At 36.9% G+C, this 144,179-nt stretch overlaps 1 protein-coding gene across 2 annotated transcripts; it reads left to right on the plus strand.

The window, feature by feature from the left end:
- Positions 1–38,018: 38,018 nt before the first annotated feature.
- Positions 38,019–100,128, plus strand: LOC5568915 (GATA-binding factor C). Of its 2 annotated transcripts, none has more exons than XM_021837729.1 (7): positions 38,019–39,302; positions 70,001–70,834; positions 77,156–77,307; positions 78,248–78,382; positions 95,960–96,131; positions 96,209–96,399; positions 98,081–100,128. In XM_021837729.1, the coding sequence occupies exons 1-7, from the start codon at positions 39,059–39,061 to the stop codon at positions 98,102–98,104; spliced, it is 1,752 nt and encodes a 583-aa protein (XP_021693421.1). In that variant the 5' UTR covers positions 38,019–39,058; the 3' UTR covers positions 98,105–100,128. The 2 variants fall into 2 exon arrangements, with proteins under 2 accessions (XP_021693421.1, XP_021693422.1); XM_021837730.1 differs by having other exon boundaries at positions 70,001–70,480.
- The last annotated feature ends 44,051 nt before the right edge of the window (positions 100,129–144,179 follow it).

Raw genomic sequence — 144,179 nt, forward strand, 5'->3', positions numbered from 1 at the left:
AGCAAGAAACCACACCGTATATTGAATGCAGAAATGCTAAAAGCTATATTCAATCGCAAGTTTTTGCTGTCAATTATAATAATAAAGTTACTCACACTGGACAGAATCTAATCCTTACAAGCTCCAATCGATTGACGCTAAAGTTCAATGTGTAAATCAAGCTGCAAATGTTTCTCAAATAACATATTTTACTAGGGTAAAAGCACCGGTTTTGGCCAGCCTAAGAGAAAATGTCAATTAAAAAATAAATGGGAAGCGGTATTTATACTACAAATATGTCAAATGCAAGCTTTCAATCCATATTATGTGTGTAAAATATCAAAACTGAGCCAAAACCATTTTTTCGCTTTGAAAATTCTGTTGGTCAATATAGGCCAACGGAACCAGTTTCGGTCAGAGATTTATCTTCGGTTCCTGAATTGGCCAATCGCATTGATTTCTCATGAGAGTGGCCAAAATTAGGAGTGCCCTGGCCAAATTAGGTGTATGGGAGTTAAAATTATAAGGAAAATGAGTTGTTTATCTTATGTTTTGAGTCAATTTGGACGAGTAAATGAATGTAGCTCTATCATGTGAATGTGATCTACTGAACACAAAAGGTTTCATGCTGATTGGCTATGTAAAACGGTGTATAATCTCCTATGGCTACAACTGGCGTATGGCCAAAACCGGAGCTTCTACCCTATTTCATTATATCTTAGTTCTTACTCTACAGGCACCATGAACGACCTTTATTACCCTGCAACCTATTGTAGACCAAATAATTGCTGATGACTGGCAGATTTAAGCAACTAATTACAACGCAATTAGATACAGCAATGGAAGCGACCACAATAAACGCCTATCTTTCTGCAACAAATCAATGCGGCTTGTCAAAGTATGCATATTGTAGATGTTCTCTTTCACCACTTACTGGGTGCGGCATACATAAGTTTAGATGCCAATACCCATTTGTTGCTACTCTAAAACTGATTAGAAGTTTATGCAACTTGTTTAGAAAACGAAGTAACCATTTTTAAAGAAATTTTGTTTGAAGAATACGTTACCTACTGATCTATTTAGTGAATTTCATAGCAAAAAAATCTTAGAAGGTGGTATTTCTCATATTTCATGGATTAAATTACAAACATGTCCGTGTACTCCAAATGAACTCTACTAGATCTGAACAACGCAATGAAGAAGGAATCACATAGCACATTAAAATTTAGTTTCGAAAGTTTGTATTGTTGGATTTCTGTAGGCTCGCAAATGTGGAATTGGCTCGATTTGGACACAATTTTAATATTTCAAAACTTGAATGTATTGTTTGATAGTTTTTTAACTTGATGTTATAACAGTACTTTGTACGAATATGAATTTGAGTCATTGAATCTTTCGAGTGATGGGTGCAGAATTGATGGTCATTTATTCGTTAACAACGGTTTCAGACATACCGTGCGTCAACGTACGAAGTGGCCCTGTGTTTATGAAGGGTAGTGCGAAAACGCATCGCACCGGAGACAGAGGCGTCGTCCTCCGTCATCGGCGGCGACGGCGGTGGACAACAATCAAACAAACCTAATCAAAGAAGTGCCGCAGCCTTGTCGCCCCAGTCCGGTGACAAGAAAGCATGTGTTGGACACCGATTCGACATCGCCAAGTGGACTTTGTCGGTATCGCACCGAGCGCATCTTGGAAATTGATAATTATGCGCGCCTCCGTCGCAACAAAAGGGCTCCTCGAAGTGCAACGTTTGACCGCCAAAATCGGATGAGCGAGAAGGGGCGATTACTGGGGAAAGGGAGAGTGCAGAAGTAGACAAGAACAATGACATTGCTACATGACTACTGCGCGCGGGCGGAAACAATATGCAATTTGTCGGTTTGATGATTCGAAGAAGGTGGTTTTGTGAGAATTTCTAAGAATTGTATGATGTGATTAGAATGTCGCTTTTGCTGAAGTTTCAGAGGGTCAGTTGTTATGCAAAACTTACAGGGCTAGGAATAAGAATCCGCGCTACTTCGCTGAAAAGTAACGAAATTTCAAAATAATGTATCTTCTGAAAGTATACTCAGTTTAGTTGCCTGACGATTGTATGACGAGCAAGGAGGTTCTCGATGGCCTAGGGAATCGAAAGAATTGCATCGCACCCATACAACATGGTAGCACTTCGTCTTGAGTCCCTTGAGTGTTACATAATTCGAGACATTTCCAAATTGCGTTCGATATTAACTGTTCAATTGTCTTTTCAAGATTGATCAATTTGGTACCAAATACATGATCGAAATTCAATGTCAAAATTCGCATTTATGTTTTTAAATTCAATTTTGCACGTTGGAAACATCATAATATTTATCATACATAATAACAATATCGCATAAACAACCAATAATTATGGAATTAAGAATTTATCGGCTTAGGTGTCCGGTACTGGGGGATCATCCCCTATGTAATTGAATCCGGTTTCACAAACTATTAATTGCACTGCCATGAACTCATCGATGGCGATCGTCATACTCTGCACTACTGTGACGAAATGTTGCGTAGGCACGTGCCCAAACAAAACGATCACCAAGTAAGCGAGTAGGTAAGTGGATATTTTAAGTAGCTCTTGAAAACCGGGCTTCGAGGTGTGCTCTTCGGTTAGACAACTTGGGAGGTCGTTGCGTGGTGGGTGACACACAGCAGCAGGTCGGAAATATGGCACACCGGAACCGATGGAAAATTTGGTCAAGTGAACGCAAATGCCTGCCCCGATAAAGTCGAAATTTGATTTAAAATTCAAGCATAAATAAACAAGCATAAAAGCACGGTTTTTAATGACATGCGTCCGAAGAAAGGGCATAAATGAGGTCGTAAGGCAGGATGCTGCTTAGATCCAAATGTGTGTCTGCAACCAGAAGCACGCGGAAGAAAGTTGGAGCAGGCAAATAATAAAATTAGAACAATAAAAAGGGCAGGCATAAAATTTTTATTGCGTACTTTAGCGCTTCTGATTTATGTGATAAGGGTGAACCGTTTTTTGGTGCAGAATAGCGCTCCGTTCTTGTAATGTTGGAACAAGCCATTACGGACGAAGAGGTTCCTCGTTGTTCCTGGCCGGGGGATGAGTGCGAGGACCTAAGATCGGCGTAAATTATATTTTAGGTCATTAAATAATGCTGCTTTTGGGGACGAGGAGAGGTTTCTCGATTGTCCACTGTCTAACAATAAATGGGAGTAACCCGAAGCGAGAAAGGCTCAGATACGTTGTTAATGGTGTGAGCTTACGCAAGGGTAGCTCGTGATGCAATCTGAGATTTATTTTTTTTTTTTGAACAATGTAACTGTTATTCATCTCGCAATATATTCTTCTGTTGTGTCTTTTGTCAATCAGCATCGGATTTTTTTTTTAGTTTCATGTGATCTTTCATATCTTTATCAGCTAAACCATCCTTGTGCATGTGGCTATTTTTGGTCAATCAACACAGTAAATAGGCTACAAATTTATGAAGAAATGAAGAAGATGCTCGAAATTCCCTGATATTTTTACTTCATGAAATGAAGATCAAAAATTGCCAATGAATTGAAAACGCTCAAGAAATCGCGTTTCAAACCAATTTCCACTCTTTTAGCTTTAAATGAAAGATATGCGGCTCCGTAAATCTGAACACAAGGATAACTGGAAAATGTTTAAAAAAGAACTGTTTACCATAATCAAAAGACTATCCGTTCGTATAACTAAACGGCTCATATTTCATAATTTTTTATACCGAGTCATAGAGCATCAAGCCATGAACGATTGGATTTAACCATTCCAAGATATTTCAAAACTGATTCTGGTAGGGTGTGGTATTACCACTTTCAAAACATCTTATGCCTAGTACAATCATTCGAATGCTCAATGTTTATGAATCTTCATATATCTACAAATACACACAATGCCATAGGCCAACGTTTTTCATATCATGTTCCCCGGAGTACTCAGTGCTTCACGAAGTTTCGCGAGTTGAGAATTTTTCTCGAATGCCATTTCCATACACTTCGCGGTTGTATAGAGGAACTGGGGCTAAAATGAACACCCTAACAATTTTCATGTTTTCTTGCTTATGAAGCTGTCAGATTCTTTTTCAATTGCTCAGAATTGAAGAAGGATGTTTATGTAACAAGTTGAAATATTGTGATGGAAATAGAAGTTTATCAACATTATTATAAATTTAAAAAGTTTTTTCCACAGGGTCAATGTTCCAAACCTGTGGGTAAAATGAACATGTAATGGGGGTAATATGAACACCATTTAAATTGAACGGGTTGCAGCATGATTCTCGGCATCTGGTACATGATCAATGAAGATCTCACAGACATTCCGGAATCAATGTGTCTTTGTATTTTCTCTGGAAAACTGTCGGCATCTGAAAGAAAATCTAGTAGTATTTGCTCTACCATGGTGTTCATATCACCTCCATCTCGAGTGGTTCATTTTACCCCAAAAGAATCAACATCTTCAAATCATTTGTTCTAGGAATTAGGAAGATAAAAATACTTTCAATTTCCGTCTTCTTATCATAAATACTTTAAAGATATGATATGCTACGCAGATCAAAAGATTTTTAATGGTTTTTATCATAAAAACCTTAAATTCCACGAGTAAAAATTTACACCACATGAGAAAGCGGAGAGGTGTATTTTGTTTTTGTTTACTTTTCCAGCTTTTGGCAGTTCTAGATCGCGCTAGAGTTGTCGAAATAGTTCCTTAGCCTGAGGATTAATGATGGTGCTTTATTTTGCATAGATTTGTAGCATAATTGCCGTAAAATACAAACCTGTTCATTTTACCCAAAGTTACCCTTTAATGATCAACGATCCGTCATCGTAATCATCGTCATCATCGAAACTTGAAAAGCAGTTTTTCTGTTCAACACTAAAAATTATTCGATGAAATCAATGACGGATCCTGCCCCCTTAACAATACAGTGTCTTACCGATTTTGGCAACAAGGTGTGAAATTTATGTTGCGAATTGTTGGATGTTGCCAAATTCGAGAATTTCAAAAGGCTTATGTTTTTATCATCATAATCCCTGAAAGTTTCAGAAAATAGCATAGCATAGCATAGACTGGCTGAACATGTTAATAGTTGCTACTCCGTGATTTGTGGGATCTGGTATTATTGATCAATATTGACGCTGGCCAAGCTCAAACAGTCAGTTAGAATATGCAAGGAATGTTAGTCTGTAATGATTGTTGCTTCAAAAGACCAAGAATACCTCTGCATCTTTATATTCTCCACGGGAAGGGTGTTCATTGGTTAGGGCAAAACAAGATCTGGGAGTATTCCCTAAAAAATATATTCAGGTTATAGGAAACTTTAAAAACAATTGCCAACAAATTTTTTCATGAAAAATTTCATAATAAAAGTTTGTTGCATAGCCTTGTGAAATGTTCTGCATAGTTTCTGAATATGATGATGCACACATTTGTTGAGAAAAAATTCAAGAAAGGCCTGGTGGAAAAGTTGAAGCATAATAAGGAGTAATGAAATTTTGAATGATTTACCATTTTTGGGAATATAGAAAAGAATAGCTGTTGAAATTCTTAAGCTATTTATCAAGTTTTTATGATTTATTTTTTCAAGAAAATCGTTAGTATTTTCAAACGATTTCTTGAACAAAAAACAATGCATGCAAAATTGATAAGTCATATATGCCTGAACATTGTATAGTGGATGATGTTTCCCAACAATTTAACTAATTGTGACGGTTTTTTTCTGTGGGATTTTCTGTAACGTCTGTAAATAATAAGATGAACTTTAGAGGTCTCGGGTTTTCAAACCCGAACCTCGATCCGAAACCGACGAATTTGAATATTCAAAATTTTCCGGGTTCGGATCGGGCTTGACGGCTAGAAAATTATCTGGTACGGGTCGGGTTCGGGCCTGAAAAAAACCAGGTTTGGGTTGGGTTTGGTGAGAGTTGTGAACATCATCTTGTGAATAACATCAAAAGCTATGAATTTATCATCTTTTAAAATTCGGAATTTTTCCTACAACAATTTTTCAGGTTTCGGGACAACTATTGTCTGTAGCTTTTCAATTACTGTCTCAGTTTCGGATCGGATCCGGGTTTGAATAAATAAAATAAGTCGGGTACGGGTCGGGTTCAAGTTTGAAAAATGTGGATCCCAACCATCTCTAATGAACTCCTGATAAGCAGATTTTCTGCGGAATCAGAGGAAAAATTTCAGCAATGTCCGTAATAAGTAAATGGATACGTCCATGAATTGTTCTAAGAATAGGGGAAATCTTAGAACGATTCATAGACGTATAATGGATAGAATTATGGACATTGCTGAAATATTTCGTTCAGGAATGATTTCTCCTTATTCAATTTCCTCTCCTTTATTTTTATTTCCTCTGATTCCGCTTTCTTCAATAACAACGTCAAAAAGCATTCTTAATATTCTGCTAAAATTGCTATCTAAAGTTATTCACTAAATTGCTCTATGTATTCTCCAAAACCATTACTGAAATGCCCTCAAAAAGAACTAACTTACCAATTATTTCATGGAATCTTTGTTGGGTTAGCTGTATAAAAATCAGCAGATAATTGAAAAACACGTCCAATAAATTAAGACTGTCAAACTTCCTTGATCACACAATTAGATAGTTATGCTCAAAAACTCTTACAAGCCCAACAGTATAACAAAAACAATATAACAAACAATATTAACTTATGAGTACAACAAACAAACAAACAAACAAATAAACAAACAATATTAACTTAGTAGTACAAGTCGCTGGTCTTTTCGCCCACAGCAACTACTATACCAGCATGCATTACACGACAATCTTAGGGTCCAAAATGAAAACAATAGCCCTTGTCGGTCATCCGATTGATGACACATTGGCGGACAACTCTGGCACGAACAGCAACTCTGTTTCTTTTATATCAACTTTTCCATTTCCTTCAATTCTTCTGTATGTTCTATATTAGACTGGTTCAAAAAGCGGTGTGGTGCAAAAACGATTTTTTGAATAACTGTACTCTATATATATATATATAATATATATATATATATATATATATATATATATATATATATATATATATATATATATATATATATATATATATATATATATCTATATATATATATATATATATATATATATATATATATATATATATATATATATATATATATATATATATATATATATATATATATATATATATATATATATATATATATATATATATATATATATATATATATATATATATATATATATATATATATATATATATATATATATATATATATATGCTTCATGTCCCTTGCTTAGAGCTTAGTGACATTTGATCTCACGAACACTAAGTTACGCTCGTCATACACAGTTTATTTTTGTTTTCCTGCAAGAAACTTGCACACGCTTTCCATACTCATCAAAATGTTTATGAAAATACTACCCAATTTGAAAAAAAAAAATACACCTGGATTCTGGGGGTTTTCGATGCTAAGAGCATATTGTTTTCCTTTAAGTTTCATAACCACATCCACACAAGGGTACCCATACCATAGAGCTTAGTGACATTTGAACACACGTAGACTAGCATACGCTCGTCATACACAGTTCGTTTTTGTTTTCCTCAAAGAAACTTGCACACGCTTTCCAGACTCATCAAAATGCATATGGTAATATTACCCAATTTGACAAATTTATACCCGGATTCTGGGTGTTTTTCGAGACAGAGTGCATATTGTTTTCCTCTAAGGTTCACAACTACATCTACACTAGGGCACCCATACCATTGGGCGTGATAACCATTATTGAGCGTGATAATCACTATACTTTCACAGCTATCCTCATCGACCAAACATCCACTCCAGTTTTATCTGCAATGTTACCAACAACATTTAGTGCGTTTTCTTTGCTGTCAATGTTCATCATCAAGAATGTTTCTAGTCATAAATACTGCAACTGTGGTTTAATATACCGAATATATTTTCTTGTGATGTGATGGTAGAGTATATTTTGGTAGAGTTAACAGATTAATGTAGGCGGTTGAAAATCGTTGGTTCAGTTCTTAATTTATCATGGATTCAGTAATTTCTACAATAAAATTCATTTCAGTGTATCGTTCTTTCTAGCTTGCCACCAATATTGCTACAAGAACACTGGAGACTGTTCTTGTTTGTTTTTTTTTTTTGTCACTTTTCGAGGAAACGGGTCATTCGAAGAAATTGCATTTGGAAAAAAGATCACTCGAGAAACTGGCGTTCGAGGAAACAACATCCGGGGAAAAGTATCACAATCATTCAAGCGACTTGTCAGACATAAAATTACGTCTGATTTTCTTTTACTGGACCATCAATTACAATAGTGATTCGAAGCAAATGTTTTGCCTGAGAAAGAGTTCGCAGTAGATCTTTTTCAATGCACGATTTAAAACCCATGGCAACACTGTACAGATTTGATAACTAATTGAGATAACTATCCACAAATATAAACAACAACTATATTATCAGTGCACATGAAGTTGTATTTTGAGATGTTCTGACTTAATTTGACTTGGAAATTGTTGAATAAAAGATTCTATTGTATAGAAAATTGAAAAATTCTGAGCAAGACAGGGTTGGTAGTCTAATGACTAACGCTTCTGTTTCCCAAGCAGGAAGTCTTGGTTTCAACCCCAGGTCCGTCCCTTTCTCATATTTGTAACATCCTTCCTAATCTTTCTCTATCCCTCTGCGACATCATTGACAATGACATCAAACATCATCAGTTCTATCTATAGCTAAAGTTGATTAAATCGACTTAACTGCTTACCACAATGGAATCCATACGGTCGAAGACCTCATTCATAACTAACAAAAAAGTCATACTTTCAAGGTAGCTGTAGGAAATGCAGGAGATTTTCAGGTTTTTCAGTACCGACGGCTATCTAATTAACATTCTTCTCTGTTGTCTTAGTGTCGCTTCTGTTGGCTGTTGTTTCTGAAAACGCTCTTCGAATCATTTGATTTTCTGTATAAATGTACATGTACAATCCTCTAAGCCCTTGTGAAAGTACGGTTTTTGTAAAGCTTTTTTTTGTACGAATTAAATCCTGCTAAGTGACTGTCGTGTTCGTGATAAGAGTGGAAATATTTTGCTCGACCTGCATCGCCATGGATTGTAAAAAGTGCCACCTCCTCGTCAACACAAAAGATCAGCAGTACGTTTACTGCAATGGTCTGTGCGCTGCAGTTCATCATGCTACTTGTGTTGGGCTGAATGCAGTTCAACTTGCTGCTGTATCACCGCCAAACAGGAATAGTTTTTGGCTGTGTGACGAATGTCTAGCTAAATTCGTTCGATGGAGGAAAGAACGGTGTGCAACGGAATCGGTATCAATAGCATCAGTACCCGATTCAGAGCTGAAATGCGTACTCGAACGTGACGTAGAAGAGCTGAAGTCCAAAGTTGAAACCATCCTCTCGATGCTTACTGTACATGCGGATTCTGTGGTTCGACACTCGACTCCAACTTCGTCGATGGTATTTGATGACACAGCAAAAGGATCGAATCTAAGCAGTGAAACGTCATATGCACCAGGTCGGCCATCGGAATCAACTGGTGGAGATGAGAATTTCAATTTGCTGCTAACTAATATCGATGCAACTGTTTCGGAAGAAGATGTTCAACGCATGGTTTGTCGATGTTTAGGAGTACGAGATAACGAGTGCAACAACGTTAAGAAACTGGTTCCGCGATGGGTCGACTGTAGTACGTTGGATTTCGCATCGTTCAAGATTGTTCTAGACTGGAAATGGAAGCCTACCGCGATGATGTCATCTACTTGGCCTAAAAATATTAAATTTCGTGAATTCAAGAGAAGACTTTGTACATGGAAACCTGGCACTGTGTAATTTTGCTACAAAACTGAACTTAATGTGATTTTTTATGATTATGATGATATGTTTAGCTTCTTGTTTTGTTTTGTTATCTGTTTCGATGTATACTGAAAATTTATATTTGATGTTGTCTGTTATTAGAATAGTACATTCAATTAGACTTATAAGAAGTCCGTTGAATTAAATATCAATAAAGAAATTCTTTTCTATCCCCGATGGACATAGGTATGTGGCCGATGCCGTTGTCAAACTAGAAATATTGAAGGTAATGTGATATTACATTGAAGAAGGTAAAATCCAAAACCCAAGCTCCATCTGAGTGTTCAATTTTACTATCATAATTGATCACGGAGTAGCAACTACAAAGTGTACGTTCCGTTTTTTATATCTGTTTGTGATACTCTAACTGGTATTCTGAACTCCCTCAGTTGGTAAAGAATAGACGCTGTACAAGATAATGCTGAAGAAGGCTAAAATCGATAACTGGTCAAAACTTCATAAACTCGATAAACTGGTCAAAAGATGGCTCTTTTTCAGAGGCCGTAAAAACGAAATCCTGAAGCAAAGAAAGCACCAGGGAGGATGAACTAAACACAAAAAGTTTTGTATTCACACTACGCTTGATTTCTAATCACTACTTTTTTTAAACCAGTTTCCTAATTGCAAGTAATTTGCATTTTTCATTATTTTCCATACGTTTTGGCAGTTCTTGTGAGAAATTTGAGAGTCCAGCGTAATGCGATCAGTTAGTGAAATACAAACATCAGTGTCGCCGCTCGATGGCCAGTGAGAGAAACTGAACGTTCGAAAGGTTGTTGTCTGTACTTTACTGGCGCCAAGTGTTAGTGATTAAGAACGAAATAAACAGTCGTTACCATATTGGAACGTGATGCCAAGAATGTCTTCTTGATGTTTCGTAGCCAGATAAACTTCTATTCCATTCTATTCTATTCTATTCTAAGTGCTTGCACAGTCAATATTGAAGAGCATCCTGGAAATACCGGAATTTCTTCCAGTATTTTCTTGTCATCATTAAAATTTGCAGCATATCGGTGATATGTCACAAATATTAAAATGACCAGGCCCACTGTGCAGACTTCAGTTTGGAGATAATTAAAAAACAAATACGGCGATCAGTTTATCCACGTGTGAATAATATGATAAACGCAAATATTTGAATTTTTAATGAATGATACGGGGACAACCGTACCAACCGTTTCATTTCAGGGAGATAGATAAAATTGGGAGTATCTTTGCAAAGTTTATTAAGGCACACTTCATAAGTTGCTTGTCCTGGGATGGGACACAGGTATTTCTCCCTTGTGCCCTGACTCAAGAATCTTGGCTTAAGCGCCTTTCCTCGCTCTCTAGAAAGGGATAAAGACCTACCCCTTTGCAGTAAATTTAGTTGAATAATAGAAAATCAACCGACTTCCGGTCTTCATTTAAAAACACTTATTTAAAGAGTATATAACTGCATAACAGTCACATTCGACATTTTTGACAAATTGGAGTTAATACCGGGGAGAGTCATCAAATGATAAATACTTTCGATCAACTCACTAAAATCTGTGAGTTTATTCTAGAAAATTCGAAAATAATACCAAGTTATTTTGTCACATTGGCAATTGTAACCGCATAACAGTCACATTGAGATTATATATGAGCCTCATAATATAGTAGCAACGAAATTTCTATCAGAATTATTTACTGTCTATTCACCTAATATGCGGTATGAGTTATACAAAATTTCTGCCTCAAATAAGCTCTTTTGAATTCTTAATGATTTTTTGAAATTTTAGTTTCCTCCCATACTGCAGTAAAATGCAAACTTGGTATCCCATTTACTCAATGCCTACTTTTGTCGAATGTTACAAATATGCAGTTATGGGCAGTATAGTGGTTCCCTATTTCGACATATGGATATTTACGGAAACTTTCACCTTTTGAATATTTTTGAATGTTTGAACATCAAGATATATTTGATACCAAACTGCTTAAACACACAAAATGTTAAAAAAAATATCCTAATAGAATTCTTGTAGAAACACATGGTGTATTTTGTGTGAGAATATCTGAAGGATTTTGTGGAGAAAGACCTGGAAGAATCCCTGGAAAATTATCTGGAGAAATCTCCAGAAAAACAAATGCAAATATTATAGGAGAGATTTTAGAAGAAATATTGGAAGTATAACTGAAGAAATTCCTGTAAAAAAATCTGGAGAAGTTCCTAGAGGTATCCCTTGAGACATACCTAAAATAATTCCAAGCAAAGTTTTCCGAGGAATTTTCGTAGAAATTTTAAGGAAAATAATTGAAAGAATCCCAGGTAAAATTCATAGAGAAATCATTGGGATTAATCCCTGATGAAATTCCTGTTTTGGTATCCCTGCAGGGATTGCTGAAGAATTGCTTGGTACATTTTTCCGAGGAAAATCTGGTGGAATTCTTGGAGAAATACCTTTCTGGATTCTTAGAGGCATCCCTGACAACTACTTGAAAAAATGCCTAATAGTTTTCTTAAACGAACTCCTAGCGGAATGCCCAAGGCAACATCTGGTGGAATACTCAGACGAATTCGAAGAAAATACCATCAATTTGAGCCTCAATACCAAACATGCGAATAAAATTCTAATTATGATGTGTACAGTCATCCCACAGTTATGGATCAACTAAGGGTCAGTTTTCAGAACAAAATGAGATTAAAAAACATGGTGACGCTGTACAAAACAAAATCACCTCCCTGGCCTTGCAGAATATAGTTGTTTTTGAGAATACACCTAAAAATTTATGATGATTGACGAAAAAGCGTTAATTTTGATAGAAATTTCAAACGATGTCCACCCCACGGATGTGGATCAGTGGGAGAGGAAGATCCCTATTATGGATCAAATCGACTCATATTATAAATCAAAACACTATAACAACAATTTAGCTGCGATGTAAACAAACTTTGATTCACAACTGTGGTATGGTTTTCAATGCCCCACGATTATGAATCAATGCTTCTGAGAATACGGTTGATATTGTTTTTCCTACGGACGGAAAAATATGCTTAAGCATGTTATAATTGATTACGATGCTGTACATATTTATGGTTCGCGAAGGTAAAATGTGTTCTGTGTAATTGCAACTTTATTTGATGAGATATTCCCGTTTTAATCCTTCTCTAATCCATATCTGTGTGCTATCCATAACTGTGGGGTGAATGTACCAGTTGCTTTCCAAAATATGATCCAGGTGCCCTTGTGGCATGAATGGATTAATTTACAGGGTTAGATATTGCTTTCTAAATTATCATATATTTCAAGCTAAGGGGCCATCCATTAATTACGTAAGGGTTGATGGGGGGAGGGCGGTTTTGAGATTTGATATGTGCCATACAATTTATATTTTATTTTCATACAAAAAATCTTCTCATGGGAGGAGGGGGGGTTGAAATATCCCAAAAAATTGCCTTACGTAATAAATGGACTGCCCTTAAATCAGTTCAAAAACGGAGAGCGTATCAAATCTGTTGACCATTAATGACTCTCAATGTGTAATTCTGAAACTTGAAATAATAAAAGATCGGAAGGCTCTCATCCGAAAGAGAATTTTAGTCTAAAATATTATTCGAACCAAGTAGCAAACTCGAATAACAAGGGTTGAAGTCAATTCCAGAAACTCAGTAAATTCTCTCATGTAATCAATTCATCAGCGAGTAAAAAACGAATATCGCCAATTTCCCGGGATTCAAATCTTCATCTACCAACCACCTTTCCCAGTAGTAAATATGCACTGCAACATCAGTACGGTACCCATCCATCCCGGCCTGCAAGTTCTTCTGTTTTAATTGAGAAAACAAAATGAAGAACATCCGCGCGGTGCAAAACGCGAAACGAAACGAAACGAGTCGACTTCGCAGAGCGATGATCCAAAACTCCCATTCGCCAGCCGTTTGTTTGGCCTGAACTTTGGGAAATCATTTATCGCGCATTACTTATGCATGATTGCATGTTTTATGTGCTTTTAATCAGCATCTTGTAAAACTTTCCTGGAAGCGTGGAGTGGTTTGTTGATACAAGGTCCGACCAGGGCTCGGGGTGAACCAAACGAAGCAAACCAGCAGATGGGGAACTCGCGATCAAGACGAACGAAAACGACGACGACGACGGATAGGTATACCCCACTCTGCCTAATGCAAGCGAACGCTTGCAGATGCACTTTCGTGACGAATATTTTATATTTCCTTTCGATTTCTTCGAACTGTGTTGTTGTCGTTTGTTGCTGAGGATGGCAGGGTCGGTTCTGGTGTAGTTCAACGAAACGAACGAAATTGTATAACTTCTTACTCAAATGAATAAATAAATAAATAAAATAAAATGGAGGCGCTGGATTTTGCACAATGAAGAACCCCAACCAAGAAACAGCCAATTAAACAATTCGAGGCAATCAATAATTGGGTAATAATTAGCAAATAACTATTCCAAAAGCATCGAGGAACATATTTTTCACCGATAAAACGTTAGAAATAGCAGTTAAAATCGAAAATCAACCTTTCGCAATTGGAAAGATTGTAAGAAAAAAATAAACAGTAAGCACTACAATATTATTAACTTTCCAAAGAAAAATCAAAAAGGGCATCTTAGGAATATCTATCAGTTTTTTCGCAGTTTATATTTGCTACTTTTTGATGTTTAGTGCATATTTTTAATGTCAATGCTTTATTTTATTTAATTTTTTTTAATGTTCAAACTATTGTTTATGTCAAATTATTTTATTGACTACTTTTTGATGAAACACAGTGCGACAGAAAGAGTTGAATGCTTATGAATGTGACTCTTTTAAAACCTATTACTTCTGCATAACTTACCCGCAAATTTAGATGTTGGAATTGCACCCAGTACTTGCAGTAAAACTGTCAAAATTTCGAGTAATCAATTTTAAAAAAATGGTTCATTGAAAAGTTAACATTGCAGAATCAAATCCCTCGATGACAAATTTGAATTGAATTGAATTACTTTTTATTGAAGGGATTTTCTGCCGTAGGCAGGTTCATCCCCAAGCTCCTCGATGACAAAGAAAATATATTATTTTATTAACCTCATACCGAAATTCGACCCTGTCCAACACTGGTTAAGTCGTTCAGCTCCTCCAACCTGACGGGTGTTGCTTTGCTGCGTTCAGCTACGGTGCTCCAGCAGCCTGTCAGCTTGGGCTGTTTCTGTAAAGAGGGGGTGGACCCACGGCGATGTTTTGCCTCCTTTCTCGTTGAATTCAAAGTAAGCTGGTAGACGACGACAACGTATCAGTTCTAGCTAAATGATTAATATGCAATCTGGGAAACACGCGGAGGTTCATTTCGCTCGATACAACCGGGGTGCAAACGCTTTGCGCGCACGATATAGGAAGATACACATTTGGTTGTACCTACTGTAGTAAGCAAATGCATTTTCGTTTTGGAGAATTCGAACGATGATGATGATGATGATGATGTGATGAAACGACGAACGACGACTCGAACGTAATTAATCGAGCTACATTTTGGGATCGACTTTCTTACTCTCGATAGATTGCGTTTTTCCGTGTGCGGAGTGTTTCTTCTGTGCCAGATGTACCACCCCGGGGAGATTCGAAAGCTGGAAAAAACGATACGCGGGTTCTCATCGGAAAATCGCGGATTCGTGGAACAGGTTGAACTTTGCGTGGATTTAGTGCATTGATCCGGTGTCGAAGGGGGTGTGTGATTTCGACGTCTGATCAGTTCACAGGATGGTCTTTATACACACAGTGTGTCGAACTCTTCAGCATTTGAGTTCAACTATAACTAGGATAACTAGGGGCTTTCACATTTTTGATTTTAATAATAATAGTTCTCACTTCTTGCATATCAGTCCTCTCGGAATTTTTGAAAACGTTCTCTTGATTGAGGAAGCTTTAAAAATCCTGAATAACTGAATTTTCAATTGGGCTAGTGAACCCTTAATTGAAATTGTGCGAGGTTTCAAAGATCCATTGTCCTTAATCACGGAATTGAATTTAACTTCACATTTTGATATTTCAATGCCTCTTGCTTCAACAATGGAATTAGTTAGAGTTTCGAGAGCTTTGTCAATATCAAGTTTTGTTTGCAAAGAAATGCTAACATCAAGATTACTATCAATGTATGTTTCATATGTATTCAGATCGACTCGAAAATAATTGAATTTGGAGCTGATAGGATTGAGAATGGGATATTTGGAATGTAACAGATCAGAATCAAAATAAGCATGAGTAAGCAGTTAGCAACAAAGGTGGCTAGAGTCGGTTAAGACCAAATCTGTCGTAGAAGGATTTCTAGAAGAGCAAAAACAAGTTGGGTATTGAATTGAGAAATATACTGAAGAGCACTCATCAAATAAAAAGCGACCGTTTGGATTGCTTTGCAAATCATTCCATGAGCGATTTTCTGCATTAAAGCCAACAATGTCAATTTTTCTTTGACTTATTGCAAGTCAATTTCCGTAAGGCAGTTTGAAGCAAACTAACTTGCTGTCCTGTGCATTGAAGAGGCAATTATGCTGCAATGAAAAAGTATTTACTAAACTGTGTTTCAACGGAAACACCCAATGTTTAAAACTATGATTTAAAATGACGAAAAAAAGTTGTTGTTTTACACGCTTATGAACGATGATAACACATCCACCACATCAATCATTACGATAAACAAAAAAGTTTGGATCTTTTTTGAGTTTGGATCGAGATTTCAAATAAATTTCAGTAATAACTGCAATATGTTTGTTACTTGCTATTAGAAAATTAAACAACATTTCAATACTTGTTTTAATTATCAGTGAGAATCGAACTCACGACTCCCTGATCTCTAGTTAGGGCGCGTTACCCCTACGCCATGAGAGGACTCATGACCGCAGAAGTTAACCTGAGTTCATGAGTCCTCTCATGGCATAGGGGTAACGCGCCCTAACTAGAGATCAGGGAGTCGTGAGTTCGATTCTCACTGAGAAGACGTGTAACTTTTTCGCAAATCTTCACGTCAATTTGTCCATCTAATCCAATTGCAAATTATAAGTAATATTTAGCTTTTCGGTAATTGTTAAACTTCCACTCGGCTGGTTAGCCGTAAACCACGATTCATAATTAAAAACAAGTATTTATCGAGCGACGGACTCATGTTCCGTAACCGGTCGTTTAAGAACGTCGCGACCCATTGGAACTTCTAGAGAAATTATTCATATAATCATCATGGCTTAGAATCATTTCGAGATGCTTACTGTATCATCAGAACGTATTTATTTTGACAAAAATTCAAAATTTTGAAAATCGACCAAAAGTTGTTCTTAGAAAAACTTTTTTATTAAAAATTTCTCCATCATGAAACTTTGTCCCAAATATCTGTATACTACCAAAATTCTATGGTGAAAATTTAATGAATATTGTAATTTAAAATTTAAGTTTTATTTTTGATTTTGTTATGAAAGCAAATAAATGTTTTTTTTCAGTGTAATTTTTTTTCTTGTAGTCCAAACGGTCCACTACAACTTCTTCATAGAACATTTTTCTCTAAAATCAACAGTTTCGGAGTGCAAAAAGTTATAGGCCATTTTCAAAAGTTACACTTGAGTAAAATGATCATAACTTAATAACTCCATTTTCTATGGAGAACGCTTATTCTATCGAAGTCGATTTTTATTTTTTTCGACTCATTCTGGACGTCATATGCTAATCATGTTTTGAAGTGTGGGTAATAATTATCATGTGGATAGTTTCAAATCATCCGTTGCGCAAAAAATATCTAGTTGGGTTTTATATATGTAAAACCAAACGATAACCAAATAATCTTGCAACGTAATGTTCTAAATTCCTTCGACCATATGTCATTCGACCAAACTTCAATCGACCAAATGTCTTTCGACCAAATTTCCTAGAGCCGAATCTAGGGGTTTTAGGACATTTCGTCGAATGACATTTGGTCGAATGACGTATTGTTTTCTAATTTTGCAAAGTTGGTGAGATAATGTATTATTTTAAGTAATCTGAATCATTACCTGTAATTGAATAAAAAATGGGACATTGTATGTCGTCTTATTCTCAAATTCCTTACATCTTTTGATTAAATGAAATTTTCGGAAATAGTTGTTTTATACATTGACTGAAATATTTAGCTCTAGTGAATTTATTACAGTTAACTCTCCCTTACTCGATATTGAAGGGACCATCGAGTTAGGGAGGTATCGAGTTACAGAACACAAAATCAGTGCAATTGCTATCCAAGGGACCATCGAGTTAGCCATGAAAACCAACTTTTACTATGGTTCTCTAACTCGATATCGAGATAGCGAATATCGAGTAAGGGAGAGTTAACTGTATTCTCTGAAATTATCATCGTTCTTTGAAAAAATGCTCAAGTTTTTATTTCATTACTCAACGCTGTGAAGGCTTGCATTATTTATTACTCTTTTGAAATGTCATCGTTCTTTGCAATGAACTGCTGATCTTCATCTGATGGAAGAATTCGGAGAGAGTGCTTGGGATCTTTCTTTGAATTCCGGGTCTTTCCGCTTACGGAAATGGGTAAGATTTTTGAATGCGGAAATCCTAATTAAAACGACAGGAAAAAGTTGCTTTAAGGAAAACATTTATGGCCAATTGGCTTATTGTTACTTCCAACTTAATAAAATTCCTCAAGCAATTATATGGCTTTGATGACCTCGGATGAATAACATAGTTTGCAGTAGAAGCTTTGAATTATTAAAAATGAAAATTGTGCTGATTCTATGAATCGGTTAAAGGAAGACGAGCTTACTAAGGAGGCAAAAAATTGCTTGCTTCCTTTTAAGATCAACTTATCTCGAATCGCAGAACATGCCTGAACGAAAAAGCAGCATGAAACATTAAAAACGCAAGAGGTTGATCAATTTGTTGAGAAAGCGTCCATCAAATTGAATATCAAAATTTTGCTAATTGTTCTGAGATTGTTAGTAAAACGGCTGATACTTTTTCAATTATTCAATCTCTCTTGTATTAGCGACAAGTCAGACTATAGTCAGACTAAACGTAAAACTCTGTTTCCATACGATTAAGATTCGACCACTTACCTTTCCACGAAATGTCGGTTCGACCAAATATCATATGCTTTCAGTGGCTTAAGGACATTTCGTCGAATGACATTTAGTCGAATGACGTTTGGTCGAATGACATTTGGTCGAAAGTACATTTGGTCGAAAGGACATTTGGTCGAATGGACATTTGGTCGAATTGCTTTAAAACATTTATTTTGGTCGAATGACGTTTCCTTTAAGATATAGGTTTTTTGTACATTGCCTAAAATATTTATCTCTAGTGAATTTATTATTCTTTCAATATTTCATCATTCTTTAAAGAATCAAATTTGATAAACTACTAAACAAGTTATTTTATTGCTCAACCATGCGAACATAATGTAACATAACAAAACGGAAGGAACAATTTGCTTTAAGGAAACGCTTTATAGCGAAGTGATTGTTAGGTATCGGTAACTCTACTTATGGTCAATTGGCTTATTGTGACATCCAGCTTAATAATATTCCGCACGCAAATATATGGCTTTGCTGACAGTGTTGATGACCTCGGGTAAAAAACAGAGTTTGCAGTGCAAGTTTTGAATTGTTAAAAATTTGAATTGTTCTAATAATATGTATCGGGAAAGGGAAGACGAGTTGACTGAGGCGACAAAAGATAGATTGCGCATATAGATTGTTGGTAAAATGACTGATATTTTTTCAATTATTCAATCACATTTGTATTAGCGATAAAATGCTACTCTCTACGATAGTCAGACTAACGTAAACATTCGTTTTCATACTATTTTGATTCCACCATTATCTTTTCCACGAAAAGTCGGTTCGGCCAAATATCATATGCTTTCTGTTGCAACTAAAAATTTTCGACCAAATGTCCATTCGACGAAATGTCCGTTCGACCAAATGTACTTTCGACCAAATGTCATTCGACTAAATGTCATTCGACCAAATGTCTTTCGACCAAATGTCATAGATTCGCTTTCAGTTGCAACTAAACCTTTTCGACCAAATGTCCATTCGACCAAATGTACTTTCGACCAAACGTCATTCTACTAAATGTCATTCGACCAAATGTCTTTCGACCAAATGTCATAGATTCGAATCTAGGGGCCAATTTTGATGACCATTGCATGAATCTATGACATTTGGTCGAACGACATTTGGTCGAATGACATTTAGTCGAATGACGTTTGGTCAAAAGTACATTTGGTCGAACGGACATTTCGTCCAATGGACATTTGGTCGAAAAGGTTTAATCGCAACAGAAAGCATAAGACATTTGATCGAATCGACATTTCATGGAAAGAACATGTGGTCGAATCTAAACAGTATGGAAGCAAAGTTTTACGTTTAGTCTCATAATCGTCGAGAGTAGCATTTTGTCGCTAATACACATAGTGATTGAATAATTGTAACAAGTATCAACCATTTTACCAACAATCGGTTAGCAATTTTTTTTTCAATTTGATGGACTCTACTCTCCCATCATACTGATCAACATACTGCTTGTTTATTTAGGCATGTTCTGCGATTTGAAATAAGTTGATCTTAAATATAGACAAGACAACTTTTGTCACTTCAGCCAACTCGTCTTCCCTTGCCCGATACATAGAATAAATACATTTTTTTTCAATTACTCAAAGCTTCTATCGCAAACTCTGTAATGAACCCAATGCCATCAACACCGACAGCAAAGTGATATATTTGTTTAAGAAATGTTATTAAGCTGGAAGTCACACGAAGCCAATTGGTCATATGTAGAGTTAAAACATATAACATTCACTTCGCCATAAAGAACTTCCTTGAAGCAAATTTTTACTGCCGTTTTAAGTCCGATTTCCGCATTCAAAAATATTAATCACGTTCGTCAGCTGCAAGATCCGAAATGGAAAGAAAGATCACTGCATTCTTGCCTAATGCTTCCATTAGATAAAGATCAGCAATTCATAACAAAGAACGATGATGTTTAAAAAGAATAATGAATTCAACAAATCATCATGTTCACATCGTCGAGCAGTTTGACAAAGAATGATGATATTTTAAAAGAATAATAAATTCACTAGATCTAAATATTTCAGTCAATGTTAAAAAAAACTACTTCTAAAAAGGTCATTTGAACATCGAAAGTCTACATATTGGCATAACTTTAAATCACAAACAAATACAAAGATGTATGTAATTTAAAAATATAACTACAAAAAAATAACACGTTATCTATTCAACAACAGGTAATAATTCTGATTATTCAGAAGAATATAAAAATAAGCTTTCGACCAAATGTCCAATCGACCAAATGTCCCTTCGACCAAATGTACTTTCGACCAAGTGTCATTCGACCAAACGTCATTCCACCAAATGTCATTCGACGAAATGTCCTAAAGCCCCATTGCGGCTTTGGGACATTTCGTCGAATGACATTTGGTCGAATGACGTTTGGTCGAATGACATTTGGTCGAAAGTACATTTGGTCGAGAGAACATTTGGTCGAATGGACATTTGGTCGAATTGCTTCAGAACATTTATTTTGTTCGAATGATGTTTAGTGGGACAGAAATTTGGTTGAATGCTTATTTTGAATTGGTTTATTGAAAGATCATTTGATAAAATTGATTACTGTTTTCTATGTTTTGCAAAGTTGATAAGATATTGTTTTGATATATCGTTTTGAATAATCTGAATCATTAATTGTTGTTGAATAAAAATGGGGCATTTTATGTGGTCTTATTTTTATATTACGTAACTTTTATACTTGTAATATAAAGTTATGCCAAAATGTAGTATTTTAATAATTATTCAAATGAACTTTTTAGTAGTTTTTTGTACATTGACGGAAATACTTAGCTCTAGTGAATTTATTATTCTTTTAAAACATCAACATTCTTTGAAAAACTGCTTGACAAGTAATTTTATTACTCAATGATGTGAACATAACATTTTCTTTATTTATTATTCTTTTGAAATACCATCGTTCTTCGTAATGTAGATCAGCTCATCTGATGGAAGCATTCGGAGCGAGTGCTCGGGATCTTTCTTTGATTTCCGGGTCTTGCAGCTCACGGACGTGGGTGGGATTTTTGAGTACGGAAATCAGATTTAAAACGGCATGAAAAATTTGCTTCAAGGAAAACCTTTATGGCGAAATGAATTTTAGGTATCGGTAACTCTACTTATGTCCAATTGGCTTATTGTGACTTTCAGCTTAATACACGGATAAAAATCTGATCCCCAAAACATGATTTACAAATCATGAAATTCATAAATTGGTTTGGTCATAATATCAGGATCACAAATCATGGTTCCTGGAGTCATAATCATGATCCCTCATAAGCGTATCCAGTGTGGAAACACTAGGCGGTGCACTTTGCTCCAACTCATTCGTATCGATCACTCATAATTCAAGATGACGAAGCGGCTCAGTGGTAGAGTACGTGGCTTACAATCGAAAGGTTGTTGACTTGAATCTTAGTGTATGCTGTATTAAACTTTTTTTTATTTTGTCGATCATAAACGGATGCGCAACTCAGCATTTTTGGCATTTGAATCATGATTCCGAGCAATCAGCAACAAAAACCTAACGCGTGTGTTGCGTTACGGCAATCTGACTCATGATATCATGAGTCCAAATCATAGTGTATTTTCATAAGATGAAAACCCACTGGAATCATGATATCATGAGTCATAATCTTGTTTTGGGATTCTGATTTCTACCCGTGTAACATTTCTCAAGCAAATATATGACTTTGCCGACAGTGTTGATGACATCGGGTAAATAACAGAGTTTGCAGTAGAAGCTTTGGATTATTAAAAATCACAATTGTGCTAATTCCATGTATCGGGTAAGGGAAAACGAGTTGACTGACGTGACAAAAGTTTTTTCATTTAAGATCAGCTTATCTCAAATCGCAAAACAAGCTTGAATGAAAAGGCAGCACGAAACGTTGATCAATATATTGGAAGAGCGTCCAACAAATTGAATATCAAAATTTTGCTAATCGCATATAGATTGTTGGTAAAATGACTGATAATTTTTCAATTATTCAATCACTCTTGTATTAGCGACAAAATACTAATCTCGACGGAAGTCATACTAAACGTAAAACTTTGTTTGGGGCGGTCCATTTATTACGTAAGGCAATTTTCGGGATTTTTCGACCCCCCCCCCCCTCCCCCCATGATAAGATTTTTTGTATGAAAATTAAAAATAAATTGTATGCCGCGTAAGAAATCTCAAACCCCCCCTCCCCCCATAAACCCTTACGTTATTAATGGATCGCCCCTTTCCATACTATTTGGATTCGAGCACTATTTTTTCCACGAAATGTCGGTTCAACCAAATATCATATACTTTCTGTTGCAACTAAACCTTTTCTACCAAATGTCCATTCGACGAAATGTCCGTTCGACCAAATGTACTTTCGACCAAACGTCATTCGACTAAATGTCATTCGACCAAATGTCTTTCGACCAAATGTCATAGATTCCCCATTGCATATACGAAACGCGGCTTTGGGACATTTGGTCGAAGAAACTATGACATTTGGTCGAATGACATTTAGTCGAATGACGTTTGGTCGAAAGTACATTTGGTCGAACGGACATTTCGTCGAATGGAAATTTGGTCGAAAAGGTTTAATTGCAACAGAAAGCATAAGACATTCGATCGAACCGACGTTTCGTGGAAAGAACATGTGGTCGAATCTAAACAGTATGGAAGCAAAGTTTGACGTTTAGTCTCATTATCGTCGAGAGTAGAGTTTTGTCACAAATACGCAGAGTGATTAAATAATTGAAATAAGTATCAGCCATTTTACTAAAAATCTATCATCATACTGATCAACATCTTGCATTTTTGACGTTTTATGCTGCTTTTCCATTTAGGCATGTTCTGCGAGTTGGGATAAGCTGATCTTAAATAGAGACAAGCCAACTTTTGTCACCTCAGCCAACTCGTCTTCCTTTACCCGATACATAGAATAAACACAATTTTCTTGTTCAATTATTCTAAGCTCCTATCGTAAACTCTGTAATGCATCCAATGTGATCAACACCGACAGCAAAGTCATGCGTTTGCTTGAGGAATATTTTTAAGCTGGAAGTCACAATAAGCCGATTGGTCATAAGGAGAGTAACTGACATATAAAATTCACTTCACCATGAAGATTTTCCTTGAAGCAATTTTTTCTGCCGTTTTAAGTCTGATTTCCGCATCAAAAAATCTTTCCTACGTCCGTAAGCTGCAAGATTCGAAATTGGATGAAAGATCCCGAGCACTCTCTCCGAATGCTTTCATCAGATGAAGATCAGCAGGTCATTACGAAGAACGATGACATTAAAAAATAATGAATAATTCAACAAAATTTATGAGCAGTTTGGCAAATAATGATAATATTTTTAAAGAATAATAAATTCACTAGATCTAAATAACTCAGTCAATGTACAAAAAACTACTTCTTGAAAGGTAATTTGAATAATCATAGATATTGGCATAACTTTAAATCACTATCAAATACATAAATGAATGGATGCATAAAATGTCCCGTTTGTTCATTTCACAACAGGTAATAATTCAGATTATTCAAAAGAATTCGTTATCTTACCAACTTTGCTAAACTTATAAAACAATAAATGAAAATGATCTTTCAATAAACGATTTCAAAATATGCTTTCGACCAAATGTCCCTTCGGCCAAATGTACTTTCGACCAAATGTCATTCGACCAAACGTCATTCGACCAAATGTCATTCGACGATATGTCCTAAAGCCATGTTTTACAACATGGTTAGAATATATGTTACTGTCTGCGAAGGATTAATTATCCTTGCCAATTATTTTATTCTTCAGCCGTTTTTGGATTCAATGACGGAACATTTTATTTTAACAAACTTTGTAGAACCCTAAAGGTAATTGTGTCAAATGCTATAGAAATAGTTTTTCTACGTCAACTAATATATTCAGCTACTATAAATTTTCTTTAAACTAAGGTACTTCAACGTTGGGAACATAAAGATATGTTGAATTTATTATTCTTCCAGAATATCATCATCATTGAAAAAATGCCTCGCAAATACGTTGCTTAGTTGTTAAAGTTTGAAACTCTATAGAATTTTTTTATTTTAATTTCTTTAATAGTATCATTCCAAACATTACATTCATTCCTTATATCTAGGTGTTCTGTGTTATTAGACAACACTATCATCCTAATTTGGTAAAACAAATTTAAGATTTTATTAACATTTTGTTTACAACATATTACATTTCCTTTGCCATAGCAGTTCAGATTTTTTACAGGTGAATTGATTTCACCTACTTGTAAGAGAAAAATAAAACACGTTTTCAATTTACTTTACCTAACTTAACCTAAATATATAACGCATTAATCGTAGCAATAGAAGATTGTAACGATTTTTGCCTGAAATTATTATTATTTTATTTGACATTTGTTTCAATATTTCAACATTTGATATTCAATGCAACTCATTGGTACTTTACCAGGAAGGAAGCTTCAGAATCATTTCCAAAATTTTGTTTTGAATTTTCTGCAGAGCTTTCTTCCTGGTATTACAACAGCTAGTTCATATTGGTACAGCATACAACATGGCTGGCCTGAAAATTTGTTTGAATATCAAAAGCTTGTTCTTAAGACAAAGTTTTGATTTTCTATTAATAAGGGGATAGGGACATTTATTACATTTGGCTTGAAGGCCCTCAATGTGATTTTTGAAAGTTGAATTCTTATCTAGCATGCGCCCTAGATACATAACTTCATCTGACCAATTTATCGGAACCCCTCTCATCGTGACAACATGTCTTCTTGAAGGTTTCAAATAAAGAGCTTTTGGTTTATGTGGGAATGTTATTAGTTGAGTTTTGGAAGCATTAGTAGAAACCTTCCATTTTTGCAAGTATGAAGCAAAAATATCCAAACTTTTTTGCAATCGACTACAGATGACACGTAGGCTTCATCCTTTAGCGAAGAGGCCTGTGTCATCCGCAAACAAAGATTTTTGACATCCCTGAGGTAACTCATGTAAGTCAGATGTAAAAAAGTGTATAATATTGGCCCCAAAATGCTGCCTTGAGGAACACCGGCTCTTACAGGAAGTCTTTAAGACCTGGAGTTCTGATAATTAACCGGAAGTGTACGATTTGACAGATAACTTTGAATTATTCTAACAATGTATGTTGGAAAATTAAAGTTTTTTAATTTTACAATCAAGCCTTCATGTCAAACATTGTTCTTGATTTAATATTGTCAAATATATCAGCAGTACCAATATGACCCATCCATCCTGAAAGGTTTAAGAAAGAGGCTTTGATGCTAGATATTTTTACTTCATTGAAGAACTATCTATCGATTTTAGTTGAAGGACAAGAAGTGTGAGTTCTCGAGTACTTATCACAATTTGATTGCCCTTAAAGGTTTCTTTATCGAGTCTAATTCATCAAAAATATTCAAGTCACACCTCAGTCACATCCTTTTGCATTGCTTATAAGTTCGACAACCCCAAAGATCTTCTACATTCTACGACTCAATGAAGACAGATTATGCGTTTATTCTAACCTGATAACCAAACAAATGAATTTAACGCAAACCTCTGGAACATTTCGTCGTCGATAACTTCGTCGAACGGAACGGAAACGCTCAATCGCGAGAGGCGCCAACCAGAACCAATCGCACCAAATGAGGCATGCGAGCTGTTCCGCTTCATCAACCGACGACCCCGTACTAAACTGCTTACCGCCAACTCGTCGACGAATAATGGGAGGTCCTTAGTGGCATTTAGTTTTCTGGCGAACAATTAAAATTTTCAACCTCATTTGCTTCGGTGTCAACATTTGCGTCGTCTTCGAATGCACTCTGCGTCTGCTGCAATGCGTCTTAGCCCAGCGCAGTCTCCACTTGAAGGAGGGAGAAACAGCGAAAAGTACGCGTCAAACATGCTGTCTGACTGTTAATTAGTGGTTCGGCGGCGGGAAAATTTTTCATGCGGATGAGGGTTGATGGCTCACTTAGCGCAGTCGAATCGTCGTTTGGTTGGTTATCTTACCTCCTCGGCCTACAGTTTTGGGCTTGGAATGCCCGGTTTGGAGAGGAAGTTTTACGAATGCACGACGCACGGTAGTAGCTTACTGGCTGGCGATGGAGGACTTAGTCGCTGCCGCTGACTGCGTGTGGGCTAATTAGTATGGCATCACGACGACGCATCCGATGCGATGCATTTTGTCATAATGTAATTGTTGTGTCAAATCTCTGGTTTTGCTCAGGATGAACCGTGATTGTAGCCAAACGATCTGCTTGGTTTCGAAAAAAATAATATTTATATGATATCTGTTCTAAATATGAACCTCCTGGAATTGCAGTTTTGCAAGACAGTCAAAGAGAAGAGAATAGAGACTTCTAATTGCTTAAATTGGAGACACCCTCGAATCACAAACGCAAGTCGTTCTGTCGCTGCGACTACGCTCTCCCACGAGGATATTCGAAACATATGTAAAATAAATCCGATTTTGATGCATCATCCGCCTCATCATCAACCGGCAGCCCAACAATCAGGCTAGCAGTGATGTTCATTTATTCCTATAAATCTCACCCTCTTTCGACTTCTTGGTGCTACTCGACCCTGCGCTTCAGTTTTCCAGCACGCATAAATGCAAAAGTCAAACGCGTGGGTTTCGAAGCAGTCGGCTGGGCCACGGGATAAGAGAGTGCTAAATCTTTCCATCTAAGCGTAAGCTAATAAACCATTGACACGTGTTAACGGCCGCTTGCTAACTGACTGACTGAATGCTTCTAAAATGGGGGAGGGAAGAAGCATTTTTTACGCGTCTCTGTGGCACAGGAGGATGACTTCCGCTCGAAAACGAGTACCCCTTCGGATTGTTCTAATCCTTTTAATTATGGATGGTATTTACGGGCAGTTTATGTGGAATGATTTATGATTCCACCAGCGAGAATAAACAACGAATTTTTCACCTCCCGTGAATGCGTGATGTTTCGTTTCTTTTGGGTGTTATTCCCTTCGATCCGTGAGAACTTGCGCAGGGGAAAAACGCGTCCTTTCCACACCTGATTGAGCAGTGCGCTCACATAGTGCGTAATAACAATACCATAAAATTCCAGCATGTGTCTAAGTGCTCGTTTTCGATTAACATAAATAGCTTATAAATTGTCCCCTGCCACACTATACGATGTCAAGTGCATCCCGGAATCGAGACCCAGCAGTTGAATTATTTGTACACGAAACTGAGCGACAGCTTGGAATATTGAGGTAGACCCATGTATCATGAAGTTCAGCTGCTACCGCAGTTACGCATATGATAAGCAACCGCCCAAGGAGAAGTGGTGTAGTCACTCGCCCCAGCCATCTAGGATTCAACCGTCCCTCACCCCACATTTGAATCACACCCAAAATCAAAAACTTGATCGAATATTCATTACGCACCGGATGGGTGATGCATATTTGAGAAGGTGCCCTCGCTCATAGAGATAGATTACCCGCTGGAAACGCGAAGGCAAACGGACAGTGTGGTCCTAATTTTGGTTTCCTGGCACGCCCCACCAGCAAGCACACCTTGGGCCTCGGTTTTTTTTGGGATACTATCGGTTACACTCCGACTCTCCGGGCGAGAAAAATGCTTCGATGGTGCGGGACGATAGGAGAGGATCATCACTTTTCGAAATAAAAATATATATTTTTTGAATGCTTTATTAGCTGCGCGTTCTTCACTGAATTTGTTTAGAGTTCGATCGACAGGGACGTTCTATGATGTTTTATAGAGGTAGCTAAATTTGTTTAATGATGTCATTATTTGATCGTAAAGTTTTCGGTGGCCTGTGACAATGTGGAGTTAAATTGGGAGAGCTGGAGCTTGGTAAACCGCCGTGAATTGCAAGTCAGTCCCATCCACATTTTCGTCTGAATTGAGTTGAGTTCTGTTTGCAACATATCTTACAATGCTCTTTCAACTGCACTAATGAGGTAATATTATTTGTTCTGGAAAAAAATGGAAAAAAACAGCAAGTCAAACTGTCCCTTAATGAAAAGTAACCGCATATCAGTCCCACTACAGCTTTACGCACCGTGTAACACAAAAATGAACCGTGTTTTAAACAACTTTATATTTTTCTCGTAAATATATAGTAGTGCAAAGCAAGCTGTGAAGACGGGTTAGGTGGTCTATTGGCTACCGCTTCTGCTTCATAAGCAGATGGTCATGACTTCAATCCCAGGCCCGTCCCTTTCCTCGTACTTTGTAGTTGTATCTTTCACATGCTTCTATCTACCACTCTCTTAATATACCACAGTTGATCTATCATAGTTCATAGCATTTGCTAGAACCCGAGACGGACAGAAATAAACCGTTTCCCTACGCTTCCATTCTTTCATCATTATAGCCATTCCTTACGCCTGATACATTGGCAGTCTGCTAACCAAACCAACAAGCCTCTCTGCCATAAATATGACCACCCCTTCACCCTTCCCGCATAAACTGGCGTAGACGCAGTGGTATATACGGTCTATCTTGGGAGCCAGTTGAGTGCATCATCAACTCCTTCCCCTTCCCCTTCTCCTCATTGCATTCTGACATGGTAGGCGTCATTGTTGCCTAAAAATAGAAGATCACCAGCACTTATACACTGAGAATGTCCGTTAGGTCACAAGCAGTCATCTGGTTGGTTCCTTGAGTGCAGCTGGTCTGGCGATACTGAAGGGGCAACCACGGGCGGCCAATCAAGCTCAAGCTCATAATTAGCTAAAATTTTGATCTCATTTGTTAATAAGACAACTTTTTGGTGGTTACTATCGAATGTGATGGCTTATTTATAACTGGGTTTCACGGGCTCTATCAGTCTTTAAGCAGCTAAAACACTTTGAAGCTTTTGCTTCAAATTTCCAACGGTTCAGCGTATGTTTCGTCACCCCTTTGAGATCAATATATTTTTGATTCGCCTATCTGATGAGTAGTTTATATTTATGTATAATTATAATAATAAGAGAAATTCCAGAAATTGATCATATTATCAAATTTACTGGTGGAGTAATTTATGTGACGAAAATGTTAATCATTTTTTATTTTAAAGGATATACGGTCAATGTTCAGACAGCATTTACTCGAGCATATTTTGGTCTTGTTTAATTCTGATTTTTAATGCTAATTTGATACAGATGTTTTTTTTATTAAAATACTTCAGGATATAATGCAAGTAAGGTACAGTGGGTGAAGTGTATCAGTGGGGTTAGTGAATCATTTGTCCATATTAAGAATATCTTAAATATTTTCGTACCATTGCTTTGTTTTAGTTTATATTCTCACGTACACACTGATACCACTGCAAAACTGATACTACACGTGCACTAACACAAGCAAACTTGTAAACTGCAGAAATCAATTAATTTTAAAATTGTTTTCTGTCGATCAAAAATCCATCGTATCTCTGTTTAAAATCGACTACTATTAGTTTTTTCAACACATGGTGAATATTTCAGTTCTGATTTAATGAATCACAATTGAAAGTAAGTGATTTTCATAAATAAATACAGATATATTGGACATGGTACACTTCCCCCTACTTCTTAATGGGATGGGGTAAGTGGATCAATCATTATTATGGTATATTGGCAGATTAATAAGTTTCAATATCCTCAAATAATGTTTTCCTTTAACGTTTTTCATTCCTAACTTAACTTTGTCAAATTGACCAGACAATTTTTTGATTAATCCACCAAAAAGTTTTGTACAGATTTTCTGGTATAATAATATAAAAAAAAATATTGCAAAATTCAAACAAAATTTTTCTTGGTTTATCTAAGCTATAATGCAGAAGAGCAGAATATACAAATGATCCAATTGAAAGCATATTACGGTACTTTATTTGACCAAACTAATTGTTCTAGACCAATGTTTCCCAAACTTTTTTGACTTTCACCCCCTTTAGACCAACATTTTTTGGAATCGCCCCCTGATGTGAAATTTAAATGGTTGCACTTACGTTGAAGTTTTAATCAATACCTCTTCGTAAGTATACCAAAACTTTGACAAACTTGAAGGGTGTAGCCAATCATGGTGCTACAATTAAAATTCCCCAAAAAGAACATCTTCTGTTTGTATATCCATAAAAATCATGCAATATCTATCATTTTTATCATGTTTTATTTTGTATCAACAAATCTATAATCCTGCAAATGTGTGCAACCACCGAAACAGTTTTTTTCTTCTTCGATTTTAATGGAAGTTGTTGAAATAAATTTACGAAATATAAGGAAACATACCAATCGACATACAAAATATAAAAACATACCCAGACTAGTTTAAAACTCTTTATTCACAAAAAGTTATAAACATGTTTTATTTTTATTCAGTGCAATTTAGATTATTTTCTAAAGTCCTTTTTCCATGCAAGTTGATGTTACTCAGGCCTATTTTGAATAATATATATATATAAATATCACTAACTTAAAAATAGGCCTGAGTAATATCAACTTGCATGGAAACAGGACTTTAGAAATATAAATATATATATATATATATATATATATATATATATATATATATATATATATATATATATATATATATATATATATATATATATATATGGCATTTATTGATTAGAATTCGTGTAGTTAAAATATCAAAACGAGTAGTACAGCAAATGCGTGAAAAACTATAGAAATTCAAGCTGTCTTTTTCTAAAGATCCCCTAACAAAAAATCATCAAACTTTATATTGGACTTCGAAATAAATTTCAAGTGTCGCCAAAAGTTCTCACATATTTTCTTTTTTCTAAATACATTCAATGTGATCTTTGGCAAAAGCATTGAAAGCTCAATGACAATCGTCATGTTTTGTCTATAATAGTTTAAAAACGAGCGCGTTTAGAGATACATACAAGAACAGATGAAATAGTTACTGCCGTTCTACGCATATTTGTCCTACGATTCATAAGGTTTACATAAAACATGGGACAAATAAACGTAGAAGGGCAGGCTAGGTGTCAAAATAAATATTCTTCTCGTGTATATGTTTCCATTAAATGAGTGTCTTTTACAAACGTTGAGTATATTTTTGTTTCTCAATTGCTCCCTCCCATACCATTATTTTCGCCCCCTTTCCAGCTTTTTCGCCCCCTAAATTCAGTTTTACAAATTTTCGCCCCCCTGAACCTGAAAATCGCCCCCAGGAGCGCGAATTTGCCCACTTTGGGAATAACTGTAGATAGATGATCCAAATATATTAACAAATAGAATAAAAACATTTCTGTTAGTTTAACAAAGGTAAATGTATTTAACATTTTTAAACTACGAGTGTTTTTATAAAACATCGTTAGGAACAATCCTAGAATACTTCTTTATAACTAATGTGTATACAATGGATGAATTTTCTCCAAAACATTTTAGTTACAAGGTTTTTTTTGTTTGAATTAGTGTGAACTAATGTGCATGTTTCATAATACTTTGATAAAATAAAGGTGTTTTTTTATTCAAAAGCTATCAAAATATGTAACACAGCACTTATAACAAGAATGAAAGTAAAATCTTATCTACTATACATATTTCCATCATATTTGTTTTAGAAATAGATTTTTCATTGGTGATCCACTTCATTGTACCCCGTTTGCATAAGGTCGTTTGGCATAAAGTCGTTTGGCATAATAGCCGTTTGGCATAATGGTCAGTTGTCATAATGGCCGTTTGGCATAATGATTGACTTAAAATAAATATCGGCATTTTTAAGCTTTTACCGAGATCAATCCCACCGAGCCAACAGCAACAAATTTTGGTAGGCTCTAAACAAGCGTGGTGTTCGTTCAGAGATTTTCCGAGCTAAGAATTTCAAAAATAGTTGTGACATTAGAGACCATTACTAAATAAACCTCGTGACGGGTCTCTTCATCTCAGAACATAGAGTATCTTTGAGTTTGTTGGGTTATACACATTTGAAAACAGTAATTTGGCAAAGAAAGTTCGCAGTTATTCATCAAGGGAACGCTCATAGAATGCAGATCAAGCTCTGTCCCAGTTTGGACGTAACACTCGATAAAAATTACTTGATAAAAGAATGGATTATTTTTGCAAAATATCTAATGCTGTAATCCAAAGATCTATCAATGCGACTTAATGTAAAAATAGTCTATATACGAGAGCAGATTATTTTTCGTTTAAAATGTTTGAGGCTCTAACGCAAAAAAATCTTTTCACATCATAGCTCAAATGAACAACACATCTTTAAAAGAAAATATTTGTGGCAAACCTTTTCAATGGTTCAATATAAATTCTAATTTTGGAATCGAAAATATCGTCTATTATCGAGAGAACGAAAAATATGTGATTGAAATAATATTTTTTCCAGCATATCTCGGAAGGAGATCACGCGTTTGTCCCAAAAAAGTATATGTTGGATATTGGCAGTTTCTAAAGTAATTATCATTCTAACAACACATCTGGCAAGAATTGATAAAACAGCAAAATATAAAAATGGGTCACATTTAGCTTTACTAAATAATAAAATTTAAAACAGTACATATATAAAGAACAGCCTATTTTTAAAAGAAGGCAAAATTAACTACTAAACCATTAGAAGAATGGACGCCAAAAATTAGTGCGTTCAGAATCATCGAAGTGATTGTGCTACTTTTCCCGGAATGCCATTTCTCCAAATGACTGGTTTCCCCAAAAAGTAGTGACGAGAAAGAACGATGAACAGTCAAAAGAAAGAAGTATTCTGTCATTCACGGCTATACACATGTTGGCAAAAATGCTGATGACAGTCAAACTCGAAAGAACCGCCAATTAAATAAAGAAGGGTGCATATTAGATGGCCAGTTCGTTCACCATAAATGTATAAAGCTACGACAATTATGAGTGCTAAAAACTTTTCGGGGAAGTGGGCTAATCGGGGAAACGGGATATTCAGGGAACTGGCATTCGGGGAAACGACATTCGGGGAAAAGTAGCTCAACCCATCGAAGTAACTGCAGTAATTGATATCTCTTTTCGCTGGTAATTTCAGCAGATAAATGTTTTCGATTGCCGCCCTTTTGCTAGTTGGAAACAAAAAAATACTTAAAAAATATAGCTCCAAAGAACAGCCTATGCATAAAAGAAGGAGAAATTTCTTGAAATTTAAATCAACAGTTTTCATACCTATAATTATGGATACATCATATTTAGAAAACAAAAAAAAATAAAAGAAGGGTAAATTTGTGTTAAATATATAAAAATCTTCAGTGCAAAAAAATTGTTCCAATAGCGAAACTAAAAAACAGAGTTAATATTTGTAAGAAGGAAAATTTCTGGATTAAAAATAAAATACTATTGCCAATAACTTTCCTAATATGCTTAAATTTATTCAAGAGTGAATGATTGTCGAGTAAAGTGTCATAGTAGTGTAGATTTTGTATCAATTGACTCCAATTCAAGCCAAAGGTCATCAAAGAGAGATTCAATAGAAACGTGAAAACGGAAAATTGAGAAATTCATGGTTTCAGACTCAATATGCCAAACGACTATTATGCCAAACGACCATTATGCCAAACGGCCGTTATGCCAAAAGACCATTATGCCAAACGGCCGTTATGCCAAAAGACCATTATGCCAAACGACGTTATTCCAAACGGCTTTATGCCAACACGGAACCGTAAAGGATTGAGATTATTGGAAATAAAAAAAAAAACGTACCAAAAGATTCGTGGCAGTGCTACTTTTTACGTGAAATTTATGAAAAACTCCAAGAATGAATTGTTAGTACTTACTTTAACCCCTCTACCGGCAGCTCCATTTTTTACCGCTAAAAAAAAAATTCAAATCGCGATAACTTTTTTGTTTCTCGATATTTTTGCACCATTTTTTCACAAGCTCTCTAAAAACTCTTCTTGATTTAGAATATGTGTCGATATTGATAATTGGTAATCTGGATCTCTATATATTCCAAAATTCCTTGGGGGACCGATGCGTAGCCATAACCCACGTACATATCTCAGGCTACAGAATTTTGATCGTATTCGGATATTCACTCATCGGAATGACACATTAATGCGAGGATGTTGTGGAAAAATGAAGCAATTTTTTGAAGCCGTCTTTGACTAATGAGCATTTATGTTCATGGTACCACACTGGACAAATAAAGATCTTGAAAACTTTAAAAAACCTCATATCGTAATTTTTAGATTTCTCCAAGTATATTGAACCAATTTGTAAGATTTTTTCAGAGTAGCTCCTTATTACCTGGCATTGTGTAGTCCATATTTTATTTTTTTTTGATAAATTGACCAAAAACAAAATGACCGCCAAAGACATTTTATATGGAGAATGTCGGTCCCCCAAGGAACATCGGAATATCTTCAAAACTAGATCACCAATGATTAATATCGGGATGGATTCTTAAACTAGAAGAGTTTTTTGATGTCTTGTGAAAAAATGGTGCAAAAATATTTGAAAACAAAAAAGTTATCGCGATTTAAATATTTTTTTAGCGGTAAAAAATTAAGCTGCCGGTAGAGGGGGTAATGACGATTCATTATAGTTGCGGCTAAACAGTGGAGTGCAAGTGTAAACTACTACCGAGAATCTAGACATTACATATTGTGCAGATGGGTTAAATGGACAGAGCGAAGTGAAATTTACGAAAAAGTTACATGTCTTTTCGTTGAGAATCGAACTCATAACTTCCTATTAACACGACACCCCCCAAAAAGTTTAGCATTACCTATAGTGCATAATATTTGAAATGTAATATCTCGGAACCCTTACATTCTACAAAGTTGCGTTCTTCAGCAAAGTTGTTCAGAACACCTTAGGGCGTTCATTAGGTGAAATATTTAATGCACAATTTTGCCGCTGCTTAGTGCTAGTGGGCATGTAATTTGGTCACATTCAAGAAGGTTCTAGCTCATGATCCTGGCCATCTTTAAAGTTCGTGTCTTCACCAAAGTTGTTCAGAAGCAGCAGGCAGCATTCTTTGGAAAGTAATGTGGATGTGAATGCAATGTAGTTTAATAGGTTCTTATGGAAAGCAAATATTTGTTTTGAACGCTGTAAAACAAAACAGTTTAATGCGCACTTCTTTTGCTACAAAGCGGTAGCGCGCATCTGAGAGTAAGTAATTTTTAACATGTCCAGCACCTCGAATGTTACTGCAGTTAGATTTTAAAAACGCGCCAAACATTTCATATTGTCGAATTCGAATTTGATCTTGAATCGAATGTGCGGTGTAGAGCAAAAACGATTTTTTGAACCACTCTAATGTATACTATCGCCACGCAGAGACAAATTGCTTATTAAAAAGTGCTGCCTCAAAATGCTCTCAAAACTTCGGAACAATTTTGCTGAAAAGTTGAACATTCTATGTGGACAGATTCAGGCATATGATGATACTTAATCCTCGTGAAAAGAGAAATGCTTATGCTCAGTACAATATATCAATTAAAACCACCATCAGCATGACGATAAGAGTAAGTAATATTTAAAATAAATTACTAGTGAATTAATTTTAAAATTATTTGCATTTACGACAAATGTTGATAATAGATGCCTGGATAGTAAAATTAAAAACTTTATTGCAAAACTTTACAGACTCAAATATGTTAAACGCAACTAGCTTTTATGGCACTTCAAACTCATGACTAGCATCCTTCAAGCGAAATTCAGCCATAATCACATTAGTAGAACCGACGGATATGGGCCAACCTCAGTTTCGGTGGCTGGCGTCGCATCAAAGAAACAAACATTTTATTTCGAAGATAAATGAATTTTTACAAGCGGCTCGTAAAACTTTATGACGCTCAAAGCTCAAACACTAAAAATTTCACCAAAACGCACACCGCAGGAGTTCCCAAAAATTAAAAAATCAAATTAGTCCACTTTTTATATTCATTAAACTTGAATTATACTACATAGCTCGGTCAAATGATACCGGCAACGTGAACCGCCACGCCAAGCCGCCATCATCAGAGCCGAAAATTTGTAATTAAATGGCGCGTAAAATTGTGCCGATTATACCCACCGTCGTTCCTCTCCGCGGATGTACCATTTCCCCCGAAAGGTAAAAAAATTGTCTTGCCCAGCGTCAACTGTAAGCCGAAAGCCGAGGGAAAATGAGAGATTTGTACAATTATGATTTTATGTCGGTATCTGCGGGGAAAAGGTCCCGTGAACCGACGGGCCGAAACGGAGATAGAGAGAACAATAGATACCCGAATCGGAACAAAGCCGGTCCGAGCCCAAAATTAACACATTCGACAGTCAAAACATACATTTGTAACACCTAGCGCCGACCATTGAAAGAACCATTCGATTTCGGTTTCAACATAAAAAAACGCCACTCACAAAAGTCTCATTGTTTCCCATTTCCTCCCAACTTCTTTTAGACAGCCACCGCCGAATGCATTCTACACCCTCGACAAGCCACCCCGAAGTCCCATTTGGCCGAAATGTGGGGGAGAAAAAGCCGTCACAAAACTGTCTCTGACAAGCGACACGAACAGAGAAGCGAAGAAGAACGGAGAAAATGTTTCCTCTGTTACGATGTCTTCTTGCAACTTGGCCAATGTCACTCGCAAACCGATACACGGCTTCAATACGGCAGACGAGTGGAAAATCATGCCCAACAAAAGCTCTGCTGGCTCGGAGGGAAAAAAAGGAGAAACGAGAGAAAAGAGAATAAAACAACACGGGCATCTGCCAGTGCCTGCTTGGATTTTTTTTATGCAATCATTGCCATACCCGTTCGCCGGCCACCGTATGCCTGGTTGTGTTGGTAGCGCCCGCCTCTTCCAATGCCTTCGCAAGCAAAGAGCGATGCTCGCAACCAGCTTACGGTGAGGCTCCGCCCCTTTAGTTTTGCGTCATTCTCTCTATTCGTACCGCGTTCGTACCGTTCAATGCTAGCTGGATGCACCTTGGCATCGCAGTATGCTCCGTTCCGCGTGGTGTTAGTGCTCGGTCGATGTTGTAGTTGGTGGTGCTGAGGAGGCTCGCTGAACACCAACGCAACACAACGCAGCAGGCAGGCAAACACCCCAATCCGGACCGTGCTTTTGCGCTTGTTCGAATGTGTGGGTACGGCAGCCCAACAGCAACGGAGAGCCCTGAGTGGGTAGGTGTATTACACAACCATAGTTCAACAATTAATAGCTTCAGTCGACCCCTGGCCGTCGTCGTGGTTGCGCGGTTTTTTTGTGTGCTGCTTCGCAGAGTAACAGAAGAGAGAGATACCCCTAGTGCTGGTTGCGGAGGATTTTCGATCCCCGACCCCGTCGTCTTCAACCGTCGTCGTTCGTTCAGGTTGTTTTGTTCTCTGGTGTCCCGAAACGGTCGTGCCGTGTGCCTGTGCTGTGCGTGATTCGATTCCGATTCGAATCTTCCTCCGATGGTGTGTCCTGTTCGGGGGTGTCCGTCCGCGTGAAAACAAAACAAAGTGTGCTTGAAGATTAATCTCCTCCCGGGGTATTCTAACTGGGTGTCGTAGAAGTCCCTAACGAACAGCAGCGAAGATTCGTTGCCTGCCGTATTGCACACGGTTGAACCTGGCAATCCAAGAGCAACCGTAGCTATCGTGTGAACATACCGTGTGCAGATTGCACCGAAGAGCGAAGGAACGGAAGGCACAGCGTGCCAGGCCTGCCACTGTGCCGAAGGATACTTTTCTGCGTTTTTCGTTGGTTTGCGAGGGAGTGACACCAGTGCGGTGAAGCAGCGAGTTGATCAGAAGCCGTTAGATACGGTTTCGCAACTTTAATCATGCAAAGTGTTAATCCATTAAAGTAGCGAAGAGCGAGGCATGCAAAGTGTGTTAGGGCCTAGCGTGAATGCCTACAAAAGAATCAAACTGGATTGAATGAGGTTGAACGGCTGCAAAATTTGAATTCCATGTGTTGGTCATAGATATGGCGATTGATCGATGTGCGTACTGCGGTACTGAAGTAGAATCTATGTCGTGTAGGCTGAAGGCTGTACTGCCAGCCATTGCGATTTGAAGTGACCAAAAACAAAGTAATAGCGAAGAATTGACCAGCGAAGTGACATCGCGTCATCTAACTTAGCAAAAGAAACCCAGTGCACGCAAGCCGTGCACCTCTCACTAGTGTTATCAGTCGGTGTATTCTACGTGTTAAACAACAGAGTGTGAATTGTTACAACAGAAAAAAACAAGTGCACTAGCGAAGATGATGGATGCATCGGCAGTGGAGGCCCGCGGTTGGTACGACAACCAGCGGCTAGCGGCGGAGAGTTCGCTCGGACCGTCGGCAGCGTCGGTAGCGGCGGCTGCGGCGGCCTCGCTCGGTCAGCAGTCCGGTGCCGGTGCCGGCGTTGATACGTCCGACATGAATGCATTCTATCGATTCGAGAACGGTGCAGCGGCGGCCGCAGCGCACCGACGGTACTACCCAACGGGCTACGGAACGCACGGTGAGTGTTTGGAACTTTGTTTCGTCGTCGTTGGTGGGAAAGGTGATGATGATGCTGTGCATTGTTACGGTTACGGAGATTTATAGTCCGCAAAGTTCGGGAAGTGTAAAAAGCGTAGCCTATCCGTTGCGCATTGCGTTGCGCGAAGCTGTGCGGAAGCGTTTTGATTGATGAACGATGCCGCTCGGATGCTTCCGTAACATATCTTTGCCTATCGTATCGGAGTTGGATTGACTTGATTATAGTTGCATAAATCAGTGATAATGATGGAAAATTTCCACTTCATCTTCGACTTTGTTATGAATCGATGGCGTGAAGGAACAAAAAGTAGAAGAATATTCAAATATTATACTTGATGCTAATAACACCAATCAACACACAAGCTAATTAATCAATTTGTTGTACATCACTGTAGTTAACTCGCAGCCACTATGAGGTAGAATAAAGCGATTCAAGTTTATTCAAGATTGAACCAGCAATTCATTGTTTGATTGGTATAATTTGTTGTTGTTGGTATTAGTAAATGGAATTTTAAATAAGATCATGGGACATCCACATCCACGTTCGACAGTTTAATATATATTTGGACCTATCAAAGTAAAATGATAATTAACAATTTGAACAAAACAGATAAACTGAGTCTAATTTGAAACATTTTCAGATGTTTTTTCAAGTTTGTTTACTGGAGAAAAATACACTGAAATCCACTGCACTATTTATACTTCAGAGGGAATATTCATCAAGCATAAAGAAGATGTAATTTAGTCGAAAATTTTAACAAAACTGAAAATTGTCTGAACAAATTTTGTGAATTCTATTGATTGTCACGAATTTCAACCAAATTGGTAATTTAGCAGTATGTTTCTCTGCATAAACAAAAATAATTAAGAACTCCCAATTAAAAGCAAAGCTGATATACCGTTGTATAATACACGATTTAATTTTATTACAGTAGGATGAATATTCTGGTGCCTTCAAAAGTAACAGTTAGAAACAAGGAAATAATAATAAGGAATGAAAAAGTGATTATTTCAACAATTTTTCAAAACAAGGAACGAGCTAGTGTGGAAAGCAATTTATGAAACTCTCTGTCAGATTTTAGCACATCTGAATATCGCTAAATGATCTGAATAGTGCTTCTAGAATACATCTAATCACACCGAGTTTTCTACTATGTATATATGAATCGATGGTTCCAAGTAATCATGACCAAATTTAATTAGAAATGAATAAGTGCTTCACTGTATTTGAATTATTCCGCAAATTAGAGTCCGACGGCTAGGAGTTTTTTTTTATTATTTGAAAATGAATTCATCCTCGTGGAGAAATTAAAACAGATACCGTTTGTTGATTTGAACTGAAAAATATTTTTTGACTTTGCCAAAGATGAAATACCTTCAAAAATTTCAAAACATTAGATTAAAGTAACCATAAGACGATTATATTGCTGTAGTTCGTATGATTAAATTCCGTGTGAAATATTGATCATTACTGAAATTGATTTCAAACGGAGCCAACTAAAAGCTCTCTTGATAAATATCTGCTGCATTCAAGTTCAATTTGAAAACGATTAGTTGTTGAGTTATTCAAATTATTTATATTACACAATTCATTCGATATACACAGCTAAATATATGTTGTAAATTTCAGTTTATATTCATGCATATATTTGGAGCATAAAAATAAACTGAAATGTCAACGACAAATCGCTTATTTTTCAATCGAATGCAATTTGAATTTACCCGACCATATATCATTCAAGCATCTTTAGTTAAAAATTAAACGTCATGCTGTAACAATAGATATATTTGTTTTACTTTTAATATATTCATCTGATGATTGTTGATCTGTTGATCTGTTCATTGAAATTTAAATATTTTTATCTGTGTACGATGATAAACGAGTTGCAAAACAACAGAGACTTATTATTATTTAATTTGAGTAGATGAGCTGATGCTTCGAATTTCAGAATATCTTGTTTGTAATATTGATGTAACAGTTTCCAAATTGGTCCATTATTACAGTGAGGCTTCTCAAAATTTTCTCACTCACTCCATATAAGAGCTTTGATATGGATCGTCACGATACGCTGAAGTTCTCCTCTCGTTAAGAGTGTGATGTATGTTATGAACGACCCTTATGTTGAATATTACGTTAAGCTTTAATTTATATCAATATTATAAAAATGAGCTCGAACACCTCGAATATAATTCAATATAGACGAAAATATATAAAAAGTAAATGTTGCTCTAAACATTGCAGTGGCTTGAGAACGGTTAGAAATAGGAAAAATCGATATATCGTAAGGAAATTTGGTTTTGATATCTGATACCAATTTGTTTTAAACTTTGAACAGACTCAAATTGAGAACACTTCATTTTGTATGGAGATTTTATTTAAAAATTAACTATGTCGAATTTCCTGGAAATGAAATTAATTAAAGTCTGTTCCATTAAAAATGAATAATTTCTTCAGGAGAAAAAAGGTAAAAAATCCTTTGCGCATCATTTTGTAGCATTTATATGAAGCTTCGAAGGAAAAATATAACATAAAATGTTTCTCAGCTTTTCAGTTAGTTCTCGAACCATTTGCTGAATTCCTCCCATAAAATCTTACTCAGTACCTTTATTTACCTAATCTACCATTTTTTGACAAACTGTCAAATCCAGACGGTTTTTTTTATTTTGTCTTATTTTTTTTTTAAATTTACGCTTGGTTATTGCCCAAAATTTTTCGATCCGTTGGATTTTTGGACTATTTGGTGGACTAATACTTTTTCACTTAAATCGTCATTATTGTGCTTATTCCACAGACTTACCATCCCATACCAATCTATGACGTCAGGTCTATAATAGCAGCTGGCTTAACGGGACCTTTGAAAAATCATGGTTACTATGATGGTCTCCTCAAACATCTTTCCAACGCATTTCTGTCCCATGCCTAGATATTTCCAATTTGAAATGTGACACGAAATAAGTGTTCGATATTAGAAGCAGATCCCATGAAACAGAGTCAAAAAGTATGAAAAATAATAATTCAAAAGTTTACAGTAAAAGTGAGCAATGAAATTGGCATTCGAGCAAATATTTGCTGATGTATGTCTATCAGATGCACAATCATGGCACGGTGAGCCTAAAGTGTTCAGAAAATGAGTGAAAATTGCATATTAAAAAATGATCAGTGAAGCGACGATTTTGAGAAACTCGTCTTTAAATATAATCTTATGTAGGTGATAAATTTATTAATAAATGTATCGTTTTAGAGTCATAAGGTTCCAAAACATAAACATTGATTAATTTGATAGGCCCTTTTGAAACCTTATTTTAAGAAAATCAGCTAGGTTTTAAAAACCATATGGCATATGGAGCTGTCACAGTTGAGCAAATATTACAAAACATTTATCAATTAGAAATTGGTAGCATTTGCAACGGTTTTGTTTTAAGCAAAATATGATTCCATGGCGAGATTTGTAGTATGGGTATTGGAAAAAAAAAGTTTGACACGTAAGAAATCCTAAATCAACTCCTCCCAACATAAACCCTTGGGTAATTGATGAACGATCCCTAAATATATTTTTGTCATCTCAAAGTTCTTTCCTCAAACATTTTAAATTTGCCTATTTTATTTTTTTTTTAATTTAGTAGTAAGCGTAGATTTTAACCCATCTCTCTCTCTAATGTCAATAAAATTTATAATTGATCCATACACCAATATTTACGGGTCAAAAGTTGATAAACAGGAGAAAAAAAAGAAAAATGGTTCATGATTTTGTTAGCCTAAAATTCATAGAAGGGCAAACAAAATAGGGTCTTTCTTGTATCTATATTTGGCAAACGCTTCTTGATAACGTTCGCATTTATTTCATTTATATAGCTAGTTTATATTGAAACAACTTACAGCATGTCCTGTCTGGAAATTTCTTTGAAGATCAACAGCTTATTCGTACGATTAAGCTTTCATTTCTTGTAATTGAGTAGATACAGACAGCCAGAGATGTCTGAAACCAAAATTCCAAGGTTCTAGCAACTTAATTCCATCTGATGATGTTTCTTTCATTTTTGAAAGTTCCTTGATGAGAATGTAAAAAATCTATCTTCGTCTGTTCATATCAACGTACTACTAATTGAGAATGCTTTCAAAATCCTAAGCAACTTGATTTTCATCATTGAGACCTTGATTGAAATTATGCGCTCTTTCGAACTGCATAGCAAATAGGGTCAGTATTCCCTTAGTAGACAGTCCCCTATAGTCCCACTAGTGGCTTTTTACAGCCGTTTTGCTATAAATCGTTTCAAAATATTTTTGACATGAAGGTCAAGAGCTATTTATCTAAGTACCATTGGTACACAGCTTGATTTTGTTCAAAAAATGACCGAAAAAATTAGTTTTGCTTAAAAATCCCTTGTGCCTATGTAAACATATTGTTCCTGTAGTAGCACTACTGAGAGAAACTATTTTTTTACTGGCTTTTCAAAATATTAGGTGATTTTCAAATAGCCTAAGTACCTAATTCCAATTGTGAGATTTGATTTTCAAAATTTATAAAATTTTATGCTTATTTACTGTTTTTTATTATGATATTATCTCTCAAACATTGTTGGTTCAGAAAAATATAAATGGAATAGCAGAATAGCAGAATAGCTAACATCTAGTTATGAGGAGGGTCGCGAATATAAGTTAATGAGGTTATTGTAGACGTATGTGATAAGTTGGGCTTTTCACAATGATTGTAAGAAACTTCTTTTTTCTGGCGTAACGTCCCAACTGGGACAAAGCCTGCTTCTTAGATTAGTGTTCTTATGAGCACTTCCACAGTTATTAACTGAGAGCTCTCTTCGCCGATTGACCATTTTTGCATATGTATATCGTGTGGCAGGTACGAAGATACTATATGCCCTGGGAATCGAGAAAATTTCCTTTACGAAAAGATCCTCGACCAGCGGGATTCGAACCCACGACCCTCAGCATGGTCATACTGAATAGCTGCGCGTTTACCACTTCGGCTATCTGGGCCCCTGCAAGAAACATTTGCGCAAAATTGTAAGCCAATTAACAAAGCTTTATTCTACTTATTAAATGGTCGCCGTTAAGTCAGAGGGGACCAAGTACAAAACTTGAGAAAATTGGATTATTCTTCCAGTAGATGCGAAATTACCTTACCTCCATTTCACTTTGATCAGATTTAATTAATGTTGTAAACTACGAGAGATATGTAATAAATTTACTTTGGATGATCAATAAAAATCGATAAAAGTATGCAGTCAGAGTGGACCAAGTGCGGTTTACCATACTATCGAAAATGATCAGCTCGCTGAGGAATGCGGGGAAATGAAAAACATTTCAAGAGATTCGTCAAATCTTTCGACATAGAATGATTCTTCTATTCATCCATCAACAGAAACTCATAAATATTACTTAATTTGATGCATTTGATTTTGATTTTTGACCATCTACCATATTTGGATGGGTGGTCAGGAATTGCATCAATTTCTGTGCAGACAGAGCGGACCAAGTGTTGAAAAGCAATATACTGCTTGATTGTTGCATTTTTGGAGTCAATTTCAGAGTCCGATAGAAGTTTGTGGTAGTTCTTTGGTGTATGTATGAAATGCCATAGAACCCGCATATTAGACCAGTATATTTTGGCCAGTACTGAAGATTTTCACTTGGTCCACTCTGACTGAACGCATATTTCAATATTTCTGGTCTTCAATGCCCTGACTCTGCAAAACCTTAAATTACAAGCAATCGTAATGCCACTGATTTACGATTGACGATATAGATTATTGAATAATTTGCGGTACTGATGTCGAAGAATGTTGAAAATCTGTTTATCTTAGAGATATGCACCCAGTTGGGCCATGCAAGCATTAAATGATTGTTATTTTTCTAGAAACTGTTCAGTCAGAGTGAACCAACTCACTGAAAGGTGATCTTTAGTTCAGTCAGAGTGGACCAAGTACACATAGTCCATCAAAAAATCGTTCTATCGAAGTTTTGGATTATGATTTTTCATGATTATCACTTCACGTTATATTGTTTGAAGGTAACACAAAGATGTGTCGAAAAATTGAACCAAAATTTGAACGAGTTCAAAAATTATAAAGCGTTAGACTTAAAGCCCATTTTTCTCAAAATATGAAAAATGTCACTTGGTCCACTCTGACTTAACGCCGACCATATATAATGCTTATATTGAAGCATGAAAAAGTCTTCCTCATAAGTAATTGATACACATTTCTTCATCATAAGTCAAAATATTTTATGCTAAATATAATGACTCAGCCAATTTATTTTACATCCCTCTACCGTCAGCTTCATTTTTCACCACAAAAAAAAGATTCAAACAGCGATAACTTCGTTACTTGTTTTTAATTATGAATCGTGGTTTACGACTAACCAGCCGAGTGGAAGTTTAACAACTACCGAAAAGCTAAATATTACATATAATTTGCAATTGGATTAGATGGACAAATTGATGTGAAGATTTGCGAAAAAGTTACACGTCTTCTCAGTGAGAATCAAACTCACGACTCCCCGATCTCTAGTTGGGGCGCGTTACCACTACGCCATGAGAGGACTCAAGAACGCAGAAGTTAACCTGAATTCGATTTCAGCTCAATAATCACGTGGTCCTTTTTCACAAAGTGCACCTCTTTCGGAAGAATTAGATGTCCATCCAAACACAACGCTTTCTATATATATCCAATGCCTAGCCCGAGAGCGCATTATTTTTTAGGTAATGAAATAGCACACAACACTAGCCAGCAACTGTACTGGCTGAGGTTTCTATTGTGTGGGCTTCCAATGGGTTGCGACATTCTCAAACGACCGGTTACAGAACATGAGTCCGTTGCTCGATAAATACTTGTTTTTAATTATAAATCGTGGTTTACGGCTAACCAGCCGAGTGGAAGTTTAACAACTACCGAAAAGCTAAACATTACATATAATTTGCAATAGGATTAGATGGACAAATTGATGTGAAGATTTGCGAAAAATAACTAACTGATAACTTCTTTGTTTTTCGATAGTTTTGCTCCATTTTTTCACAAACCCTTAAAAACTCTTTTATTTTATGATCATTGGTCATATGGTTTGGAAGATATTTAGATATTTAGATTTCTTTTGTGGTAAGAAAAATTAAGGTGCCGATTAATTTAGTAACACAGGTTCAGATAGATAAAACTTTGAGAAATAGTTGATGAGAAATACGTTCATGAAATTTCATGACATTCAGCTAGTCTATATCTACATAAACGCGATTCAACAATATACACAAAATTAATAAATCAAGTTTCGTCAATGAAGAAATACAGGGCCTTATCGATTTTGGCAACAAGCCGTGATTTTTGTGTTGCCAAAATGAGGATGTTGCCAAAATTGGGTTTTTGAAACGCTTATGTTTTTCATCATTTAAACTCTAAAAGTATCAGAATATGCATGGCAACTATTATGAATGATGTTACCAATGTCTGGAAGCCTTCTTCAGTTCATCTTTTGGTCCAAAAGTATAGATATCTTGCACTGATTATATACATTATGTGAAAAGCACACTTGTTCACAGTACAATCGTAATTACTTTCAGTGGCCTTTTGCGACTGGTCTCGAGTGTATATGTGCAACTTTAAAGCAGGGCCATATTGAAAATGTCAGAATCCTTTCGAGTGAGTTTATTTTTGGGATTTCTTGAACCTAGAGTGCAGTTTTGGTTGCCACACGCACACGTCTTATGTAGAGAACAAGATTCTATGTTGCAAAAAGGGGAAGTTGTTATAAATTACTTTGCTAAAATCAATGTTATCACAGTTGAAATGTAAAGTCAGGAATGAGTAGAAAAAGAAAAGATGGAAGATATCCATCAAATATTTAAAGAAAGGCCCGTAAAAAAACTACACGCCTTTTTCGTATCGTGGCACTTTTTCATCAGGCATTGTGTTTGCTGAGATTTAAAAAATATATATTATTCTGAGAGTGGCAAAATGAATGATCAGACGTTTGGAAGTAAATTCTTGAAAAGAAAAATCATGTCAAAGAATTGATTTGTGCTGGAATTATTGAAGCTACATGAGGAGTAATTTGCAAATTAAATATAAGTGAAAATTGTGCTACTGAAATTCCAAAACTCATTTATTTCACGGAGTTTCTATTTCACAAGAATACCGTTAAATTATTTTAACGAATTTTTCTGAAAATGAAAACTGCTTGCGAAATATCTTTGGCATAAATGAATTTTCTCAAGGATTCCACTAATTGATGGTTCTGATGAAACCCGAGCAGAAACGAAGTTCTGACTATCAAATCGAGATATTGATTCAATTGACATAAGAGATAAATGATCTGAAGATAATATCTTAATTCCATTCTTGAAACTGGTGAGTCATAGCAAATTTGATGATTGCAGATCTAATGAATAGCTCGCTGATATTGGTATTCCAGGAGTAAATTTAAGATATAATTTTCAGATCTGTTATGTCCATATCAAATTTTGCTGTTGCCAAGCTTTTTTCACCTGCTCGGGTACTAGCTCAAAATGTTTTTAGCAAAACAGAGTCGCTTACCACACTTATATGAAGGTTTAACCACGGCTCTCCAGTATGAGTCATTTATTCTTAAAAACTTTAAGGACTCTAGCGCTCCAAGTAAAAATTCATTCTATTATTTGACATGGACGATTGTTCGACATAAGGCTTGTGAAGAATCTCACATCATCGTTGACATTTTAAAAGCTTCCGTCACAAAGATATTAAGCTCGATGACTGCATGATCAAATTTGAAGGTATGCTTCCAATTCCTCTCTAGTAAGGAGAAAGAAACTGATGAAACTCATTTCCATAACAAAAAACAGGGTCTAACCAGATTAAATAATTGAAATTATAAAACAACTTCTTTCGTTTCCATTTTTTGAACCACTTCAATTATGCTGGAAATAATAATTCAAATAATCTTGAACATGAATTACACAATCCTCTAAAGGATTAGCAAAGATTTGTGGTATGTTTCTAAAAAATATTAGTCAAATTGATCATCAACATTGGGTAGCGTTCTCTGATTCAATTTAAAATAAAATGTGAATATTCGTGATCAAACGTCAACATCCCACTGCAAAATCGCTAGATTTTGAAGGTGATGTAAACCTCCAAATTGCGAAATCATCACCTCCAAGTTAGGTCTCCTCCGTTATATGAATTATGGTGGCGCGTCGATTGTCGCAAGTTTCTCATTAAACAGTCAATACCTGTATATTTTATAGCTGCATGCTACATTAGGGCGATTCAAATTTTAAAAATGTTTGAAAAACCAATCTCCCATATGTTCCTTACCATCCTTACCATAAAAATAGTGTTCTGTGAAATTTTCAGCTTTCTAGGTTGTTTCCACCTTCAAACAACCCAAAGACAATGTTGATTTATATGAAAATTACTATGGAGGAATTTCGAGAAATGTTCCAAACACGCTAGTACTGTAATGTAAGTAGAAACTTATCATCCCATATTGAAAAACATTCTTCAAATTTTAATTAGGGATGTTGCTGAAGAAACAAATCCCTTTTGAGCTAATTTTGCTTGGGATTTTTGTACATATTTGCAGGGCTATAATCTTATATTAAGCTATATAATAGGAATCAAACTCATGAATATCACTTCAGCTAAACGTCGGATTGAATTTCTCTCTTCAGCAAATTTCTTTATTATGGTTTTAATTAATGGCGAAAAGAGAAATATATATATGCGTATATTTTAAATTATATGAAACAGGAATAATGCCGACACTAGTAGTGAAGAACCATACATAGTTTGTTTGAAAATTACATAAAAGTATTACTGAACATTTATGCCTCAAGAAGAAAAGTCTTTGGTAGAAGTTGCCAAATAAACGTCGACATTCATAATGTCGAACAATTCAAAAAATATTTTAAGTAATGTCAAAAAGTTTCTATGTTTATTAGAATTGTATTAAACAGGCATAATGCCGACACTTGTAGTGACGAACCATACAAAGTTTGATTGAATATTACAAAAAAGTAACGTTTGCACGAAAAAATGTGTTATCATAAGCATGAAACGAGCTCACCAGTTGGTAATCCATCCTCGACTGAACACGAATATCTTTTCGCACTCACAAAGCGCGAACAGTAAAACTTCTCGGCGCCTCGAAAACGAACCGTCTTGCTTGGGCTTTCCAAAACACGCGAACCGAAAACCAAACTCCCGGCGTCCCGAAAACGAAGCGTCTTGCTTGGGCTTTCCAAAACACTGCTCAGCAAAACCCACGAACCAAAAACCGAACTACCAGCGTCCCGAAAACGAAGCGTCTTGCTTGGGCTTACCAAAACACTGCCCAGCAAAACCCGCGAGGGTTTGTTCATAAATTTCATAACGCTAAAAATGGCCATTTTCGACACCCACCCACCCCCTCGTTACGCTTTTTGTATGAATATTTTACAAATTTTGTATGAGCCGTAACAGCACGAGGACACCCACCCACCCCCTTCAGCGTTATGAAATTTGTGAATGGACCCCGAACCGAAAACCGAACTCCCGGCATCCCGAAAACGGAGCGTCTTGTTTGGGCTTTCCAAAACACTGCCCAGCAAAACCCACGAACCGAAAATCGAACTCCCGGCGTTCCGAAAACGAAGCGTCTTGCTTGGGCTTTCCAAAACACTGCCCAGCAAAACCGGGAACTGAAATCCAAACTCCCGGCGAGAATATTCACAAAATAGTGACGATTTCACCAAGAGCGAAATACACTTTAATAATAACAATGGTTTATATATCATAATCATGAATTTTACACAATCCGTTGAGGGTTTTGCGGAGAGTTCTGCTAAGGTTCTTGGCAGGATTTTTGTCTCAGAATCTTGGGCTGAATTCTCCTGTAACCCTGGACAAAATTTTTAGTACACTTTTTAAAATTTATGGAAAAGATTATTAGAGTTTGTTTAAGAAAAAATACTAATTGAACCTTAACACTTCACTTCACAGTTGGAAAAGGAAAAATAAAACAATAAAAATCACTAGTAAAGCGAGCAGTTACTTTCAAAATCTAATTTGTTGCTTATCTTGACAGATTGCCAATTTTACAATAAATTTGGGCAGGACTCTCATATAATACTCATCAAGATTATACGGAATTCTAACCAGGGTCGCGAACGAAAATTCCATATAGTTTCAGGAGAGCACTGTCTTTTAAATAATTTTTAGTCTGCTGATAATCTTCCAATAACGTAGTCTATAGTCCGCCCGTTAGAATCTGTTACTAAAAATAAATTTCTAGAGCACAAAGCCATAGGGTAAACACGCCGCTTTTCAGTAAGAACCATGCTAAGGGTGGTGGGTTCAAATCCTGCCAGTTGAAGGCATTTTCGGGGTGAAAATTTCCGCGGCATCCCAGGGTGTTTGTGTTTTCCTCACGAAAAATAAATGCGAATTTTTCGTCATTGTCAATAGATTACCAAGCAGTTGCAAGTGCTCGTAGACCAATAAGCTGAACACCAGACTCTGTTCAATCCGTGGTATTTCGAAGGGAGCTGACCCTTCTTAGTGTTGTACAAACATTTCGCAAATACTCAAAAAGAGTTGTCTTTGATAATGTGACCCTTTTCACATTCAGATTTTTGTGTTATTCTACACCAAGTAATGTCGAGAAACCTTCCAATCCAAAAACCAAGATTCTTTCTCATTTTGTAGTGTTCCAAAAACGGTTTTCCATCAAACACGATCCCTAGAATGGCGCTCAAAACGTCATACCATTCGCTGTGCCCATTCCTCAACTGGACATCCATCGACCCAAGTCTTCCCCTCGTGTAGAAAATGAAGTCACTGGTCATCGTTCTTGACGATGGACGACCATGCTCGGAAAATCGGTCCACCGCCGCCGTCGGTAGCACTCGGGCCCCCGCTTGCCAACACAACAAAGTTACAGTTTTTTAATACCTATATTTTTCGTTTCTCATTGTTGCCGCGCTACTACTGCCTTGATGATGATGGGGTGCGTGACTGGACGGTTCCTTCGTCGATAACCATATTTTTCGTTTCGTTTACGTACACGACGTGGCGCTAGAGGCTAGGGAGGCTTCCTCCCCGTACTTGTTTGCGCCGCAAGCCGGCGTCGGCGTCATCATCGCGCGCCGTCCCCGCCGTAGTCACACATCGACCACCTCACGAAACTGCAGTTTTGTGTGTTTGTAGGTGAGGAGTTTGGTTTCGGTTGAATAAATTCGGTTACGTGCGGCCATCAAAGATGCAGATCTACCTACTACGTACTGGGCGAGTGGCCCTCACTGTTGTCAGGAGGAAGAACTCGGCGCGGCACGATGATGGACTTGGGCAGCTGCATGTGTGAAGGCTTTTCCGCCGCCACCGGGAGAGGAAGTGGGATGCGTACTTTAAGTTTTTAAGCTCAATTTAATTGTTTAAATGCAACAAAATAATATCACTTCGAACCGTTTTTTCATTTTTGCATCCGGGGGGTTGGCAGTGGGGACCCGAAGGACGGCCTGGGGCCTCGTACAGATTGCGTTTGGCGCTCGAATTAGTTTTGTAAAACTCTGATTGAGCACGCAGCCATGAAGTGCCGACACGGAATTTCACTCAACGTAAATCTTGCCCTGAGCTTCTGTTCGCTGGGAGAGATGCACCGGCGGGAGATCGTAACTCTTCTGCCGGGAAGTTATGATTTCGTTGCTGTTGTCGAGAGGGTTCAAACTTCCTGTTAGCATGAAACGGAATGATTACGATTACGGGTTGTAATCATGTCATGATTGAGACGTGAAATGAAATTGGGAATTTTATGTTGCAAAGATTTTAATGAATGACTTCCAACTTGGAATGAAGTGCCAATGATCGTTAGGATGGAGGCATATAAAACATCACCATATTTTCGTCATTTGAAACCAGAGTTTTTGAATCATTTATTTATTTATTTTATTGTTTGTGTTGAAACACAGATTAGTAAATATACTTCATAGCTGCCTATTTCCCTATTCAATGCTCTGAACAGCAAGTTAATTTGCTTCAAACTGACTTACGTAATTTAAATTACAATTAGTCAAAAAAATTGTCCTTCTTAACTTTAACGCAAAACATCGCTCTTGGAACAATTCCAACGGCAGAATTTTATTTGAAGAGTACTCTTCGGAGTATCGCTCGATTCAATACCCTGATAGTCTCACATGCCTTTTTTTGCTCTTCTAGAAACCCTTTTACGATTGATTTGGTCTTAACCGAGTCTAGTCACCTTTGTAGCCAACTGATTACTCAGGATAACTTTGATTCTGTAAGACAATGACAATGCTCTCGGAACTTTAACAAATTCCGTTGCTGAAGCAAGAGGCATTGCAATACCAAAATGAAGTAAAATTCGAATTCGTGATTATAGACGATGATTTTAAACTCTCGATGCGTCTTTAAAACTTGAGAAGAAGCTCATTTCAACGCACTCACGACCCTGCAGATGAAATAAATGTCAGGCCATAAAAAAATGTTTTTTTTTTTTTTTTAAGAAACAACCTACCTTCTCCAAAAACAGAGTTTTCTCATGGCAGCATTCTGGGACCAATATTATACAAAATTTCCACATTTGAGTTACTAGTGATATCTCAGGGATGACAAAAATCTTCGTTTTCGGATGACACTCCGTCAAAGGATTAAGTTTGCGTGCAAAAAATATTGGATATTTTTACTTAAAACTCGCAAAACTCTAAGATTTCTTCTATTGCTTCCATCACTCAACTTATAATTTTACAACATGAAAATTCTAATCTAGTTGAAATGAAATGTGATCATCAAGAAACCCTCACAGGACCAATACCCGAACAGATACCCTTTTCTACAAAACCTTGAACCCCAATTCACCTCAGATTGATTGATGGACTTCTGAGCCTAAAAGTATGTATCGCATTTCGGTGAAACGACCCACATTCGCCCAATCGCAATTTCCTCCCCCATCAGGCCACAGAACGCAAAGGTAGCGAACCGTTACGCGATGGAAATTGGGTTTTGTAATTAGTAATTTGTTATGTTTTACCGAAATTTGAATGACCGCTTCTCCTGGCTGAGGGTAACGGTCGAGAAAGCAAAACAGTTGAAGCGGGGAATGGAAATGAAGGTCAAGTCTTGAAACGCGTCCCCCTTGGAATCCAACAGCGTCAATCCGAACACCAAGAACCGTAGTTTTCCTGTATTATTAGCCTCTCTTCATTACGAATGTGCTGTACCTGAGGCAAGTTGCGCGTTTCTTATGCAGAACTGCCCTCTAATGGACGAAATATGCTGATGAGGAGAGCTGGTGGACCCCTTCGTCAGCCTTTGCTTCACAACCCATGGCAGCGTGACCAACGAAGAAAGCTCTAATTGTAGGATATTTAACGCATTCTTAAGATTAGCTCCAATCGCGAACAAATTTCTTTGCGAACAAATCCGAAGCCCGATAGGGATCATTGTTTCGTCATACTCCGGACGGTGGCGACGCACTAAGGAGTATTTGGATAATCTAGCTGGCCAAAAGTATTTCGAGCCTTTTTTCGCATTCTGTACGTTCAATTAGTAGCCAAACATGTTTTGTATTTATCACGAACTTTAAACGAATCACCAGTACTCTGAACGGAGGTGACATCCCCAAGTAGCACGCGAAACATCTTCCAAAAAGATGCTTTTCAAAAATGGTTTATCAAGTTTATCAAGATGTTTCCAGCAACTTTTCAAACAAACTCTTGAAACTCCTCCAAAAATGCCGGTTTGATTGTTATGTTTCAAATTACTTTCATTTAAAGCATCCGAAACTTACATATAATTCTCGTTCCCGAACCCACAACTCAAGAAGATTCATCCCAGTTGCAAGAAAGTGGCACTAAACTGCGTGTTTGACAGCTAGAAGTTTGTTTGTTTCAATCCAGTTGCAATATGGTTGAGTTGTACCTTACGTATAATCTAACAACGAAAACATGGTATAGCAACAGTTTATTTGTTTAAAACGTGTTTTTCATGTGTTGCGCGGAAGTTTTTGCGTAAAGTTTATATTATTTCAGGCGTGGCCTAATTTCGCCAGTAATGAACTTGTATTCCGAAGGGTGCAGTCAAGTTATAAGCAACAAGCTTTGATCGATAGGCCATGTGATCGCTTTTATAGTACATTGACGAAACAATCGTTCGAAGAGCTGGTAGAGTAGTAAGTAGGGGAGAAGATTGGTGATCTTGACGTTGGAAGTTCGATTCACGTTCATTTTTTTTTTATGTATTTTGTAACAAATAAGCAATTTCGATATAACTTAAATATGTTGCAAACTCACTCCATGTTGCAAACTGACTCCGCCTCTTGCGCTTTTTGCGTTGCTATTCAGTGCAATTGTAAGTCATATTTTCAACAATTGACAACTCTGCATAGTTTCAAGAAATAATTTTATTCTTGAACTGTGCTGCTTGAGTCACTATGTTCTGATCAGTATTGCCTGCAGCATTCACAACACAAGCGGTCAAACAACCGTAAGAAAGAAGAATGTCAATTGAATGCAGCTAACCTAATGGCGACGTCATAAAACGGTATGGTTCGTAAGGTTTGAATACGTAAAAGAGGTATACTCTTGTAATAAGAGTTACTTTCACTGTATGTGTGTCACATTCGACACTACAAGCAAGATTAAAATTTTCTCGAACATTCGTCAAATCTATGCAAAATTCGTGATTTATGAAAATGTCATCGTGTCAGACGACATTCATTCCACAGTTTTTGTGTTTCTCGATATTAATTCTACCGCTCTTGCTGTGTGTGAGAGGAGACGATAACTGATGAGTGTAGAAAAATCAATGGACTGTTGACCACAGAAGCGAAACGAACGTCGCGAGAATAACATGTCATGTCACACAGCACCAGTGCTGTAAACATTCGACAATTCTCGTGACGTTCGTTTCGTTCCTTGTCTTAATTTAGTAATTTTCAATTCAACGGTCATCCAACATAATTTACGTTTTCAAGATTATTTTGAAATACAAAGATGAGTGGAAGACCCACAGAACCGAAGACCTATGCCGCTAAATTCACAACTCTGGCATAATTGATGTCATACGATCTTGTCACCTATTAATGATAATAATATCCGTATTTTTGTATACAAAACGAATTTAAAAAAATATAAATACCATACAAATATTAAGTTCAAATATAGAGCAGGCCGTTGAGCCGAATGCAGCTAGATCGAATGTCGTTAGGCCGAAGGCCGTTAGACTGAATGTAACTAGGCCGAAATAACATTCAAGGTGAAAAATACTTACTACTGTTTTAAATTGCTAACAAATGCTGTTCTATCTAGTTATATTTCACAGCAGATGTCATTTCAGCCTAACAAACCTATCGGCCTTACGGCATGTGGCCTAACGGGATAGAACCATTGCTATATTCTATTCCCATCGCAATCCAAGAATAACTATATGTTGGCTATCTTTGCATCGAGAAGGTGAAACATGTTCTATTGGGTCTTTCACGAATATTTAAATTTCTGTGATAATTTTGTACATCAAGGTCCTTTTAGCTAGGTAGGCTAACCGGTCAAACTTCATGTCAGAGCTGTTTCCATTGTAATCAAGAACATATGAAACTACATATTTGATTATTAAAAATTGATGAAGTTTTAGCAAAAACAAATGTTTTTCAAAACTTCAAAAGTTTCGAACCTTTTTTAAAAAGCATTTCTATAAATGGCCCCTATTTGTTTTGTTTTGTAACCAAAATCAAAAATTGCCATGCAACGTTAAACGTCTAGAGTTATGCAACGTTCACTGTACTTTACTCCATGCGATATTGTTCGAACTATATTAATTTAAATCCATAAATGAAACATTTAAGTTAAATTCAGTATCGATGTATGAGTATCAATCGATATCTATTCCAAAATATAATTTTAATCAAATTCTTGTCTTATAATAATGTTTGCTTTGTTTATTTCACCTTGCATACTTTTCCTAGTTACTAGTTTTCCTATAAAATACAAAATTTTTTGCTATAAAATCTAATCCACATTCTCAATTTACATTCTTAAATCCAACTCCAAGGCTAGTAGCGGTCAGACAGCAAAATAAAAGTGACTGTAGTTACCAGCCTACATATTGGGTGAATTTAGAATATAGAGAACTGCTATAGGTTCAAATCTTTCTTAACAAATATCTGTCTGGTATAAAACTTGATTGTCATAAATGGTCAAAAAGATGGCACATTGAAGATTTTACTTATCATTTATTTTACGAGACGAGCATTAGCTTCATATAGGCTACTCTTCAAATATTTCTGATTTCAGGAAAAAATCAAATGCAACAAACTCATGATAGCATTTTTAGCTATATTCCTGTTCATGAGGAATTACTAGCAAAAAAAATCATTCAAGATGTTGCAAATCGAATTACTTGGAGCATTTCTTGACTACTCTGTAGATCAAATCGAGAAAAAATGGTTGATTATAGACAAAATGTGACGAAAATAGTCAACGAATTTCAAAATATTTTGAAACAAAATCCTAACAGAATTCAAAATTCAAAAACAGACAAAAATACGCACTCAGGCTAAATTTGCGGCAGAATTTCTTTCGAAACAATAACTCTAAAACACAATATATTGTTGACGAACTCGAGACAAACCAAATAAGATGAATATTGTGCATCATGAATTTGAAAACCATTGCATGCGTACTTACAACATCTATATTTGAACTGAACGTTTCAATAAATGAATTATTGAAAACAATCATATAACTCAGTAGCGACTCGTAACCTCACGTTTTATTTATTCTTCGACCCTGAAAATGATTAATGTTTACATAAAATGACATTTGGATCAACATCCATAACACCGGATAAACATTGATTGGATGAATATGCGGCGAAATTGTTCATTTTTTGTATACACGGCCAAAGGTTTTCTTCCCGCTGGAAGCTGCAGCGTGACGTCATCGTAGGATAGTTCTTGAATATCACACACATCTCCTACAATTTGCCTTGCTATTATAAAAAATTAAAAGGTTTCATCCAAATCGTACTCGGTAATGTCAGTACCGTCCAATGCGTCCATCGATATCATTTCGGGAGAGATTCGCGTTAAGGGCTTATCTGACAAATCCACAACAATGAATAAAATAACCAATGAAATTCTCCTGTGCAATTTTGAAACCCAATATACTCAAACTCAAAACTTTTCACTATAATTCACATTCTATAACCCTATTTTCAAAACCCACATGAGTACCACACATATCTCCTACGAATTCCCTTGCTATTTCGCTCTAAAAATATTATTAAGTTTTGCCTAAGAAGGTTCTCGAGAATATCAGTATCGCCAATTGTTATAAGCCTGTCGTCGATATAATTTGCAATATCGCTCACTAACCATTTTGGACCCCCTGGGCCATTTGCTTGCAAATTTCACAATTTGAATCGAAAAAACAACTTAATTCACCTGCCATTTGGAAAGATAGGACTATTCCGCCCTTTTTTTTTTCATTTGTTATAGAAAATGTGTTTATTTTATCTGAAATTAATTTAATTTAATCGGTTCATCCATTCAACCATTACAACACGTTGCTTATAGAAATTGAAAAGGTCAGAAATTTTTCAAATGTAAACAAAAACTTTTTTTTTAATTCTGAAGCGTATAATTTCTTCGGTTTTCCATTGTCAATCGATTGATTAGACTATGGGCAAGCATATTATACAACCAGTGTCGTGGACTTTGTCGCCAAACGATAAAAATGCCAAAACAATGAAAAACAGTGATTCCTAATACAATATTTTTTTATGTTTTTTTGGATCCTACATGGGCATTTTTATCCCGTAGAGGAAGTTTTTCTCTACATTTAGCATGTTCTTTGACTTGGTTACGATGTGAAATTAATAATTTGGAACAAAAAACTAAAATCACTTCCTTAGGTCCAAAATTCGACCGTTACCCAATACGCCGTGCTTAGATTTTGATTTCAATTAAGCCCACCATTTTAGCCTTGTTTATTTTTGTTTTGCAGTATTGCCGTTCACTATCGCCGTGTTTTGATTTCGTTTTCAGATTCATCCATCACTTTGATAAACAAAAACCGGTCGGCCTCAATCGGTACAGACAATTCCACATGACATTTTAAAGTTTAGCAAAGCCATCAAAAAAGTTGCGTTTTCTATTCCCTAAACACTGCTTGGCCAACAGTTTTTCAACAGTTTTCTTTTTAAAGTGTGCTACATGAGATGAAGTTTCATCTGTTGCAAATTTGCGTTTTTGGAATAGGTCAATTATCAGTGGGGGATAAATTTAAAAACGACGAATAGACAGTCAAGCTACAATTTCATCGCTATATTTTCTTGAATTGTGTACATTTTGTCAGTATCGCCCAAAACACGAATCTTTCTAGATGTCCTTTCAGAAGGCAGGTTTGAGATTTCTTTTATGGCCGTAGACTACTGCCGAAAAAGTAAGTACTAGTAATTTATTCACCGGGTCTGTCAGATATCGATCATGGTTTTTTTTTCCAAAATTCATCAAAAACATTTCGAACAAAAAAAATCATTTCAAAGACGTTTCTAAATGGTCCAGAATCTTCTTCAAAATTTTTCCCAGAAATTTTCTACTCTTTCTGTGAAATATTCATCTAAATTCTTTTATAAAGTAAGCTTGAGCCAAGAATCTTCGCACTTTGCTTTGAAAAACACATCATAGTTGCCTTTATAATAACAAGAATCTATTTCTTTCTGTGTTTGAAAAATTAATGCAGCCTGAAGAACCATGGTTATTTGCATATAACCGTTCACACTGCAACTTTGAACGATTGGAGGCAAGTATCGAATCGATCCAGATTTAAATTTAAATGGTTGTTTGTTTCTCCAGGTTTGCGATTTTGAAAATTTGAGGTTTTACGCAGCTAAATCTGTCTAAATACCATCTCAAAATAGAATAGAATAGAAAACTGGAAACAATCATGTATGACTTGGGAAAAGAATCGACTTATATTTCTTTTTTTACCAACCCTGATTTTGACGTGATATATCGTTAACAAAGACGTGACTCGTGAATAAGGGATATCTAAATCATAACTCTTTATGTGCCATATGCAGAACATTATTTTTCACAATCTATGTCATTTTTATAAATGACTTTTGGCCATCTAGATTCACCAAAAACCCTTAGTGCGACGGCAGCGGCCCCGCTATCTCGGTACCCGAATCAGTACACGACCGCGGCTATTATTACGCCCTGCCCTGGATACGTGCGTTGAGCCATTCGTCGAATTTGCTGATAAGCCAGCGAACATGACTTTGATTGGGTGTTTAGCACCCAATTTCATAGCGGGTGATTTCCAGAAAGATTGTGTGCGTGTGTGTGCCACTCCATCTGACGAAATGGAATCCTAAAACTTTTAGGTAGCCCCTGGATTGGCACTTTCTGCTTTGGGTCCTTTTTTCCCTGCCTTTGTCCTCATGGGTGATAATCCGACCTTTGTAGGCTTTGTCTTAGCAATGCAAAGCTTCAACTGTCTGGAACAGGTTCAAACCGGGGGCGAGTGCAAAACTATTGGCGCCAGCGCTACTTACGCCTAATGATGTTTCTATATTTGTTGCTGCTAGTGCTGCTGCAGAAAGGAATCCCGTTGAGGTCCTTCGGTGGTAGTGGGGATAGCCAGAGGCAAGGATTACTGGGTGGTTTGTTTCTCCTGAATTTGCTGCACGCTGTGAAGGGATTAGGTTAGGAAGTACTTGAAAATCAAGTGGTGTAGGATGTAGAGCAAAGGTGCGTGAAAGTGAAACGGTGGATAATGCGGAGAAGAAGGTCGTACAGGAAGAAGAAGGTTTGAGAACGTTTTAGAAAGGATTGAATCAAGGATAATTGTAACCGGTTGTAGGTGTAATTTTTGCTTTGGGGTGAGAAATCGGATATACAGGAGTTTTTAAATAAATTCAATGTCATGAGCTAGTTCTTGACATCGGGGGAGCGTTGTGTCTCACCTTAAGTGCGATAAAAATGTAATATAGAAATACTTACATTTTAGAGTACAATTTTCATCCTTATTTTATTGCCATTATTGACAAATCCCGCTTCTAGTAAGTTTGGTTACAATTTTGACTTTATTACGGCTTAATTCATCATATTTAGATCGGGGCCTTCCTTAACCGAGTGGTTAGAGTCCGCTGCTACAAAGCAAAACCGTGCTGAAGGAGTCTAGATTGGATTCCTGGTAGGTCCAGGATCATTTCGTAATGGAAATTTCCATGCCTTCCCTGAGCATAGAGTATCAACTTACCTGTCACACGATATAAAAATGCGAAAATGGCAATTTTGGCAAAGAAAGCTCTCATCTAATAACTGTGAAAGTGCATATAGAACACAAAGCTAGTAGCAGGCTTTGTCCCAGTGAGGACATAATGCCAATAAGAAGAAGAATGTTTTGTGCCAATTATCAGCCCAGAACAAAGACGAAGAAATTCTTCAATGAAACATTGATCTACTTGATAGAATATATCATCTGTTTCAGTTCGGATAATTAATGTGGTCATTTAAAGTACATGGTCACCTGATACCGATTTCTATAGGGACCTCAAGGGACCACTTCCAGAATATTATGCACTGCTTAAAATTCAAGACTGTATGTGAAAACTACAGTATTCTGACGATAACTTTGAGACTAAGCTGATATAGCCCCTTTCTAATTGTGTTCTATTTAGAAGTTGATGTTGGAATCTATTCCCCATCACAAAAACTTTTTTTCTGTCCAACACAGAATAGGCCACTTCTAGAACTCAACACATATCAAAATATTACCACCCCGCTAACAAGCAGAATGCTTCGTATCAGTCACACATTGATTCTCGACAACCGCCAAGAATCTGTTCTTACTCACTCAGCTGACTTCCACCCTTATCAAAAGGCATTCGACAGACGACGAACCCGCTTGGGATCATCCCCTTCGCTTTCGATTACTGGTCTCGGCGTGGTCGTCGTCGTCGTCGTCGTCGGGGCTGCCACACATAATTCGATTTTATTTAGCATGATTTGGCAACTTTTCACGAGAAGAGTTTTTTTTTCTGTGGAAACAGCTCCGACCTGGCAGTCTGTGGTCCACCCACTTCGGAGAGGACTTGGAAGAATTTGACGTCTCAGTCGTAGAGAGGCCATCGGAGACCATCGTCGGAGCAAGGTGAGATCCAATGAAGCCGCCGTCTCCTAATAACAACGACGGTCAACGGGACAGAGAACAGCTAAGGGAGAGAGCCAAAACCTTTTAGTGGATTAACACGAAACGTGCCGCGGCTAATGGCTGATGGCTGGTTATATTTGGATCAAACAATACTTTGTTATTAACAAGAGGCTCGGATGAATTGGTTGAGGCTTTCTTCGAGGTGATTCGCAGAGATTTCCAATTTTTGTTGAGGGTGCAATGTGATTTTGAGGTAAATTTGGAGCGCAGTCATTTTCTTCATACTGCGTACACTACCTCTTTTTATGATCACCTCTAAAAGACCAAAATAAGAATAAATAAGACCGTTTTAGTGAACAATCAAAATTTTCATTAGCTTGATAGCCGCTTGATGGTCCGCCAAGTTTGTAGCGAAACCTTCTGAAACTGCCATATATGATACATATTTATGTCGTTAGATGGCAACACTGTTCCATTAGATTCGAATAAATCAGAATCACAACAAGATAATAAACTTGACCATTCAATGATCATGAAGTAGATAACAACTACTAAAGTCGTATGTAGTCCAAAACATATCAAAAAACGGATAATACCTCTCGCGAGAGTATATTTTAATAACATTTCGATCTGAAGTCGCTTCAAGACGTCAAATTTGAATGTTAGGTGACTTAAATTGAAATAACACCATGCAGATTTAATGCCGTAGAGGGTAAATGATGAACAATTATTTGGATAGTTTGCAACACCGCCCGTTTAAATCATAAAAAACTCAATATATGGAGAATTCGAATGTTTAGCAAAATACGAGAGGGATGAGATTAATATAAAAAAATGACTGGCAGCAATGTATACGGTGTCTCAGAAAGTATGGGTACGACTTTACCATACTGCCCTTTCCAGACTAGTGCAGATAATACTCTGATTTTCACACATTTATTTCTTACACTTATCAAGAGCAGATTTTGGATTTTGTGCGATATTTTTCGCTATTCGTTCGTTGATGGTATTGCATTTCTAGAAACTCCTCTTATCAGTTTTGCACAAATCGTGTTATATCTGAGCGACTTTGTTGTACAAAATTTGAGGTAGGTCGTAATGTACGTAAAATAAAAAATCTGAAAAATGTATTTATGATTGCCGATACGATAAATGATCAGACTATCAATTATTCTAATGGAAATAAGAAACTTGTGAATATAAAACTAGAATCTATATGAATAAAAATGGTGTTTGTATTTCACGAAATGGCTTGAAAACGAATCTACGGGTTGACGTAAGTTTTACACTATTGCACTCGACAAGACCTGCGACGTGTTCGTGCGAGAATAATAGTTTGGGAAAGTCTCCGGAATAATCGAGAAATCGAGAGAAGATTAATGTGTCCTTTTAATGGGATATTACTTAACGTTTCACAAAAGCCTACTTGATGGCTAGACGAAGTTGGCCGGGACTACTAGTATAAAATAAAAATTCGATTTCAGCGGTGTTCGATTTATAAAAGGGTTAAAACCAAGTCCTTATATATAAGTCAAAACACATAAGATCTACAATTGGTATTGCCTATCCAAAAGTATAGATAATCAACATAAGTAAATCTGAAATGAATAATTTTTATTTATATTGAAAATACCTTAAAAGCTATTATTTTGTCAAGTTATCTTATGTGGAGAGAAAAAATAAGTGATTTTTTTGAATTTACCATTTTGGCAAATGTTTCTTACCAAATCCAAAAAAGAAATATTCTTGTGGAACATCTTAGATACAATATACTTGAACTCACAATATCGAAGGATTTTGATAAAAACATTCATTACTAGTCAAGTGCCAACAAAACACAAAAGTAGGGTCTGTGCTGGCTAGACAAGAATTGATTTTCTAAAGTAAAACATTTCAATGTTAAGGATTATATTATTTAACAAAATATCCCCAAATAATATTGAAGTAAAAATACAAAAATATGAGAACATGTATTTGTTTGAAAAAATGTTTGATTCTCGTTATCAAAGCCATACTTTCAGGACAGCCTATAGAAGTAAAATCAAAGAATTCTTTCCGATCTGATGGAACATGCAAATATTTATGCTAAAGAAACATTAAATAGAGTTTATATAATCTTCGTGATATTAAATGATGAAACTAAAAACTCAACGTCATTTACGTCTCTACCGTTACCCTGGATGTACTCTGAAAAGTACCTAAAACGGCCCTAAAACGCAATTTTAACAACTTCCTATTAAGATCTTCTTCGACGCTCTTAGACTTTCCCTGGAACACAATAGCTGGTGTAAAGGAGAGACTTTTGGCCCTCATAAGTACCCCTTAGGGATTAATCAAATAAGCAAAATTTTTCAATTTTAGGCCTCCTGCCTCCCCCAAGTAACAGCTTTCACATGGAAAATTTAAAAATTGTGTATGAACCATAGCACTACGGAAGACCCCCTCCCATCCCCTATTGCGTTACGTAACATTTGAACGATACCTTAGAGACTGTTACATTCTTTCTGACCTACGTAAACTGGTGTAAGATGGGGGTCATAATGACGAATAACGGTATTCAAGGAACATCAAAATTGTAGAAGATTCGGATTGTCTAGCTCAGTGGTCCTCAGCTTATATGCTTATGCGGGCCACTTAGGTGTTTTCAAAACATAGCGCGGGCCACAACGTATTTGAGATTATGTATTTTCAATGAGAATGCAAAAATATGAATCTTTTTCTATTAACATAAGTTTTGTGGTCCTTCAGTTATCTCTTGTAAAAGAAGGTCTTGACCAAAACAATACAGACGGTATTGTAAAGAAAATCAGACTCCTAATTTATACGGGTTGGAGATATATCTAGGCCCCCTGAATTCCTTCCTTAAATTTAAATACTTATGAATCTTGAAGATTACACTGCTTTAAAGGAACTAAAATTTTATCAATAAACCGATGGGCAGATTTTTCGCGAAGCGAGGAAATTTATAGGCACATAAAGATAATTTTAAACCCTTGGCTTATCTAAGATTTTTTGACTCAAGATATATTCAAGAGATACGGTCTCAGACAGATTTCTATATATCTCTAGGTTTGATAATACTCCGCTGCATGATCAGAGTTTGTAAGCATGCTCTAAACTAGCGTGCTCTCTTTGCCTCTTCGTAAGAGACAAAAAATATACTGAGCAGAGAGGCAATAAAAAATGAGCGAGGAAGACGCGACACAAAATCGGAGGAAAATTCCATAAAAATAAGAGTGAACTCCGCGAGGCCTGTTTTGTTTGGACGAGTCACTTAAGAGTTATCTTAAAGTGTCAGTAAGGGTGAGCATAGAAGCCTCATTTTTGCATCGAATTGGAGCTTCTGTCACTTAATTGGTTATCCTGAGCTGATAAATACAGCCGATATTCCATAAATTCCTATTGAAATCCTACAGGAAAATTTTTCATATAATAATGATCAACTTTCGAAAACATAGTTGCAAAGTTAAAAGAATATAAGCCTCGTTATTTCTTTTATGTAATACGCGGGCCATTTCACATTAACATTCAAAATGGGTTCGCGGGCCGCACAAAACCTTTACGAGGGCCGCATGCGGCCCGCGGGCCGCAGTTTGGTGACCACTGGTCTAGCTTATAGCTGGTTTGAGATATTACGCCATATGTGACACTACATTAGCAGTGCTGCCATCTAAGAACACATGGGAACTGGGTGTAAAATACGCCGTTGGGGTAAAACGCGCCACCAAATGCAGATAAGCAAGCATGTTTTCTCAATTGATTTATTAGCTCCAGAAAAATGAGAATGTATAGCTGTTTCTACTATTTGATGGAAAACATGTCTGTCTATCAGGTCATGACTAAAGAAGAGCCTACAACAATGACCTTCACAGCTAAAATCCTTCCTTTGCTGGCGCGTCATGCCCCCAGTTACCCTTACTTTTATACCCAAAATGAAACCATTGACACCTACTTGGTTAGTTAAGAAAACTTTTAGCAATCAATGTCGCTATCTTCGTATTCCTCAGAAATATTGATGTTCTTTTTTATATTCGAACAGTGGTGCCATTAACGTTATATGTAACAAAGTGTGACACTTAACACCTATTCGAATTGGTTACACTGCGGAACACGTTTTTGTCTCAAGCATCAAAATACCGCTTTTTACTTAATTAGGGACTGCTGAATCCATTGCACTTTTAAAATTCAAAAATATCGTAGCACGTCTTGTTTTTTAGATATTCACTGTTGAAAATACAATATATGACTATTTCAGCCAACTTGCATGCAAGTTTGCTAGCTTGTATGGCAATTTATTTGCTTTATTCAAACTTCACGTGCTTTTTTAATACTTATCATCAAAGTTCTTAATACTTTCGTTGGTTCAGAAAAGTATTGTATTTTGCCATAGAAGAGAAACAAAGAATTTTGTATGAAATTACTTGCAGACTTAAAAAAATCGATTTCATCTAAATTTTATCCTGCAGTTTCAACCAAACTGTAATTTTTGTTACGCTTTGTTTTCTTTTACACAATTTTCGATATTCAACTTCTTTTGAATATATTGTAGCAGTGTTGTCAGCATTAAAAATTATGTTCATATTAAACAATGATTGTATCGTTGGCAATTTGCTATCAGGCTATCTAATCATGAACCATTTAAGTTTATTTGTTCAGTTGTACCAGTGTTGCCAGTGCAAAAATATGTTTTTAGATTTTCCGAATGTACTTTATAACACAAATTGTGTGCTTGAACTCTGCTAAAGATTAACACAAATAACTAACAGAGTAATTGCTATTTGCCTGTTGACTGAATGTGCTCCAAATGTAGTAACACAAAACAATCGAAGGGTTTCTAGCAACTATTATCTATATAACTTCCTAGTAAGAAAAATCTTTATTCGCCATTTCTTGTAGAAAATCGAACGACTGACGAACGTATGCGAGTGTTCGTGAGTTCGAATGTCACTTAGCTCTATAGATGAATGCAGAAATGGCAGTTTTGGCAAATCAATTGTAGGTATTCTCCTAGAACACTGCTTACGCCTCGCTGGAGTTCCTTCGGTGTAGTTGCTGCTTTCCAATCTAGCAATTTTTGGCACACAATCTGTTCTTTATAACAACACCTAAGAAGTTGTGCAAAACGTTTATTTACTTAATTTAACTACAGCAAATTGAATTCGAGCTTAACTCAATGACGATTGGACTGTACAAACTGGACGCGTAAACAGAAAACGAACTCTCGATTACTTTTTCATATCGACGTAAGTAACATTCAAGCGGTTCTGAGACAATTATTTGAGAAGAATCACAACCTGTCTTCTAAAGCTGTGTTAAAATGAATCCCCTCAGTTACATATTATCTCCGTATACATCGCTTAAATTTTGCATACAATAAGCTTGCGTTAAAAAAACTCAGTAGTTTCTATTGATTCCAACAAAAATTGTGGGACAAAAAGATAAGCCGTTTTATTCAGTTACTTACGACATTTCAGTACCAGTGTAAAATCGGCTCAGGTAGTGTTTTGTTTTGATTCGTGCTTAAGGTGAAGATGAATCGAAGCCAAACCTAAAATATTCAAGAGCACGGATCTTGAGAACCAAACATCCGTTTGAGCTGAAAATTTAATCGATTGGTCACCACCAGCGAGTGACCAATCGATTAGGTTTTCAGCTCAAACGGATGTTTGGTTCTCCAGATCCGTGCTCTTGAAAATTTGATGTTTGGCTTCGACTTATCTTCACCTTAAGTCACTCTGACTCTCCATACAGCGGAGCAGTGAAAGTTATGATAAAGTTGCGAAAGTTGAACATCTTAGTTTCGTCGTTTTGTAAATCCAGAAAATTAAACAATCTAAAAGTGAAAAATCGAGTTGGTTCAGTGCGAAACGTGTAGAATTTCTTCTGCATAACATGCAAGATTAATAAAGAAAGTTTGTTTAACAACTACCGATACTTGTTGATAAACTTCCACTCGGCTGGTTAGCCGTAAACCACGATTCATAATTAAAAACAAGTAAAGTTTGTTTACTTTCTGACTTAAGGCTGTTTGAATAAGTTTTAGAAAGCTAACTACATCAATGTCTTTTCGTATATTATTCGTAGTATTGACCAGCCATGTCTTATAATGGAAGTGGTATAAAATTGAACAGGGGTGGTGAAATGAACACCGTGCCTGTTACAGAAGAAAAACAAATTCCAATGAATTGACGATTTAAAGCGAAAATCAAATGGTTCGGGTTGATATCAATTTATGTGAAAACATCAACAAAAATCAAGATTTTAGTAAAGCACGTTTAGAAATTAGAACTGACGTAACTTTTAGCTCGAAGGTCTTGAGATTTTTCTATCATTTGAATATCGTTATGATATGATGTCAGATCTGATACCTATAGATTTCTCTTTGAATGGGTTACAGTCATATATGAGCATATTTTCGGGAAGGCTATGGAAATTTTCCAAAATATAAATGTGTTTCTCACGTATTTTGTATGATGTCCATTTTACCCACAAAGTGCAGGTAAAATGAACATTTTCATCGTTTATCGCTAACGATAAAAAAATAAATAAATATAACCACCCCTTCCTTCTTTTCTAAGGATCCATTGTTCTGAACAATATGCCTCTTCTGCATTGGCGTAAATACGGGGGGGCTAGGGGGGTCTTAGTCCCCCCTAGAAAATTTCAAGCCCTCCCTAGAAACTTCAAATTCTCATGTTAACCATGTATGCTCAAGCCCCCTCTAGATTTGAGTTCAAGTTACGCTAATGCTCTTCTGTTGCTTCTAGTTCGCTCATAAAATTTGGCGACAAGTGTGGTGCGTTATAAAGACTGGAACGCGCAAAAATTGGTCAACTTCAAATTGACGTGTTTCTATTGAAATTGCATTAAATAAAACCTGAAATGCTGCATTAGAAAGCTGAGTGTATGTACAATGGTTGCTTTGATGAGTACTTATTTTTTGCTCTCCAGTTTTCAAAATAAAGTCCAATTAAGAAGAGCAGCTTGTCAAAATTTTGCTCGCGCAGCAAGAGAATCCGACGTTCTCACACTAAACTTATGTGAAGGCGGATTTCAAGCAGCAGGGAAGGTGGGCGAAATGTTCAAAACCATAAAACTTCAAAATTCCCGAAAAAACACCTTGGGCGGCATGCCACGTGTGGTCTAAAAAGTGACATTTTCATCACTATGGGAACCATCAATCAAGAGATCTTCGTCTAGGAGTGCCTCGAAAAGCGGCTGTTGCCATTCCTGAAGCAACCTTATAGACCTGTGTTGTTCTGGCCATGCTTGGCGAACTGTCACTATGAGAAAAAGGCAATCGAGTGATACGATGTGCATAACGTGGTTTTGGTACCCAAGACCATAACCCTTTCCTTCAATCGACAAATCATCTCAAACGGTTGGAAACCTCTGGCCCCACACTCACCCACAAATTCGGGCTGCCCCAGTTTCGTTCTGTTTTTCTGGGTTTCAAACGTCGTCTTTCGGCTGCCATGCTCCTTCTTCGGGAAGAAACCTATTTGTTTTAATGCGTCTATTAAGGTGGACCTGTAATTTCGCGGCGCGGGTGAACTCTCCCCTTATTCTCCACCGTTTGAAGGGGGGCATTCCCCAATACTACTACACAGCGTGGTCGTCCGCCTAATGGGATGACTGCTACGTATCTGTAGGGCCTTCGCACGATCGGCTTCCATTTAATCCGTTCAATTAAGCCAACACATATGGTTTTGGATAAACAGAAGTAAGCAAGTAGCTCCGGGTTAAATCGAATTATGACAGTTTGATTGTTTGGCTCGCGATGATGACGATGGTGGTGGTTGTGATGCCCAAGATGAAGATGGAGATTGGGGAGATCGCGAACCGCGAAACGATTTCGATTGACTCCTCTGACTGGATGGATGGATGGCGGGGAGGAAAGACGATTTCGGTGGCGCACTCCTTCACTTTTGATGTGTAGACAGTTTGACTTTGACATGGTTCTCTTCGAATGTGCCGCCGCCCGGATTGGCCGGTCGGCTGGCTAGTCGTCGCCGGAGTTTTTCGACGCGGGACCAGTTTAAGGCATGCATGACCGGCAGCCGGTACGATCGTGGTTCCCCAATGGCGACGCTGGTTTCACTCTAAAGTGGTAATTAGCTTCAATTAAGACATCAAGTCCCGAGCACCCACGATACTGGGTGAAGGGTGAAACGGTGGTGGGAGAAGGGCGGCTAATGGGTTCGATTGTGTGATGGATTCGTTTCGATGTTTTGGTCGCAGAAAGAAAGTTCGATTTGAATAAAAATAGATGAACTGGGAACACTGCTGTTAAAAATGCTCGTACAGGGTATCAACTTCCATGTAAGCGCGATGCCAGATGATTTATTTCAAATTCTACTATAATGCAAAAAAATGTCATCTTATTCTTTTATTTTTAGATTGCTAATCAATAATACGGAGAATAATATAATGTGTATGACCTCTCAGGTCTAAATGGGTTAAAATAAGAAAAGCTAAAATCATGCTATCAAAGACTTTCCGTTCACTAACCTCTCTCCCCTCTCTCTCTTCTCCGCAGCCTCCCGGATGTCCCCGCACTTGACGCCCCAGGTGTGCAGGCCGCACTTTCCCAGCCCGCTGTCCTGGTTCAACGAGTCCACGAAACCGTTCGCGGCCAGCGGCAGCTGGAGCAGTCCCTTCAGTTGTCCCCAGGACCCGCAAGAAACCAAACAGAGTCAGCTGCAAAGCAGTCAATCGGCCGCCGGTCAGCACCTGTTCTCGTTCCCGCCAACCCCGCCAAAGGACTCCACGCCGGACTCGGTGCAGACCACCCCGACGGAGTACCAGACCACCCTGAACAGCTTTATGCACCACAGCCAGACGTCGGCGTCCAGCGGGCTGAACGCGACCGGATCCGGCTCTAACAACAACAACTCCAGCCTATCGTCCCAGGCGGACAACTGCGGCATCGACGTGAAACCCTGCCTAACCGGAGGATCGCTCAGCGATCGGACCGGAGTGTCCGAGGTGGAACAGAACCAGCCAAAACATCGGGAAGGTACGAACGGCAATAGCAATAACAACAATAACAACAACAGCAGTTCCGGGTCCAGTGCCAATAGTCATGGGGGAAGTAGCGGAAGCAGTAGTAGTGCCACCAGTGGGGCGTACCACAACTCTGCCAACTCGTTCGGCATGTTCGACCAGACGCACGGCAGCGGCGGGTATGACCACACCGGGGGCTACGGGTTCCACCAGAGTGGCGGCCACGGGATCGGAGGAGGTGGCGGTGGTGGAGGCGGCGGCGGGGGTCTCGGTAGCAATGGGGGATCGTACCAGCAGAGCTCCCGGCCGCCGCTCATGAACAGCTCCCACATCAAGGCGCAACGGGCCAAAGCGAAATCCAGTGCCGGTAAGATATGGACACGGTGTGGGGATGCTTTTGTTTCCTTAGTTTTGTTTTTAACTGTATTGGTTTTCGGTTGGTTATTGCTTAGGTCTTTTGTTGAGCGACGATGGGTGCCATTGGGGCTAACTTCGCAGCGTCAATAGATGACAGAAAAACCACTGCGAAGTTAGCCCTTGTGGCAGCCATTACCGCTCGTTGAGCTGTGCATACAGTGAACGTGTGAATCAAGCATTTTTGATCATAAGATTGCCTTACAAATTCCAGAATCAAATAACATAAATTCATAAACTTTGACAATAGTTGGAGCATTGTGACAAGTCATATAAGCAAGATAGGGAGGAGTATCATTGTTCTAATCCTATATTTACTACATGTCAAAACTACCTAAAAGTGTCAAAGTTTTCGAGTTTAGGTTTCATGATGTAATAAATAATTTATGGTTGGCAACGAGTGTCTACTATTTCTTTCAAACACACTTAAGTAAGAAATGTTTGGTCATTCTTTCAAACACACTTAACTAAGAAATGTTTGATTCACAGCGCATTATAAGCTTTTCAATTACAACCAATTTTAACTGTATTTATGAGTATTATAATCTTTGTATATGTTTATTTTTGTATAAAGTGTACACTAAAGCACTTAGACATTTTGGTTTTATTCGTTTGATGAATTAGAAATACACTTATCATAAAGCTACTGCACTGCTGTTGCACTTGTAACACATTATTCTGTATAATGGTTTTATAAACATTCGTTTGACTTGTTTATAGAGCTCTCGATGAAACAGCTGATTTGAAACGTCTTGTGTAAAGGCCTATTATTGCAGTTTTTACTGAAGTGGGCTTCGTAGCCGTGCGGTTTGTGTCACCAGGCATTTAGCCGCATCGTGTTAAGGAGTGTGGGTTCGATTCCCGCCTCAGGCTGGTAAACTTTTCGTGAGAAATGTTTTCCGACTGTGCCACTGGGCGTTGCATGCTAGTCCGTTGTCTAGTGTGGTGCTTCCTTTAAAGGGCATAAATGCCTACTGGAAGCATTAACGTGTCAGTGTCTTTTTTAAGTTCTCATTTGTAGAGTTCTCCGAACAGTGCTGTATTACAAGTCGTACAAGCTAGCAGTAAGCATTTGTAGTTCTTTCATTTATTTCACCCTATAATTTCGTTATCCAATCAGTTATTTACCGTTATTATTTAACGCACATCGTGTCTATATCTGTGTGTCAAATGCAACCAAATATGTAACACTACACTCGTGAATCTTTGTTGTGAAACGTGCTCAGGCAAATAGATTTTCCGAGGGTCAACACGCCCCAGTAGTTGTTAGTTAGTTGCTTTTCAGCTTTCAGCACCGATCTTGCTTTACAGAGTAGGTACTTACCCGAATATACCGGTTGTCTGAGTGGTTGTATCATACACCGAGCCGAGCGCCAACTGCAGTGGCACACGTGCAGTCGATGTCGTAATGCTTGCACCTGACGCGAATGAGTGGTCACAAATGCGATGGAAACGTGTCTACGACGTTTCGGTGGGCCGCGTTTTACTATTCAGGTCTCCCAGGTACAAATTTTGATGAAGCTTTCCAAAGCTTTTGGAGATGATTTCCCGAGTTTCTGGAAAAACTTTCCGAAGGTTTTCAAAGTTTCTTGATAAGCTTTCCGAAGTTTCTAAAGCTTCAAGAGAAGCTTTCCAAAGCTTCTGGAGAAGATTCCAACGCTTTCCGAAGATTGTGGAGAAGCTTTCCAAAGATTCGGAGAAGCTTTTCGAAGCTTCTAAAGAAGCTTTTCATAGCATCTGGAGAAGCTATTTGAAGAAGCTTCAATTTGTAGCTTCTAGAGATGCTTTCCGAAGCTTTTCGAAGCTTTCCTATTTTTCTGGAGCAGCTTTCCGAATCACTTTGAGATGCTTCCCGATTCTTCTGAAGAAGCTCTCTGAAGCATCTGGAGATACTTTTCAAAGCTTATAGAGAAATTTTCTGGAGCTTCTGGAGAAGCTATCCAAAGCTTCTGGAGAAGCTTTCCAAAGCATCTGGAGAAGCTTTCCTAAACTTCTGGAGAAGCTTTCCGCAGCTTCTGAGAAAACTTACCGAAGCTTCCGGGGAAGCTTATCGAAGCTTTTGGAGAAACTTACGAAGCTTTCCAAAGCTTCTGGATAAACTTTCCAAAGCTTTTCGAGAAGCTCCCCAAAGCTTCTGGAGAAGCTTTCCGAAGCTTCTAGAGATGCCCTCGTAAACTTAGCCTATCGAGAAGCTGCTCCAGAAACTTTTCGAATCTTTTGGAAAGCTTTCCGAAGCTCCTGGAGAAAGCTTTCCCAAAACTTCTGGAGAAGCTTTCCGAAGCTTCTGGAAAAGCTTTCCGAAGCTTCTGGAGCAATTTCCCGAAACTTCCGAAGAAGCTTTCCGAAGCTCCTAATGAAGTTTTTCGGTGCTTCTAGAAAAGCATTACGAAGCTTCTAAAGAAGCTTTTCGAAGCTTGTGAAGAAGCTTTTTAGAGCTTCTGGAGCAACTTTCCGAAGCTTCCGGAGAAGCTTCTGTAAAAATTTATCGAAGCTTCTGGAGAAGCTTCTTTTCGGAGTTTCTGGAGAAGCTTTCCAAAGCTTCTGGAGAAGCTTTCCGAAGCTTCTGGAGAAGCTTTTCGAAGCTTCTGGAGAAGCTTTTCGAAGCTTCAAGAGAAGCTTACCGAAGCTTTTGAAGAAGGTTTCCGAAGCTTCTGAAGAAGTTTTATGAAAATTCTGGAGAAGCTTTCCGCAGCTTCTGGAAAAGCTTTCCGCAGCTTCTGGAGAAGCATTCCGCAGCTTTCTGAAGCTTCAGGAGATGTTTTCTGAAGCTTCTGGAGAACCTTTTTGAAGCTTTCTGAAGCTTCAGGAGAAGCTTTCTGAAGCTTTCTGAAGCTTCAGGAGAAGCTTTCTGAAGCATTCTGAAGCTTCAGGAGAAGCTTTCTGAAGCTTTCTGAATCTTTAGGAGAAGCTTTCTGAAGCTTCAGGAGAAGCTTTCCAATGCTTCAGGAGAAGCTTTCTGAAGTTTCAGGAGAAGCTTTCTGAAGCTTCAGGAGAAGCTTTCTGGATATGCTTTCCGATGCCTCGGGAGAAGCTTTCCGAAGCATCTGGAGAAGCTTTCCGAAGCTTCTGAAGAAGCTTCCGGAAGAACTTACCGAAGATGATTGATGCTTCAGGAGAAGCTTCCTAAAGCTTCAGGAGAAGCTTTCTGAAGCTTTAGGAGAAGTTTTCCGAATCTTCTAGAGAAACTTTCCGAAGCTTCTGGAGAAGCTTTCCGAAGCTTTTGGAGAAGCTTTCCGAAGCGTATGGAGAAGCTTTCCGAAGCTTCCGGAGAAGCTTTCCAAATCTTCTGGATTAGCTTTCCACAGCTTCTAGGGAAGGTTTCCGAAACATCTGCAGAAGCTTTTCAAAACATCTGGAGAAGCTTTCTGAATCTACTGAAGAAGCTTTTTGAAGCTTCAGGAGAAGCTTTCCGAAGCTTCTGGAGAAGCTTTCCGAAGCTTCTGGAGAAGCTTTCCGAAGCTTCTGGAGAAGCTTTCCGAAGCTTCTGGAGAAGCTTTCCGAAGCTTCTGGAGAAGCTTTCCGAAGCTTCTGGAGAAGCTTTCCGAAGCTTCTGGAGAAGCTTTCCGAAGCTTTCCGAAGCTTCTGGAGAAGCTTTCCGATGCTTTAGGAGAAGCTTTCTGAAGCTTCAGGAGAAGCTTTCCAATGCTTCTGGAGAAGCTTTCCCAAGCTTCTGGAGAAGCTTTCCCAAGCTTCTGGAGATGCTTTCCGAATCTTCTGGAAAAGCTTTCCAAACCTTCCAAACCTCTCCAAAGCTTCTGGAGAAGTTTTTTTAAGGTTAACGACAAGCTTTCTAAACCTTCTGGAGTAGTTTTCCGAAGCATTTGGAGATACTTTCAGAGCAGAAACCTCAGGAAATGCCTTAGAAAGCCTCTGGGGATGCTTTCAAAGCTTCTGGAAAAACTTTCCAAAGCTCATACAGAACTTTTCGAAGCATCTAGAGCTTCATAGCTTCTAGAGAAGCAACCCGAAAGAAGGTCACGAATGTTTCTGGAATAAGAGACAACTTCCGTTGGATCTACTTACACTTCATGCTCTAATCGATAGTATTATTATAATCCGTAACAACTTTTCAAGCCCTTTTAAGCCTGTTTTAATCAGCTGCTCTCGTTGGGAATCGTTAACAGCTTCTACTTGAAATTGGTAATGGACTATGTTTGGAAAATTTAGTATTGGAAATACTCACATGCAGCTGCTATCTGAAATTGAAAGGCCTACCATTGAAAATTATCAGAAGCTTTCACTTGAAGTTGACAACAGCTAAATCCATTATATCCGAAGATTTTTCTCAGCTATGGAACTTTGAGTATTTGAACTAGTTCTAAGAGCCAGAATCAAATAAAAGCTTCATCTAGCTAGGTGCGAAACGACTCACATATTTTTTTTCTTTGAAATCAACGGCAACAGTAGCTTGCTAATGTCCAATAAATACTATAAAAGCATATTTCTATTGAATCGAATAAAAATCTACATCTTCTACCTATGAAATAGCAGAGCAGCAACTTCTTCTGGACCCGGAAACATCTTCCCTTTAGAAGAATGCCTCCTCCCTTCATAGAAAAGGCATCAGCATTGAACAAAGGTTGATCTTTACAACCAAACACATCAGAAGGTAACTCAGATCATGTCAAGTTGGCATCATATTCACTCATTTAAACCAGCCCCAAGACAATTTCCTTAAAGAGGACATCCCTACTGCATTATCTCTATAAACATCCAGAGGTGCTGCGTACTTCAGCACTGGAGTAGACTTTAAGCCCAATTATTTTGACAAGCCCATCTGGCCCTCTGTCATCATAGCAGATGCTGTCTTCATACATGCCGATAATATCAGTATTTTTCACGTTTATGGCCTTCAGAAACGCAAAAATAGTTGCTTTTGAGTACTCTGAAATCTCTGAGGTTTCCTAGGGTAGGTGTTCGGCGCATTACCTTTGCTGAGCCATCATGCCATCCATAACGCAACACGATGCTCTTTACAAAAATCTTCGGTGCGAGTTTACGTTATGCGAAGCTGTGAAGATTCAGTACTCAAAGGTGCATATGTCCGGAATTCAATGGAATCCATATCAAAAAATCCCTGTCTGGGATTCAACAGAATCCCTTTATGGGATTGGACAGAATCCTTGTGCTAAATTTAACGGAACCTTGTCCGGCTTTCGACGGAATATCTATATGAGATTGGACAGTATCCGTGTAAGCAATTCGATATAATACCTGTGCGGAATTTCAATTTGACAGAATCTCTGGACGGAATGCGGCAAAATCTCTGTATGCGGTTTAACGATATCCCTCTCGACTTGTCTATGATACGATGGAATCCCTGAATATTGATTGGTGTCAATCCGTTGTTCAATGGAACCTTTTACCGGGGTTTGACACAATCCCTGTCTGGGATTGGACAGAATCCTTGTATGTGATTCAATGAAATCCTTGTCCGAGATTCGATGGACTCCTGATGGAATCGCTGTCAAGGATTCTACGAAATCTCTGTCCAGGATTCGACAGAATCTTCTTCCGGGATTCAACGGAATCTCTATGTGGAATTCGACGGAGTCCCTACCCGGGATTTGATGGAATCCCTGACCGGGATAGGTCAGTATTCTTGTCTGGGATTGGACAAAAACCCTGTCTGTGATTCAATGAAATCCTTGCCCGATATACTATGGACTCCCTGTCTGGGATTCGACGGAATCCCTCTTCAGGTTTCGATGGAACCAAGGAAATCTCTGTCCAGGATTCGATGGAGTCTCCGTGCGGGATTGAACGAAATCCCTGCCCAGAATTCGACGAGATTCCATTCCGGAATTCGACGTAATCCCTATCTGGGATTCGATCAAATCCCTGTACGGGATTCTACGGATTCCTTGTCTGGGATTCGACAGAATCACTGTCCACGATTCCACTTGATGACACATCGTAAGATTTGATTACAAAATAGATATTTGTATCATAACCTACCCTCGTGAACTACAATCTTGTTATTGATCTTAAAAGATAAATGTATCATCCTACTTCATAATCTAATCAAGCTCTGATTTAACTTCTATCTCGTTTAAAACCACACCTGAACGCCTTAACTGTTGTAACACCACATTCTTGTACTCACAATTGTAACCTTCACATCGCATCACTGTCGTCGTCGTTCTAATGCTGTCGACCTTGACCCATTATCGAATTGTGCAATTTCTTGCCCAAAATCTAACGCCACCTCTGCGCACCCTAAATTGACCTGTTTCGTATTTATGTTTTTCTCTCTCTCTCTCTCTTTCCGCAGAAGGCCGAGAGTGCGTCAACTGCGGTGCCACCTCGACGCCCCTATGGCGACGGGACGCCACCGGTCACTACCTGTGCAATGCCTGCGGGCTGTACTACAAGATGAACGGCCAGAACCGGCCGTTGATCAAACCGAAGCGGAAACCAGTTACCGTAAGTATGCGACGCATAGCGTAGAGAGACGCGGGAATGGAGATTTGCGTTTTTGGCTTTCGGGGAGGGGCCCTAGGGATGCCCGGAAAAGGGGGGTAGAAGTCGAACGACTTGAGTGAATTTCCTAATCGTAGATTGCATTCATGCAGCTAGAGCCAGACGGAATTCCATAGAATTCGATCAAAAAGGAACGACTCGGTATACTTAAGAGTCTTAGACACTTCTTCCTTCGAATCCCGAGCAATGATTCAGTATAATACCAGGATATTTCATGGGCAAGGATTCTGTCGAATCTTGGACAGGGGTTTCCGTCAAAACCCCGACAGGGATTTCGTCTAATCCCGTGTAATAAATCTTTTGAAAAAGTTGATTGACAGTGACAAACACTCGATTTAGATAATCTAAACGCGTATTTAGGCTGTTCGATTATCGTTATTGCGCCGAAAGTTCGTAGACAAGCATTGCGGAAGTCTCGTTAGCAGCCGGTCCCAACATTTTTGTGCAAAAATAAAAGCGTTAAATTTATGAACCTCGATATCGCGCAGCTGCTGAACTCTCCACCCAAAGCCATGTGTGAGAAATGTTCCATCGAACGCGCACCGTTTCCCACAATCAGCCCTACAAGTGGGAAGGTACGTGACTTTCGGCCAGAAAACCGCCACTTGACACGAGATGCTGCTCGGTTTCACCCCCCTATGTGAATGTCTGCTGGCTGGGCTCTCTACACTATGGAATGTCTGATCCGGTGAGAATTGGAAAGCCGTCAAGGGAAGTCTCGTGTGCCTAACCTTACAAAACAGTACTTGAACGCGAATCTCCAATCCCCGAGAACCGAGTGCGAGTGGTGCACTTTTTACGCGACCAAAATGTAATTAAAATTGTCTCACTTGTCTGTATTTTCTTCTTTTCTTTTTTGTTTTCTTGACGACGACGACGACAGTCCCAGCAGAGTGCTGCCCGGCGGGCGGGAACATCTTGCGCCAACTGCAAAACGACAACCACTTCGCTGTGGAGGAGGAACCAAAGCGGAGAACCAGTTTGCAATGCCTGTGGATTGTACTACAAGTTGCATAATGTGAGTATGCGTTTTCGATATGCCCCGTTTAATGTTGGTCGTGGGTAGGGTAGGTGCGCCAGTATTCGCCACGCTAAGATTTTTTATAAGATCAATTCTAATATTTTCGAATACTGTCAATATGTTAAATGGAAGCTTTCAATAAAAACAACTGATTATGCCAATTTGCTTCATAAACCAGTATATAACCGAGGGTGACGAATACTGGTTCTATGACAATTACCGGTGCATCAACCCTAGTTGAGTTACATTCTTCAACTGCGGGGACGGGATCTGGTTCGGGCCGGTGATCGTCGTCGCGATATCTTCCGCGGAGCGTCCTCGAAATATTTCGCCATTAGCGGATTTTGTGTTGACGAAGGTCGTTCGAAGTGCAGCTGTGAGTGAGTGAGCAAGCGCGCTGCGCACACTCATTAGCCTGTGGACGTTGATGATTCAAATCAGCAATTGCTGTTCGGAGCAATTTCGCTTCAGGTGGGTTGTGCAGCTGTTTGGGGAATGGTTGTTTGGAATGTGGCATCGCCATTCTGTGCCTAGAGACAGGAATTTATAGCGTCACCTGGCAAACAAAGTCAACCAGTTTTTTTTATCTATGACAAAATCATTGTTTTCGTTTTTGTATATTTTATTGATGAATTTCTCTGCTGGGATAGCTCTTAAGCAGATCTTCAAATAAGTCAAGAGTAAGTGGGTTTATTTGCAGCTGACTCAAGCTGGAAGCTTTTGAATTGATCTTTGAACAAGAATAAAACTAACCATTACCAAGTTTATGACGCACTAATGGCATACTTCAAGGCCTTCAATGTATACTCCTAGGCATTTGATTATTGTTCAAAGATAAACCTATGATTAACTGCCTTAACGCACCTTAAAGTATGCACAAAACTCCCTGAAGTATGCAACAAATAAGAAAAACACTCAGAATTGATGAACATTATTCACGATAAATGATTAAGATGCACATGCACGAGGCCAAACCTTGAACTTTCAAGAGCATCCATCTGTTTAACGAAACATCCCTTACTGGTGAAAATTTGATCATTAGTTACTCGCTAGTGACGAACAATCTTCAGATCTGATTTTCAGCGCAATCTTTTACTCTTATAGACTTGTATTTCTAGCGATTCGAGATGTGGCTTCGATCCATCTTCTCCGCAAGCCGAACTTATAATCGTCTTCATCGTTAGAGCAAATTAATCATAATTTTAAAATAAAAAATCTGATAAATTTTATCTCTGATCACTAACACTTGACACTTCAGAATTTGTTTTAGAACACAAGGTTTCCTTAGGTTAAGCAGCCTTCTTGAATACTTAATGAGATATTTGGTAGACCGAAAGGTTTCAAACATTTATCTAACCTCAATTTACGAAGTCTATTTTTACGTAAATTCATTTTATCGATAAATTTCCCTGCTTCAGTGATAGTTTTCAAGTAACTTATCACTTGAAAACTATCCCTGGAGCTGAGAAATTTATCGATTGAATGAACTTAAGTAAAAATAGACTTCGTAAAATGAGGTTAAACAAGTCTTTGAAACCTTTTGAATAATTGAAAAATTCATGATCAATAGTTAAATTAATTGAAGCTGGCTCATACAGGAAGCATTTGAATTGGTCTTCATCATGAATAAATCTTACCTTTATCAAACCTTTAACGCATTCATCGCATATCGTATGCATTAAGGCTTTTATTGCATATTTCAAAACTTTTGTAGCACATTTTAAATATGTATTGTTTGTTTTAAGTGATAAATCATTTAGTTACAAAGATGATTGAATGTCTCAAAGTATGCACCGAGCTTCTTTAAGTATTCAGCAATTTTGTCAGATCTATCAGATTACTTGAATCTAAAATGGAGACTTTTGTAGATTAAGAAGCGTTAATGATTACTCAAATTTCAAATTTTCAATCATCCGGAAACGGCTGTGAGAAGGCATTCTTCCAAGTTCTTAATATTTCAAAGCTGGGTTATTCTATCCTAGTACCGAAAAGATAACATTGAACATGAAGGACTACTACAGAGGTTTCTTGATATTAGAGCTCACTCGGAATTATCATCAGAAACCTCTCAGGATACTCATAAGAATGGTTTCAATATTCTCATCCGATTCCTTTATGGATTATCATAAGAATCTTCTCTGTCATCAAAATCCTTTCAAGAATCAGGATCCTCAGAATAAGTCAGAATTATGATGAGAATCCCACATCCTGATGAGAATCCTCCAAATATTTTCATCAGATTCCTCTCAGGGTTAACTCCAAAATCCTTTCATGATTCATATCAGAATCCACTCAGAATTCACTTCACAAAATATTATATTTTATATATTCTATATACGACTCTATTGTTCTGTATAATTACTCAGGAATTTCATTGTCATTTTACAAAATTTAAGGAATTTCTATAACGGTGAAGCCACAGGTAGATGTTCCTCACGTAACATTTGTCCTGAACTGTGAAGCTCTGTTCCAATATTTTATGAGAATTCTTCCGCAGTAGTATTTCGGGGACCCAAATTTCTGTTTTACTTTTCATCACAAACGTCATTACTAAAAATGTACAGATTATTAACAATTTTCAAGCCCAGGAACAGCTTGAAAAAGATGTTTGAAAAATGTTGGTGTCATAACAACATGGCATTGTCCAACTGAAAGTAGTGATGATGATGATGATTTGGTTCTAACATCTATTGTTGCAAGACATCTGCTTATAGAACAGGAATAATCAGAAATGCGATTTAATCACGATTGTACAGTTGTTTGTGAGCAGTCAGTCTCCTGTATGAAGAGCCAAAAATGGATGTGCGGATCTGCAAGCAGAGACATTTGCACGAAACCCACGTAAAGGGAAAAAATTCTCCTTCCGAAGAAAGTTTTCACGAAAATTTGTTATATGTAGCTGTCGATTGTCAGAATACTCTCAACAGATGGGGTCGAAGAGCCTGCCTTCAATCCACTAAATGTTAACAATAGGAAGGAGGCAGCCCCAAGCTCCCTGTTCAGATCACTTTATTCAGGTGCCCTGGGACTACCAGGCCCAACATTCATTTAAAGCAATTCAATCAGATGTAATCCATGAATGATGTCACCGATTTTTGTTTTTAGTTTGGCAGTTTTTGGAGTACAACTTCCAAACTGTTGATTTCGTGGACCAAATTACGCGCAAACCGAAAAAAAAAATCACTTGCTTGCTTATTCACGATTCGCTTTCGACTACCAAGCAAAAGACACGCAGACCGAAAAAAGCAGTCCGGTGATCCGGAAACGAGAAACGGTCTCTACTACGCAAAAGACGCGATGAGCGAAAGAAAGAAAAGGAATCCGGCGATCTTCAAGCAAAAAACGGTCTCGCTTGCTTAGTTATGCATGAACCACTACCAAGCAAAAGACGCGCAGACCGAAAAAAAGCAGTACGGAGATCCGAAAACGAAAAACGGTCTCGCTTGCTTGGTTATTCACGACCACTACCAAGCAAAAGACGCGTAGACTAAATTAAAGCACTCCGGCGACGCGATACGAAAAAAGATCTCGCTTGCTTGATTATTCTTGAACAACTCAATGTCAAGCTGAATTTATTACAAAGAGCATTTTATTGACTTTTTTCGGTGAACGCGATGCTAATCAAAGTTGAGGGGAGTAAGGAAAGTGATGAAAGGGTAGGGTAACCAATATATTTTGGACCCCATGGGCCATTTTCCTGCAAATTCCCCAGTTTAAGTCGAAAGACCAACTCAATTCGCATACCATTTGGAAAGATAGGACTATTCCGCACTTGCATCAACCGTTTGTACATAGAAAATGTGTTTATTTTATCTAAAAATTAATTTAATTCAATCGGTTCATCCATGCAACCGTTACAACACGTTACACACTGAAATTTAAGCCGTCAGTAATTGTTCAAATTTCTGAACTAGAAGCGTAGATTTTCATTGGTTTTCCATTCTCAATCGATTGATTAGACTATGGGCAAGTATATTATACAACTTTAAGGGTCCAAAATGTATTGGTGTGTCCCAAATAATTAAAAACAGTGCTTCACAATTCAATTATTGTCGACCTTTTTTTGGATCCTACATGACCGTATGGACATTTTTATCTCGTAGCAGAAGATTTTCTCTACATTTTGGCATGTTTTTTGACTTGGTTATTGGCTGTACAATTAATTATTTGGGACAAAAAACTAAAATCACTTCCTTAGGGGGTCCAAAATACGACCGTTACCCAACCTGATGGATAGAATCGCAAGCGAGCATGGGATAAATGAACAGAAGTTGAAAACTAACATAGGGCCACGTGTGAACAACACAATCGAAACGACAAGTTATAGGGCTCTGCACTGCTTTGATTTTGTATGGAATTTTGACGTTTACTGGCCTTGTTGTTTACAAATTCTATGTAAGAGTGAAAGAGAGAGGAAGACTTTTGAGTAGAGCCCCATTGCTGAACGTGCTGGTTTTGAACGACTACTTAGATGCTGAAGTATTTGGCTCTGCACTGTTTTGATTTTGTATAGGATTTTGACGTTTACTGGCCTTGTTGTTTATTAAATTCATGCAAGCATGAAAGAGAGGGATTGATTTTTGTGCAGAGCCCCATTGGTTACTACCTGGGGGTGCGAACTAGATATCAACAAGCAGTCAGGCTGCTGTCAAGCCAAAATTTTCATCAAAATGATCCGCGTATGCCTAAAAGTGAGCGGTCATTACTTCATCACGCTAAAAATGTTACATATTTTATGTGACATAAAAACCATCGACTGTTGAAGAACAGTTTTACTTAGTTTTATTTATGCGTATTTTGTCAGAACTTTTGTGAAACATATTTCTAACTAAAGTACGATCAGAAACTATCTGATTCAACTGATTCCTTGCCTGCATCAAACTGTAGAAGCTTTGTATGAAGTATTTTGAGTGTGCACCTTAAAAATGGTTTCCTGTGAGACAAGCAAACAAACAACGGTCAGCACTGGTGTAAAAAAAGTTGTTTAAATTGAATGATCAAAATGCTCGAGACCGCACCCCTCAGGTTACTACTGACACTAGACAGGCAAAAAATTGTCTCCACGACCTATTAATCTATTGTTCAAAATTAAGAAAGTTTGCTAGAAAAGTATTCTTTCTTGAAACCTAAACACAATAAACACATTTCCATAACATAAATTACAGTTTTGAACAGAAAGACTGCTTTTTAAGTTTCGATAATGACGATGATTACAATGACGGATTCTTGAAGGTAAAGATCTACAGATTATAGTGTTCAATAAACTTATTTTTGGAGGATCAAGTGCATCGGTACAAATAAGCACAATATTTCGCTTACTTCTATGAATAGTTAGGAGCACAAATAAAATATAAACTCAATATACTTATATGAAGGATTGAGGTAACACGAGAGAACGTGTTATTATCCCTCTCTTTTGTCTCATGCTAACAATTATCATCACCTTTATTTTCCAATATGGGACTGCACCATCTGTATTGTTTTCCGCAACATTTTCAAACAAAGTGTGGTAATTTTGATATGCAAAGTAAAGTATATATTAAAACATGAACGATGCGACGAAGGCAGGTTTTGGCTCGAAAATCCATATGGGACAGTTATGATTTTATGGGCAGTATATATGCTTTGCACAACCCATTTAATATTCAGAAAAACTTAAAATTTGCAAATCTTGAGTTTTAGTGAACCAATGAAGCAAAAAAATTAATGTGTTGTGCACTTCATATATAGAATAACAGTGATTCATTTTTCTCATCGATAAATGGAGTGGTACTTGAGATTCCCCAAAAACGGATAGGTTGATTATAATGACGTCCCGTGCGGCCTTATATCAAGCGTGTACTAGAATAAGGGCATAAGTCGCATGATCGATTTCTCTTTATCGATCCTCACTTTTGTGAATAAAGGTGACAAGATACAAGTTTAACAAGTTTCTTCATACCGCTTGTCAGCAATCAACCTTATATCGTAAGATGAAAAAATGCTGACAAACTTGCATCTTGTCACCTTTACTTACAGAAAAAAAGGATAAATAAAGAGAAATAGATCAGGTTATTATGCCCTTATTCTATCGCACACTTGATATATGTAGATCCCAAGGCATGTACTCCGATTTAATTCTGGTTGCATCATAGGATCAATAATATCGGTACGAATCAAAACGATACTCCATTTACTTATGTAAATTACTAAGGGTCTTTGTCATAATCAAAACCTGGGAGAGACTCGCGAAGAGGAAAAATATCAACGTCATATGCAGCCCAGATTCCGCTGTCACGAAACGTCAAATGCAGCCCGCTGGTTTTATGGCTACAATAAACTGTTATTAAAAACCTCAGTCGGGAGAGCAGTATTTTCCAAAGTTGCTGATAAATCTAAACACAAGATTAGTTATTTCTAATGTCTGCAACGTTTGCTGGAATGAAATTTCACTCAAAAGGCTATTTATGCTTCAGTGTGATGTAAACGCAATCATTTTTAGCTGAGATGTTCATGTGGAAGCTTGAACGGCTTGCGCATGATTGGTATAAACACAAAGTGGAATAAGAAAAAAACTCAGCAATCACAGAAAAAGAAAGACCGTCTTCGCAAGTTTCGTCTCAGATCAAAACCTATCAATAAACCACTTGTTACGCTTATTGATTCTGAGAATTACAAACGATGTCATTATTAAATGATCATCTATATACAACTGCTTAAGCTTATAGATCCTTAGGTCTGTATTGCATTGAGTACTTGTAAGACCAACAAATAGAACTTATCCAAACAATGCCCTGTATACTCATATGAACGGTTAGAAGTTACAGTCAAAAGATTTCTTATCACATCATTAGATTGAAGGTATTCATTCCAGGAAGTTTTTGGATTAACTAGATCACCTGTTGTACTCGCTTAGTTATCAAAACGGGGATCTTGACGATGCAAACAATTCCTAAAAATATAACAGTCTTCTAGGCTTCAGTATTCTTCTGCTTAGATATGATGAATTGATCCCCATTTACTCATATGGCCAAACTCCAAGAAATTTTCGAAAGTCCTTAGCTTGCACACTTTTTTATCTTGATTAGAAACCAAATAGATCAATAATATGCTTAGGATACTGAAAAGCATGGTTTCTCGAAATATTAAAAATGAATGTCCTACACGGATAAAAATCTGATCCCCACACCATGATTTACAAATCATGAAATTCATAAATTGGTTAGGTCATAATATCAGGATCAGTGCTGGGAATGGTAATAGTAGTAGGCTTGAGTTTTTGCGAAAATCACGTGGCTCTCCTAATACAGTAGTTCAAAATTGTGAATCTCATCAAGTAGCCTATGTTGGGTACATGAATTTTCTAAATGAGGAGTGTCATTAAAGGCTGCAAATGCGGGAAATGCAACGGGAAATACAACATTTTTCTACAGTAGTTTTGGGTTGCCCTTAGCAACGGGTGTTTTGCTATTTTCAAGGCATTTTGCCTACAGCAGCGATGGGCGTGAGTTTCACTGGCTTCGCTAACTGTGATTGGCTTTGCTTGGCTACTGTAGAGTGAATTTCAAGATTTTTCCCAACTCTGATTCAGGATCACAAATCATGGTCCCTGGAGTCATAAATTATGACTCATAATCATGATTCCTCATAAGCGTAACATCCAGTGTGAAAACACTAAGCGGCGCACATTGCTTCAATTCATTCGTATCGATCACTCTTAATTCAAGATGACGAAGCAGATGAGTGGTAGAGTACGTGGCCTACAATCGGAAGGTACTTGGCTCGGATCTCAATGTTTGCTATTTTTAACTTTTTTTTTTATTTTTGTCGATCATAAACGGATGCGCGACTCAGCATTTTTGGCATTTGAATCATGATTCCGAGCAATCAGCAACAAAAACCTAACGCGTGTGTTGCGTTACGGCAATCTGACTCATGATATCATGAGTCCAAATCATGGTGTATTTTCATAAGATAAAAACACACTAGAACCATGATATCATGCGTCATAATCTTGTTTTTGGATTCTGATTTCTACCCGTGTACAAGTTAGCGTTGGGCGAATTCGTCTACAACATCGATGTTACTGAATCGATTCACATTTGAACTGCCGAATCGATTCACCGATTTAATCGAATCCTTTGAATCGATGTTTTTGAATCGATTCGAATCGAACTCGAATTGATTTTTTTTAGTTTGAAATGATACTAAATGCATTTTTATTTGATTCAAACACCTATAAATTAAATCAGTGTTGAATTTCAATTGAACAGTTTTACTACTTCAAGATAGATCAAAATATGGATTCATTTCCATCAGTTCATTGAGAAACATTCATCAACAAAATAAATCGAATCAAAAAATCGAATGGAGAAAATCGATTCACCTGATTTCAGATACCCCAAACATCGATTCAAAAAATCGATTAATCGAAATGAAAACATCGATTTTCGGAAAATCGATTCAAAATCGCCCAACGCTAGTACAAGTAGACTCCTAAAGGCAAAACCTCCTACGAGCTAAGCTCACTCGTTTCAAAAATTGATTTTATTTACGATCTAGTCCATAAATTGAGGTTACAGTGTAAAAAGGAGAAAATAAAAGAAGAGATTGAATTTATAGCTAAACGTGACAGCAGACCAAAACAGCCTATAGCTCAAGCTCTGAAATTCAAGCAAAGGATGCCGCCAATCATGGTCAGTATTTCCGGATTTGATGGATTTAGGCAGAAGATCTTGAATTTCATTAGGGGAATGAAGGTTTCCTTCCAAATCAAACTGAAATGCTGTTTTGTTTTAGAGAATCCTTATAGATCGTGAACTCATTCACAAATATCTTGAAGAGAAGAGGCATAATTCTTTCACTTATTACCAGAAAACTGAGCTTTGTTTTGAGTGAAATGTCTCTTATGTGATGATAATATTCGCGACTGAATTCTCCTATCCAAACATACTGAAAAGTATTCACCAATGCTCAGAAAACCGAAACACCGTCCACATGGCACCTCCGTTACACCATTTCCGATATGATCGTAAGCGCCAAACCAAACCTCGCCCCAATGGAGCGACAGCGAGCACAGATAGCTCACTACATACTGTGGTGCAAGCCCAAAAGCACCCAGTCAGCGATGACGTGAACGTGATTTTTACTGTTTTTCGTAGGAAAAACGAAAATGAAAATTAACTGCTAGCTAGCTGTGTTTTATGTGCACCGGGACCCCGAGAGAGCTGCCCACCAAATGGGCGAGCTTTTCCACCAGTCATTTGTTATCCAGCTTGTGAGTTTGACGATGGCGACGACGACATGCCATTCTCGGTGCAGATAGATTTCGAACACCCGGTGGTAGGAGGAAGGTTGTTGTAATTCCATCATCTGCACAAAACTATAAACCCAATTTTACGACGTCCACCAGCGACGCCATCACAGAAAACCCACTGGGCTAAGCAAAAATTTAATTGCTCCCGGTATGAGCATATACATTCATTACTCCCTCGCCAAGCCAGGCCTCGATCCGGTGGTGCAGTGACAGTAGCTGTTTGGGAAAAAAAAGTAACGAAATGGATAAGTTAGTTTGGAAAATAAGTAACAAATTGGTAGCTGAGAAAATAGGGAGCCAGGTCAATGACTAACAATCTAATTCATAGTTGGAGTTTTTTTCGACCAATCACATTTGTAATAACATTAATTTCATAGTCAGAATTATTATAACATTGTACTAGAATTTAAACCTAGTGCATAATACTTTTCGAGTCAGTAGGCAAAAGTAAAGCATTTATACAAAAGAGGTAACAAAAATTGCCGTACAGGAAAATGTCAGTTAGCCCCCCGAAAGAAAGTCATACACCGAATGTAATAAATGGTAATTCAACATATCCGTAGGCAGAGAGCGAGATAGAGAGAGAAAGAGATCACCCCCAAAGCCCAAAGCCATCGGGGACACACAAACACTCTCGCGGGGCCAACTAAACGCAGAGAGCAAACGAACAAAAAACCGAATTCTACTACACCAGAAAAAAAAATAATGCAAAAGGGAAAATGTGGTGTTTTCCATTCATTAAGCACATCTAATGGAAAAAAATATTATTCAAATTTATGCAAAACTGCTATTTGCTCGATTCGGTGTGTCCTCCGCGCATCCCCTTCGTCCATCGTTCGGTCGTAAGCTCGGACCACGGCTTAGCCACTGTATTGTCTGAGAGGGGTAGGAACGTGTGGTATGGAGCATTAAAAAAATTAAAACTTCATCAAAATCGAATCAAAGTGGGCGGCATGGACGGACGGACGATGGACAGGGAAAGCTTCCCTCCATGAGAGGCCAGCATACGCGCTCAGTTACTACTACTATCCCGAGCTGGATCACACAACAAGATTCTGGCACATTTCTAACAACAGCAGTTAAAAATGTCAGAAGTTAATGAAATTTTGTTATCAAAATGACTTTATCTTTAAGTTGTTATATGTTTTGTAATATATTCATAACAATGTTAGTTGCATACCTATTTGATTTTACTTTTGTGAGTTTATTGTAAATAACATCCAAAGTTATGAACATTAACATAATTTGCAATTATTTTTGTTATTTTGTATCATTTTTTTCATAATTATAATGGATTTTTTTAGTTTGTTTTATTTAGTGCAAATTTAATAAAAAAAATTGTTACCTTAACGGTAGGCACTTGTATTAAAGCAACTGGAGGTATAAAAAAGTTATACCAGAGAAACACATTCTGTTATAATCTTGTTCCTTCCCTCTGCTCGAATACTCATCATCGCCGTAGTGCAGCAGCAGCAGCGAGGTGGCAGCGCGGCAGTCGGGTTGCGACGATTGTTGTAATAACAATAATGGCAACAATAACACAATGCGGAACTGGAACGAAAATTGTGGGTCCGTTTTCCACGAACTGTGCCGCCGTTTTTCTCTTTACCCTCTTTTGTGACGGTGATGGCACAGAAATGCAGGTGAAGCACAAAAATGACTTATCGGGTGTTTTAATTATAATGGTCGTCAAATAGTGTGTGGCTTTTGAATAATTCAAAATGGTACCACTGACTTGGTGGATGACGCTGCGCTGGATCAATCTGCGAAGTGGTCGGATCGGAAGTGCTCGCAGTGGGTGTGCGGCCTTGACGTAGGTGATGTACATTGTACACTTTCCTCGGAATTGTTCATATTATGAAAGGGGAGCAAAGTTGAGAGTACGTCCTTGGCTCTTCAAATACTTCCGATGATCATAATTTTTGTTTGAACCTAGTAATAGTAGTTTACGGAACAATTTGCAGAATGATGATTTGTACAGCACGAGTCGTAGTGCTGTAAAAATCGAGTTCTGCAACGAGTTACGTACAACATTTTTTGCAATTTCGTAGAAGACCACTTGAGGGTATCAGAAATTATATCGAAATGCATTCACCATCATTTTACAATTTAGGAAAAATTGTTGTGTAATGATTCATTACGCAACTCAAAACAGTGGCGTACTGAGAAAGCGTTGCGTAATGAATCATTACAGCACAGGTTTCAGTTACGTAATGACTATTCCCGCACTGCATCCTTAAGTGCAGGAAAGTAGGCCGTTTGATGACAGATTGGCGTGATGAAGAACAGCCTATTACGATGAGAAATTGCAAAAACTATATTTTTTCATAAATTGTAAAAACTGTTGAACGTGACTCGTTGCAGTACTCGATTTTTACAGCACTCGACGTAATTATCCTACTCGGCAAGCCTCGTAGGATAAATTTACAACTCGTGCTGTAAAAATCATCATTCTGCAACTCGTTCCGTAAACAACTATTTCGTTACACCTAAAAGTTGATGAGTAATCAAATGTCCACGTTAAAATTTTCTAAAACGTAAGTTGAAGCTTTGCGAAGCAGATGAATTAAACAGTCTTAGTAATAAATTGACTTAAAGCTTCCAAAAATTGGGTTTAAAAAACGTTGTCTTTGTACCAATTATGGCAACAATGTTCCTAACATTCGCCGTAAAGTGTGACAATTATGAACTATCGATTATTTGCACGAAAGGGAATCAAATGCCATCCAGAGGGAATGATAATGCAGCGCTAAGTAAAAAGGTGATTGCTTATAAAATTTTCCAAAAAAAAATCTGTTAAATAAATTTAAAATCAATTTATCGCTATGGGTTCATGATAGCAAATAAATTTTCTAAAAGGAGTCGAAATGTTATGAAAATTTAAAACATGATGCAAAACAGCATTGATGGACAAACAATACGGAATCATGATTTTGGGGAAAAAGATCAAAATTCGAGTATAGCTGAAACCACCCTCTCTACCATGAACCCAATAAGGATACCTAATCCTCCATAATTTTAGCAGCAGTTCCATAGAGTTGGCACCCCGGTACATAGTCGATGAACTGTCATATTTCGCTCACCGCTCTTCTCAGTCTTACGCTTTAACCGGGAGTGACCAGCTTGCACAACAGTGATGGATTCCTGCGCCAAGTGATTTCCAATGAGTCACACTGGATTGGCCACGGAACATTCTTCTCCGTGGGTAGCGGAGTTTTACAGTTTGCACGTTTTCGAATGTGTAGTTGATAGATTCGAGTAATTGAACAGAAGAACGAACGAACCGTCTTGCCATGGAAGTCACCCTTGAAGTAGCATACCTTCTTTTATTTCACTGAACAAAAAATGTAAACAAATCGCCTCCAGAGGATCGCCATAATTGGGTTCTCGTACACTCTTTGTATCAGTTATCACCGTAATGGATAAAACATGATTTCCAACTTGAAACGGCAAATTTGATTGCTCATCAGCTAAATTTGTTAATTTCGTCTCGGTAGGCAACAGGTTGAACTAGTTTTACTAGATGAAAACATAAATTTCGTAACGGGTGTCCTTTAGCAAACTGTGTAAGGCAAGAATTTCAAATGTTCATTTTTTCGAATTGTATTGCGTTATTATTCTTATCAAGGTCCATTTATCATCAGAAACAAATAGTTTTATCACATACAAATAGACGTAACATTGACGAAATTCCAATCGACCACTCATATAACGATCATTTCAAATTCGCTATGTTACAAACTTCACAACTAGAGGCGCGCGCATCGTTTTTCTTCGTGTCATCTGCAGGTCATGCTCACCAGATGATAATGGTGTGAGTAGGGCGATAGATTTAAAAGAAATTTGTTTTATTGTTACGTCTGTGGTTATATCATTTCTTTGAATATAAGCCGTTACATTCTAGTGGAACAATAGGTTAAATCTCTCTTTGTTCTCTTCTCTTTTGTTGTTGTTGTTTTGTATTTCTATCTTTGTACGCTCATAGGTAGATATAGTGATAGTTCCTTGATGCAGATAGGTAGTTCGAAGATACTTAAAGGGTTAAAGAGGATAAAAATCTACCAAAGGTTTCAGACTGTACAATTTGATGATGTTTTGAAGGCATTTCAATCGATGTCACTCCATGAATTTTACTAAGAATATGTTCAAGATTTTCTACATTCAATATCAGAAGTCGCGTCAGTATTTGTTCAGAAGCTTCAAGCGACCTTTCTCATTCAATACAGCCAGTGATTTATCTCTGAATACATCTCTAAAAATTGAGATAAAAATTTCTTTCGGAGCTCTACCCGAAACTGGACCAAGCATTTTACAGAATTCGTAATTGGATTATCACTATTTTTTTTAATAGATTTCATGAAATAAACTCAAATAACCCACCAGTAATTCTTTGAAAATTACTGTACTGGCACTTTTATGAGATCCATTGTCGAGAAATGTCATGAGCGCAATTCGAATCAATTTATTGAGGGATAAGTCTCGAATTTGGTATTTGTACCCTGTATAAATCTTGTTGTTCCATTTAAGATGATTGACAGAATTTCAAGGACATCAACTGGAAATCTTAGATGCATTCCTTGAAATTTATGTTTTTGTCGATATCTATGACAGGATTCTGATCAGATTTATCGTGTTCTTCAAGGGATTTTGACAAATTTCTTGTGAATTCCTTAACGAATTCTTAATCATTGGCAAACTGCTTTTAAATCGTAGTTTTCCCGATAGCAGTCGTGGCAAACAACTAACCAGATTCCAAAAGGAATCTTCAATGGATTTCACATGCGAGTTTTCGCATAGTTTGCTAATGAGATCTTTAGTGGATGCTTGTAGAGATTCTTGTCCCATTTCGAGACGCTCTAGCAGAGTTGAGAAAAGTAATGTGATTCACGCTACAGTATCAAGCAAAGCCAATCACAGTCCTCGGAGCTTGTGAAACTCATGCCTACCGCTGCTGTAGGAAAAATGCCTTGAAATTAGCAAAACACCCGTTGCTAAGGGCAACCCAAAATTACTGTAGAAAAATGTTCTATTTCCCGCGACATTTCCCGCATTTACAGCCTATGATAACACTACAGATTTAAAAAATTCACGCACACAAAATAGGCTATTTCATGAGATTCATATTTTTTTTGCTACTGTAGTAAAAGAGCCACGTGATTTTCGCGAATTTCAAGCCTACTACTATTACCATTTCCTGCCCTGCACTCTAATCAGGAACTCGTGCTTAATTGCTAACCAAACTCTTAGCAGACTCCACGCGAGACTCTCAAGAGATTTTGGAAGGTATCCTTCGGGTACACCCTTAAGATCTTCAGTGAACCCCTGAAGAGGTGCTTAGTGGATAAAGCTAAGTCACCAGCAGCACTCTAACAAGCTCCCTTCGACGTCGCTGGGGTAGATTTTTGACAAGACTTAGTGAATTACTTAGGAAGTCACCAAAAGATCTTTCTCATAATCCTTATAGAATTCCTTGTTAGAAATCTGCTCAAAATTGTAAAAGAGGTTTTTTTTATGAACCTTTGAGAAAATATTTGTTATATTCTTTGGTTGACTTCTGACTTTAATCTTTGGTGGCTTCTCCATGAGACTTTGATGAATCGTTTTGATCGATTCTTTGGTAAATACTTTTCGGTTGGCTTCATGATTTCAGTCTTTCCTAAAAAAAAATCATTAGCGAAAAACTCATCTTTGACGAATTCCAGATGCGTTTCACACAAAGACTTGTAATGAGAGCCTTGAAGGATCCGCATTTAAAGTTGTATGATAGATTTCTAAGAATATTCTTAGGGGATTTCTTGCGAAACTCCTAATGGATGTTTAGAAAGGTTCATTAAGCAAATTCCTGACTACATCTATGGAAAAATTTCGATGCAATCTCAACAACAACCATAAGAGATCTATGGAAGAATTTTGAGGAGTGCAGTGACTGGATTTTGATCCGAATAAGCCGATCGAACCATATTCAGAGAGTGTAACAGACAGTTCGTAGCACATCGCAATCGAAGAACCTTATAAATGTTGATATTCACTCGTTTGGTACGTGGCACAAGAGCGTTTAAGAGCAGCAACTCTCAGACTACAACAGTATCGAGCCATTCGGGTACAGAAAATAGAAAATATTCGCCTCTGTTTCTTGATCAGAATGAGAGTGTGTCAGCGAACGTTACAAGTGGTGACACACAGTGATCCGCACCAAACAGTGGGTGGTGTGCAGGCTTGATAGAAACTCTTCTGCGATGCAAAGAGGAGGCGATTTTGCCGTTTTTCTGAGGAGAAAAAATTGAACTCAAAATTTGTTCACACAGATTTCAAGCGATTCGAGTGAGAGTGCAAAAATATGTGAGGTTTTTTTCTGGTACTCTTTCTCTCTTGTTGCGATGCTCACCTTTACTCACGCTTCAAGAGAACTCTTGAGCGTCCCGTCCGAAGAGGACAGTCCTCGAGGAGATCTGATGGCAATCTTTTTGAATGGAATTTTGTTTTGTACTGCATCTTCCTCGCTCAATTTTCGTTGTCTCTCTGTTTAGCATTTTTTCGCTCCCTCGCAAAGAGACAAAGGCAGCACGCTGTTCTAGAGTATGTCACCGAGCTCTGATGATGTTGAGGAGAATTATCAAGTCTTGGTGTGTGTCTTTCTTGTTTTCGTTCATGGTTCGTTATCTTCCACGAACGATAAATGTCATGTGGTGTGTATGAATGCAGGCGGAAAAATTGAATGAAATTGTGGCTCGTGTGTCATTAAATTTTCCAAAGCCTGCCCTCGTGAAACTTTTGATAATATTGAGGAGAACGTCAACTCCTTAAATTGATTGTAAAATATTAGGTGCATAATCTGGCCTGATCTGAATTTAACCAAACGTACGACTCGAATACGTCAAGGATCTCGTCGGTGATCTGTGAAACAGTGGTGAAAATGGTCGTATCACAGATTCGCGAACAGGCTTGATGTGAGTAAGTTCGGACCCGCCTTCACGGAAGATCAAACCAAAAGGGATTGCAAAAAGTTCGCGAACATTTACTCGCGAGTAATCGAACAAGGTTTTGACAGACAAATCAATATACACATCAAATTGACAGTGAACTTTTAGTTTTTAGTGGATATTCTCTGAAAACCAGAAATCTCGGAGTGGAAAATGATTTTTTTTCCAAGAGCGTGACACTCGCGAGCATTTTGCTTTGTTTTTGTTCCGGCTCAGCACACGTCACTTTCCATCACTACTTCTATGCCAAAGATTTTCTTAGATAAACTGTGGAATCAATAACAATAACTATCCAGACGTTCAGTCAAATTGTGATCTTCGGCGAAGTTGTTTCTGGGAAGATATCATTTAAGAAGAGTTTAAGAGCTTTTCCATAGAATAATATAACAATGTGATAATGGTTATCGCAATATAATGGATAATGAATAACGCAAATGGTTAGCCTTTTCTATAGTAATCTCCATAAAAACTATGAAAGTCATGTGCACAGCCAAATTTCATCCAAATCGTTTCAATCTTTGGGGGATGATATTTATACTACGTTTAATTGACATCGCTTAAGCATAGCATTTTGCGGACGGAAATTTTGCATTTGGCATGAAGAGAATTGTTTACCCTTTAAAACACTACCTGTTTTCAGAAACTACTGAAAACTTTTTGCGCAAAAGTCCATTACGCCATACATCTTTATGTGAAATGAGTTACCCCCGTACTAGTTACGTGCTCCCTTCAGTTTAATAAAATTCGAGCCAGTTTCGAAAGATACTTTCTAGGATTAATGAATACGAGACTCATAAGAACACTCTCTTCTACTCGTATTGCGGGATGACTAACTGCCCTGGCTCCGTCTGCGGTGGTCCCAATTCTTCCCTAATGAAGCTAAATGCACCGTACGAAACGCCAATTAATCTCGTCGTCTGTCATCGCTTCGCATCAAGCACTTCCATCACTTGGACTGTATACGCAAAAGACGGCTTCACCCAGGCGGTGTGCCCGCCGCGGACGACAGACGAACAAACGGGATCTGATTTGCGGTCCAAGATTAATTTCGAAATATTTCAACCGCATCTAACTACACCATGGATGGCCAGTGCGGGACTGCCATTTGCTTCAAACCGACGATTCATAATCTTTCCCAGTTGCATCTCTTTGGGCACTAATTACGGGGCCGAAAATAGAATTTGTTTCGCAAGAAGATGATTTCGAGAGATAACATCGGCAAACCGAGTCGAATGGTCCAACAACTGAACTGAATTTCTATTCAACTAATCAAATCCTTTTCTTTCCGAATGCTTCCAGGTGGATCGACCGCTCACAATGAAAAAGGAAGGCATCCAAACCAGGAATCGCAAACTGACGGCCAAATCGAAAAAGCGGAAATCGACGCCCGGCTACAGCTTCTCCTTCGGTGATCTCATGAACCCTCTGGACCACAACAAGTCCTTCCCGGGGGCGTTCCCAACGTCGATGGGTAAGTTCGCGGTTTCCCCGACAAATCCCTCCTTTGAACAGAGGTTCTCATAAACAAATTTCGTTTCTCCCGAACAGGACAACACGCCCACCTTTCCGGAGGTCTGCATCCGGCCCATTCGCACATGCACAGCGGATGGTACACTACGGGGCTGGGATCGCTCGGGTCGTCCAGCAGTTTGCAGAACGGGTTCAGCAGTGGGGCCCCACTGGGAACGGGAGCCGTGGCGCATCCACAGTCGGCGTACCACCTGGGGCTGAATTCGATGGTGAGTTATCTTGATAATTGTTCAAAACTACTCCAACCATGACTCAAATCCAGACCCATTTTCAAGCAAATTTAAAGCCCTTTTAAAGCCTTTTCAAAGCCAATGCAAACAGAAAACATAGACTATCCATACACAATCAATTTGAAGTTAACTCAAAGCCACTTTAAAGCCTCTACAATGCTAATCGAAGGCCAATCTCATGGAAATCTAGATCAATTCCAAAACCAATTCAAGGTCAATCCAAAGCTCGTCTAAAGCCATCGAAATTGAATCAAAATCGAATCGAAATAGAATCAAAGTCGAATCGAAATCGAATCGAATCGAAATCGAATCGAATCGAAATCGAATCAAAATTGAAATCGTATCGAAATCGAATCGAAATCGAAATTGAATCGAAATCGAATCGAAATACAATTCAAATCCAATCCAAATCCAATCCAAATCCAATCCAAATCCAATCCAAATCCAATCCAAATCCAATCCAAATCCAATCCAAATCCAATCCAAATCCAATCCAAATCCAATCCAAATCCAATCCAAATCCAATCCAAATCCAATCCAAATCCAATCCAAATCCAATCCAAATCCAATCCAAATCCAATCCAAATCCAATCCAAATCCAATCCAAATCCAATCCAAATCCAATCCAAATCCAATCCAAATCCAATCCAAATCCAATCCAAATCCAATCCAAATCCAATCCAAATCCAATCCAAATCCAATCCAAATCCAATCCAAATCCAATCCAAATCCAATCCAAATCCAATCCAAATCCAATCCAAATCCAATCCAAATCCAATCCAAATCCAATCCAAATCCAATCCAAATCCAATCCAAATCCAATCCAAATCCAATCCAAATCCAATCCAAATCCAATCCAAATCCAATCCAAATCCAATCCAAATCCAATCCAAATCCAATCCAAATCCAATCCAAATCCAATCCAAATCCAATCCAAATCCAATCCAAATCCAATCCAAATCCAATCCAAATCCAATCCAAATCCAATCCAAATCCAATCCAAATCCAATCCAAATCCAATCCAAATCCAATCCAAATCCAATCCAAATCCAATCCAAATCCAATCCAAATCCAATCCAAATCCAATCCAAATCCAATCCAAATCCAATCCAAATCCAATCCAAATCCAATCCAAATCCAATCCAAATCCAATCCAAATCCAATCCAAATCCAATCCAAATCCAATCCAAATCCAATCCAAATCCAATCCAAATCCAATCCAAATCCAATCCAAATCCAATCCAAATCCAATCCAAATCCAATCCAAATCCAATCCAAATCCAATCCAAATCCAATCCAAATCCAATCCAATCCAATCCAAATCCAATCCAAATCCAATCCAATCCAATCCAATCCAAATCCAATCCAAATCCAATCTAAATCCAATTCAATTCCAAACTAAGACCATTCCTAAGCTTTTATTAGACTGAACCAAAAGACCTATTGAGGTTCAATTCAAAGGTCTTAAAAGGGCTATTCGAAATCGATCCTAATTAATGTCAATCAGAAGCAATCAAAACTTACTCCAAGCTCAATTAATGGCTATTAAAAAACTACTACATTACCAACACCAACTCCATCTTAGACCAATCCTAATACTGGAAATGAATCAATGAAAACCACCAAACTAAATCCCTCATTTTTTTTCATTTTCCTACAGAGCTGGCGATCGGAATACACGTGACTAATGGGACAGTAAATCCGGACTGAAATCGCAACCGTACCATCCCCACCAGCGCTACTCGAGGAAGGCACTTCTGTGTGACCTAAACCGTTGTCGGCTATGGAGAGAAAAAAAAAAAAGCAAACCAATCACGGGTTCTCAAACACACGTACACACCATCACACTCACCACACTACACAGTCGTCTTCATCTGGGTTCGAGCGCCCGGGCTCGTCCTTACGCAGCCGTATCAGTTTGATATTAGTACAATTTTAGATTTGTAACGAAATCCTTAAAACTCGCTATCGGTGCACTCCTTCCACCACTTCCCCGTCCGCATCCCGGTTATCTTCCTCGAAACTTCCGCACATCCCTCTCCTCCAACGATAATTAGCTGCTGATTTATCGCCATCAGTTCGTCACTTTTTCGGGGCTTCCTTCTCGAGTATTCAATCGCTTACGTAAACGTGTTCAACGTTTTGCTCCATCAATTTTGGGGCCAGGAAATGAGTGCGACAGATTGCAAATCTTCAAACGCATAAACTCTCACGCGGCTTTGGTGTAGCGCAGAGGTTCTCACACCACTTTTCGACGCGGATCACTTCTTCTGTTGTCAATCGATTTTCAGTTACACTGAAAGAAAATGTTATTTGATTCTCATAAGCCACATCTGTTCAACTCGCTTAATGTGAAATCGGATTCGAATGAAATGATTAAATATTACCGATATTTTTTAATTTAAAAGATGTTGGGAAGTAAAAAACAATATCTTTCAAGTAGGTATTTATTTTCAGTGTATGAACTGGCATAATCAATAACTGCTACTTGAAGTTTCCGACAAATCAAAAGATGACACTTGTGAAATAATTGGGATAGGCCATTGAAAAGTACACTGAAAATTGTTATTCAACTTTTTGTTGTGCCAACATTTTTTAATTTTATTTTTTTGGAAAAACTTTGGTTTCCAATTCTGAAAATGATTGTTAACCACTGATCAACTTCAAAAACTAATCACAGCTCGAGTGAAACATATCCAGCGCCACGGCTCCGGCTGATGGAAAGCCGTTTATCTGTTCGTTAGCATCGACCGCGAAAATAAAGTCCAAATCTGTCAAAACAGGAGCAGAAACTGGCACTTATCAGCCCGTTCGGATCGCACCCACATAAAGCTTTGGGCGCGATTTTGATGGAAGAGTTATGACCTACCCTCGCACCTTGTTTCCCATCCGCTGCACCCTCTCTTCCACCAAGACATACTTCCCGGTTTCATCAAACTCATCACCACACCACTTTCAAAACCACAAAAAAATCTACAAGAAATACTAAAGGAGTAGTGTTTGTAACATATAGATAAACCACCAGCAACCCACCGATGGAAAAAAGAAAACTACAAACGCGAACGTGGTCTGGGCCACGGCTCGCTGGGTTCGCTGTCAAAAAGTGCAAAGATTTAGATAGTTTAGATTCATCTTAGGTTCATTGTCGCCCGTGTTCGGCGCGGGCGAAAGGAGTTTTTATTTTATTATATTTTATTTTATTGTCTAATATTATGAACTGTATTAATATTATTGCCTAAATATTATTATTATCATTTGTTGTAGCTCGAAATTGCGTTAGTTAGCACAAATTGAGGCAGAGAGAAAGAGAGAGAAAAAATATGCAACTGAAGAAAAACCACCAGGAGGTTTAATCGCAAAGTAGTCACAGACTGTTGCATGAAAAAAAATGAAAAACGTGTAAAATAATTGAATAGATATAAGCGCAAACTGATGCGATTTATAATGAACAAACAAAACAGAAAATAACAAAAAAAAACTTGAAAAACGATGTAATAAAAAGATCACCTGTACAAAGTGTAAATTTAATATTTGAATGGACAAATAGCTACATAGTACGATGTAAATACCAACTAAATAAAGAAACTATATGAATGGATAGAAACCCTTAATGTATAGACTCAGCGCTCAATATGGAACACAAAATATCGGATTTTAACGGAAAAGCAGACCTACTAAACCCACACCGAAGGAAAAATTTCAGAAACAGTCCTAACCAAAACGAACCTAAAATAGTATGAAACAAAAAAAGCAAACATTTCTTAGTGCATCAGTTTTCAAAATATGGGAATATGACATCTTCTGTAATTGGAATGTGAACCCACTGCCATAATGAAAAAAAAAGAATTATTTAAATAATTGTTGTGATCTATTGTGATAAGGAGGCATACACATAAATAAAAGCGAAAAATCAGTGAATGAAAAAAAATCGTCCACTAGCGATGGTGTTTCCCCCGTCCGGTCGGTCAATGGTATCACATCCATGAGGGGGTGGGGAGGGAATCCTTCATTAAAGCATTTTTGACAGCTTTGTTTTGGGAACTTCCATTGATACATATGATGCTAGATTGAAGATTTTTTTCAAATGTATTGAAAGAAAAAAGACGTATCTCGTTCAATTTTTTTGGATATTCGGTTACTCTGCTTAAGATGTTTTCAAAACATATTGTAAGTAATTTATATTGTGAACAAATTGAAAATCTTATTTTTGATCAGAAATAAGAATTGTTTAGACATCATTCTTACGTAAAACGCGGTAACATTGATCACAACCCTCCTCGTAAAAGTTGCGAATAAACATTTTTCGGTAAACAAATTCTATGGACGAACGGTGCTTGGCAATCTTATATTCATTACCTTATCAAACTTAAGGTTTTTGTTCAAATTGAATGCAATGCATTAATTTTGAAACTTTTTTGAACTATGACTTCCATGTAGAGTGATATACTAATATCCATCGTATTATGCTTTGATGAGAGAGAACCAATGTTCTCAGTGTTGCAGTGAATGATGCTGATACAAACTGATGCCAAACAGTTCTTCCTGAAGACGGATTTCGCATTGTGCAATAATATTTTGATAAAGCTTGATTGCTTATTGGAAATAATGCAATGAAATTATTTCTTTCCGTTGGCTATATTCGTCGTATTCATTTTCATTTCGGTCGCAATCAGTTTTGATTCTTCTCAACTAACGGCTCACTGTGATATAGTGAGGGGTCAAAAAACAATGAAATTAATTGTTCGCCATCAAAATTCAGCCTAAACTTATAAATACAATTCCTTTTGACCGAGCAATCATGACAGCTGCTCTCAGTGTAGCGAAAACAACATAATCAAAAGAACCGTTTACTACGCCGAGCATCGCGCAAACATTGATGTGCACAAGCTTATTTCTCTCAGTACGACGGATTGAACTTTGTTTAAATTCTCAATTATATGCGGTCGTTGAGGAAAATTCATATTTCGTGTATTATAGATGTTTTACGACGTGTGATTGGAATGAAATCCTTCAATGAAGAAGTACGAGGGTTTTCCATAGTGAAAATAAGCGTGCTGTATAGTAAGTCACGCAGGGGGTGGGAAGAAACTTGTATCGAAAAGTGTTGTGACTTAGTCGATCGCTCAGCATTTCGCTCGGATTGTGTTCGTCCATGCGACATACAAAGTAGATAATTGAACTAAAGTTATTTATCGAATTACAATAGTTCTATTGCATTTTTGGTATACAAGCGTACAAAACATAACAGCTCTCACAAACTTACACATGAAAAATGAATTAATGTTGCAGGTAAGTTTGAATATCCACCTTAGTGGAACATTTTAAGTTTGATACGACGAATAATAGCGCTTACGACGAAGTAGAACGAAACCCTATTATGGATCCGGTAGAAATCAAGATACTCTTCTTAAATATTTTTTTCTTCGGTGTCACGACCAGGGATGGAAAATGTACTGTAGCAAACTTTTACCACCTCGACATTCACATTTTTCTACACGACCATCAAAATCCAAAGAAAACCATGACCGTTCAAAACAAAAAAAAATGTCACGGCTCTTCAAAACTGCAATCTTCTTCTTCCCAACGTTTTTTCAAACCCGAATGACTCGAGCACAGTGGTGACACGATTTTTCCGGTTTTCGGGGTTTTGCATTTTTGCTCGATAAAGGCAGCATGGAATTGAACTTGTTTATATGTATCGCAATGGAATGATTGTGCTCTTGCTATTAGCGCTAATAGATTTCAATTAGATAAAAACACAAGCGAAATATTAGCGATTAAATTATTTAACTTTTTTTTTCAATCATTCACCTCGAGATGGCTACCCGAAAACTGTCATAGTGGAGAGACAAAAACATTCAAGCAGTGTGTGAACCGTTGGCAGCGCAACGCCTGATGGTATTGATGCTGCTGCTGCTTTGTGTTTTGGTTGACTGGCAGAATTGATTAACTGTGGTAAATAGTGACCACAGTTCCCAAGCCTGGTAGAGACTTCTAAACTTACTTCAAAAAGTTAATATCACGAAGATAGTTTATGACAAACCAGATCCAGGAAATTCTACCTTCAGACACCTTCATCGATATATTTTGTTAGGATATATTCGTTATTCTAAATGTACCATAATAATAATAATATGTAATTTTCAGTGACACTCCCTTCCAACATTTTGTAGGTTGCTAATTCAATGCGCCTCAACGAAAAGCCATCGATTCCGTTAGTCATAGTCCAAAGAGAAGGAAATTTTGACTCACTGTGACTGTGTCGTTGGCATAAGCGAAACGTGTTCACATGTGAGTGCCATATTGTGTGCGCTGGCAAATCTACAACGGCCGAACGATTTAAAGAAAAGGGATTCAGTGTGCTAGGCTTAGGTATATGACACGTTCAACAAGCACTACTCTTCACCCTCTTCATCTGATCGACGAACAGATTTTCCTTATTGTAAAAAGGTTTTAAGTCACAAACTGAACAATCTTCCTGGCGATGGACTAAATTTTTCATCAATTTCGCCTTAGAACGTTATTGATTGATACGAACTGCACATGTAAAGAAAAAACTGTAGTCGCATACAATGGCATCGATTTATAATTAAATAATGAAACTGTTCTGTGCAATTAGTAATACATACACACTTCCAAAAAATCATATCATTTTACGTCTTCATCGTATGAACCCTTGATCTTGAAACCACGCACTTTTTGAAGATAAACTGGATACAATGGAAGATAATTACAATGCTCTTTTACATAATTTTTCATAGCAGTAGTATAAGCGTACCAAACTTCTAGAAGCATCAATTCATAACTGTAGGGCAGCAGAGGTAATATCATAGTTATCATGAATAAATTGATAAGGCGATTGCAAATGAAACGTATAATCGTATGCATCTATTATTTAGCTCACAGATAAATGCTGTTGTAGTGTTCTGATCTTCACATGTGCAGAGTAGGGACGATTCAAATATGTCGTCCATCGTTTTTCGGGATTTCTAGACCCCCCCCCTCTGTCACGCTTTTTCCAATACCTAATATATGTAGGAATATTATCTTGAACATCCCTGCAAGCTCTCCCAGTTGCACATCATCTCTGAGTCATCAGCATATCGATTGTAACGAACAGCTTGGGAGGACAGTTTTAATAGTGAGTGCAATAGATCGGTCGTATTACGGTTTTACTGGAGAATATACGTATTGAATTTATTCGCCGGGGTTTAAGTTACATTTTTCGATATCTGAAGTTTTCATCTAGACGCGTATCCCTTCATTTTCAATTAAAAGTGCAAATAGTTATATTTGCTACATACATGTACTGTCACACTTTCGTAGATTCCTCCCCCCTCCCCCAAATGATGGACGTCATTTTTGGATGAACCCGTATTGAAATTCACAATTTTCCGTAATAAATCATGAAAATCGAGGTGTAGGTATCAGGAAAATAACAATATTCTATATCATAAAGGTGGGGATTTCCGTTAGTTTAACGTTATAACTTTCATCCACAGTTTGAAATTCAAGCGTAATTGGAACCTTACGAATACATTAATGCTCGCATAGTAGGATCTACAGTAGGCCGTCCCTTATTTTTCGAAAATGTGAAATGTTATTAGATCGTCATTGTAAAGTGCTCTTTTTGGTAAGAAAAAAATCAGGTAAAAATTTGAAGTCCGTACGTGGACGTTAAGTGGTCCCCCAACGACCCTGAAGGTATTAGGTGTAAATGACCCCGTGCGCCAAAACGAGCTCGCTGCTCTAGTGTATGCAACATAATTACGAAAAGCCACTAGTAACGAATTGATAATCAGCTTAGAATGTTAAGTAAAATAATAGTATATACCATGACCCTACAGTTATGGATCAAATAGTGTGGAGTCCATCCTATATAACTCAAAAAAACGACATGGAAAACCTGAAATTGTAATTTAAACACGAATTGAATCGTTACAAATTGGAACTTTGATTAGTAAACTGTTTTGAGTGTAATATTCACGTAGGATTGCATAAAAATTAAAATTGTATCGGTTTCTGAAAACCATAATATGGATCAATTTTTACATTATGGGTCAAATTGTGACATATTATGGATCAGTGTGCAAAATCAAGAGATTTTCAATTCAATGCATCTGTATTGCATGATTTAGCGAAAGTTAACAATGTGTCACATATTACTGCAAAAAATAGCAGTGTTAGAGCTGGAATCAAGTGTAAAATGCCTTTTTTTGTGATACTGAATTGTAGTAACTGAGACATGAACTGTTTTCGCTCTACACCAAGTGTTCCACCCATTTTTCTCTGCTAAAAAGTGAAATTTACAAACCTTGATGTTTTATTAGTTTTATCCTTAATGCTATTGTCTGAAAATGTCGAATCCAATGCTTAAAATAGCAGAAATCTACATTCTTTGGAAGTGATCTATAACCGTGGTAAACAATCATTTCCTGGTCCAAATTATGGATCACTAGTTAGAAGTGGTAATATTCGCTATTTAGAATCAACAATCAAGAAAAATGTTTTCCAAAGATAAATTCATACTAAATCAAAGCAAACGAGCATATTTTATGCTATAACATTTGAATTTTACCACCTGTGGGAGCTTATGAATGCTGACGGCACACAGTGCGTTGCTCCATAGACAAAAATCAAATTTCAAGTTATTTTATTCAGCGATAATAATGATCCACAAGTGTTTATAGATAACATCGGCTATTTAAACGTGTATACATAAGATTTATAAAGCACTAAATCGACTACAACAAGCGTCGAAAGTGAAAGATGTCGGAGTAGCAGAAAAACTTAATTTTGTCGCATGTTTTCAACATTACTTTCAACTAGTAGGAAGGATGTAAACCAATCCATTCAATCAAAATTTGAAAGAGAACATGTTTGAAGGTTAAAAAAGTATATTTGATGGGATACGCACACCAATTTTAACTTTGAATATGAGAAATAGGCACGATGAGTTGGCTATGAAATCAAGCTTATGAAATACTAACATATAACTTTGGTTATCGGTTCAAAAAAGTTCCACCGAGTTCCACTCTAAATCACTCACAGACATGTTTCTCGGATTTTCCTCTAAGAGGTCTGAAAGATACAGCTGCAACTCTTCGAGATTTTCAACTATTTTTCGGTATACTCCTTAACCAGCACAAGTATGAAAACGAGTTGTTTGTGATAAGAGAACCGAAAATCTCGCAACGCTATGTGGCCAAAGCTGAACCAGACATTACACCAGAACAAGTTTAATTTTAAATGAAGTTTCCAAGATTTTATTCAAATTTTATGTTAAAAAACAGAAAATTTTAAAAATTTGCGATATTTTTGCATAATTGCGTATCACGGTGTGTTTCGTAGAACAAGTTTATTACAAAAAAATAGGTAAGTCTGAAACTTCTCCACAATAAAGTCTAGATTTCTCGCGTTCATTTGCTGCTAAAACCAAAATAATCGGTCGGGGGGTCCAGAGTAATTTTTTTTTGTTTGATTTCGAGAGACTTGCACATATGTTTGAATTTGCCTATCTATGTGGTTATGTACATTAGGGCGGTTCAAAATTAAAAAATGTTTGAGAATTCAATCTCACATATGTTCCTTACTATCCTTACTATAAAAATAGTGTTCTGTGAAATTCGCAGCTTTCTAGGTGCTGATTTAAGGTGGCCCAAAGACAATGTAGGTTTATATGGAAATTACTATGAAAAAATTTTGAGGTATGTTCCAAACACGCTTGTACTGTAATGTAAGTACAAACTTATTATACCATTGTAAAAGCTCATTCTTCAAACCATAATAAAGAAATTTGCTCAAGTGAGAAATTCAATTCGACAGATATCAGAAGAGATATTCATGAGTTTGTTTGCTATTATTTAGCTTAACCCCTCTACTGGCAGCTTCATTTTTTCAGCACAAAAATATATTTAAATCGCGATAACTTTTTTGTTTCTCTATATTTTTCCACCATTTTTTCACAACTTCTCAAAAAACTCTTCTACTTTTAGAATCTACGTCGGTATTGACCATTGGTCAACTGGTTTTAAAAATATTTTGGTGTTCCTTGGGGGCCGACACTTCCCATATAAAATTTCAATATGATGTTTTAAGAAGTTTTCAAGATCTCGTTACGGCTAGAGTGGTACCAAAAACATAAAAGCTCATTGCTCAAAAACAGTTACACCGATTTGTTTCTTCACAATAGACTTTCATCAAAGTTAAGTTTTGAAAAGCGAATAACCGAATATGAGAAAAAATCTGTAGCCAGAGATAATTACGAGAGTTATGGCTATGCGTCGGTCCCCCAAGGAATTTTGGAATATCTCCGAATATAGATGACCAATGCTCAAAACCGATACAGATTCTGAAAAAAAGAGAGTTTTTCGAGAAGTTGTGGAAATTTTTTTCAAAAATATTGAGAAACAAAAAAGTTCTCGCGATTTGAATATTTAGAAAAAATGAAGCTGCCGGTAGAGGGGTTAATATAGGGTTATAGTACTGCAAACAAGTACAAAAATCCCAAACCCATTTTAGCCTCATGATGTAAGTTTCTGATCTTTTCATAAGCACTGTGCCATTAAGAAAATAACATAAAGAATATAAGATTTGAAACTTCTCAAATACCATCCAAATTAGCGTATTTTTCAGCACCATGCCTTATAACAAGGTTTATCACATGCGAATCCCTCTACAAGTTAATTCGAATAACTGAAATTGTGTTGTTTGAAAGGCGGATAAGTCACTTTTGTGTCTGAGTAAAAAGAAAAATCTCGCATAGTTTAGGATCTCGTCCTAAAAGCCATAGCTTGTTATTACTGAGCAAACGAATGGATCTACACTTTATTTCACAATGCCACGACGAAGAGAAGATCCTCCTCTGTCTCCCAGCGGTGACAGTTTTTATTTTGGTCCGTTTATCTGCATAATAACAACGAGCTACACACTCGGTTATCAATGGTTTTATGGGTGAATATACATCGAAGCCAAACTTCGAATTTTCAAAAGCACAAGTCTAGAGAAGCAGACAATCGGTAACTCACTGGTCACTCGCTGGTGGCGACTAATCAATAAAATGTTCAACGCAAAAGGTTGTCAGGTTCTTAAGATACAAATCTACAAACAAGCTCTTGAAAATTCGAGGTTTGATATCGATGCATCTTCACCTATTAAAAATATTTCCTAAAAACTTCTTACATCATTATGACCAATTTAAGAACGATTTTCAAGGTTTTTCGTGGACAATAACTAAAATGACGTTTGAGATAGTTTTGCAATTATGCGTATATCATATGTCCTATATGCTTATTACAGCTCTTTTGAGCAAGAGCAACTTTACCTTCCAAGCCAAGGTATTCAAATGGTTTGATCTTGCAGTTTGTCCCGTATCTGTGTTCAACGCAATGTGTGTCGGTACAAAAACTCATATCCATGAATACTTCACAAAAAATAAAAAAAAATGTTCTGGACCCCCCGACCGATTATTTTGATTTTGGTCGCAAATGAAAGAGCAAAGTCTAATTGTTTTTAGTTCGAAATTTCAGCCTTACCTATTTTTTTGTAATAAAGTTACTCCACAAAGACACCGTGCGTATAAGTCACTTTTGCAGCTACGAGTGTGAAGAGACAAATTACTTTTTACATCATTGTAGGCAATAATAGTACAAATTACAAGGTTTTTCTTGGAAATAATCGAATTGGTGCTTAGGACATTTTTGCGATTATGCGTATACTGTATGTCATTTATGCAAAGTGCAGTATTTTTACTAGAAAAAAAACTTTACCTTTCATACCAAGATGCTTGATTGGCTTGATCTTCCAGTTTTGATTTTTGTCCCGCATCTCCATACATTCAACGCACTGTGCGGCTGCTGAACGCCAAAGTGATCCGTCACTGTGGGTGATCCGTAACTGTGTGGGCATTGTACTGTGGATATCTTCATAACACTGCACGCTGACATAAAATTCAAAGCTACTAAGAAAACAAACTTCTATGCTGATTATCAATGCGCGCTGGACAATTTGTTACTGGTGGCTTTTCATATTCATGCTACGTGCACTAGAGCAGCGAGCTCGATTTGCCGCATGGGGGTCATCTACACCTAATACCTTTAGGGTCGTTGGGGGACCACATAGCGTCCACGTACGGACTTCAAATTTTTACCTGATTTTTTTTTCTTACCAAAACGAGCACTTTACAATGACGAACTTATAACATTTCGCATTTTAGAAAAATAAGGGACGGCCTAAGGGATGGTACACAAATTATGTCACGCTAAATTTCAACTTTTTTGACCCCTCCCCCCCTTTGTCACGTTTTTTGTATGAGTCCTCCAAAATTTTTGTAAGGCTTGTCACGCTTAGCTTGACCCCTCCCCCCTCGGAGCGTGACGTAATTTGTGCATGACCCCTAATCTACAGTCGCCTGACAGTCAGGGATAGCACACATATATGGATTAAACAGATAATATCTCATTAAATAGAGTTGCGATTACGCTCCATTCAGAACCATAAGTCTACAGTAACACGATCAATTGATAATAATGCTTAACAACTTCATTCCCAGAAGTTAATTCATATTTTGATCCCCCGAGATAAACTAGCCCAGAGCTAAAAATCTCGTTAAAGAAGAAAACATATCCAAAATATATACTTTGAGGATCCAAAATGTATTGTGGTATCCATAACAATGCAGTGCTTCACATTTGGATTATTTCCGACATAATTTGGACTTTACATGACCGTTTTATCGCAATTTTTCTCTATATTTTGGCATATTCATTTTATTTTTAATTTGCATAAAGCATTAAGATCTGATATTCAACATTATAAATGAAGAGTTTTGCACCGTTTAAAATATACCTGATGTGGTCATTCAGACGTAATGCCCGGGAGAACCGACTGTAGATATGTTGGATACTAAACCGTTTCAACTCTCAAAAATTAGAAATCAAACATAACTGCGCACTAAAATGCGTTCGCATAAGCTTGACACAGATGTTGATACAAATACAAATTGGCCATTTTATTATAAGTTTGAAGCGTCCCGGGACCCGAAAATGATCATTTGTTGGATTAATCTAATACAAAACTCATAGTTATCCAATTCAATCGTTTCTCAAAAGGTTTACACTGATGCAATTTTCATAAAATTCCGTCATGTAGTGGCCACATTTTAACCGATTCCGGAAATTATCTGTGACTTGAAATTTGCCTACTTTCAGGGGCATAAACGCACAGTACCCTTCTCACCCGACCTGGCCCAGTAATTAGGCTGACCATACGTCCCGTATTTAACGGGACAGTACCGTTTTTATCACCTTGACGAACTGTCCCGTCGTTTTATTGGAAATGCTCAAATTGTCCCGTATTTTTGAAAATTGAGTTAAAACAAAAAACAGCAGTATAATAAACATTTTCAGAGTTTTATGTCTTATTATTTTTTTTAAGTATAGATATCAGTTTCTCATTCAAAGTTTAACTATATTTGTAGTCAGCATATGCTTCTGATTAACTATTTGCGTTTTCTGCTCATAAATATGTCAACTTTTGTCAAATTTTCAAAATATAGATAGGTATTATTAATTATTTGTGTTTATATAAAAATATACTGCCGTTATACGCATAATTGTCCCATGTTACTTTTTGTGCATTTTGACTTTTTGTCATCAAACAGTTTATTTTTATGTATAGTTTTAGAAAACACTTACCGAAAATTAACTTTGTTCGGAAACTCAATAAAAAGCAAGCCAAGTCAATTTGTCCCATTGTTGAATTTCCACGCATAACTGTCCCACTACTGTATTTCTACGCATAACTGTCACACTATACAATTCGCTGCGCTGATCTCGAACAAAATATTCAGTTGTCAGTTTTGAATTAGCTGGTGTTTGGGAAAATTGTTTTGAACATCTTCTTACATTGGCTTTACATCCCAAGTGGAATACAACCTGTTTTATGTGTTTGTATTATCAGGATGCGTTCATCATTCATGCGAGCCTGACGTCAAATTTGATTGAAATTTTCAATATCACAATATTATTTCACATCCGTTTTACAATGAATTTTAGTTGAATTTTCAAGGTCAATCACAAAATTCTTCTAGTTTTTGGAACCGCAGTCAACGATTAGAAATTCACCGTAATTTTAGATTCATCACGGGGAGTACTGAAATAATCCCATTTGAAGAATCAGTAACCACTTTAATTTCGAGTCCATGGCTTGCGACAAATAAACTTCCAAACCAAGTCTTAATAAAAATTGTTCGAACGTTTTTGGATGACTGGGTCACATGCTGGGTTGTTCCAAATACCGGTTCACTGGTTGAAGTGGCCATTATATTGGCGAATCTGAAACCTGGCTTGCGACTTATCAATTTTCATGAATTTGCAAATCAAGTCTAAAGGTGGTTGAAATGTATTTGAATGACTTGACCACATGTCGGATTATTCTGAATTCCCGGTTCCCTGGGGGAAATAGCCTCTGTCGGTTCTGAAAACTAGTTGACAGCATCAAACTTCATAAATTCCCAAATCAAGGGTAAAGAAGGGTATTTCAAAGGTTCTTGGATGACTTGAAGTGTCCATTATATTGGCTGTCCTAAAACCTATCTTTCGACATATCAAACTTGATGAAGTCAGGAAGAAGTCAAAGTCAAGTCAAAAGAAGAATAGTTTAAAAGGTTTTGGATGACCTGATCACATAGTTGATTATTCACACATAATTGGCTCTTCGGTGCAAGTGGCAAATATGTTGGTGGTTCTAAAACTTAATTTGCCATGTATCAAATATCATGATTTTGCAAACAAAGTCCAAAGAAATGTCAAATCGTGTAAAGATTTGTGTCGTGAATTTTGAGTTAAATATTTACTCCGCAGAATAACCTTGAATTCGCAGACGAGTTTCTGTCAAGCCTGCAGCTGGAAGAGTCGATTTAGGAATTTATTACATCTTATGAACTCTCTAACTTACTCATCCACTCTTTCTTTCACTAACTTATACATTTTCTCATTATCACACATACAGTAAACTTTGCTTTCCATCGCAAACTATAAAATAGTATTTCTTCACTTCCCCACACGTGGCTCCGTTTGGCACATGTTACTTGAGCCTTCATTAGGTGCCTTAACATAGTCTTGAGGATATACGTCCTCTACATTCGGTACAATATATACGTAAGAACGGTCATCTACAGCAGTATGCTTACCACATAATTGGTCACTACTATCAGTGGGACTGTTATGCGTAGAAATTCACCAAAAACCCCGTATTTCTAGGCATAACAGTTCCACTTTGAATTTCGTAGCTAAATTTAATTTATTCCCATAATACAAACTCTTGACTCTAATAAACACGCTATTCTTTATACTATTGTTAAGATTTTCATTTAATTTCCAACCCACCTGGTCAATACGAGGCCCAAATATGTTAAAATCATTAAACGCGTTTTTCTCGATTGTATATTTTGTAACATGGGACAATTATGCGTATAACGGCAGTATAATACGTTTCAAAAATCCAGATTCAACGAAACATTTTTTTATATTTTTCAAACTTCATATGAAACACCAACATTTTCGTATATGTAGCCTAGAATTGAAGCTGAACTTGGGAAGACATATTTTGAAGATGAGTCCAGCAATCTATCCTATTTTCAATCTCCTTCCAAACTTTCTTTTACAAACCATATTTCTAAACAATAAATTGTCGAATCGTTTATTTATATTATCAACCAAAATTTCAAGTCATTCATCAATATAATGTGTTACTTGAATTTTGCTAAGAAACTTAGAAGTGTAAATATTGAAAAAAGGACGAAGTTGTCTACAGTTGTGTTCAGAATAATAGTAGTGAAAGCCAATTTTCATACAAAATGCTCAACTTTGGTATGCTGTAACTTTGTTACCTTATGAGCAATTGGCATGGAATTTTGGCAGTGAACTACAAATATACTCAATTTCATTATAACAAAATTTGAAAAAAATCACACTACCGGCTAAAAAGTTAAGCACCAGGTGAAATCGCTCAAAATAATAGTAGTTTTTCTTTTGTAAATTTTTGTTCAGCAACAATTTTATAAAAAATGGCTTGTTCATTCATTTATAGCTTGGGTGTAAATGGTTGAAACGATGAATAAAGAAAAATTCATAAACTCAAAATACAGCAGATATTCAAATCATTAAAACTACTATCATTTGAGCGATTTCACCTGGTGCTTAACTTTTTGGCCGGTAGTGTGGAAATTTTCAAATCTTGTGATAATGAAATTGAGTATATTTGTAGTTCACTGCCAAAGTTTATGCCAATTACTCATATGGATCAAAGTTACAGCATGCCAAAGTTGAGCATTTTGTATGAAAATCAGCTTTCACTACTATTATTCTGAACACAACTGTACATGTAATACACATTTAAAATCAATCTTCTAAGCCCCATAGGTACACCATCAGCCAAACATTGTGAATTATATTAAACAACAATTCTACTTTTAAATTGAGACGCATTTAATTAGATATGATTGGAAGAATTCTTAGAAAACAAGGTATTAAAAAAACAGACGAACAAACATGAAGTTTATAAAAAAAGAATAATTAGTGATGATGAAGTTTTAGTTCTTTGTAGCCTAATCGAAGAAGCATATTTCGTTTTAGTGTAACGCATTTTTAATGTGTTTCAATATCTGTAAACTCAATAACATTCCAATTCACACAATGACGGCTCACTCCTTAGTAAAATTTGTCAGGGGGTGATTCAAAAGTGACTGCCATACTAATAAAAAAACAAGACCATTTAAAAACAGTTCCAGGGTAGGACAATTTTGGTTTCTTGTTCAGTTTCTTACAGTTTCTTACGTAAATTCAGAATATGTAAAAAACTGGATACACCTGAACAAGCCAATTTTTAAATCAAGGGCAAAATATGAACTATTAGAACAATTTTCGTTTATGATTTGATCAGCCAAATAAAAATATTTTCGCCTCACTTTTCTCAACGACAAATTCTACTCATCCCGAATACATTTTTTCGTATTGAGAATTGTAAAGAATTAGAAAGTCTACCTTTTAATGATAGATATTTTTCAGAAATCATTCAAAACACTTGTTTCCAAAACATTTTTTTTCCTGTGAATCACGTAGAAAATTATCTAATGGTGGTAAGCTCCATCGAAGTTAATACGCAATTAGCGTATTAACTTCGATGGAGCTTACCACCATAAGTGAGTATTATTTTCGTCTTTTATGATTGTCCCGTTTTTATCCGATAAGCTTATGGTCAGCCTACCAGTAATCCACCGGAATAACTCCGTCCACAAGAATATTTCCGCGTTCCCCTGTCCACTTCTATAAACTAGATTTGTGTGCCAGTATACTGACAAAAAATCATTTGAATCCATTAAGAATTCGCTGAGCGGTGAGGGTTTTAGAATGTTTGCTTTCACTCAGGCCTATACGGGATAACGTACATAGGACATTGCATACCTCTAGGCGTTAAACGTTACATGGAAATATCTGACTTATTAGAAAAAATACATCAGTATGTAAGCTGTAGGGGGACTGTGGCTAATATGCCCACGTTAAGGAAAGCAGCGATTTAAGATGTGAAAAACACTATTTTATGCTCATTTTTAATTATGGTCGGATAAACAAACATGTTTTCTATCAAATAGTAAAAACAGTTATCAATTTTAGCTCTTTTGGTATAAACCCCAGTTTTCAAAAAATGCTTGCTTAACTGCATATGTATTGTTTTGTGGGATAAAATGCCCCGCTTAAGTTCGGTGTTACTCCTGCTGTTAACGAACGCACACAATCATGCTTGCTTATATGCTGCATACATCCGGGCGTTTGTTCAGATGTTATTGTTCAACAATAGTCACATGCTGATTCGCAAAATGTGCTTTTGTTCCAATTATATGCTTGTAACTTTAATGTGGCATTGTAATAATAAATAATGAATTGTATGGGTCGTAAGAAATCTCAAACTCCCCTCCCCTCATTAACTATTACGTAATTAATGGACGGCCCCATTACGTTCGGTAGAATTTGAATTCAAACGGCTGTTTTGGTGTTATGAGATAGGGGTGGGCGTTTCGTCCCACGAGTTGATTAAAGTTTAGGTCCTTCAATAAGCTTTTTAAGGACAAATTTAACATATTTCTACATTTAATACAAACTATGACAGTGCATAAGTTGGCTCTCGTCGATAGTTTCGAAAATTTAGTTATCTTTTGTCCTAAAAAATGGTCTTAAAAATCGCACAAAATTGCAACGAAAACAGAGAAAAACGTTTTTATACATTTTTACGATTTTCTTGAGAAAAACACATAAAAATATATTAAGAAAAGCATTTTCATCCATTTCATACAATCTAGGGTGAGAAAAAGCATTCTAAAACACATCCTTCGTCCAAATCGAGGGTGGCGCGTTTTGCCCCCTATGGGCAAATTACCCCCAATTCCCCTAACATTCTTCGAGCGAAAATCATTTTTAACTTATTGAAACACAACTGGAAAAATCAAAAACTAATGCGTCAGCCCAAACCAAAATGCTTCTAATTTTCAAATAAGACACCTCATCCCTATCTGATTCACCAATTTGCTGTATTTCACGCTCCCACGAGGATACATCTCTCAAGCGGGGTGAAAATCGTGTCTTCGTAGTTTTCCGTTCCTTCATCGCGAATAAATTCGATGATTTGACATGATCCACGCCGCTAATACTTTCCCATTGTTTTCAAAAGCCAACAACACGTGACGTTCGCACATAATCCAGAGGCAAGCAGTAAAAAAGGGGACAATCTTGCGATGCCACTTCGATGCTCTTTTCGTCAACCCTATACGATGTTGGGTGTTTAATCCCTCACCCTCGACAACTGACGGTTGACTTATGTTTCGTGTCTCTTTCCCGGAATTTTGTTAGCGGAGGGCACCCAAAGGGGGTGGACAGTTATGATTGTCAGGATAAAGCAAATATATCATTAGCAACGGAATTAGCATTCGGATGGATGGTTACACGATTCGCGATTTGATATCTCCGTAAATCAATTTGCGCGCTATCAAATTGGCGGTTGACGGTCGTTTTGAGTGTCAACCCGCAAGCCGTAATTAAATCATGGCGACCATTTCCCAGCAGGTATCCCAATGTGTATAATTAACGGAGGAATTATCAGATAATTACGGCAGAATTCGCCATTCCTTTCACATTGTCCGCTGCCGTTCTAGGTTGATGATGTCCAAACTTTGGTGCTCTTTTTATTCGCCGAAATTCTTGCACGTACCTTCCGGACTATCGGAGCTATGACATACGACTTGCAAACAATAAAATTAAGTGGCAAACAAAATTTTACCCTCTCATTATTACTATCCTGCGTTTGGGATGTGGCTTCCTTTTTTTCGCAGTTTTAAGAACGATGGACGGTGTTTGGTCCCTCAAAGAGCGGTTCTCAAGCATCGACTTTACGGAACAGTGAAATACAAATTCCTTTAAGAAGCCGAAATATAAAGCCAATGCTAAATCTCATCCACTTCGCATGAAATCAAATCAGAATCCAGTCCAATCTAATTTAAACCCAATCCCAAATCCAAAACCTTTTAAGCTAAAACCAATACGAATCCAATCAAAATGGAATTGAATCGAAATTGAATTGAAATTCATTTCAAATCTAATACAACTCCGATCCAAATACAATCGACATTGTAATTTTGAAGTTGAGAACCTCTGCGTCAGATCTTTTGTGCCTTCAGCATTATGGCTTCCTGAGCCTGGACTTGGAAAGGATGACAGCGGACACCGGTACGGGAAGTTGAACGAGCTGATAAAAATATAATTTTCCATACTTTTAATTTTTATTGCCCCTGTGATAACCATTTGTAATGGGCGCCAACAAAGGAACTAATGTCCCCCCTCAGGTGTGCGCCAATATCGCGCTTTAATTTTATGAAAATGTTGCTCCTCTCGTGGGTCTCAGTCGGTGTGGGTGTGTGACAATGATTTTATGGAAATTACCCTCCTTAATCCAGTTGATCTCATTAGCCGGGGCTAATAACTATTCCCGATAGCGCCGTGTCACAAATCGGTTTTTGAAGAGAACATAAATCCCGTACAGAAAACGTACATTTAGAACCGTCAACATTCTTTATGTACATATCTCCTGCTCGTCATTGTTGGTCGGCAGTTGGGGATAATTGGCACTCGAAAAAGAGGACCTCTCCAAACACTAATTAGCTACGTAAATTATAGCGAAAGTCTCACGCCCCGTCATCCAATTATCGATCACTATCGGTTAATTTGCATATCAAATCGGTTTTTGTCGAATCGCTCCTCGCCGTGGCCAATTCAAAGCTTAGGCTCGCTTCGGCTTAAATGTGTCCTGGACGGGATGCAGCGGGTGGTGGGTGGCGGCGCAATAATCTAATTAAATAATTATTATCAATCAATAGAGATTGTACAACTGCAGCCGAGTATCGGTTGCATTATGAGTGCAGTGCACAGTGTTGTTGACCATAGGTCAAAAATCGAAAATTAGGTTGTCTTGTTTTCCACTCCCTTATAATTTCATGGATCAATTATGGTCTCGTGAATGTAGAAACATATTTTTTACATGTCTTTGTCGTATACTTATACTAAATACGTAAATGATGGAGAAGATTAAAATTTCCTGTTTTATATGATCTATATATAATATGTTGAAAATGGTCCATCGAAAAATGTTGATTCGAACTTTTTATGAGGAGGGCCATTCCGACCAATATTACTCCGCTGATCTATGTCACCCTGTTCGTTGCATTGAATTGTATGAAAATTCAATTAAATTTGATTCACGAGACTATAAAACAAATTGCTTATATTGCTTATATTTAGATACAATATGCGTCGTATTAAAGTGCTTCTTATTGCAAAGTTTCAGATGATTCAGCCTAGAAAAACCTCCCATGCCAAAGTGAATCATGAAAGTGCCCAAGTAGCTCTGCACCCTATCATACAATGTTGTGAACAGTTAATAAAGAAAAAAAAATATTGTTTTCCAATTTTATCACCGTGATACCGTAATTTTTAACTGTGCTTGGAAGGGTAATGAAAAAGTCAAGTTTAAAAGTGCCGAAACATGCCTAAATTGTATCGGAGTATCTTTTCAAAATGCAAATTTTTAAATAAATTTATAAATTAACTGTAGTTGGCAAATGATGTCGTACTAAATTTTGATTTTGTTACCTTTTCAAATAGTGCTTGTATTGTCCTAATTATTTGGTGTTTTAAATATTAAACTTTACAAATTATCAACAAAAAAATCAATGTATAGAAATCAATTCAATAACACTACGGAACATGTTTTGTCTCAAGCACCAAAATACCAAAATTGCCGTTTTCATAAACATCAGAGCACGTCTGGTTTTGAGATATTACCTGTTGAAAATGTTAAATTTGACTATTTCAGCCAACTTGCATGCAAGTTTCCCAGCTTGTATGGTAATTTAATTGCTTAGTTCGCCACAAAGTAAAAACTTTATGTGTATAACAACACATATCAACAAAGTTCATAATACTTTCTATGCTTAAAAGTTATTTATTGATGGTTTAGAAAAGTATTGTATACTGCCATATGGTCGGCGTTAAGTCAGAGGGGACCAAGTACAAAATTTGAGAAAATTGGATTATTCTCTCATTAGATGCGCAATTACCTTACCTCCGTTTCACTTTGACCAGATTTGATGAATGCTGAAAACTGCGAGAGATATGTGGCAAATTTACTTTGGATGATCAATTAAAATCGATAAAGTGTGCAGTCAGAGTGGACCAAGTGCTTATTACCATAACAGCTAAAATGATCAACGCGCTGAGGAATGCTAGGAAATGAAAAACATTTCAATAGATTTGTCAGATTTTTCGACATCGAATGATTCTTTTACTTATCCATCAATAGAAATTTATGAATGTTACTTTATTCGATGCATTTGATTTTGATTTTTGACTATTTACCTTATTTGGATGGGTGGTCAGAAATTGCAACAATTTCTGTGCAGACAGAGCAGACCAAGTGTTGAAAAGCAATAAACTGATTGATTATTGCATTTTTTGAGTCAATTCCAGAGTCCGATAGAAGCTTATGGTAGTTTTGTGGTGTATGTATGGAGTGTGCTAGAACACGCTTGTTGGACCAGTATATTTTGGTCGATAGTCAAGATTTTCACTTGGTCCACTCTGACTGAACACATATTTGAATATTTCTAGTCTTCAATGCCCTGACCCTGCAAATTTAATTTTCAAGCTATCGTAGTGCAACTGATCTTGGTATTGACCAATGGAATATAGAAGAATTTACAATACTGCTGTCGAAGGGTCTTGATAATCTGCTTTTCTTAGAGATATGTACCCAGTTTGACCATGCAAGCATTGAATGATTGTTATTTTCCTAGAAATTGTTCAGTCAGAGTGAACCAACTCACTGAACGGTGGTCTTTAGTTCAGTCAGAGTGGACCAAGTACACATATTCCATCAAAAAATCGTTCTATCAGAGGTTTGAATTATGATTTTTCATGATTATCACTTCACATTATATTGTTTGGCAGTAATACAAAGAGGTGTAGAAATATTGAACCTAACTTCAAACGAGTTCAAAAATTACAAAGCGTTAAACTTTAAAGCCATTTTTCTCAAAATATTAAAAATGTGACTTGGTCCACTCTGACTTGACGCCGACCATATAAGAAAAACGAAGAATTTTGTATGCAGACTGCTAGTAGGGTAAATGATGGCTTCGGCACCCTGAGGGTATTTTCGGCAGCACTAACTTATCGTCCTTGTCAACATTTATCTACGGAACAAGAGTTAACTTCAATGTACTCAACATATTCCTTGAACTATAATCTTCCTTGTGAATCTCATCTTTCACAAAAATATTATATAACATGGGTTTAATCATTAAATGAAATAAATGCATACGAAATTATCATCATTCGTGAGCTGCTGAATAAAACAACACAAGAACTGCTTAAGAAAAACTCACCACCTTAAACGGTCCAATTCTTCGCTTCAATTCCAATTTTTTCACAAAAACTACGCACCGATCACTTAAGCACTATTGAACTTTCGATTTGTATATAAAGCACTAGAAAATACTTAATTTCAATGCTTCAAATCACAAATTAAAATTAATGCACTTTGATTTCCTCGGCAATCACTTGTTATTGCTGGACAAGGTTGCCAGGAAACCATATTCAATTGCGGTGTATTTATTATTTACAATTTAAATTCATAGAAAAAGTCAAACACAACTCATTAATTTATTGGAATTAGGCAACAAAGCATGCATTGGTAATAATTGAGCCTTTCAATACTTTCCTTATCTGCGTATTGTAGCGCCTAAACATCAATATACTGAGAAACATATGAAATATACGTCTTTGAATAGGTTAACTATTTTGGCAACACTCCTGTTGTTCTACAGGCAATAGGCCTATTCACATGACGTCTCAAATCAGCTGATCGGGAAGCACTTTGACAGTTCTTCTATGAAAATGACAGGTCCGTGTTAGCACCGGTCTTCCACCGATGTAAACAAATGCATAGATGGATCTGTCACATGAAAAGGCCTATTCGCGACTACGAAGCAAAAAGAGATTTCACAAAGCACTCGCACCAACGGAAAACCTCGTAAGGAACTGTCATCGTGTACGTGAAAAAAAAAGCAAAAAACATCTCTCCTTGTTTTTCTCATATAAAACCGAAGAAAACATCAGCAGCTTCGTAGTCGCGAATCAGAGTATGATGTTTATGCGTCAAGTCATAAGTGAATTGATTTGCAAAGGGTCTATTGTGATTGTCTCATACACTGAGAATAATATGAACGAAAATAAATTTTAATTGTATAGTTTGGATTTTGATCCGAATAAGCCGATCGAACAATATTCGGAAAGTGCAAATCATAAACTAACAAAAAATCGTGAAACATCGCAACCGATTTTTTTATGTTACCATTCACTCTCTCGGTAATAACATGGTGATAGAGCATTCAAGAGCAGCAACCTTTACAGACCACAACCATATCGAGCCATTCAGCGAATAGTTCAATTCACGGTGAAATTATTTACCTTTTGCATTTAAAAAAAAATTAAAAACAGCTGTGCAAATACCGTCGTTGGGGGTGAAATTTGGCCAAAAATGTGTAAGTCCTCATTTATTTCTAAACAACTTTCGCAATTTGCATGATATGGTCGGCTAAATAAGAGAATACTTTGCCAATGCTGAACAAATGATTGAAATTTGATTATTTTCCTCTAAATAGGAAACGTACGAAAATTTGCCCAAACTCACCCCTTCGAGGGGATGACATTTGGCCAAATAAACAAAACTCAGGAAAGTGAACTATCGATAAACATAGGAACCCCTTATGAAAATTCGCCACAAGACATCGGATTGAAATTCATAAATTTACGTTATAAAACCGAAATCTGAAAACGACAATAGTTTTCGCGTGGGGATGAACCTGCCTACTGCAGAAAATCCCTTCAATAAAAAAGTAATTCAATTCAATTCAATAGTTTTCGCGGTATCGTGGAATCGAACCAAGAACCTTGCGATCAATAGGCTCGTGCGCACTCCCCTTTTCTATCGACGCCTTAATGTGGGGTGATGCTAAAACGATACATACAGCTTTCGTATTGCAATAATCGTTCCATCATTCTTAAGGCAAAATATATGAATTTATATAGTCCAGTTCGCTGTGTGTAGAATAGATACGCAATAAGAATAAATCAAGAGAATCGTGTTCCTTTCAAATTTTCTAGAACTTTCCAATATGATGGATGATATGATGGACAGCAATGTGAGATTTCTAAATAGTATTCGTCCTCCTAAAAGCGAGATTATCTGTGAAGCCTTAAAAGTGACAATTTAAAAAGGCCTTTTTCAAGCTTTTTTCGGTGATTTATTAAAAATAAACTACTAGTTCTATGAATCTAATATTTCGATGGTACAGTCAACCTTCATTCGTTGCGCTAAACCTGTAGCCCACTTAGTGTAAGACTTTGACTAATCGGGCTGAGTTTCGAGTTGTCAAACAACATAAAACAAACAAACGAAGCTATAAACATTGATAAATTGCGTCTTATGTCAGAAAATGACGTTTGCCTTTATTTTAGGTGGGCTATAGCCCAACTAACGGGAGCCCAATTGAAACGTAGCCCACTTAAAGATAATGCAACGAACGAATTTCGACTGTAGTTGTAGATAATTTCAAGGATTACCACGGTTACTATATTGAGAAGGTGATATATTCCGAAAACTGACAGCTACTTGATGACGTCATTCCTATTCATCTCGAACAAATTTGTGAAAAAATGATCTAGTGATCCTGATGGTATATAGTACGAAAGAAGTGAAACCAGTGTGTAGCAAGTGGTGAGTTACAGTCGTCGGCACTAATCAGAGGACGATGTGTCCATCTTTTTCTCTTTTGTGATTTCTTCCTTTCGTAACGACAAAAGTCATGCGTGTTGTTTGAATGCGGACGGATGGTGTGGATCAGGAGCGAATAAAAGGGATAATATTCCGGCGCTCATTTTATATCAACATCCAGCGGTGGCAACGCGGTACAACGGCAAAACGGCATGCCCATCTTGATCTACACTTTACTTATCAATCCCATGTTGACTAAATCCTTTTCAACATTGACTTGACAAGTAGAGTGTAGCTCAAGATGGGCTTGCCGTTATGCCGTTGTACCGCGCTGCCGCTCACATTGTGCGTGGGGCTTAACGCGCAGATAATATTACGCGCAATTCAAACGCAATTCTGAAATACAAATTATCCAATAATTGCGTTCCGTAGATTTTCCTTGCTGAGCACAACATTATGAACCAATTAACAATGACGTCACGCTGCACGTTTTTGGTTGGTTGGTTGGTTGGTTGGTTCTTGGTTAGAATCGCACCTGCTGCAAGTTTACAACCATGGCATGTCAATTTTCACAGCCGAAATGCTGCCACAGTAAGACTTGATACAAAAAATATTCGATGAAATAAATGAAAACGAAATTAGGCTGCGTCCATTTATGACGTAACGCTAAACTGTTCAATTTTCGACCCCCTTCCCCTCCGTAACGGTCTTTGTATGAACAAAAATGTATGAGCCGCAACATTTGAGCTTACTTCCCACCCTGCTACAGCGTTACGTAATATGTGGACGGCGCCTTAGTCTGCACAAATTAAGTGGCCTTGTGCATTCAATTTGATTCTTTGTTACTGTATTTATAAGTGCAACGTTGTTTTCAGTGAAGTCTGTATTTTTCTGCATTGGCCCTTTCAGCGAGTAGAACATAATGAGTGACGTTTAATTTCAGTCATTGTCAACACATGCGAAAAGTAACCAATACATAAGCTTGTTTTTGCACAGTTTTGGATTGCCGAAGTGAACATTTTTATTGCCGACAATAGTAATTGCATTGCCAATAATAGAACAAGTGCCTTGTGACTTTGGCGAGGAAAAACAGATGATTTAGAGAATAAAATAGTGTTATCACGGCGTGTATATGGGAAAGGTTTATCACAAAAAAATAGGCATCGCTAAATCTTTCACCATTCGAAAATATAGGTTTTTAGCTTTCATTTGACGTGTTCCCCAAAAAAATCCACCGAGGGATCCCGAACATTTTTTTTATTTAATATTTTTGTTTTTTAGAGTACATTATTTTTAAATGTAATCATTGCAAAAGACAGCTTCGTTGGATAACAGTTTTATTTCCATATGAAAGTTCATAAAATAAATAGATATACATATCTATTGAGTTTCATTTTGTAAAAAACAAAACTGTTCTATGTGATTTTGAGGATTTTTTGAGCTATAGGACACTTATTCGATTAGATATGTTGTAGGTTCGACTGTTCACTTATTTATACTGTGGAAGTATATCTAACCGAGCACTGGTTCTTTTCATGGTTAATTAAATTTATTCTTCTTCTGTCTGGCATTACACCTCTGCTGGGACATAGCCTGCTTCCCAGCTAAGAGTTCGTAAAATACTTAGTTATTGATTGAGAATTTTCTTTGCCATTCAACCGTTAAAGATTAAAAGTAAAATGAATCATCATTACAACGATCTACGAAAGTAAATGGAATATGCTTAAACGCCCTGTTACCCAAGCCTTAGAAAAAAGCTGCTGAAAAAATCCTCATTATGAATATTATCCAGGCACCTGGAGTAAGTGACACTACACAGACTTTTTTAATAGTATTGATGTTATTTTGATGTTTTTAGCTTGGAATTTCAAAATTTAGTAATAATATAGTGGAAGATATTTCCTGTTAAATCAAATCATAAAAATAATTCCACCGTGAGAATGGTTTTCTGACAAGCAGAACAACAATAATACAATTTTCACAATTACTGCAGTAATTAAAGCACGTAAGTAGCTTACAAACAAGAAAGTTTTACCATTTTATACTCCTTTTAGATTGATATCATATTCATATAATATATGTTTTCAACGTGAAATATGGTTAATTATGTGCTAATTGGCAACGATAAGTATTATGAGGAAGAATAAAAAGTTAAATTTCATGTGCCCACTTGCCCCGTAGAGTTGAGTAACTGCAATTTACAGTAGATTTTTATGACTTTATTCTAAGGGTTTCAATATCTCGAAAAGATACCTTCCCATTCGTGCGGACATCAGCGAATACAGGGGGCAACTTTTGCAATTGTTTGGGCTATTTCATGAAAGCAACATCAATCAAATAGCTGCATTTATTGGTCGTAGCAAAATGAGCTCCATACAGCATGCATTTTACATTACCTTTTGGAGCCTTTTAGGGGTTTTGCGATGATAGCAACTCAAGAGTCTGCCTTGAGCTCTGCCTCTGTTTTTACAGTAGCTCCATAAACTTAAGTCAGGAGGCGTCAAATTAGGATCTCCAAATTCAAATCATGTGTCTCATTTTTATGTCAGATGTCCATGGAATTTCCGTTGCAGAGACATAATGAACAAACTTCCAAAGATATCGAATTTATCGACTGTTTCGTACTGTTTAAAAAAAAATGACTCAATGATTCCTTTGGTCTGGTCCAAACTGTTAGTACCTACTTAATCATGGAAAGACGTTTCTTGAATCTTGAATAGATTTTCTGTTCCTCAAATGGGGCATTTTTGCTTATTTATGAATCCAGATTGTGCCTGTTGACCACGATATTTTCAAGGATATAACAGTTGAGTTAACACAACTGCAAGACTATTTTCAATTCAAAGAGTCACTATTTTGACATGTTGTTTTTTATACCATATTAATTGTGGAAAATATGACAATATTAACCCAGCAGCAAGTGATATTGATTTGTAAAAGTGGTTCAAAAGAGCTCTATTTCGTATCAATCGTTTGGCAGCGTCCATTTATTACGTAACGCTAAAATCGGAGATTTTTGACCACCCCATCCCCCTCCGTAACGTTTTTTGTATGGAAAAATTAAACGCTATTCCCCCCTCCCCCCAGAGCGTTACGTAGTATGTGGAATTTTCAGGATGGTTGATTAGATCTCATCGGTCGAGTATATTTTTCTTACACACAATATAAAAAAACAATCATGATAAGCAAATCAAATATTCAGTTAATGAGTAACCAAAGAACTCTTATTTGAGAACCAGAAATTCCAGAAAGAAGGAAAAGAAAATTAATATTTTCTAAATATGAACAGAAACAGTTATACACTAAAATCAAATACACACATAAATCCGAATGCCGATCTCAGCTGTGCAAATCTCGGTAAAAGGTCGTTTGTTGACATCTTAGTAAAATTGACGTTTGGTAACGGCACCCAAAGGTGCTGTTTTAAGTAAAATTGATGTTAGGCTGACATATCAGTTAAAATTAATTTGCTTACCGCTCAGCTGTGCGGATCTTGGTAAAAGAATGATAATTAGTTAAACTCAACTGAGTGTGTCCTCCACTGTACGAGTAAGTGTCGTATCCCCAAGATCACATAGGACAGTTATGTCTATTACAATATATAATCTTATATTTCTATGTTATATCAACTTTCATTTGAAATTTGGGCTACCATCGAGCTTGAGAGAAAATAAAACTGTCTTTTACTATGATTACATTTGAAAATATTGTACTTCAAGGAACAAAAATTTAAAATAAAAAAAAATGTTCGGGATCCCTCGGTGGATTTTTTTGGGGAACCCGTCAAATGAAAGCTAAAAACCTATATTTTTGAATACTGAAAGATTTAGCGATGCCTATTTTTTGTGATAATATTGTTCTACCAGACACGCCGTGTTATGTGTATAATAACCAATGAATAAAGAGTGCTCAAGTGTATTTCAGGTGTCTCCTGCTAATTCCTGTGCTTAATGGTTGTGTATAATTGCCTTTTTCAAAGTCCAGCTGCTTAGATTGCCGAGAATACGTAAGTTCCCCTATGATGAAAAAAAAACGATTCAATTTAAATTGTGTCGTGCAATTTCAAGCGAATTATATCTTAAATGAAAGTTGAAGACTTATTCTGTATGCTTGGTACATTAGATCATAAAAATGATTGATAAATCATACCTTAAATTTCACGTAAACATCAATAAAATCTGTGTTTTATACAACGTTGGCGACCTATAGCTAAAAATTGTGACGTGCTGGAAAATTTCTGAAATCGCCATCAGATTTAACGATCCCAAATCTACTGGAGACACATAATTTGATCCTTGAGACACGCATTTTTGTCATTTTGTTGTTACGCTGTGTAATACATATTGAAGAACTAGCTGAACATCCTGATCAAGAATATTTGTTTTGAGCAAATTGAATAAATTGATTAAATTGTACTTATTTGACAAAAGAATTAGTAAATTTTTAAAGAACAAAAATAACACTTATCTTCAAAAACTTAGTTGTGAATTTGATGAAGTTGCCTTCGCATCATTTCTGTTATTAAATTTCAGTTATATGCCCTCACCTTATTGAAAATATCTTCACCAACACACTCAACAAGTGGCATTTCCCTGTTATACGAATAAAAATTCCTGATTTCCAACATCAAATTTGTATCTAATGAATAGCGGTTTGCTTGAATGGATGATACCAATCATATCTCGTTTGTTTTACAATCTGCATATAATCCAATTGGACTTATTTTTTAACTCATAGAACAGATTAAAAAGAGCTTACACGTTGCATCTGCACTCGTTACTTTCAATACATCTGATGGAGTTAATATACATCAAGCTACAATTTAAAATCGCAAAGCTCCACTGCTTTTTTCCACGTCAGAAATGCATGCAAGATTGTAATTCTTCTGAAAATTTGCTCCATGCATAGATGGAAATATTTTTTTTTCGGTTTTTCAACGCCGTTCGTATCGCAACCATTTTTTTCCTTAGTAACGCTAGTTATCCAAAAATAACTGCTTTCGACGTTTTGTCTCTTCGACGATTTGGCATTCGACCATTGGCGTAGGAACAGAGGGGCCGGTGGGGCCTGGCCCCCTCCAGAATCATCCATGCCTCCCAGAAATTTTGATGATACTAAAAATTAAAAAAAATTAACATGAAGCAAAATCTTATGACTCTTGTTATGGACAAAAAAATCTTCAGAAGTTACGTTACTTGAGAGAAAACCTCGCTTGGTTTTCATAGCATCAGAGAGGTGGTTCGGACTTCGGTGAATCGTGCGACAACCGAAAGCTTAATTGTCCGGCTTCCGATCAAATGATTATTGTTAGAACTAGCTTCTTGTTATATGCGATGAGCGCAATTTTTCGCCATCTCCGTTGCAAAAAAATACCGTGATACAAGAAAAAAAGTTAATATCCTGGAAACATGCTTCCCAAAATTAGTTTTTTTTTTTTGAATAATCCAAACAATGGGTTTCAGCATAAAGCAGCATATTCACTGCATTCTGATTTCTCATTTTTTTTTTTCGAGGATACTTCGCTCGAGGTGTCCGGTGAGGATGATTTCTCTTTTGAGAATTCACTAAAGCAATCCATACATTTACTTCAATTCGTGTAATGAACGAAAAAAGAATTGGTAAAATAGACAACATTACTAAAAAAAATTCTCAGACAAAACATAGCGAGAATTCTTATCAAAAAATAAGACTTAACTTTTGTGAAATTTCAGTCGAATGGCAGAAATTTAACCTGTTGTGAAAAATGTAACAAAATCGTTCATTCCAGCATTAAATTATCTTTTTAATGTTGATTCAACTTTTCAAGTATTTTCGCATGAATAAACGTTTTGCTATATTATTCAGGAAAACTTATTATTTCATAAATTATTTGATTAATTTCCAACAGATTTGTAGTAAACATTTTCATCAAACTTTTGGATATTCTTTATAGAATTTTACTCTAATCGAATTCCTTAAGGAATATTGAAGGGTAGCTTTAGAACTTTTGCAAATCTTTTGGAAATTAGACAAACAATATTGTAGGACTTTCAAAGCGAATTCGTTCTGGTGGTCATGCATTCCTTCTATGTTTACTTTTTTATTAAACATAGAACATATTAAATGTCCCTTGCCCTCGAATCTTCAAAAGAAATTTGTTGAAAAACCCCAGGAAAACTTTTGCTCCCGAACATAGTGGTGAAGGAATCTGTAGAGAAAGATTAAACATGGAAAGAAAACTAAGAAAGAAGAAAGGACTTATTAAAATATTCACAAAGGAAGTAGTATTGATCTTCCTTAAAAAGTTTTGTCGGAATCCATGTTTTTATTTGAATTTTTGTACGACACGAGGGTGGAATTTCTAGAAGCTTTTTGACAGAATTCTAGGAATCCAAAAATCAAGGAAGGATATATTTCAAGGATAGTGTCTAAAGAAGATCTTGATGGAACTTCTAGAGAAAGATGTTTTATTTGTAAATCCATTAAAGAGGGTTTAACTATCCTATAATTTACCTCTAGAGAAACGATTATAAATTATCTTTATTGCACATCTATTTTTACCTACTTCAACATTTTGTTGTTTCTCCTTCTTTCACATGACGCTTTAAGAAACTTCGTACAAAAATCTTTCCATACTCCAAGAAGAAACATTTTAAATAATCTAAAAAAATATACCCTTTATAAGAGTTTTTAAAATTACAGATTTCTTATTCGTATGGTTCCTGATTTCTGAGAGTCCATCAGGAATTCCTCAACAAATTTTCAAAGTAATGCAAAAGTTTCACGTATGATTTAAATCCATGAAATCTTACATTACGAATTTTACCACAATATATCTTTGGTAATGCGCTTAAAACTTGCGGTAAATTTCTACAGAAATAGGCCCTTCAAAAAAGTTTGTTTGGAATTTCTAAAGGTAGTAAAAAAATGGGTTCATTCTACATCAATATATTCACCATCATGAAACTTTGGAGTGCATATAAAATATTATCTAAGATTTAAGTTACAAAACTTTTCAATAAAAATTCGATCCGTTTCAACACCAATTATTTTCTATTATCGAAGAAGAAGAAAAAAGAACAAGAATTTTTGTAGTAGATCCTACAAAACCACTTAAGCTTTTCAGTGAGGTACATTGTCAACAAGTTACAGAAATTTTACGGTTTAAATCTTGAATTTTTTTTTTTTTTTAATTATATTTAAGCTGCAATTATTTAAGAAATTACCACCGAATTTCTTTTGAAACTTTTTTATGTGCTTCTTCAGAAATCTTATATGGAGTGAATTAAAGCAATCTATGAAAATATTGAGATATTCCTGGAGTAGTGTTTGAACCAGAAAAATGAAGAGTAGATAAATTTGTAAATGTTATTTATGGAAGAATCCTGAGATTACTATTCGAAAAAAATTGAGTTAATTCTAGAACCTGAAAAAATACTTGATGGAGCTTCTGGAGAAACTTTTTGAGAAGTTCAATCTTAGTATATCTGATGGAAATTTTTTCAAAAATTTCTCAAATGAACCGTTAGAGCGGCTAAAAAAATCTCTCGAAAATACTTAGCTGAATATCTGGTATTTTTTCGGGACAATCTTAGGGAAACAATTATATAATTCTTTAAGAAATCCCTGAAATTATCACAAACCTTTGAGTATTTTCGCGGAAGAGCTTTTGAATCAACAGTTGAACTATTCCTCTAAGATTTTATAGGAATGATAGAATTCTTGAAACATTTATTAGTTAGTCATTAAAAAAAATATGTTCGATAGAGTTTTGAACAAATGCGAGATGTTGCTCCTGAGCAATTCCACCGAACATGACGGATTTTTTTTAAATTTAATTTTTGTATTTTTTGAATCGCCTGAAAGTTTACATACAGATTCTTTATGACCAAAAATGCCATTTTGCACCTTCAGACCGCCATTTTGAACCTCGCCTTATTTTTGAGAAGGGCGTATCGAAAAATGCATAGCAAATTTTTAAAAAACTGTAACTCGAAAACGGTTTGTCGATCGATTTGAGATCTTCTATAAAGTTGTAGGTATTGCTTAGGACTATATGGAGAAAAATATGCACGGTAAAAAAAAGTTACAGATTATTTTTTATTTCAAAAACAAAATTTTAAAATCGATTTTCTCCAGAAACGCAGTTTTGATTTTTTTTTTTATTTTTGGGTATGTTTTAGGGGACAACTTATGTGATTTATTGCACAATGTTTCAAAATGGAAGAATTATGGACAAAAAAGTTATCATTTTTTTTTAAATTTCAGATTTTGAAAAACAAATCGAAATAGAGGAAAACAATATTTTTTATGTAATTATTTGAAATGACAGAAAAATTGCAATCGAAAAGTACTTAAGTAAATTTTTTCTAGGTTGCATCAATTTCGAGATATACTCATATTTATATAAAATTTTAAAATAAAAAAGTAAAATAGGGGTGGTCCATTAATTACGTAAGGGTTTATGGGGTGGAGGGGGGGTTGAAGATTTCTTACGCGCCATACAAATTATTTTTGGTTTTCATACAAAAAATCTTACCATGGGGGGAGGGGGTTTGAAAAACCGCTAAAATTGTCTTACGTAATTAATGGACAGCCCCATAGGCCCTTTTCAAACATATTTCGTGTTTCTCCATTCCAGAAATATTTTATTTTGATTGAGTGAATCGTAGCTGAATTGTTTATTGTTTGATCAAAACCTATATACTAAAGTATTTAAAAAAGTATGCACGGTAAAAAAATATAAACGAAATTTTCAAATGAAAATTTGAAGTTCATTGTTCTTAAAAACCGCAAAATTGATGTTTTTAATTTTTGGATATGTTTTGCAGCATATTGTTTGTAATTTCTTGCACAATGCCTCAAAACGGAAAATTTTTGGATAAAATATAAATTATTTAAAAAAAATAAATAAAACAAGTTTATGTAAAACGATATTTTTGGTACGTTTTTTTTTTTGAGTACAGAAAAATAACTATATATTTTAAAATATGAAAAATTTCTATCGAAAAATACTCAAGTAAAATTTAGCTGAGATGCAACACTTCCGAGATATACACGGTAAATCTAAACATGGCATTAAAAATGTGATTCTATCACAACGGTGTACCTTTGGTCCCCAGGGCTAAGCCCGGCTAATGGGTAAAGCCCTCTCATGGTGGCAAGATCGTACAACCATGGAGAAGGAGTTTGTTTTTTTCTTGTTTTTTTTGTTTTTTTTTTGCTTTATTTTTGTTATATATATATATATATATATATATATATATATATATATATATATATATATATATATATATAAGAAGATTTGTGTAAGCTGCTCTTCTTTCCGATATTGAGCCCAATCATATAGTTCCTTAGCATTTTTTATCGGATGTTCACGTTCTTTGGCAAGACTGGCTCTGGTAGCCATACGTTTTAGTGTCCCTCCTATGGCATCGCATGGCCCTTTTCCATGTGATGTTGCAAAAAATGCCATTCAACTTCTATATCATATTTGATTTTAAATTGCCAAAGAGTTGAAAAGTTCTTCCTATTTTTATACTGTGATGCAGCTCCGTCAGACATAAAATATATCTTGTTAACAGTTAATTTGTGATCCAATCGCAAAAAATCTATCATTTTAGATATGAATAAGTTGACAGATACAGAATCGTGATGCAAATCTTCTCAAATGACAACAAAACTTAAATGATTGACTTTGCTATCTTGACGGTAATATATTACAAACGGATGTAAAGTAGCTTGCTGAGCATTCCAATGATGGCTGTACTGCATTTTCTGTACTATCAAATAAACACATAAAAAATATTGTTTTCCTTTATTTCGATGTTTTTCAAAATTTGTAATATTTTATAAAATTATAACTTTTTGTCCATGATTCTTCCATTATGAAACATTCTACATTTATAAGGTTTAATCACCGCATGACTTAATATTATGAAAATTTATTTAAAAAATTTGTCGCCTCGACCTGTTAACTATATTGTTCGGCGTATATAACAGTTCTATCGATCGTTGGCATATTTTCGGAGATTGATACGAAATGACGTTACTTATTGGATTTTTCGCGTCTAATCTCGCATACCCCTAATTTGCCCAAGTGATCCTGCATTCACCGATAAAAGCCAATAAATTTTCATAAATTTTCATAATATTATGAAACATTGTGCAATAAATCACATAAGTTGTCCCCTAAAACATGTCCAAAAATAATAAAAATCACAGATGCATTTTCATAGAAAATCGATCTTATTTTTTTTATTAAAAGAAGCTGTCATTATTTTTTACCGTGCATATTTTTAGTCCTAAACAACACCTACAACAACCGCAAAATATATCCAAAAATTAAAAACATCAATGTTGCGGTTTTTAAGAACTATTAGCTTCAAATCTTCATTTGAAAATATCGTTTATATATTTTACTGTGCACTCTATTTTCAATACTTAAGCATACAAGTTTTGATCAAACGATAAACGATTTAGCTACGATTCGCTCAATCAAAATATTTTTTTTCTGGAATGGAGAAACACGAAATATGCTTGAAAAGGGCCTATTTTTCTTTTTTTATTGGAAAATTTTATATAAATATGAGTATATCTCGAAATTGATGCAACCTAGAAAAAATTTACTTAAGTACTTTTCGATTGCAATTTTCCTGTACTTTCAAATAATCACATAAAAAAATATTGTTTTCCTCTATTTCGATTTTTTTTTTCAAAATCGGTAATTTAAAAAAAAAAATCATAACTTTTTTGTCCATAATTCTTCCATTTTGAAACATTGTGCAATAAATCACATATGTTGTCCCCTAAAACATACCCAAAAATAAAAAAAATCGAAACTGCGTTTCTGGAGAAAATCGATTTTAAAATTTTGTTTTTGAAATAAAAAATAATCTGTAACTTTTTTTTACCGTGTACATTTTTCTCCATATAGTCCTAAGCAATACCTACAACTTTATAGAATATCTCAAATCGATCGGACAAACCGTTTTCGAGTTACAGTTTTTTAAAGATTTGCCATGCATTTTCCGATACGCCCTTCTCAAAAATAAGGCGAAGTTCAAAATGGCGGTCTGAAAGTGCAAATGGCAATTTTGGTCATAAAGAATCTGTATGCAAATTTTCAGGCGATTCAAAAAATACAAAAATAATCGGGTTTGCGAAACGGCGTGGAACCGCTCTCCTTCATTTTAAAGAAATCTAAAAAAAAAAATATATATGTGAAATAATACTGATAGATCTGCACAGAGTATCTTTAAGAAAACATGAACAACATTTTCCCAATTGAATTCTTTTTGATTGCTGATGAAATTCCTGTGGAACATTACTAGGAGTACTTAGAATAACATCTGGAAGATTTTTTTTTTTTTTTGCAGGGAGTCTGGATAATTTTTGCTGCGATTTTTTTAAAAACAATCCTGTAGAGAAACTTTAGAAAGAATTTCACAAGCAAAGTTGGAGAACCTGTTGGCGAACTCTCTTTAGAATTCGTAGAATGAATCCTTGCTTGGTGATCTGAAGATGGTTTTGGTAAGACTTCTAGAATTCAGTAATTCCAGAAAATCCGAAACAAATTATTTATGAACAAAACTGAAGGATACTTTAAACTAACAATTGGAATTTAAATGTAAAAAGTACGTAGAGGACCTTCCAGGAGAAATGATTCAAAGAATTTCTAAAACATTCTTTGGCAGAATTTTTCAATAGATTTTCAAGCAGTTCAATAGAGATTTTTCAAGAAATTTTCTGGTGAGGTCAGAGAGTCTGGGAACGATTTTCCACGAGACTTCCAGAACGAACTCAGTGAAAACTGGTAAAAGAGTTCATTGAAAAGGAACGAGCAGTACGAAAACATTTTTTGAGAAAATTCCCGTAGGAATTTTAAGATGAATCCCTGTAAAGCACATGGTTGAGCATCTGAAAAAATTGAGGAAGAATAACGGACAGTTTTTTTTTGCTAACATTCATGAAGGATTTTTGACTGGATTACAAAAGGAATGAATCTTTTCCGTAGTGAAAATTGAAATTTACAAATATCACTGATATGCCGTGAAATACGACAAAATAACGAATAATTAAAATCAATACAAATCTGATAAAACAACGAAATATGTGAAAATGTGGATTTTTACTACAGATATACTGCCGTGAATTGCAAACCAGTCCCATGTGTGAAAAGTAGGCATTGAGAAAATGGGATTTGAAGTTTTCAAACTCGTTTTCCATACAAATAATCAAAAAATTCCAGCAGATTGGAAAATGCACCAATCTCAATAAAACTTTCAGAAATTGCTTTTCACTCTGATATCTTTCCGTGAAAATTATAAAGATGACCTTAACATGATTCGCTTATGTGTTACACGGTGCGTAAATCTGTAGTGGGACTGATATGCGGTTACTTTTCACTATGTTTTTTCCTATTTTTCCTGAACAAATCATGTTGCCTCATAAGTGCAGTTGAAAGCTCGTTGAAAGTTATGTTGAAAACTGAACTCAATTCAATTTTGACTAAAATGCAGATGGGACTGACTTGCGATTCACGGCAGTATAACTTCTGTAAAACAAGTATTTGCCAGGCCTCCAGAAAAAAATCCTAGCTACGCCAATGGTTTCGACGATTTGGCATTCGGCGTTTTGGGTTTCGACGTTTTGTCTTTCGAAATTTTGTCCCTTAGCCTATGAATGGTGCTTCTCTTTTCAATATTAATGAACTTATGAAAATTATGTTTTTCGCGAAAATTTAATTTTGTTCATGCTTAAAATTTTCAACTTTCCGAGGCAGTGATTTGCAAGATTATAGTTGGCACTACCGAAGGTTTATGCCTCACATGAGTTTTCCAAATGCTATAAGCGAAGAAAATACTGTTTTAACTAAAAATTGTTACGCTGAAAACGATTGCGTTGTCAAACTTTTCATAAGTATGTTTTATTCAAAATGCAGAAAGAAAAGCAGCAAACATTGTAGAATTTTTTTAGGGAATTGCCTACCTTCATGCGTATTACAAAATGATGTTTTTAGCTTAAAATAACTCAAGAAGTTAATAACTTGTAAGGTTTTGGCCTTCAATTCCGGCCTATGATTTTAGTAAGCAACGACATTTTCAACATTACCGAGTATTGTTTACATGGATGATCAATGTTACCCCATAAATAAAAAAACGATTAAAACTTTGATCGGTGTTCAGACAGACCGGACTAGATGATATTTTGGCGCTCCAAAGATACGTGAAGAACTCCACTAATCCTACATTTTCCGATTCAAATAAATTAAGTTCCATTATTGCAGCAAATAATGAAAATATTTTGATATTTCGAATGCATAGGGTACGTTTTCCTGAAACCATTAAAAATAAAACTTGGTGCAGTCTGTATGAACACCGACCATTTTCAAATTAAACTTTTAAGATATATACGCAAAACTGATCAATGTTACCCCGTTGTACAATGATTTCGAACAGATATATAGGTTACATATCAAATGTCCACTGGACTGTCCACCACACGTGCACCAAATTTTGGTTAATTGTTCATTCACTTTAACCATGCAAACAGCCAAAATTTTACGACCAAGTTTTGACCAGTTCACTGTTTTTAGTTGAATTGTTAAAGATTATATCAAACTGAGGAATTATTAAAAAAACATATTATGATATTAAAATATATCTGAATATATCAATCAAAGTATAAAGATACAGTGCTCCCAAATATGTATTGAAAACCAAAATATTATTAAAATTTAAAGATATGATTTAATTATTGACCAAAAAGATAAAATGCACGTTTAAAATAAAATCTGCAAATCTGGTAATACTGCCCTCTCATTTTTACAGTTACAGTTTCTACTACAGTTGTCTACTGGTGGGCCCGGCAAACTTCGTCTTGCCATCAAGTAGGCCAGACCTTCCCACACTTTTTTGACTTTCGCCCCTGTATCATAAAATCTATCTGCAGTTCATTATCATATATTTTCTTAAAGTTCGACAAATAATATTTTTTATAATGATGTACTGGTAAGTAATTCATAACAAAAAACAACCTGAGCTTAATAAATTTGACTGACTTTCTGAATTTCGAAACTTATTAATTTGATTGATTAAATATGTTATTTTTGTAATTTTGATAGTCGAACTAGCTAATTGTCAGTCAGAAGTGATAGCTGGTGTTTTTAATGCATGGGCAGTAGAGTGGGCTATCCCACTCACCAACCAAAGGGGCCAACTACAGTGATACCTCCATGAGTCGATGTTCCATGACTCGATATCGACTCATGGAACCATACTAAAAGCAAAATTTCATGGTTACTATGATGGTCCCTAGAAGCAGCTTTCCAAAGGATTGCTGTTCTATGACTCGATATTTCCATGAGTCGATGGTCCCTTCAATATCAACTCATGGAGATTTCACTGTATTGTTGGAATCCCTGGCCGCATTAAATGTAGAGCTGTCAAATGTGGGTATAGTGAGCACCATCCGCAGGAATGATGAAGAATCGATTATCGACATGACGTAGTCCTAACCTTATAGGTAGGTAACTGGGTAGTTACCATGAACTGGCGCGTTAATGACAGTTATACTCATAGCGATCATCTATGAGGGAGTCTTCTAGGATATATTGAAGCGACAGAAATACTACCAAAGGCGGGGAAACCACGAGGTGACCCATTGGCGTATAGACCTATCTGTCTATTAGATACGACGGGCAAGGTGTTGGAGAGCTTGGTCCTCAACAGGCTAGTACCGTATACGGAAAGTGCGGACGTTCTGTCCAACAACCAGATTGGATTCAGGAAGAGTAAATCTACTATGTACGCTATCCAGTCGGTCGTTAAGATAGCTGAGGTGGCAACCTAGCACAAAAGGAACGGCATCCATTACTGCGCAGTTGTCATTCTGGATGTGAAAAATGCGTTCAACAGCGCAAGCTGGGAAGCAATAGCCATCGCACTCCATCGCCTCAAGGTACCGGTGCAGTTGTGTAAGCTTCTAGAAAGTTATTTTGATGGTAGGATTCTACTGTATGACACAGAGGGCAGAAAAGTGTTCGAATTACTGCGGGAGTACCTCAAACTTCAATCCTGGGCCCGATGTTATGGAATGCGATGTACGATGACGTACTGAGTCTGCCCCTTCCGACGAGTTTTAAGATTGTTGGCTTTGCCGATGATGTCACCCTAGTGGTCTATAGTGGATCGATGGAGGAAGTAGAGTTGACATCAGCGCACTCTATTTCCATAGTTAAGGAATGGATGAAGTCTAGGAAACAAGGACTGGTCCGTCACAAGACTGAGGTGGTGGTAGTCAACAACCGCAAGTCCAAGCAAGTCCGCTAATCTCGGTAGGTGATTGCACCATCCCTTAGGCCAAGATGCCTAATAATGATCAATGACAAGCTCAGCTATGCCAGTGAAAGGGCATCTATTTACAGCTAAAGCGGCGCTTTCGAGGATGATGTCTAACAGCTCTGCTGTAATTGCCAGCAAACGCAAGCTCCTGGCAGGCGTGGCACTTTCCATACTAAGGTATGAAGGACCAATCTGGTCAAAAGCACTTAAACCAAGCAGAATCCTAAAGCGGTTGGAAATCACGTACAGGATCATATGCTCAAGAGTAGCAAGTGCATATCTAACGGTTTCTATAGAGGCCGTGTGCATCAAAGCCGGAATGCCGCCCATCGGGCTCATCATCAAGGAAGATGTTCAATATTTCAACAAAACATATGTTCGCTAATGTGTCAAATTAGTCAAATGTATCAGATTGGTATAATAAAAAAAAACTATGAGAAAGTGAACTTCCACATGACGCAGTTTCTGTCAGGACATGCTTGTTTTAGGCAGTATCTGCATAGGTTCGGGCACTCAGAATCTCCTGCGTGCTCCAATTGTGCTGTTATAGAGGAAACAGCGGAGCATGTCGTGCTCGATTGCCCTTATTTAATTGTTGTGAGAGATCACATGCTCGCTACATGCGGAGGGGACATGTCCCCGGATTATATAATCCAGACCAAGGATGGAAATCTAGTGATCATGACAAAATCCATGATGCATCGCGGTTGTTTTTATCGTGCGATCATAGCAACAACGATTAACCTGTTGTCGTTAAGTAATCACAACAAACTGCGCTCGCCGGATAATGCATCGTTCTGAATGTGCGCATGCGATTAATCGTTCGCGAGTCAAAGTTTTATTATTTTGAGAATTTTTTCGGTTTATCTATGTGATTTGCCTTTGTACATGCTATTTATGATTCTAAAATCATTTGCACATGGTCTGTGCGAAAAATAATAGCGCGAATACGGCATGATTCGAGTTGATCGCAACTTGTAACAACATCCGACAAACTCTTTGTCCCACGACAAACGATGCATCGGATGCTTCATGTATCGGTAAAACGCACGTGTAGTGAAGTGCTCAAATCATGCTACTGCAAGAGCGACGGCCCTCTTAGACCGTTCAAATACCATGTTGTTTGTCGCTAGAGACGATTTTTTTCCATCCTTGATCCAGACAATGTGTGCGGATGAGGAGTGCTGGAATGCAGTAACTACGGCTATCAATCACATCATGTTAGAATTGCAGCGCCTATGGTGCGCCGGCCAAGAATTGCCTTCAGAGGATTAGCCCTACCGAGGCTGGTCCCTTATAATATTGTTCAAGTCAGCTAGGAGGAGCAGTTTGCCTAGACTACTTCTGCTATATGTGTTAAGTACTATATGCACTGACTGGCCCATCCCCGAAGAAATACCGTAAGGTGGTTCCGGAGAGATAACCGTCTGAGGTCAAGAGTAATATCTCCCTGAGTTACCTGCTCAGGCGTCTGATTGCAGATTTCTTCCTTGTAAAATAATGTGAAAAAAACTAAACAGAATTTTTAAAGTGGTATCAATGGCATCATCCACGAGTGTGTTTTTCATAGTCAACTGGCAATTTCAGATGGCAATTTTGTTCAGTTGTCGAGTAAGATGATTCATGACCGTTTCGTGGAACAAATGAAACCACTGTGCAGAGCAGGCTTGCACTGGACAATCCGAATTCGATTGTTGTAGTAATGGGGCGGCGTGGGTGGAAATTAAACTGGTGCCAAATAAACACGTGTTTACGCGACGTGTGATTTGGGGGCGTGCATCAGGGAGGGAAGGGTTTCGGAAGTCCGACTGCATACAAGTTACAACGCGCATATTTATTCTGTCCGATAAGGAGTTATCGACGATCTCAGATATTGGCAATGGCAAGTTAATTGCGATGATGATAACAGCAAACATAACGGATGAGCACCGCGAGTGAGAGATAGACTGGATGCCAAATGGTTGTTTAAACGCACTGAAAATGACCCCCGTCCAATTAGCGCGCACAGTTTTGGCTTGGTTTGATTGTCTGCGGTTGGGTATCTATTTGGGCTTACTAATGATTTGGTTGAGGGATTTTCGGCGCCATTTTTTTGGTTCAATTTTACAACAGTTTCAAATACATATTTATATCGCTAAAAATAGAACTATTGCTATCAGTGCACATCGTACCCAAATTCTTTCTTTTCATGGATGTGGCTCTTTGATTCAAGTGAGGACACAAAAAGTGTCATCAATCGTGGTTAGTTGATCCGAATTTCGAGGATTTAGGCAAGAGATCATGAGCTCCATTAGAAGAATCAAGGTTTCCTTCCAAATCACAAAGAAAGGAGACTGTCGCGTTTTGCCGAAAACTTTTAAAGATAGCAAACTACTTCTCAAACATCTTGAAGGGAAGAAGCACATTTTTTACTATTGCGACAAAACTGGACGTTTGTTCAAAGATCTCTCAAGTGACTAAAAGTCACCTGAAGAGATAAAAAATTGAATAAATGATTACTTGAATTTTTCCCAGTCCAAGTAATCATTCTGAAAAACAGCACCCAATCTGGCATTCGTCGGAAAGGGCTTTCTCAAAAATATTTTTTAGTTTTACCAAAAGTTATCTGAATAATATTAAAGCTTTATAAAAAGCATGACTTATATTCGATATCTGTTTGACACTGGAACATTTAAAAAAATGGAGGAAATTTCCAGAATCCCACTCAGTGCCGTCGGTGTCAAAAGTGGGGTCATGAAATTGCCGCATGGATGCTTAATGCATGATTTGCGGAAGTTCTTCTCACGCTGAAAACGTCTGCTATGTGAAAAAGATACCAAAAAACTTGGGGTGGGTAATGTATGTTACATTACCGCGGGGTTAACATAGGACGACTATAGACACAACTTCAATTAATTCTGGGTCAGACTCTAACAACAGTGCGGTAGCTTTTTGCTTGGATGTTTGATGATAGACGATAAGTGCTGTGATTGTGAGTATTCAATTACGTTATGGTTTTGAGGGAGATCTGTCAGTTGGTTTAGAAGTTTTTTCAGAGTTTCGGATTTCAAAGTAAAATATTTTAAAAAATCACTGGGGATTATGTACAAGACTCGACCGCATGACGTTAACTACGCCATATGATTTGCTGCATTTGAATTTTAGTCAATTGTCATATTTGCAACCTCCTTTTACAGTCACCCCACAGTTATGGATCAGCTAAGGCTCATTTTTTAGAATAAAATATGATTACAAATCATGGTGACCTTGTACAGAACAATTTTACCCGCCTGGCAATGCCGAATATAATTGTTTTCGATAAAACACATTAAAAATCGCGGTTATTTACGAAAAAGTGTCGATTTCGAAAGAAATTTCAAACGTTGTCCATCCCACAGATGTGGATCAGTGGAACAGGATGGTCCTTATTATGGATCAAATCGACTCATATTATGGATCAGAGCACTATAAAAGCAATTTATCTGTGAAGCAAACGAATGGTGTTTTAGTGAAAGTATACGTTTCGGCGTTTCTTTCGAAATCGTCTTATTGTTGATTCATAACTGTGGTACGGGTTTCAATGCCCCACAGTTATGAATCAACAATTCTATGAATACGGATAGCATTTTATTTTATATGGACGAATAAAATATTCTAGAAGATGTTATGATTGATTTCAATGCTGTAAAGATTTATGGTCCACGTAGATAAAATGTATTCTGCGTAAATGCAACTCTATTTGATGAGATATTCTCCGTTTAAGCCAACTTTGATCCATATCTGTGTGCTATCCATAACTGTGGGGTGACTGTAGTTATAATTCAGAATGTAATGGTTTGTGAATTTAAAAACAGTGAGGCGCTTCTCCGTTCGGAGAAGTGCCCCAGTCATCGATATTGTCATCGGCACCGTAAATTTCAATTTGTCGTACCGTAAAACGGGGTAACTTTGATAATGCGGGTAACTTTGATAGTGCGTAACCTACCACATACTAAACGAAATATCACAATTTTTGTTAATCAGTTAAGAAAAACGAATGCAAAACTAAAGAATATTAGTATGACACTTCATGTAAGAGCGGTTTTCATTTGAATCAAGAAAATTTTAGGCTTTTTATACGAATTTAAAAAAATTACACAATTTTAGCATTTTCGAAACGCTTACAAACAATCTGTTCTACGATCACTATTTGATGTAGTTTTGAATAGTTGGCCACTAAGCTTTGACAGCCTAGTTATCATAGAACTTGAATACGGTCTCAAATCTCTTAGCGAAAAGCATTTTCACAAACTGGGACCATTTTTGTAATCTAAGTCAGAAATTTCCATATAACGTTAAACGCCTGGAGGTATGCAATGCCCTACAAATGTTCGTTATTCATTCAATTTTGTTCGAATCATACTCCATTATCAAAGTTACCCCAAAACAGAAAACCAACTTTCGATTATATGAAAAATTATATATCCATTCAAAATAAATCTTTTGCCAATTTATTGACTGTAATCGATAGCTAGGATGCCAGTACTTGTTTTAAAAATATAAATTGTAAATCTTTGAAACAGCATGCAAAAATATTCAAGCTTTCTTCGAAAAAACTATCAAAGTTACCCCGTTTTACGGTATTGTCAATTCTTCGTCTTCTTCTTCTTCTTCTTCTTCTTCTTCTTGGCATAACGTACTCACTACGAAAGAGCCTGCTTCTCAGCAATGTGTTCAATGAACACTTCCACTGTTATTAACTGAGAGCTTTCTTTGCCTACTTTTGGGAACTTGAAGACACAGTGTGTTTGTTTGACGAATTGAGACATGAATTTGCGAAAAAATACGCGTTCTAGTGAGACTCGAACTCACGACTCCGTGTACGCTAGACCGGCGCTTTAACCAACTAAGCTACAGAACACCTTATGATTCTGCGCAATAGAAAGCCAAACTGAATCCGAGTACTAACTATGAACACATCTCTTATCGCAAATCCATGTCTCTTTCGGACTTAGATGACAAACCCCAAACACGCTCACGTTTGTATCTCCCGATCGTAAGTGAGAGCGAATTGTTTATAGATACTGAGTTCTTACCCTCTACAGCCGCATTCCTATAAGCCGAATTCTTACCGGCACGAAATTCATTATGCGTTGAGCTCTCAGTGCGGTCGCACTCTAACCACTAGGCTAAGGAAGGGCCCTAAGCACCCTTACAGTAGGGCTAACTAAGCCCTTACATAAAAAATCTAATAATAATTTATATACATACACAGCTAAAAATATGTTGTACATTTAAGTTTATTTTCATGCACATATTTGGAGCATCAAAATAAACGTAAATTTCAACGACCAATCCAATATTTTTCAATTGAATTGACTTTAAATTTACACGATCATGTAATATTCAACCATTTTTAGTTGAAAATTAAATGTTTAATAATTTAAATTTACATGATACTGTAAAAACACACGAATTTGACTTAATTTTACAGTAGACTTCAGTTTACATCACATTGAAAATTAAATATTTTTTTCTGTGTAGGAGAAGGTATCGACCTTGATTGTTTTAAATTGACCAATCGCTCAATTTTCACCACCTAATAAAATTTCAATCTTGTCGCTCCCTTGCGACGCCTGCCTCTCCACCTATACCTCCTCCATTCATTTCAATCATTTGTAAAAAAAATCTTCTAGGGCAAGTGTACCATTAGTGGTGCACCTAAGGGAAAAATGCTAAAACACGGTGTTAAGATCATGAAATATATGATTTTAACGTATCATTCGATAGATCTCAAATCCTTCTATCATTCAAATGTATAAAAATCACGATTCATTTGAAATTTCCCTGCAAAAAGCCTTGCACCAATAATAGGAACACTGTTCCTTTAGTGGAGGTATATTTTAAGGATGGTTCCCTTAGTGGCGCAAACCATTGATTTCTTATGGGACCCTCCACTATGGGTACTGATGCACCACTATAGGTGCAAAGAAGCAAAAAAATTAAGCAAAATAATTGTTTTAAATAGTTTTACGGTTAAATTTCATGAATATTATTCGATTACTTGTATCATTTTCGCATCGTACATAATACAAAAATATCACATAATCATTTATTAGCGCGAAACATGCCAAAACACACTACCTCCACTATTGGAGCTACCTCCACTAAGGGAGCGTTTGCCCTATAGGCTCCATTTACCTTTGAGTCGCTATAGCCAGAAAAAAAAAATTGTTTTCATTTGAATGTTTGACAAACAAATACAGTTTCACGTCTAAAAATAAACAAATCGCAATAATTTTCCCAAATCTCCACCGATTTCTATTATATTTGGAGTGAAAGTCTCTTACCTGAATAGCATTCGAACCACAATGACAATTATAACATTTGTTTTGAATTGAGCTAGAAACCTTGAAATTTGTACCCCAATTTGAACTTTTTCCTCATTTTACCAAAAAAAAAACCATTTGATTTTTTTTTCATTAACATTTGTTCTTTACTTTTAAATTGAGAATATCAATCTGCAAAGATATCACAAATTAAGTATTGTCAGATTTCACAACCTCCACCTTTCTACGTAAAACTCTTCATATATGGAAACGAGAACGAAGAAAATTGATTTCTGATTGTCCCATAATCAAAGCGCACTGGTCAAGCGTGAAATGAGGAATTTACGTAACATTGATAGCCAATCACTAGCACCAGCAGCGTCCCCTTCCTCCTGCTTTCGACATAAAAATTTGTTCCAATGTTATAGATCGGACAGAAACTTTCTCTCCGCTTGCTGGCAACTGACCGATTGTCACTAATATGAAAGGGGTTCGGTAAGGATAATCAAAATTGATAGTTCCTTAGAGTGTGGCAAGATTCGATTTAATTTTACGTTGCATAAATCTCCTAATCTGGTAGGATTTAAGCAAATTCGATTGGAAGAAACTTCGTCTGAAAGGACTCACTGAGAAAGACAGGCGGAGACGGGGACGAAATCGATTTCAGGACAATCCGTCTGTTCCGTGCCTGCACAAAAGGGGAACGGACAATGGAACTACGGAATCGAAAGGATAAAGAACACAGCTCAACGGAATCAACATTATTGTAATC

Source organism: Aedes aegypti, chromosome 1, assembly GCF_002204515.2.
Source record: "Aedes aegypti strain LVP_AGWG chromosome 1, AaegL5.0 Primary Assembly, whole genome shotgun sequence".
NCBI lineage: Eukaryota > Metazoa > Arthropoda > Insecta > Diptera > Culicidae > Aedes > Aedes aegypti.

Coding starts and splice junctions, on each gene's coding strand:
- LOC5568915 (XM_021837729.1), top strand. CDS start 39,059: ATGATGGATGCATCGGCAGTGGAGGCCCGCGGTTGGTACGACAACCAG. Junction 39,303..70,000: donor AACGGGCTACGGAACGCACG/GTGAGTGTTTGG, acceptor TCTTCTCCGCAG/CCTCCCGGATGTCCCCGCAC. Junction 96,132..96,208: donor GGCGTTCCCAACGTCGATGG/GTAAGTTCGCGG, acceptor TCTCCCGAACAG/GACAACACGCCCACCTTTCC.